Source organism: Ictalurus punctatus, chromosome 14, assembly GCF_001660625.3.
Source record: "Ictalurus punctatus breed USDA103 chromosome 14, Coco_2.0, whole genome shotgun sequence".
Taxonomy (NCBI): domain Eukaryota; kingdom Metazoa; phylum Chordata; class Actinopteri; order Siluriformes; family Ictaluridae; genus Ictalurus; species Ictalurus punctatus.
Window position 1 is genome coordinate 20,688,530 of NC_030429.2, and position 129,550 is coordinate 20,818,079.

General features: G+C 38.9%; 4 protein-coding genes across 4 annotated transcripts; 2 read left to right on the plus strand and 2 right to left on the minus strand.

Moving 5' to 3' along the window:
• Nucleotides 1-7,064: 7,064 nt before the first annotated feature.
• Nucleotides 7,065-10,112, plus strand: avpr1aa (arginine vasopressin receptor 1Aa). The gene is made up of 2 exons (XM_017484624.2): nt 7,065-8,109; nt 8,890-10,112. The coding sequence occupies exons 1-2, from the start codon at nt 7,242-7,244 to the stop codon at nt 9,162-9,164; spliced, it is 1,143 nt and encodes a 380-aa protein (XP_017340113.1). The 5' UTR covers nt 7,065-7,241; the 3' UTR covers nt 9,165-10,112.
• An 11,381-nt stretch (nt 10,113-21,493) lies between these two features.
• ppm1h (protein phosphatase, Mg2+/Mn2+ dependent, 1H) lies at nt 21,494-42,517 on the plus strand. Its single transcript, XM_017485690.3, has 10 exons — nt 21,494-22,036; nt 31,697-31,880; nt 34,424-34,786; nt 35,090-35,202; nt 35,921-36,005; nt 37,138-37,256; nt 38,544-38,607; nt 40,182-40,289; nt 41,097-41,248; nt 41,856-42,517. Exons 1-10 carry the CDS (start codon nt 21,795-21,797, stop codon nt 42,010-42,012), a joined length of 1,587 nt encoding a protein of 528 aa, XP_017341179.1. The 5' UTR covers nt 21,494-21,794; the 3' UTR covers nt 42,013-42,517.
• A 4,206-nt stretch (nt 42,518-46,723) lies between these two features.
• On the minus strand, nt 46,724-91,301 carry mon2 (MON2 homolog, regulator of endosome-to-Golgi trafficking). The gene is made up of 34 exons (XM_017485689.3): nt 90,820-91,301; nt 82,237-82,300; nt 81,800-81,927; nt 74,583-74,714; nt 73,880-74,009; nt 71,449-71,546; nt 69,431-69,556; nt 69,051-69,248; nt 68,530-68,654; nt 68,264-68,400; nt 67,904-68,057; nt 67,506-67,711; nt 66,954-67,035; nt 66,642-66,823; nt 66,411-66,523; nt 66,162-66,266; nt 65,659-65,739; nt 65,507-65,580; nt 65,335-65,425; nt 64,119-64,220; nt 62,700-62,810; nt 59,170-59,345; nt 58,076-58,238; nt 57,637-57,930; nt 56,907-57,105; nt 55,188-55,825; nt 54,596-54,739; nt 53,005-53,133; nt 52,588-52,778; nt 52,124-52,184; nt 50,379-50,502; nt 49,697-49,904; nt 47,830-47,912; nt 46,724-47,450 (listed from the first exon to the last, which is right to left on the minus strand). Exons 1-34 carry the CDS (start codon nt 90,928-90,930, stop codon nt 47,287-47,289), a joined length of 5,124 nt encoding a protein of 1,707 aa, XP_017341178.2. The 5' UTR covers nt 90,931-91,301; the 3' UTR covers nt 46,724-47,286.
• A 1,930-nt stretch (nt 91,302-93,231) lies between these two features.
• slc6a13 (solute carrier family 6 member 13) lies at nt 93,232-114,769 on the minus strand. The gene is made up of 15 exons (XM_017484725.3): nt 114,671-114,769; nt 110,750-110,950; nt 109,007-109,141; nt 104,067-104,207; nt 103,830-103,917; nt 102,764-102,896; nt 102,438-102,572; nt 99,015-99,118; nt 98,533-98,657; nt 97,874-97,986; nt 97,285-97,422; nt 96,925-97,027; nt 95,552-95,652; nt 95,167-95,337; nt 93,232-95,078 (listed from the first exon to the last, which is right to left on the minus strand). Exons 1-15 carry the CDS (start codon nt 114,699-114,701, stop codon nt 94,914-94,916), a joined length of 1,884 nt encoding a protein of 627 aa, XP_017340214.1. The 5' UTR covers nt 114,702-114,769; the 3' UTR covers nt 93,232-94,913.
• Between the last annotated feature and the right edge of the window lie 14,781 nt (nt 114,770-129,550).

Here is a 129,550-nt window from a genome sequence, read left to right on the forward strand (position 1 = left end):
AGGGAGCATCGGGCACAAGGCAGGGTACACCCTGGACAGGGTAGAACAGAAGTTGTTAAAGATCTTAAATAACCATTAAATGTGCTATCATTTGCTTTACTAATTTAATTACTGTTTATTTATTTATTTTTTTGCTTGTATGTTTATATTTAGTTTTTTTTTTCTTCCATATTTCAGTAATTACTGAATAACTGGCTACATTGTTATGAACCCATTCTCCTCTGAGTATCACTGGATAATAATAAAATTTATAATAATAAATAGTTTTCTAGTCATACAACATACCAACAAACAATAATGAATGTGCTGATCATTTACATTCTACCCTATTTAATTTTGTTTTTGCTTATTTAAAGCCAAACTTGTGGGTCAAGCCACAAGACTGCTTGGACCATGCCCTAGTTTCTCGTCTACGCCCAATTTGCGCCCATTTGTAGATCACCTGTCCCACGCTTGTTCTTGACTACATTGCTTATTGCTTATTGGTTTGAATTTGTCTGCCTGTCTCTTTAAATAAAGCTTCTGACTGCACTTGTATCCGTCTCCATTCCTCATTACATGACAGATAGCACTTCAGAGTGAAAGGGTATGCAGATGTTTGAACAGTTCTGAGCAATATTTCATGTTTTGGCTCAAAATTGCATGGTCATCTAAAAGAAATGATCCAAAGTTCATTCGGTTCTGATCTCACTGACCAGCAGACAGTACAAGAGAAATCCCATCAGAATATGATGTTTGTTTTATTGTAGTTTATTCTTTCTCAAAGGCCTAAGTTTAACTCACACACAGAACCACTTTTCCACCCATTAGACTATTTTCTCATGGAAATAGATAAAAAAAAAAAATCCCTTCTGTGTACCCTACCAAAACAGTATTATAATGTTCCATTAGTTCTAGATGCATATAAAATGAGGCCACATTAACCCATACAGGCAAGTAACATCTATATCAGGAAAGTAGGAGACATTTTTGATCTGATCTGATCTAAAAACAGAGATTCCTAACTACAGTCCCTGAGTCCCTGCAGATTAAAATTTTCCCTGCTTCCTTAAACAATTTTTTTTTTTTTTATATCACCAACATAGCATGCTGTTCAGCACAGACTCACTCACATGTTTAGTGGAGGAGGTCTAGCACAACTTTTTTCTTTAGCTTTTTGTAAGAGCATTCACTGCTGCTGCAAATAAAACTAACAAAAGTAGCAGTTCATCTGATAAATTTTGATCACTGCCCAAATACCTAATTAAAAGCACCAATAGGATTTTGAAGAAATGGGAATTTACTATTTAAATTTAGAATATCCTTATAAATCATTATGGTTCATGCATACCACCAACTACAAGTAAGGATCACTATCTACTAATTTGCTACCAGCATATTAACCTGAAGTGTGTATTGTCTGTGTGCTTGTTTTCAGGGTAAAATTATAAACAGAACACATTGTGAAGATGGGAGAGTATACTGACGATATTCATTCCATTTCAATGAATCATCAGAAAAATGGACTTGGCATTGGATAGATGGGAACTGCAACAAGAACTTTTATTTCTCCCCCAGTCTTCATGTCAGACAATGCGAGTGCTGGGAAACTGTGTTCTTTATGGTGTGTTGGGTTGTGTAATTCCTCTTGTAAATGTCATGATTTTATAGTGTGAGTGCATCCTTTCTTTATAGAGCTCCATTTTTCAGCAGATACATTTTCCTTACTTCCAGAAGCAGTTAATATTGTTCTAGCAGTATAACGGAGGAAAACTCCTCTTTATTAGGTTAACTTTAAATATTTATAACTTTAAAGATTTAACAGACTTTTGTGGCTAATTTAACACATTAAGTAACAAAGTTCAAAATCCTGGAACAATAGAAGAACATTTAACACTTTTCCTGAAAAATCATGGTTTACAGTTAGGAATCAGTAATGTAAAGAGACATCATTGTGGAAAAATGACTTTATTATCTCATGTGTGACATGGTATCAAGATAGTACCAAAGGGGCACACCTCCTTCCAGCTATGCTAAGTATCTCTCTCGAGAAACTTTGTTGGCCTAAGGGCCCGTATCAATAAGATTTCTCTCATAATTTCCCAGGACCCCCTCTTGACTGTGTTTTGTGTGTCAGGAGCCGCACGTTAAGGGGGCCCTGTCATGATAGGGTGTTTCTAAGGGTGTTTCTAGAGTTTGATCACTACTGGGGCACAGGACCCCCAAGTATTTTACAAAAATACGTCAAAATTCTACGTGGGTCCGGAGCGTATATATATATATATATATATATACGGATATATATATAAACAGATATATATATAAACTCAAATATTAAGTATAATTTACTTTAATTTACCTTACGACGTTACCATTACTTTTGCTCAACTGTTTTGGGAATATGTGCTTTCAATACAGTTATTAAGATGTTATTTACAGCTGGAATATGCCAGGCTATGGATGGAGGTCTTATTTCTTTGAGAAGCCTTAACATTTGCAAGGCCAGATACTGTATATATCTGTTATATCTATGTTATATCTATATGTCTGTTATATCTATGTATGTGCATGTATCTTTGTTTGGGACAATAATGTCAGGGTGCTGTAGATGATAAACAATTTAATATGGTAGGTAAAAAAAAAACACAGCACCACAACCTCAAAAATGACCACAGAATTAAATCAACACCTCAGATCCAGTCTAAGCAACAACAACAAAAACAATCTGTGCATTAAAGTTGGAATTCATGGTAAGACCTACTGTTCAAAGAAATAGCCATGTGACAAGATTCATACCCTAAAATGAAGGGGGATAGTAGTAGCATGATAGTATGATGAATTGTCGAGTATTATTTTCCTTTCATGATTTTTTATCCCAATATAACTCTGTTATTTCTTATTATATTATTTTCTACAGTGCTATGAAAAGGTTTTTGCCTGATTCCTTCTATGTTTGTGTATCTCGCATACTAAATAGTTTTAGATCTTCAAACGAAATACAACATTAAACAAAGGCAACCTGTGTTAACACACAATACAGATTTTATTATAATTTTTCTTTTGTTGAAGCAAAAAACAGTTGGCAAACATCTATCACCCATGTGAAAAAATAATTGCCCCCTTAAATTTAATATCTGTTTATGCCACCTTTAGCAGCAATAACTGCAACCAAATGCTTCTGATAACTGGAGATCAATCTTTCACTTACTTCTAGGACTAGGATTTACTCCTGTGCTTTGGATCATTGTCTTGCTGCATAATCCAGTTGCGCTTGAGTTTCAATTTACGGACTGTAGACCAAACATTCTCCTTTAGATTTTCTGGTAGAGCAGAATTCATGTTTCCCTCAATTATTACAAGTTGCCCAGGCCCTGAAGCAGCAAAGCATCCCCACACCATCACATCTCCACCACCATGCTTGACCGTAGCCATGATGTTCTTTTTGTGGAATTCAGTGATTAGTCAGCTGTAACAGGACCACTTCCTTCCAAAAAATTCCACTTTCAACTCATCAGTCCACAGAACATTCTCCCAATAGGCTTGAGGATAATCTAGGTGTGTTTTGGCAAAATTCAGATAAGCTTTAATGTTCTTCTGGGTTAGCAGTGGTTTTCACCTCACCACTCTTCTATGGATGCCATTTTTGCCCAGTGTCTTTCTGATAGTGTAGTCATGATCAGTGATCTTTATTGATGCAAGAGAGGCCTGTAAGTCCTTTGATGTTGTCCTTGGTTCTTTTGTGACTTCCTGGATGAGTCATTGTGCTGTTGGTGGAATTTTGGAAGGTCAGCCACTCCTGTGAAGGTTCACTACTGGGCTTTTTATTTGGAAATAACGGCTCTCACTGTGGTTCATTGGAGACCCAGAGCCTTTGAAATAGCTTTGTAACCCTTCCCAGACTGATTCATTTCAATCACCTTCTTCCTCATCATTTCTGGAATTGGCTTTGGCATAGTGTGTTACTGGGTAAGACCTTTTAACCAACTTCATGCCGTTGAAAAAGTTCTATTTAGGTGTTGATGTGATTGAACTGGGTTTGGAGTAATCAGGCCTGGTTGCGTCTAGTCCAGCTGAACCCCATTACGAATGCTGTTTCATAGATTTGGGGAATTAGTAACTACGGGGGCAAATACATTTCCACACAGGCCCAGTCGGTCTTGGGTAACTTTTTTGCTTCAATAAATAACATTATCATTTAAAAACTGTATTTTGTGTTTACTCAGGATGCCTTGGTTTTTCTAAGGATGTTTTATTTTAGATTTTGTTTTCATTTCTGAAACAATTTAGTATGAGATATACACAGAAACAGAAGAAATCGGGCAAATACTTTTTCACAGCACTGAAATTATGAATTGAGGATTATTTTTTCTTATGTACGGGTCATCTCTCTATCGGCGTGGGTCTTGTTTTTTTGTACCATATGTATAAGTCTTTTCAAGTACAAAATGTCCCACATTTACTGCTGCTGTTTAACTTCCTCATATTGTTCTTTTGTGTCTATTGCTGATATAATCTTAAAGCAACTCAAGCTCTCTCTCTCCCTCTCTTTCCCTCTCCTTCTCTTTCTCTCTCTCTTTCTCACACACACACATACACACACACTCTCTCTCTCTCTCTCTCTCTCTCTCTCTCTCTCTCTCTCTCTCTCTCTCTCTCTTTCTATCATGCCATCAACCAAAATGGACTGAGCAGCACAGCAATTAGTTATTTAGCATATTTAATCAAATGAATCAGAGAAGACATTCAGATCATTGAATATATTTGCATATTGCATTTTAGAAGTGCCTGGTTTATGCTGATGAGTTTGTATCACTGGATTCAATCCACTATTACCCAACAAACAAACAAAAAAAATCTAGGGGAAACCGAGGTCCCTGGAGGAAACCCCATAGGTATAGGGAGAACATTTAAACTCCGCAAACACAGGGCTGAGGTGAGAGATTAGCATACTAACCACTTAGCCACCAATATTATATATCTGTGAGTGGTAAAAGTATGTGAACCTTTGCTTTCAGTATCTGGTGTGACCCTCTGGTGCAGTAATAACTGAAACTAAACATTTCCGGTAATTGTTGATCAGTCCTGCACGTCTTGGAGGAATTTTAGCCCGTTCCTCAGTACAATAAAGCTTCAACTCTGGGATGTTGGTGGGTTTCCTCACATGAACTGCTTGCCTCAGGTCCTGCTACAACATTTCTATTTGATTTGTAGTGGAAAATCTCTCCAGCCTAAGTCAAAAAAACTTCCAGAGATGAGGGGTTATGGATGTCAAAAGAAATTTAACTTTATTCCATACAAATTAAGTGAGACCTCTGCAGACAGTCTGAATTCATGCAACATAACAGCATTTTCTCCACCATTAATTACTCCTGTCTATATGTTGCCTTAATGGTTTCTTTCTCCTTAGTTACACTGAGGCCCCAAAGCCATAGTTCCCTTAGGTCCAAAAGCTCCATACTATGGAAATATCTCTCATAGTTTTTAATTATGCTTATACTCTATAGATTAAGGTCAGGACACTGACTTGGCCATTCCAAAGCATTAACTTTATTCTTCTTTAACCATTCTTTAATAGATTACATGTGCTTAGGGTTGTTGTCTTGCTCCATGATCCACTTTCTCTTGAAATTCAGATCATGGACAGGTTTCCTGATATTTTCCTTTAGAATTGGCTTGTGTTATTCAGAATTCATTGTTCCATCAATGATGGCAAGTCGTCGTGGCCCAGATGCAGCAAAACAGGCCCAAACCATAATACTACCACCACCATGTTTCACAGATGGGATAAGGTTCTTATGCTGGAATGCAGTGTTTTCCTTTCTCTTTTAGCAAACTGCAGACAGGCAGCAGTGTTCTTTTTGGAGTGCAGTGGCTTTCTCCTTGTAACCCTGCCATGCACAGCATTGTTGTTCAGTGTTCTCCAGATGGTGGACTCAGGAACATTAACATTAGTCAGTGTGAGATAGGCCTTTAGTTGCTTAGAAGTTATCCTGGGTTCCTTTGTGGGATTATTATCTTGCTCTTGGAATGATGTTGGTTTACCACTCCTGGGGAGAGTAATTTCTTCCAATTGCACACAATTTGTCTGCCTGTGGATTGGTGGAGTCCAAATTCTTAGGGATGGTTTTGTGTGAAAATCTGATGACATTTGAGGTCATATTTATGCAGATATATAGAAAAATCTAATGTGTTCACAAATTTTCAAGAAGTACTGTGTATTTTATTTAGGGTTAACATGTATTACTAAGTCTCGTAATATAATAAAGGATAAAAGGATGCTTCAAGAATATATTATTTATTACGACAAAATGCTGTGGTGCATGGGATGTCATTCAATTGGAAACACATCCTCCTAACACACAGTTATAATTAACATTTCTTTTGTGATAACTTTGATCTATTCTATATGTATTCTAAATACTTTAAAAAAAATTAACTTTAACTTATTTTAGAGAATGGATTCATCATTGAGAGATTATATAGCTACAATAGATCAAAAGGTTTTGCACAAACTTGTGGAGTCCATGTCAGCTCGAGTGAGCTCTGTCATTTACGCAAAAAATATACTAAGAAATTCTGAAATTCATATAAATATTTCTAAGAATCTCATTTTCACTCAAGTTGATGCTGATAATGTAAACTGTAATTTAAATATTTGTGTTAATTTGAAAAAAAAAAAAAAAAACAAATAAAAATGCCAGATGCAATTTCACTAGTGGTCTCAAAGTTTTGGACCCCACTATACTATAAGTATTTTCCCCCTAACCCGTAGCTTGTTACACATTTTATGTTGCATGCACTATATGAGATTTTTCCCAAGTGAACCTTGTTGTACCTCAATACATTTAGTGCGAGTTTGAATTTGTAAATAATAATAATAATAATAATAATAATAATAATAATAATAAAGTATTTGGGGGTATGGGCTTTGGCCGCCTGGGGAGGGGAGTGAGCTGTATGACTGACTGCAGATCTGAAATAGTGTGTGTTCTCACGGTATGTGAAACGTGACGCAGTTATAGCTGCTCTGATCTGATTTACTCCACAGAAGAAGATAAAAACACAGAGGAGGAGAGAAACAGAAGGAGCCGAGCTCGTGCCCGTGCGCGCTGCGCTCTAAGAGAAGTGCGCGTTGGAGTGCACGTGGATGAATGTACTGTAGCGCGCGCAACAGGAGCATGCCATAAAAAATAACCAACTGCGCGTTTTTCCCTCTCAGAGCTGCCACTGTTCACACTCTGTTGGCTTAACCTGACACTCAAATGACCTCTTTCCTCCATGCATCAGCAATGAATATGTCAACCAACGAAAGCGACCCTTTTGGTCGGAACGAGGAGGTGGCCAAGCTTGAGATCACGGTGCTAAGCCTGACCTTCGTCGTAGCCGTCGCGGGCAACCTCAGCGTCCTGGCAGCAATGTGCAAGACGAAGAAGAAGCCGTCGCGCATGCACCTTTTTATGAAGCACCTGAGCCTGGCAGACCTGGTGGTGGCCTTTTTTCAAGTGTTGCCACAGCTCTGCTGGAAGATCACATTCCGCTTCTACGGGCCAGACTTCCTGTGCCGAATCGTGAAGCACCTCCAGGTGCTGGGTATGTTCGCGTCCACGTACATGATGGTGATGATGACGGTCGACCGCTACATCGCTATATGCCACCCGCTGAAGACCCTGCAGCAGCCCACACGTCGCTCCTACGTCATGATCGGCAGCACGTGGCTGGGCAGCCTTGCTCTCAGCAGCCCACAGTACTTTATCTTCTCGCTCAGCGAGATCCGCAATGGCTCCGACGTCTACGACTGCTGGGGCCACTTCATCGAGCCATGGGGCATCCGCGCCTACATCACCTGGATCACAGTTGGCATCTTCCTCGTGCCTGTCATCGTGCTGATCATATGTTACAGCTTCATATGCTACAGCATCTGGAGGAACATCAGGTGCAAGACAAGGAATAGGACGTGCAAAAACGGGCTGATAGGGAATAGCTCAGTGAGCAGTGTGACCACCATATCTAGAGCCAAACTTAGGACTGTCAAAATGACATTTGTCATCGTGCTGGCGTACATAGTGTGCTGGGCGCCGTTTTTCACCGTGCAGATGTGGTCGGTTTGGGATAAGAACTTCCACTGGGACGGTATGTAAATTTTTATGAAGGATTTAACTAGTAAATCTATCTGCAGTAAATCCAAATGCAGCACCACAACCTCACTAAATCTGTAACACTGTTGTTAATAAGCTCTTTAACAAATGCTGATTTCTTTCAGTGATTCCAGCTGTTTAAGCTTTCACAATAGTTTCTACACTGTCTACACTGAGTTCATTTCATTCTTTCATTTGATAAGCTACAGACAACACGGATTAAAAACAAAAGAAAGAAAAAAAAGACATCTTTACAAGTGGAAATACCTTGAATATAGTCAAATTTATCTAGTAGTTCTTATTAAAAGATCACAATAAACCAAATATAAGATTACTAAACCTATTTCAAGCCATTTGTACTCATTTCAAGCTTGAAATAGTCTCGTTCTCTTGGCAGTTCGTGCTAAATATTTATTTCTAGAAAGAAGCAAAATTATTTTCCAGTAGAGTAAGAAAACTACAAGCTTGAAATGAGTACTAATGTCTAGAAATAGGTCTAATGCTTCTTATATTAAGAAATACTACATAATTTTGACTATATTTAAGATATTTTCACTCGCTAAGATGACCTTTTTGCAGTGAAATCAAATGAAACAACATGACATAACAATTAACAAGAGTTAGTAATGTGTTTTATTTTTTTAAATAATGGAATTGCGAATGACTACACTTAATGATTGCCTTATTATTACAGGCATTTTTGGTTGAATTGCCCTTCATGTCTTGTGGTATAAAAATATGACTAAAGTTCTCCTATAATATGTTACACTACCAGATTCAGAGAACACAGCAGTGACTCTCTCAGCCTTGCTGGCGAGTTTGAACAGCTGCTGCAACCCCTGGATCTATATGATCTTCAGTGGTCACCTCCTTCAGGATTTCACACTCTGCTTCCCCTGTCATCGTAAAATACACGGCAATGACAAGAAAGAGGATTCAGACAGCAGCTTACAGAAGGCCACCGTACTCAGCAAGATCCCAAATCGGAGCCCCGTATGTGGTTTAAAAGACCTCGAACATTCCTCTAAATCTACTCAGCTGGAGACGTGATGCTTTTAGAGACTTATGCAGTAAATCTCAAGCATAGAGAAAGCACAAGAGTCGCAATCATCAAGCACAAGATATTTCTGTGCCCATCAAATGAGCTGGTTTAAAATGTCTTTTGGCTCAAGTGAGCCTGTACTGCCATTCTCATGCCAGTACAAACACCTGAAACACAGAAATGAAATGACCTGAAGTTGAAATACACATTTCTTGCTTTTAAATAACTATAAAAATGTGCAGCAGTGGAAAACTGTGATGTAGTACTCAGTGGTCCTGGTCTTCTGAGAACTTGTTGTTTTTTTAAACAAGATTACACACTGAGCTCCTGGGAATTTGGTTTCACAAATGATCATGTTTCAGTTGCTTATATTGAAAGCATGATTTGTATTGTTACATTTACCCGCTGCCCCTACATGCCCCCCATGATCTTTCCATGCAAAGAACACCACATTTCTATCTGCTACGATTAAATTTTGCTCACATTTACTCCAGTCCTCATATCCCATTTAGTCCTAATGCATTGTTTATTTTTAAGTTACCCAAATAATTACTCTAATGAACTTAACTCCTACAACCAAGTATCATATAGATGGTATTCTGAGATGCTAATTAATGCCATTTTATGACGAGATTATAATTGTGGTTGTATTAGCAATCTCTTCATATATATTTTAGCAGTTTAACTGTGACTTTAAAATTGTTGTTTGTACAGGTGTTAAAGCCCATTGTTTATGTACAGTTCGATTTCTAAATAGGAATGTTTTTTGGGTTTTTTTTGTAGTCTATATCAGATGTAACAGTGTAACATTTGTAGACATCAAGTAGAACAATATAAGCTTAATACTGCTGGTTGAAGTGTTGTTGACGCAAGGTCTGTTGCGTAAGTGTTATCTATTGCACCACTTCCCATGCATTTCCATTTGCAAAAACACAATAAATCAATCTTTCCTTTAACTGTCTTTATCTCAGAATTGTGAAATAGAGTCACATTGCACAAACAGACTGGGTGTGCTTGTTAAAGAATAATTACATGTGTGATTTCTGTTAGGCCTCACTCTCTTTGTCCCAAGTGTGTGCTAAAACAGGATGCTGTGTGTGATATGGTAAGAGGGAGGGGTTGGCAACATTAGCAAACACAAATGAAACTTTATTCTATGATCACTTACAGCAGAAATAGTGATTCATACGTTAGAAAGTAGTTTCATGATGAAGAGACCAAGAAATATGGAAATGACATTGGTGAGGCTCAGAAACAGGATTTTTGAGGAAAACATGGAATATCGGGGAATTTTATTGATGTCAAATTTAAAAAATTCAACCCTGTCAGGTAAATCTGACCCCACTTTATACATTCTAAGGGTTAATCTCAGATGGACACTCTTTTCTCAGAGATAAACACTTTGTCCCTCTGAGGGGTCCCTCAGAAATACACACTAAAATATCCAGAAAAAGTCTGTCCACAACTACCACTACTGTTTAGTTTACATAACCCAGAATAGCCTTCCTGTTTTTCTCACATATTATTCTCACATTCTTACTCTCTGCTAAATTAGCCATGTCCTTATCTTCAACTGGCAGAGATTACATTACTGTGAGCCCAGGATATAGAGAAGAGTTGAGGCAGCTGTGCAAGTGCAATAATTTCCTTCTCACACTACCGAATGCATGCTGTTTATACATCAAATCCATGGGAAGCCTGATTAATTACTTGACATCAAACAAATGCAATATGTCACTGTATTACCTCTGGCGAATGGTATTCTTCTCATAAACACTCACTGTCCACTATATTAGGGGCACCTGTACACCTGCACATTCATGCAGTTATCTAATCAGCCATTCATGTGGCAGCATTGCAATGCAAAAAATCATGTCAAGAGCTTAATTTAATGTTCATATAAAACATCAGAATGAAGAAAAAGTCTGATCTTGGTGACTTTGATCGTAGCATGGATGTTGTTACTAGATGGGCTGGTTTGAGTATTTCAGAAACTGCTGATCTCCTGGGATTTTCACACACACAACAGTCTCTAGACTTTAAACAGAATGGTGCGAAAAACAAAAAAGCATCCTGTGAGTCTGAAGGCTGAGAGAGATCAAAGGCGAATGACCAGACTGGTTTGAGCTGCCAGGAAGGATATAGTAACTCAAATAAGCACTCTTTACAACCGTGGTAAGCAGAAAAGCATCTCAGAATGCATAACACATCGGACCATGAGGTGGATGGTCTACAACAGCAGAAGACCACATCACGTTGCACTCCTGTCAGACGAGAACAGAAATCATGGGCACAGACTCACTCAAAACTTTTTCTAATCTTCAGATGCACTTTTTGAACATCCCAACTCCAGATTTATTCCCCACTTTTCTGTTATAATAAGCTCCATTCTTCTAGGAAGGCTTTCCAATTGATTTTGGAGTGTGGCTGTGGGGATTTTTGATCATTCAGTCACAAGAGCATTAATAAGGCCAGGCAATGATGTCTGGTGAGGAGGTCTGGAGTGCAGTCGGTGTTCCAGTTCATCCCAAAGGTGTTCAGTGGGGTTGAGGTCAGGGCTCTGTGCAGGACACTCATGTTATTCCACTCCAACCTTGGCAAACCATGTCTTCATGGAGCTCACTTTATTCACAAGAGCTTTTTTATGCTGAAACAGGTATGGGCCTCTTCATTCTAGTGAAGAGAAATTGAAATGCTACAGCATACAAAGACATGTGCTTCCAAAGTTGTGGCAAAAGTTTGGAGAAGGTCAATATATGAGTGACATGGTCAGGTCTACAAACATTTGGCTATATAATGTACTTAAAATATTTTTTATTCTTTAGTGCAGCAGGATTATTTCATTAAGATTGCTAATAACTATTGGATTGGCATATAATTCAGACCAACAAAACACCAGATGTATTGTGAGTTTTCACTCGGAGCAAAAGTAGAACCAGAAACTGGGGAATCTGATATCAGTCATGTGAGGTATCTGAAGAACAGATAAACCTGTTCTTCTGTGATTATAGTAAAGAGCTGCTAGAACCCAGATTAACTCCATGTGTATTCTCACTCTACCACAGCGAACACCATTTTCTTCTCAACGCCAGCTCACTTCAACAGTGTGATGGGAAAGGATTTACCAGCAATGGTTATGGTCCAAGTGTGAGGATTGTGAAAGTTAAAAGAGAAGCCAGTAAATGTTCAAGCACACTCATACAGTGTTTTGAAATTCCAAGTCTCCAGAGATTAGAGATACTGTAGCTTCTAGTGTACTGCATAGCAAGTAATAAATTATGCTTTACTGAAATAATGGGCTAAACAGTCTTCTTGGAATACAGTCTTATGCATAGCAAATTAATTTTAAACGTGTGTAATTTAAAACAAACAAACAAACAAACAAACAAACAAAAGCCCTACAATAATGGCATGTGTATCAATGCACTGAATAACACCAAACAAAGTAACAACAAAGCAAAGGACAATAAGATAGACATACTGTAAAGTACTGCATGGCAGAGAAAGAAAACAGAATATTTTAGCAATACCTTCAAGCAGATTATTGAAATTCCTAATAAATATCAGACAACTAGCTATTAGCATCTAAGCAAGTTCTTAGAGTCAGACCAATTGCAGTAGCTGTGGTTTGTTAGCTTCAGTTTATGAGTGGTTTATGGGTGACTACCGGGTATCAAATATATTTCAGTACATCTTTAGGTGGATAGAGTCAATGCACTGGTTCATGTGCATGATCTTAAGATGGTTTACAATTAAGAAGCAGGCCACAGGTGAGAAGAATATTTACATGAACTAATCACACACACACACACACACACACACACACACACACACACACACACTTACATTTATGGCATTTGGCAGACGCCCTTATCCAGAGCGACTTACATATATCTCAAATAATCAACCGACCTAGAGACATTTTTTATAATATGTTCTGTGTAATGAAAGTGAAGATATATTACTGGCCATACATTTTTGCTGTGTAAACAGCCCCTGTAGGCTGTCTATTCGGATTTCCACTGTGTACACACAGTAATAAATTTGTTTGCTAGGTGTGAAGGATGTCTGCTGACTGCACATGCTCAGATCTTTCTGACCAAACTCCAGGCACACACTGCCCCCTTTTGGACATGAGAAGTCTCAATAATTTGTTAAAAGGCATGGATTAAGTCAATCCACTGCTACACTCAGGGGGCAAAAAATGAAATGATATGAAATGAAATCTAGAACCTTTAGGGTCTTTGAACTAGTGGCGGGTTCCTCCATAGGGTCAGGCAGGGCAGAGCTCTATAATATACAGTCATGTGAAAAAATAAGTACACCCTATGGATCTTTTTATTTATTTATTTATTTTTATTATTTACTTTATTTATTTTACATATTTGGACAAGCAATCATTTGATCCCCTTTGAAGCAGTGCTTATTAATTAAGGTGATGAACTCCATCAAGTAACACATAAAAATGACATTTTGTAGTAATTTAGACAATTTGAATTAACAAAAAAACAGATCATCCATCCATCAATCTTCTATACCGCTTATCCTTTTCAGGGTCACAGGGAACCTGGAGCCTATCACAGGGAGCATCGGGCACAAGACGAGGTACACCCTGGACAGGGTAAAAACATATCAGTCACACTGAAAAAGTAAGGACACCCCTACATTTATCACACCTTCAAATCCGTAAAATTAGAATTAAGTGTTCAAGACTGGGTGCCAGTGATTAAAACCTGCTCCTCAGTTCAATACAGTAACACAAGCATTTGTGTAATAACTACAACATATCCATGCACATATAAAGTTTTGGCATTTCCATTAATACTATAGTTACCTCCACACCTATGTCCTATATTTTTTTGTTTGCTTGTTTGTTTGTTTGTTTTACATCATCCAACCTTCCTAATAGTTTTAGCTCAGATCCACTCACAATAAACCAGCAGTAAATACAATCAATCTAAAATTCTTGTAGCTTATAACAACAAAAGAGCAAATATTCTGAAATAGGGCAACAGAACTGTGCCAAACTGCAAAAAAATAACAAAAATAACCATACAGTAAATCCAAAGCACAGCTGGGGGCTTAGCACTCAGAATCAGAAGATGCATTTGGAATCTGTGGGAGTCCATAAATTTACCCATCAGCACAAGAGACTTTGTTTTCCAAAGCAATCTATGCCATTAGGACTGGGGCTGCTCATAATGAAAAGAGACAAGGAGCTTGAAAGTGGAGTGCTAAGGGAGGAAGAGTGTTATTACAGTGCATGGGAGCTGATCAATGTGTGTAAACTATGCATGAGCAGCCTTTTTTCCCAATATGCTCACTGGGTGCAAAATGTAAGCTAATGTAAGATCATATACCAAGTGATGCAAAAATGGACTTACAGCTCATCATCAAAGACCTTCAGAATTCAAAGAATCCTATTTCTTGTTTGTCAAAAAAAATAGAGAGAGTGAAAAACGCTGTTGACCAATGTTTTCTCAGTAATTCATGCAAAAATAACCTTTAACTTGTTTTTATTTTTCCATTAGTTCTTTGAAAGACCTGGCTTGACTGCTTCAAAAGGGAGGCTACATACTATCTATTTAAACAATTAAATGACTTTATAAAAACATTAATAAAAGAAATTTAGAACAGAAATCAATGTATTAATCGGTGATTATTTCACCACTTATCTTTAAGAGCAGACAAAGATCAGTTGAGCAAAGAGATGTCAGTGAGGATTACGTGGATGTGGATGATGCTGACAGTGATAACTCATTTCCCACTGTAAACCTATAAACTTGACTAATGGTGTTTTTCCTTAAATAGGTTCTATATAGATTAGGTTGTAAATAAAGAGGTAAGCAGGGAATCGTTCATTGGAACTGGAATACAAATTTTAAAGGTATTTTCTCCCTATTAGACGTTTGAGGATATTTAAACTTTAAAATGTTAGAACTTTTTATATGGTTGTGATCCATGCAAAAGCAAAACATATTGTTGTTCAGGAAAACCTGTAGTTTGTAGAACTAAGTGAAACAAACCATGTGAAGAGTTCTCTCAGGCTTCCACACACATACAGTATATATAACTGTAGTTCTACAAAAGTGGAGGACCAACAGCATGGTTTTCTTCTGGAACTAGTGGAGTTTTGCTTGCTATGTACTCATTTCCTAGGAGAGTACAAATAGCAAAGACAACACCTCGTGACTTTGAACTCACATGTGTAGCTTATAAAAGGCCCCTACTACATCATGTCCATTCACTGGACATTCTAGTCACCCTGAATGACACATACAGCCTGGCAATTCTCTTACCAACCATAAACACATATATAACTTATCATTCCTCCCTACTTCCTTATGTTATAGACTGCCAAAAGGGTTTCCTTCTGCAGTCAATATGGCCAATTCAGCCACCACTGCTGGAATTCTCCAGCCCTTCTGTTGAATAATGCTTTGACTGTTTGTCTTTGTCCTGACTTTAACTCATCTTTGAGTTCTGGTCTGCTGTACCAATGTGGCACTTGCTGTATCCTTCCATCCACTGATGCTGTCTTTGACAGTCACTTCTTTGGAAATAACCAAAAAAGTCACTATGGGTAAGGGCTCTCTCCAGATGATCTCTCAGTGTCTCCTGAGCCTGTGTGCCAAAGACATAACCAGGCACCAGCAGCAAGTGGACTAAGACTAATATTTTTTATTTTCAAGAGCTCACACTACACTTATGGAATAGTTTATTAGGAGCACCTGTACACCTACTCATTCATGCAATTTTATAATCAGCCAATCGTATGGCAGCAGTGCAATGCATAAAATCATGCAGATATGGGCCAGCAGCCTCGGGTAACATTCACATCAACAACCATCAGAATGGGGAAAAATGTGGTCTCAGTGATTTTGACTGTGGCATGCTCGTGTAAAGACCTGCGAGTCTACCTGCGCGAGTCCACCGAGCAAGGACACCGACAAGACACCACTCACGCTGCTAAGTGTACCCCCCCCTTTATTCCTCTTGCTGTTTACATGTTTAGACAGGTGCTAACACTAACATGTGTCATCAGTTTGTCCCTGGTATTTGCCACAGGCACAGACCGCGGCACACTCCCAGAAAAGTACGCAACTTAAACAACCTACGCTCTCTGAATATGGCCTCTGCAGATTCCCTCTCATTCTCTATCGGACTTTGGAACTGCCAATCTGCCGTCAACAAGGCAGATTTCATTGCTGCCTTTGCAACCCACTCCAGCCTCAGTGTGCTGGCTCTGACTGAGACCAGGATCCATGCTGAGAACACTACCACACCCACTGCCCTAGCCTCCAACTTCAACTTCTCCCATACCTCACGTCCCAACAGACGAGGGGGTGGTACAGGTTTGCTTCTCTCCAAAACATGGAAATTTACCTGTCTTTCTCCCTCTTGCTCCTACACTTCCTTTGAATTTCATGCTGTTACAGTCACCGACCCTGACAAAATGCACTTTCTTGTTGTTCACTGTCCTCCAGGTCAACTGGGGAAGTTCATCGATGAATTTGACACGCTACTATCATCCCAGATGATGGAACTCCTCTTGTGGTCCTTGGTGACTTCAACATTCATCTAGACAAGCCACATGCAGCTGACTTTCTTAAACTCCTTCCCACATTTGATCTCAAGCAGTTCACCACACCAGAAACCCACAAAACCTGCAAACAGCTCGACCTCATCCTCACACGTAATTGCACCACACACAATCTTCTCATTACTCCTCTCCACACCTCTGACCATTTCCTTATCCAGTTCTCTATTTCTCTCTCCTCACCCCCTTCACTGTCTCCACCGTCTATCTCTTTCCATCGCAATCTTCGCTCCCTTTCCCCCTCACATTTCTTGTCCGTTGTCACAACCTTACTTCCCTCTGAAAGCCACCTCTCCTCACTTGACTTAAACACCGCAACTGACATGCTATGTTCCACCCTAACATCTTCTCTTGACAGCATATGCCCCCTAACCTCCAGACCTGCTTGCACATCACCCTCTAGCCCTTGGCTCTCAGAAGCTCTGCGTAACAACTAAGAGCATCTGAAAGGAAATGGTGCAAATCTAACAATCCAACTGACCTAATCAATTACCAAACACTTTTCTCCTCTTTTTCCAATAGCATCTCCACTGCTAAAGCCACATACTACCAAGAGAAGATTGGCAGTTCTCCCAACACCCACACTCTCTTCAAAACCTTTTCTTCTCTTCTCTGTCCCCCTCCTCCCCCCTTCCCCTACCTCTCTCATTGCAGATGACTTTGCCACTTTCTTTTCAAACAAGGATACATCAATCAGGAACAAGTTCTCAACCCCAGACATGCATAGACTGGCTTCTCCTCCATGTAACTCCCAACTGTCTTCATTCTCTCCCCTCTCAGAGACTGATGTCTCAAAACTGCTCCTCTTTAGCCATCCACAACCTGTCCTCTTGACCCTATCCCTTCTCACCTTCATCAGTCCATCTCTCCCACACTATTACCTGCACTCACACACAAATTTATCACATCCCTCTCTACTGACACATACCCTACCTCATTTAAGCAGGCCCGGGTTACCCCACTGCTTAAAAAAACATGCTGTGGTTGACAACTACAGACCTGTTTCCCTCCTCCCTTTTCTTTCCAAAACTCTTGAAAGAGCCTTTTTTAATCAACTCTCCAATTTTCTCACACAGAACAACCTCCTGGACACCAAGCAGTCTGGCTTCAAGAGCAATCAGTCAACGGAGACTGCTCTGCTTTCCGTCACTGAAGCCTTACGACTAGCAAGAGCAACCTCTAGATCATCTGTCCTCATCCTACTCGACCGCTCTGCTGCTTTCGACACTGTGAACCATCAGATCTTCCTGTCAACTCTCTCCAGCCTGGGCATCACCGGAACGGTTCTGCGCTTGGTGGAATCCTGTCTCTCAGACAGATCCTTCAAGGTATCATGGAGGGGAAGTATTTCTGAAACTCAGCAACTCACTACTGGCATTCCACAGGGGTCACTTCTGGGTCCACTACTCTTTTCTATCTACACTACATCTCTAGGGTAGGTGATTGAGTCTCATGGCTTCTCATATCATTGCTATGCTGATGACACCCAGCTCTATTTGTCCTTCCAGCCTGACAATCTATCCGTCTCTGCACGTATCTCTGCTTGCCTGTCGGACATCTCGGTCTGGATGAGGGAACACCACCTTAAGCTCAACCTGGCAAAATCTGAGTGTGGCTCAAGGTCCCTTTCAAGAACATTCAAACTAACTGGTCCTCAGTGGTGGAATGAACCTCAATCTGGACCGCAGAATCTCTCACCATCTTCAAAAAACAACTAAAGACCCACCTCTTCCATGAACACCTAACCAACCCATTAAAAAAAATTTACTCTGGCACTTACACCTTTACTCTGCGCACTTTGCTTATTCTGGAACTCTTGTATAGTAGCACTACTTGTATTGTTCTCTGCTTGATATATCGCTTTGCTTGTATTTTTTAATTGTAAGTCGCTTTGGAAAAAAGCGTCTGCTAAATGAATAAATGTAATGTAAATGTAAATGATTGGATTGGTTTGAGGATCGGTTCAGATTTCCATAACTGCTGATCTCTAGAGTTTACTCAGAATGGTGAAATAAAGAAAAAACATCCAGTGAGAGGAAGCTCTGTGGACGAAGACACCTTGTTGATGAGAGAGGTCAACAGAGAATGGCCAGACTGGTTTGAGCTGACAGAAAGGCTACAGTAACACAGATAACCAGTCTGAACAATTGTGGTGAGCAGAAAAGCATCTCAGAATGCATAGCATAGCGGATGGGCTACAACAGCAGAAGACCACGTCGGGTTCCACTTTTGTCAGCCAAGAACGGAAAGCTGAGGCTGCAGTGGGCACAGACTCACCAAAACTGGACAGTTGAAGGCTGGAAAAACATAGCCTGGACTAATGAATCTTGATTACTGCTGAGACACACAGATGGTAGAGTCAGAATTTGGTTCAAACAGCATGAATCCATGGATTCAATCACTGGAAATAACCAAACAAGTCACCATGGGTAAGGGCTCTCACTGGTAGCCCACTGTCCCATATGCTTAGTTTGTGTTTCATCCAAAGAGAGATGATCTCTCAGTGTCACTTGAGCCTGTGTGCCAAAGACATAACTGGGCACCAACCACTGCTCACCTGTAAGATGAGAATGGGAAAGAGAATAAATGTGATGACTTATTGTAAGCTTCTATCAGGGAATGCTCTGTCCTGGGAATACATCAAGAAGTGTTATGATCCCTTGTGGCAAATTTGATATTTCATGGTTTATGCTAGTTCTTGAAAGAAACTGCCCTGGTGTCCAGAACATAAGGAAGTAGAACGGCAGGTTATGAATGTATCAATGCTGGCTGCATTTGGGTTGCTCAGGTTGACAAGAATGGCATTAGTACCTACTTACAATTGCTAGGCAAATTGTACAATAACTGCATTAGATTGTGAGCTCATGCTGGGCCCCAATACCTTAGGCCTTTGTTACTCATTATTCTAGATCTTTCTTGCCGCATCAAATGCAAGTAAGGTGTAGTTACTAAGTACTGGTGTACAAAGCCAACATTTACACTTATAACAACCACACACAGAAATCTGTTCCGTTAAAAAAAACAAAAACACATTCACAGCATCTCTATTTAGATCAGCCAAGTCTCTGGTTTCCTGCTCAGCTCACAATAACATAGTCACTAAATTGCCCCTAGGTGTGAATGTGTGTGCATGGTGCCCTGTCATTGTCCCATTGTTCCTGGGGTAGGTTTCATATCCACTATGACCCTGACCATGATAAAACAGTTACTTATGATGAATGAATTAATATTCTGGTGTGATACTGAAACGATCTTAAATACACAGAGATCACACAAAGATTATGTGCAAATGTTGGCCCTGTCTTATTTCTACAAATCCTATATGGTCAACCCTCAGGGTTAGATTTAGCTTATAGAAAACAGAAAATTTCTGGCGCCTCCAGAAAGTATTCACCCCCTAGTGATTATTTTTCATTTTACTGTATTGCAACATCAAACTGAAGTATATAACAATGGGATCTTTTTCTGCTCACTATCCATAGAAATTAAATTAAATAAAATATTTAGCTGCTCTAAGAATTATTTTTTGCATAATTGATAAGTATTCACCCCCTTGTTTTTAGAAATGCATATTAGGACTACTACTTGTTTTTCAAGAGCTCACAGTACATATGTTAAACATCTGTGCTACCTGTGTTGATATTAAATCCACCTGTGTCCAATTGTATTCTTGCACAATAAATATCTCTGTCTATGGGAGGCCTCGCAGCTAAAATGTCAGATCAGATCAGTCCTGCTGTCACAAAGACCATGAAACTACCCGTGAAACTTCAAGATGTGGTTGTTAAGAGGAAGAAAGATGGAGAAGGTTATTAAAATGTCAGCAAAGCTTTGAACCTTTGTTGGAATACTAACAATCCATTATAACAAAGTGGGAAAAATTTTGACACTTCCAAGAACAGGGCAAAAAGTGTCCAACAGTCCAGCTACAACACCGAAGGGATTACAGAGCTCACTGGCTGAAATAGGAGAATCTGTGAAGACCTCAACAATATCATTGGATCTTCACAGATTCAGCCTCTATGGGAGAGTGACCAGATCCGGCCTCTCCCGAGGAAGGCCATGTTAGAAAATATGAGAGTTTTGGGGGGCTGTTTTGGAATGGCAAATTGAGCATGACATGAAAATTCTTGTTCACCAACATTCTCCATCTAATTTGTTAGAAAATTTGCATTGAGGAATGGAAGAAAATACCAAAATCAAAATGTGCAGAGCTCATAGAGACACATCTGAGACAAGTCTTCTGGCCACAGGTATAGACTACCCATGTGCAGAAAGGCCAGCTATGGTAGAAGTTTTGTTCCTATGGCTATACGAATGTTAAACACATAGGTATGCTCTGGCATTCGTTGTATGATGCTGATGCCCCCCATGTGATTGTTTTGGGGGTTAATATGTACTGTATGGTGTTGTGTTTATGTTTTCTATGCACCCACGGTGGAAACAAATTTTATTTCCCCTTTGAGGACAAATACATTATCTATCTATCTATCTATCTATCTATCTATCTATCTATCTATCTATCTATCTATCTATCTAAGTCATTGCCTTGATTGCTGCAAAATCACAGTTCACACCAAAGAGGTAGATTGTAGATTTTTTCCCCCCCTAATACTTCTGAGTAAAATTACATTTTATTTCTGTAGAGAGGAGTAGCACAAAAAAAAAAAGAGAGAGAGAGAGAACTAAACATTAGGGAGTGGGGTGAATACTTTCTGGAGGCATTGTGGATGTCTGCTTTGGTTTTGCACATCCTGACTACATGACCCATACGTTTACAATCAAGTATACAGAAAGAAAAGGAGGAAACGATGAAAAGAAGAGGGACAACTGCTGAGAAGTCAGGACGCTCAGAGCACTTCGAGGACTTCGGGCAGGTTGGGCGCATGACGTCATTCAGTAGGAGTTCAGTTCCGCGTTGGTTCTGTGCTGCAGGAGCTGAATGAAGTTGACAGGCGGCCAGTGTTACGTCTTAAAGCCTTTACGGTGGCGTTAAACAGCGGCTCTGAAGACATTCCGGTAAATCTCATTTCTCACCATGCTTACACGGATGAGATCCGCCGTTTCCAACATGATCGGCGGCATCATGGCTTCTGGTGGTGCAAACGAGGAGAAGGAGAACGACGGCGGTACAAATCTACCGCTGAGATTCCAGTACTCTCGACCCGATTTCCTCGGCCTGTGTGCGGATGAGCTGCAGTGTTTCACTGATCACATCGCCAGACCGATCCTGGACCTCAGCGAAAGCACCCGACTGCCCTGGTCCACTGGCTATGCAGAGTAAGCAGAGGCGTTCAGTCTCCTTTCTTTCAGCACTCTAGGTTGTAATGTTTTCTCTGCAATGCACCTGACGCATCTCAGCAGATATTTATCTCCTTCTTCATGAGGATAAAATGTGCAGAGTGCAGGAGGGAGCTGTAGCAGCACGATCAGATCACACACTGCTGTATACTACTGTAAGGCATTCGCAGTGGGAATATACTCTATAAGATGGGGAGAAACATAGAGCATAATTATTAAGCCTGGAGCAAAAAAAAAAAAAAAAAAAAAATGCTGACTTGCTCTGATTTATTTTCAGGAAAATGTTCAGTATACACATAATAATAATAATAGGCTAATAAGAACAATAATAATCATAAACATAGTCATAATAATAATAATAATAATAATAATAATAATAATAATAATAATCGTAGTAATAATAATAATAATAATAATAATAATAATAATAATGCTTGGTTGTTGTTATCAATCTTCTTCTTCTTCTTCCTTTTATTATTATTATTATTATTATTATTATTTATTATTACAAGGTGCTCTAGCTTGTTTTGTTTTGATTCTATAACCAGCTGTAGGTTGTTACACAAAATCTGGCCAAGTGCGCATTGCTGCTCTGCGTCACGTCATCCAGGTTACACACACACACACACACACATTGCTGTTATTGTCTATCCTTTACTTTTACTTTATTGTACATTCTCGACCTTTTTCAATACTTTTTACTTATCGGAACATGTGGTGTATCAAAGTTCTGAAATCTGAACTGATGTTTACTGCACATGGCTACATGGTGTTAGTCTGCATCACTATGAGAGGCAATAGACAACTGCAGGCATTTTCAACTTGTAAGCAGCTGGTTTCTTGGCCACACTAAAAACCCCATTTGTGTAGAGAATAGTTCTACACTACAAATACCATGATGCTTTAATAGAGCCATTAGTGGATGGAATGATCAATATATTGACTGACTTGGTGCTAGTGAATCCTTAAAAGCTACAAATGCATAAGGCATAAGTAAGATGTGTTTTTTGGGGGGTGGTTGTTAGATCAATTTTTAAAAATTGCAGATACAATTTTGCAGTCCTTTGCAAAGCTATCCAAAGTTATTATGTTTCATCACCTTTATCGTATGATGAAACATTACTAACTATACTGATGGGAGTGCTGTCTTCAAGGATGACAATACCCACAACCTAAGGCCTTGAATGCTCACTGAATTGTTTAATGAGTTCTCACCTCAGTTGAAAACCTATTGGACATTTTGTACACTTTATATTGTTTTTTCAACAGCTTCCTCAGTCACATGCAATCAGGTCAGTCTGCTATGTTTATGTAACGTTCAACGTCATAGAAGAGGTTCTAACTTTTATTAACGAAAATCCTCCTTCACCCTGATTTTTTATAGTACAAGTGCATCTCAAAAAATTTTAATATCTTGGAAAAGTTCATTTTTTCCCGTAATTTAATAAAAAAAAAAGTGGAACTTTCATAACTTCTAGCTTCATTACACATAACGTGAAATATTTCAAGCCTTTTTTTTTTATTTTAATCTTGATGATTATGGCTTACAGCTCATGGAAATCAAAAATACAATATCTCAAAATATTCTAATAAAGAATTTATAATACTGAAATGTTGATCTGAGAAGAGCTCTAATCAGCTAATTAACTCAAAACACCTGCAAAGGTTTCCTGAGGCTTTAATCTCTCAGTCTGGTTAAGTACACACAACCACAATCAATTTTCAGATGAAAGTAAATTGTGCATTTCATTTGGAAATCAAGGTCCCAGAGTCTGGAGGAAGAGTGGAGCGGAACAGAATCCAAGTTGCTTGAAGCCCAGTGTGAAGTTTCCACAGTCGGTGATGATTTGAGGTGCCATGTCATCTGCTGGTGTTGGTCCACTGTGTTTTCTCAAGTCGAGAGTCGATGCAGCATCTACCAGGAGATTTTAGAGCACTTCATGCTTCCATCTGCTGATGAGCTTTATGGAAATGCTGATTTCCTTTTCCAGCAGGGCTTGGTACCTGCCCACAGTGCTAAAACTATTAGTAACTGGTTTACTGACCGTGGTATTACTGTGCTCGATTGGCCAGCCGACTCGCCTGACCTGAACCCCATAGAGGATCTATGAGAGACACCAGACCCAATAATACAGACGAGCTGAAGGCCGCAATCTGGGCTTCCATAACAAACACCTCAGCAGTGCCACAGGCTGATTGCCTCCATGCCACATCACAATGATGCAGTAATTCATGCAAAATACGACCAAGTATCGAGTGCATAAATTAACATACTTTTCAGAAGGTCGACATTTCTGTATTATAAATTCTTTATTCTAATATTTTGAGATACTGGATTTTTGATTTCCATGAGTGTTACGTCACGGCGAACACGCGGCCGCAATAAGTTATAAAAGGCCTCGTTAACCTCCGCGCCTCGCGAAGTAAATGCTCGGTTGTTTGACCAAGCCTTTAGTCACCGTCCGGATTTTCCTGTGTTTTTTTTTTTTTTTTTTTGGACTTATCTGCCTGTTATTCGATTACGATTCACTGCCTTGTTTGGATTGTTCGCCTGATCTCCATCCGTTTCCCGTGTTTACTCTTCCGTCGTTTCTACGCACGCTACCCTGTCCGTCCGCGCTGGTCTCCAACAGGTATCGTGACAGATTACTTCACCAACTATGGAGGCAGTTGACACACCAGAGTGGCTACGCTTGATTTTAGAATAAAATCGCGCGATAGTGGTGCAGCAGGACCAGATATCGCAATTACAAGAGCAAGTTTCGGGTCTGAATGTTGCCGCTTTTTCGACCACGACGCTGTCCGCTACAGCTATGCATCCACTTCAGACCGCCCCAGCGTTTGTCCAGCCCGCACCAGCGGCGCACATTCCGGCCGTGCCGGCTGCGCATCACCCACCGCTGCCTACACCAGAGAGATGCGCTGGGGAGCCGGAGCGATGTAAGGGCTTCCTACTACAGTGCTCCCTGTTCTTTGAGAGTCACCCGGACATGCCGGACGCCCGCAAATTAACTCATTTCATGGAGTTGCTCACCGGACGCGCTCTGGCATGGGCTACGGTGGAGTGGGAGCGAGGAGGCTGTGTCAGACCCTCGCTAACTGAACTCTCCCGTTTCCAGTGAGCCTTTGATTATTCCCCCGATGGGTGGTAGACCGGCCAGGAGCTCCTGCCTATCAAACAGGGCTCACGTGATGTGGTGGATTACGCCCTAGAGTTTCGGACCATCGCTGCACGGAGCGGTTGGAACGAACCAGCACTCTAGACCGTTTTCCAGCAGGGGCTAAACCCTGAATTAGTGCGAGAATTAGCCTGTCGGGGCAAGCAGATGACCTTCGATGAGCTCATAGAGCTAACAATACGGCTGGACCGTCTCCGCCGTAGCAATCTCTACACACTGAGCAATCCACTGCCTCTAGAGCCGGTTCCGCCAGCCGAACCCATGCAGCTGGGGCATCCCCGGACTCGCGATGAGGAGAGGGAGAGACGCCGGCACGAATCACGGTGCTTCTGTTGTGGTGAGGACACCCACGTCATTCGTCAGTGCCCCCACAAGAGGCCTCGAGCGACCGAAGGGAGTAAGGACAGCCAACCTCAGCGTCACCGGGTGATTCTAAACCAGTCATATTCTGTTCAGATATTTGTGTTACCCATTATGCTAGAACATTCAGGCTGGTCTTTTGTTCTTTCAGCACTAGTTGACACCGGCGCGGCCGAAAACTTCATAGACGAGAGGATTGCGCAGAAGATCAGCCTCCCCGTACGTCCCCTGCTCCGACCTTGCGAACTGCAATCCATAGCGGGGTCCCCCATCTGTGGAGGAGTGATATCCCACAGCACGTTGCCCGTCAACATCCAAATCAGCACCCTCCACCATGAAACCATCGTTTTATACCTCACCGTCTCCACCAGACATCCCGTCATTCTCGGCCTACCCTGGCTAGCGCTGCACAATCCCCAAATCTCTTGGATGGACCGACAACTTACCCACTTTTCCCCGTATTGCTTGCACAATTGTCTGAGGGGTCCTACGGTCCCTGTGGCCACGACGACGGTGGAGAGTCCCCTGTCCCATGTCATGGTTAAGGTCCCTCCTGAATATAGCGACCTCCAAGAGGTGTTCAGTAAAGAGAGAGCCAGTAACTTACCACCTCACCGACCCTACGACTGTGCCATCGACATCCTACCCGGGGCCAGTCCACCTCGGGGCCATGTGTACTCTCTCAAGCTGAGCAGCGGGCCATGGAGGAATATATCCAGGAAGCTCTCCAGCAGGGGTACATTCGACCCTCCACGCCTCCCGCACCGCCAAACAAAAGGCGGAAAGGCGCCGGAGGGATCACGCCAATTATCAACCAGGGGATAGTGTGGTGTTCCACCAGAGATTTAAAGTCACCCCTCCTGGGCAAGAAGCTCCAGCCTAAGTATATCGGCCCCTTCCGAGTCCTGAAGCAAATTAATGAGGTGACATACCGCCTAGACATACTGAAGCACAGTCGCATCGCCCCGTCGTTCCATATCTCGCTCCTCAAACCGGTGATAATGGGCCCCTTGGCCACGTCGGTGCCGGAGGACCACCCACTGGAACCACTAGAGATTGAAGGCCACCCAGCCTACCGTGTCCGCGATATCCTGAACTCCAGACGGAGGAGAGGCAAACTTGAATATCTGGTAGACTGGGAGGGGTATGGCCCAGAGGAACAATGCTGGATCCCAGCCCAGGAAATCCTGGACACGAATCTGTGCAGAGACTTCCATGCGGCTCATCCAGAGAGGCCGGGACCCCCGGAGGAGAAGGAGGCCTCGGAGGGATTCGGCTCCAGGATTGAGTCCTTTGGGGGGGCTCGGTTACACCACGGCGAACACGCGGCCGCGATTCTCATCTTGCAGCGCTGCCTGCAAACATGGCGGACAAGGACTACACTTCCTGGCCATGCCCGCGCTCAATTTCGCCGGAATATTGAGTACCAACACCTGTGCGGCATCATAAGTTATAAAAGGCCTCGTTAACCTCCGCGCCTCGTGAGGTAAACGCTCAGTTCTAGTAACTTAGTTGTTTGACCAAGCCTTTAGTCACCGTCTGGATTTTCCTGTTTTTTTTTTACTTATCTGCCTCTTATTCAATTACGATGCCCTGCCTTGTTTGGATTGTTCGCCTGAATCTGTTTCCTGTGTTTACTCTTCCGTCGTTTCTACGCCCGCTACCCTGTCCATCCGGGCTGGTCTCCAACAGGTATTGTGACAATGAGCTGTAAGCCATGATCCTCAAGATTAAAACAAAAAAAGGCTTTGAAAGATTTCTCTTTGTGTAATGAACATAGAATATATGAAAGTTCCACTTTTTTAATTAAATTACAGAAAAAAAATTTTTTTCCAAGGTATTCTAATTTTTTGAGACGCACCTGTATTTGTGTAAGGCAATATGTTAATGTCTTCTGTCTGGTCCTAAGCTCTGGTCTGGAGCCCAGAAAGCTTTACATCTTTAGTCAGTTATGTAATCTGATCTGCCCTGCCAGTAATAATGAAATCAAGATCGTAAAGCTTGTGAAGTGAAGAGAGCATAGTCAGCAGCATTTTCTCCTTTAGGGCCCTGTTTTTAAAAAAATCTAATTTAGGAGATGGGGTGTTTTATATATTACTTCAAAGTAACTGGGTCACTGATCAATGTACAGTTACTGGGAAGAATGGCTCTATTTCAGTTCCTGAGTAAGTCAGATATAGAAAAACAGAAGTCGTTGTGTGAATGTGAAGAAACAGCAATAATCTTACCAAATCTGTTTTCCATTTTCAATTCAGTTCCATTTTATTTGTATAGTGCTTTTACCTATGGACATTGCAGCTTTACAACATATAAATTTAAGTCAAGCCAAGCCAGAGACGATGGTGGCAAGGAAAAACTCCCTGAGATGACGTAAGGAACCAGATTCAAACAGGAACCCATCGTCATCTACATGACAGAATAGTGCGATTATAAATAATCCCTTTCTATAACTGTGTGCTATATGGTCAAAAAGTGCAATTGAGTAACCAAGAAATTCATAATTGTTTTCAAATTAAGTCTATTTAGTTGAAGTTTTCAACTGTTCACTGATCAGCTGTTCACTGTTCACAGTCCTAAAGCTATACTAGCAATTCTAGCTGTTCATATAAATTGTCCAAAGCCGTCATGGTTTTTAAGTAGCACCATTGTCAGTAATTTCATTGATCTTTAGGCTGTCCATGTGGGGCCATGATCAGCAACAGAGAGAGATTTCCTGGCATCAGGATGGATCAGACAGGTCTGGAGAGCATGAGGGGTCAGGATGACCGATATCTCAGTAGTAGCACAGAGAGAGATTTCCTGGCATCATGATGGATCAGACAGGTCTGGAGAGAGAGAGAGAGAGAGAGAGAGAGAGAGAGAGAGAGAGAGAGAGAGAGAGAGAGATTTGTAAGAGAAAGCTCTGCTTCCTGCTGTAACCTTCACCATTGGTGCATCATAAAAGTTCCCTCAGGTAGTTTGGCACGAGACCATTCAGTGCTTTATAGGTCAATAGCAGTATTTTATAGTCATTGCAAAAACGTTATCCTTTTTAAACAAATCAGATTTGTTTTTTTTATTTTTTATTTTATTTTGCTATAATATAATATATATTGGTTAATCACAATCGAAGATAAACTGTTAAAGCACTTCCTCTACATAACCTAAAACAGGGCTTTGATTAGACTTCATTAAATACATATGTATGTCTATAACAGTATATTGGAGTTTAAATTAAATAATGAATATGAGCTCAAAGTACAGACTTTCAGCTTTTGTGTTTACATCCAAAATGGCTGAACAGTGTAATAATTTATAGCACTCCCTATTTTCAGGGACCAAAAGTATGTATGTACACACACACACACACACACACACACACACACACACACACACACACACACACACACACACACAGTTAGATTTCTGCATAAATATGACCGAAAACAACATCAGATTTTCACACAAGTCCTAAAATTAGATAAAGAGAACCCAATTAAACAAATGAGACAAATATTATACTTGGTCACTTATTTATTATGGAAAATGATATGACATATTACACCAATATTACATATCTGTGAGTGGAAAAAGTATGTGAACCTATTCTTTCATAATCTGGTGTGACCCCTTGTGCAGTAATAACTGCAACTAAACGTTTCCAGTAACTGTTGATCAGTCCTGTAGATTGGCTTGGAGGAATTTTTGCCTGTACAGAACAACTTCAACTCTGGGATGTTGGTGGGTTTCCTCACATGAACTGGTTGCTTCAGGTCCTTCCACAGCATTTCTATTGGATTAAGGTCAGGACTTTGACTTGGCCGTTCCAAAACATTATCTTTCTTCTTCTTTAACCGTTCTTTGGTAAAAATGACTTGTGTGCTTAGGGCTGTTGTCTTGCTTCATGACAAACTTTCTCTTGAGATTTAGTTCATGAACAGATGCCCTGACATTTTCCTTTAGTTGTTGCTGGTATAATTCAGAATTCATTGTTCCAGCAATGATGGCAAGTCGTCCTGACCCAGATGAAACAAAACAGGCCCAAACCATGATACTACCACCACCATGTTTCATAGATGGGATAATGTTCACATAATGGAATGCAGTGTTTTCTTTTCTCTGAACATAACGTTTCACATTTAAAACAAAAATTCTATTTTGGTCTCATCCATCCACAAAATATTTTTCCAATAGCCTTCTGGCTTGTCCAGGTGATCTTTGAAGAAGGGCAGTGATGTTCTTTTTGGAAAGCAGTGGTGTTCTCCTTGCAACCCTACCATGCACACCACTGTTGTTCAGTGTTCTCCTGATGGTGGACTCATGCACATTAACATTAGCCAATGTGTGAGCAGCCTTTAGTTGCTTACAAGTTACTCTGGGTCCTCTGTGACCTCGTGGACTATTACACATCTTGCTCTTGGAGTGACTTTTGTTGTTCTCCACTCCAGGGGAGGGTAACGATGGTCTTGAAGTTCCTCCATTTGTACTATCAGACTGTGGATTGGTGGAGTCCAAACTCTTTAGAGATGGTTTTGTAACATTTTCCAGTCTGATGAGCATCAACAACTCTTTTTCTGAGGTCCTCAGAAATCTCCTTTGTTCGTGCCATGATGCACTTCCACAAACATGTGTTGTGAAGATCAGACTTTGATAGATCCCTGTTCTTTAAATTAAATAGGGTACTCACTCACACCTGATTGTCATCTCATTGATTGAAAATACCTGCCTCTAATTTCACCTTCAAATTAACTGCTAATCCAACCCACCAACATCCCAGAGTTGAAGCTGTTGTGTACTGAGGAACGGGCTAAAATTCCTCCAAGCCGATGTGCAGGACTGATCAACAGTTACCGGAAACGTTTAGTTGCAGTTATTGCTGCACAAGGGGGTCACACCAGATACTGTAAACAAAGGTTCATATACTTTTGCCTCTCACAGATATGTAATATTGGATCATTTTCCTCAATAAATAAATGACCAAGTATAATATTTTTGTCCCATTTGTTTAATTGGGTTCTCTTTATCTACTTTTAGGACTGATGATGTTTTAGGTCATATTTATTGAGAGATATAGGGAATTCTAAAGGGTTCACAAACTTTCAAGCACCACTGTGTGTGTTTGTGTATATATTCAACTCAATTTTATTTGTATAGCACTTTTTACAATAGACATGGTCTCAAAGCAGCTTTACGGAAATATATAAAAACGGTATACAGATATTAAAATGCGAATTTATCCCAATTGAGCAAGGGAACCCATCCTCATCCGGGTAACAGATCGTGTGAAAAAGTTCATTATGGTTTTATATAAAGTCTGTTTGGCCTTAGAAGCAGCCATAGTCCCAGCAATCTGGAATTGGAGTAGATGAGAACTCCATCCAGAGGTAGGACATCCGAAACGAATCAGGCAGGTCCAGAGAGCAGAAAAGAGACGTGTGTGTATGTGTGTATGTGTGTCTGTGTGTGTGTCTGTGTGTGTGTATATATATATATATATATATATATATATATATATATATATATATATATATATATATATATATATATATATATATATATTTGTTGCAAGAGTCCATTTTAATTAAGGACTTTTTCAATCATTACTAAATAAACAATTATTCTATTAATTTGTAGGTGTGGTCAGAGATAGGCTCTTGAGGTTTAGTTAATTGTGTTAACACAGTCTGCTGCCACCATCAGGTGAAAGGAAAACTTGAAACGTGTTGGCCGGAGGGCCACCTAACATATATTCACTGTTACACAGAAAGTGCGGGCCAGTTAATCTGTCTGCGAGCTGCATTTGGCCCTGGGGCCAGACTATGGACACTCCTGATTTAAAATGACCAGGTTCCACAAATTTTTCTCATTCTTATTTTAATCTATAAGAATAGAGGTACAACTATGAGGGTTTGATTTTATCACAGCAACTAGCATTAATGAAACATAATTTTTAAAACCTCTTCTTTATGATAGTGACAGAAACAATAAATTATTTACATAATTATGTTGCGGGTATTGATCATGTTATTAAAACTTTATTTGCAAATCTAGACCACTCTGATTATGATAAACCTGCTGTTGTGTATCTACTGTGTTACTGTTATTGTTGTATCTGTTGTAGGGTGATTAATGCTGGGAAGAGTGCTCTGAATGAAGACCAGGCCTGCTGTGAGGTGGTGGAGCTGAGGAAAAGACCTGCTGATCCTGCCTCTCCGAGCTACACTCCCACCAACAGGAGGCGATCTTCACTACCGACCAGAGAAGCTCTGGAGTCTAAAGAGGACTCTCTCAATCAGGAGAGCTCTGTGAGTGCCTTATCTAGCTCAGCTCCACTGGTATTACACCTTGTCTCTTCCAGCATGCAATAAGTTTAGTATTTCTTTTTTAATCCGATCATAAGTAAAAGCAAGAAGTGAAGACTCACATAATGCTTTAATTAATAAAATAAGATGAAATAGCACACAGATGAGGGGTATTTTACTTTGAATCATTTTAATGAATAATTTCAAAAGTTGTTTTATATTGAATAATCAATAAAATTATTATTACTATAAAATATTCTTATAAAATATCCCAAATGTATGGCTGTTACAGTGGTAAACCAGCATTATAACAAAACTAAATAACGTCTGTAAATTTCTTTATATATTTTCTGGCATTGTCTAAATTCAGTATAGAGGTGTGTGTACAGTTGTGCTTGTAAATTTATATACCCCTTGCAGAATCTGCAAAATGTTAATGTTTTTTTTTTTTTTTTTTTTTTTTAAAGAGGGATCATTTAAAATTGCATTTTGTTTTTTTATTTAGTGCTGCCCTGAATAAACTATTTCACATAACAGATGTTTACATATAGTCCACAAAACACAATAATAACTGAATTTACACAAAAGAACCCGTTCAAAAGTTTACATACACTTGATTCTTAATACTGTGTGGTGTTACCTGGATGATCAACGACTGTGTTTTTGTGGTAGTTGTGATGAGGTGAATTAGAGTAATATGGGACATTGTCTTATCTTTGAATCACAGTGTCATATTCCACTATCTATTTAAAAAAAAAAAATTAACCCACAAAAGGACTTTTCTGAAATCCCTAAAATGTTTTCCAACCACATATGAACTAACAATGTAGATAGTCTGCTCTGAGGTGACATGTCTCAGCTTATACAGTGCCCTTCACTAATCTTTGCACCGTTGGTAAATATGAGCAAAGAAGTCTGTGAAAAATTGCTTTTATTGTTTAACCTTTTGATCTTTTGTTTAAAAAATTCACAAAATATTCTGCTGTCATGGATATCAAACGATTGCAAACACAACAAGGGTTTATCCAAATAAAAAAGAAAAAAAACTGTTAAATATAGGTGTGCAACAATTATTGGCACCCTTTTAGTCAATACTTTGTGCTACTTTTTGCCAAGATAACAGCTCTGAGTCTTCAATTCAATTCAATTCAATTTTATTTGTATAGCGCTTTTTACAATAGACATTGTCTCAAAGCAGCTTTACAGAAATATCAACATGGTATACAGATATTAAAGGTGCAAATTTATCCCAACTGAGCAAGCCACTGAGTGGCGACGGTGGCGAGGAAAAACTCCCTAAGATGTTTTAAGAGGAAGAAACCTTGAGAGGAACCCGACTCAGAAGGGAACCCATCCTCATCTGGGTAACAACAGATAGTGTGAAAAAGTTCATTATGGATTTATATGAAGTCTGTATGGCGTTAGGAGCAGCCGTAGTCCCAGCAGTCTGGAATTAAAGAAGATTTGAGCTCCATCCAGAGGCAGAAAGGATCTGGATCTCTAGTATCTCCATAAATTCGTGTGGGGCTCGGCGAAAGGAGAGAGGGAGAAAAAAGATAATTATGACTGCGAAGTAGTAGAACAGAATCTAGTCAGGGTAGGCTTGAGTAAACAAATATGTTTTAAGCTTAGACTTAAACACTGAGACTGTGTCTGAGTCCCGAACACTAATAGGAAGACTGTTCCATAACTGTGAAAGAGAAAGCTCTTCCCCCTGCTGTAGCCTTCACTATTCGAGGTACCATCAGATAACCTGCATCTTTTGATCTAAGTAGGCGTGGCGGATCATATAAAACCAAAAGGTCGCTTAGATATTGTGGTGTAGTCTTCTCCTATAATGCCTGATGAGGTTGGAGAATACATGGTAAGGGATCTGAGACCATTCCTCCATACAGAATCTCTCCAGATCTTTTACATTTCGAGGTTCACGCGGGTGGACTCTCCTCTTCAGTTCACACTGCAGTTTTTCTATGGGGTTCACGTCAGGGGACTGGGATGGCCATGGATCATTGTCCTGCTGGAAGATCCAACCACAGCTATTTGAAGCTTTCAGGCAGAGGCAGTCAGATTTTCATTTATTATCTGCTGATATTTGATAGTCCATGATGCCATGTATCCTAACAAAATGTCCAGGTCCTCTGGTAGAAAAACAGACCCAAAACATTAAAGATCCACCTCCATATTTAACCATGGCCATGAGGTACTTTTCCATATGGCTACCTCTCTGTGTGCGCCAAAACCCACCACTCAAACCATCCTCTTCAAAGTGTGTTGAGACAATATAAACACACATCCAATTCCAGGCTGATTGACATCTCTAAATTGTCCGTAGTGTGAGAGTGTGTATGCAATTATGCCCTGTGATGGGTTGATACAATATAATACAGAATAACCAAAATTACCCCATATTTTGTCATGGAAGTTGCCAATAACACGTATACACACTTTGCACTATTTGATATGTGGTCAGTATAGATATATAAGGAATTAATACATCATTGTATATATCGTGTGTGTGTGTGTGTGTGTTATGTACTTGCATTAAGCATGAAGAGGAAGATCTGTATTTCCACTACTGGGGACTCTTTGATGGCCATGCTGGTTCGGGTGCTGCCGTCTTTGCGTCCAAGCTCCTTCACCTTCACATTGAGGAGCAGTTGCAAAGTGTGCTGGAAATCCTGCAGAAGCCTTCACTACAGCCCCCTACATGTCTCGGTGAGGAGACCAGCTTGCACGTTCGCCCGAGTGGAGGCTCATCACAGCGAGCGCTTTCCAGAGCCGCATCACTGAGGGGTGCTGCGGGAGCACCGGGTTCACCCAACACGCCAACTCCACGCTTCTTCATGGAGAAGAAAGTGAAGCAGGAGAGCCTGGTGATTGGTGCAATTGAGAATGCTTTCAAAGAGATGGTGAGTTTTAAAGACAAGGATAGACTTAAAGTAGTGATTAATTAGTTTTTCTTTTTTTACTTTATTTCTTAGAGCTGTTTAAATCTTGGCTAAGAACATTTCAATGAATTAATATAGAAAACTTTTTTTCCATTAAAGTAGTAAACATAGCTGTCGGTTACTTGTGTACAGCCACTAGATGGCAGACATAGTTTGAATTGTTTGCAGATGTTTAGACTCTTGTACACACTGGCTCATTGTGAAGAGTTCTGCTAAACCTTATTAACTAACATTTTTTACTATTATGGAATTGTGCACCTGCAGGACAAACATATTGCCAGAGAGAGGAGTGTGTATGATATCTCTGGAGGGTGTACAGCTTTAGCAGTAATTTGCTTGTTGGGGAAGCTTTATGTGGCCAATGCAGGAGACAGCAGGTAAAGCTCTTTATATTTTACATCATGTAATAGCAAGCTTATAATTGTTGCTAAGCATCATTGGTTGCTCTTGAACATTCAAAATGTCTGTTGTCCTCCTCTTTCCCTAAATTTATGGGACACTGAGAAGGATGGTATTGCCCATTTTGCTGATCTGAGACTAATATAGCCTTGCTTCATATAATGTCAAAGGTTTATTTATTTATTTAGAATTGTATCTGGTATTCCTCCTACTGTAAGTTAATGACAATGACAAAGCCTGAAGTCAAATTCTGGTAAATTATGTTGTAACAACTGCTGAATTGTTCAGCCACGATATCACACACTATAGCAATGGGTGGATTCAGAAACACAGGATCTTGTACACATTCTTATCCTGTGCCTGGTACACCTTGCACCGCATGACCTTGATTTATCTTAGTTTACCATAAGCTAGAGTAAGTAGTTGTGCAGGGTAGAAGGTCACTCACAGAAAAGAGAGTGCAGAAAAATAAAAAAAATACAGACAAACAAAGGTAATACGTTCCCAATGGTGTGAGCTGAGCTGGTCCCGATCTTACAGTACTCAAACACATACTGTATACTTAGAGTATGAAAGGAATATCCAGATGTAAAACATTCACTCACACCAAGCCAGTTTTGGTGAGTTCAGTGAGCTTTCAGATTAGGCTTTTATATTCTTGCCCAGGCACAGTTGTGTTTTCTGTTTCTCTGCCAGGGCCATAATTCTGCGTAGTGGGGAAATCATCCCAATGTCAAGTGCCTTCACTCCAGAGTCAGAGAGACAAAGACTTCAGTGTTTGGTAAGAATGAAAGAACAGAGTCAACTCATCAAAAGTCCCATGCAGAAAAATGAACATGTTAAGCTACAGTATATAATATAAGGCCATTTTTGAGGAATTTAATGTTAGCATTCCTTTTTGTTATTGGACCGTACTACTGGCAATAGTGAGAATTTTTTAAGGCTGTTTATAGTATTGTATGTGCCATTTCCTGGAAATTTGAATGACAAAGCCTTAGGAAAACAAAGATTAAACCTTAGAATTGTAACCTTTGTTTGATTTTTACCTGTATTTAAACAGCATTTCAGCCATATGATGCAATATTCTGTAGTACAGCTTTAGTATTGTGAAAGTACTGGCCTTTTCAGTGCCACCAACACTCAAACTCCATTATGCATCATACAAAACAATCATTACCATTTTTAATTGTAATAACATCATTGAAAATCCCCACCGCAACTAGTCTAACCTACTGTTTACATGTTGCCCTGTTGTCTCTAATCACATCTATCAAGACTTGAGATTACATGTTAATCTCATGTTAATCTAAGCATTAATAAGGATTAATTATTGGTTTGTGATTTTGCTTATAACAAAAGTAAAGGGTGAAAGACAAAGCCTTGTCAAGCTATAGGAAAAGACATTAATATGGCACAGAAAAAAATGATCCCTGCAACCTCAGCATTGGTGTGCTACTATTAGATGAACACTCAAAAACTAGAAGGGCATCAAACAATATTTAATATGATTTGGGTCAATTAAAAAAAAAAATGCATTATTAGACATTGAACTAAATTAAAATGGTTTAAAAATAAACCAAGGTATTCACATGATCCAGTGCTCTTGATCCCAACCTAATAAACCTTGTCCAGTGTTTGATTTTGCACACAGCTAGGTCTGCAGACATATTCTGATGCCTTAGTTGGTCATGTACTGAAGGAATTTCATTTAACAAACTGTGCAGTAAGGCAGAAGCAATTTTCCAGCACTCACATTCCAGAAGTCATTCAAATCAATGAGAATCTTTGTTCGTTAGAAAACAGATCCCAGAACTAGTTGTGCATAGATTCATCCAAATTTATCTGAGTGTAGAACAAAAAATATAAGTTGAACCCATGACCATTATAAGTTTATGATATTTTTTTCTACTCAGGCTTATATGCAGCCTCACTTGCTGGGAAATGAGTTCACACACTTGGAGTTTCCTAGAACAGTTTGCAAGAAGGAGGTGGGAAAGAGAATGCTGTACAGAGACTACAGCATGAAAGGCTGGTAAGTGGAAAACTTAATACAGATAATTGTATCAAGTTGGCTGTTTTCAGTGTGTTCATTGGCCAGTATTTGTCACAATATTAAAGGCATTTACTATCTACCACATCTCTAGACTGTAGTTGTGTTTAAAGTTATTATTTAAGGCAAGAGAATACAGAAATGAAAGATTTTGTTCACATCAATAATTTTTCCCCCCGATATTTGGCAATGACATGTGTAACATGGCTAGTCATAAAAATATCTAAACTCAGCAGTTATGTTTTTCACTGATTTTATCCACACACAAGTACTACATCTGAAACTTAGCATCTTTAGCTCCACCCACTTGGCACAATCACAACATGCTGATAGCCATGAAACGTTTGTTTCCTGCTAGAAATATGAAGGTGAGCCTTTGTGAGATATGTTAGTTTATTTTGATAAAACTTATAAATCACATTTACAAGTGTGGAAATACTTTTAACTGACTTGTTCTCCAAATTAGTTTTTCCTTTAGTAGTGGGTCTGCAGCCCATTACTCCCACTTATGAAATATTTCTATTATGAAATAGCCATTTTGATGAAGGATTTTTAACAATCTAAATTGGAAGTGTGACTTGGATTTAAAAAAATTATATATTTGGATAACATTTTATTCCCTCACCAAATAGCACCTTCAAAAATGCTACATAAAACATCTGATTTGTTTTCTGAGGATTTTTTTTTTCTTTGTTCAGAACAAGATTTTTATTCCTATCCATATCTAGAAGTATTACAGGGGGATTTCTCAAAATGTCCACAACTGTTGGATTTTATACTGAAATTGCATGTAGTGTGATGCATTACATAATGTCTGAAAGCTAAATTAAGTCGAATCCTCAAACTGAGGCATTCAGTTATTCCTGCGTAGACACATAATGTTGTCAGACTGATGGGCCATATTCTAGCAGTCAGAGGGGCAGTCTGATTACAAAATCCCTGTGGGGTCTGAATGCAGTGAAGAACACCTTATTAAAATATTGAAATGAGGAGGTGAGGGAAAGATAGACGCATACATGCTGGTTGCATTGACTTGAAATAGACACTAGCAACTGATGCAGTTGTACAAATTATCGCACAAAATATGCTGTTAGTCTGAAAAAATATCTCCAGTTTGTGCAAATATAACAGATATTTTTGTGTAATTCCTATTTGAGTAAATAATTTAACTTTGCCATGCTTAAAATCATGTTATGTCTACACTTTCGGGAGATTATGCTGTGCACCAGCACCAAAGTGCTCTCATTAAAGGGCTCTTTCTTTGTGCAGGGCATATAAAACTGTGCAGGAGGAAGATCTGAAATTTCCACTGGTTTTTGGAGAGGGGAAGAAGGTATGAGGCCTACTGATGACAAAATTATAGGTCTGTCCTTTGTAGTAAGACAAAAAAAAAAAAAAAAAAAAAAAAAAAAAAGGAAACCGGATCTAATAACAGAGACATTCTTTAGCTATTGTGGCTGACTGGGACTTTCCTGGATCTGTAGCTGGACCTATTGATATTGTAATACAACAGAGAAGATAGATCATAATGCTAGATATAAGAAGCAAAATTACCAAAATATATAGGTTCTTATGAACATGATAGTGTCTATTAGAAAGGAATATCAGGTTTGAAAAGGTTTGTTAAATCTGATCATGTCTTCTGATCAAGACATAAGACATCGTGTCTATAACAGGTATAGACAAACCCTTATCAGAGCCAGGTGAAACACAAGATCACATTAAGAGTACATTCACTGCAAAAGTATACATGTCCTGTTTTTTCAAGCCACATTTAGTATATTAACATGCATGAAATGAGCAAGAATTAAATTTGGTTCATAAAATGGAAATTATATCATTGTACTATTGATCAAACACTGTGGTAGAAACGGTGTATATTCTGTGTTGAGTATTCAATTCAGTTTTATTCGTATAGTGCTTTTAACAATGGACGTTGTCCCAAAGCAGCTTTACAAAAATATATACATTCAGGATATAGATTTTAGACGTATGAATGTATCCCTAATGAGCAAGCCGGAGGCGACGGTGGCGAGGAAAAACTCCCTGAGACGACATGAGGAAAAACCTTGAGAGGAACCAGACTCATCTGGGTGACACCGGATAGTGCAATTATAAATAATTCCCTTCTATAATGGTGTACTACATGGTCAAAAAATGCAACTGGAAAATTCATTATAGTTTTCACATGGTCTGTTTTGTTGAACTTATCCAGTGGTCACTGATGGAGACTTGAGTGCAAAACTGTTTGTTGCAATTGCAGTCCTATAGCTATCATAGCAATTGTAGTCCTAAGCCACCATAGCATAACTGTTCGTATGAGTTGAGGTCTAAAGCCATCCTTATGGTTTTTTAAGTGGTACCATCCTCAGTAATCTCAATGATCTTTATTCAGTATTTGAAGTACTGGGACACACTATAAAATATCATGACAGTTATTTTATACATAAGAGTATTATGATGGACAAGTGCGAACGCTGCACATGCTAGAGTACTAAACAACACTTTCTCTCAAGTGCACTATACACATTAAACATCTCTCACTTAATAATGTTTTCAGCTTTCTTCTCTATGAGCAACAAGACCAATCTTATAAGAGAAACCATACTAAAGAAAATGAAATGTGTACAAATGTCTGTCTCTAACTAGAGGAAGCAAGCTAGTGAACATGTAGCAGAAAAGTGGTCCTAATACACAGGACTCGTAAAGCCAGAAAGAAAGTAATGTTTTTAAAATAAGTATTTTATTAGTCATAGTTGAGCATAATGATGGAATGTAACTCCTTTACCTGTATCTTCTACTAGAGCTTCAGAAGTAGTGCTAATTTGATTGCATAAATGTAAACGATGTAAATGACAGAACGGTCAAGTAGTGTTGTGAATTGTGAGCACTCTTCTGGTGTCGCAGGCCCGGGTGATGGCCACTATTGGCGTTACCAGAGGATTTGGTGATCATGACCTACAGGTTCATGGCACGGGCATCTCCATTAAACCTTTTCTCTCCTGCAGTCCAGAGGTAGTTTCTTTCTTTACTACATTCTATACCTAAAAGAGTATATCAGATGTGTATAAAGTCTGTTAAGGGATATAAAATGAATGTAATGTGTATTCCCTGTCCTTTTTTCTGTTGTACAGTTTGATTGTTAGTTGCCAGGATATCAGAAAGATGTCCTTGCTAACAGAGAGATCATTTTTAATGTAAATGACTTGGCAGCCCTTTTAAACACATTTAATTTTAAGCAGATGTGAACCTAACCATAAGAAGCTTGTCTTCTCTCGAGGCACTGTAGTTCCTGACAGCATGGTGTACTCTCTGTTCTCAGCTTGCACTCTATACAAATTGCTTTTGATCTTCAAATTGTAAATGGGCAGAGTTCAACCACAGTTCAACTACATAAACACGAGAAAGACTCAGATTCTCTTTTTGATCTTGAAAAAAAATGTTGACTTACTCTCAACCTGAACTAGAACTGTGCATTCGAATATATGCATGCCACTGACACTTCATCTTGCATTGGGGTCGTGCTGTGGAATTTTATGATTTACATAAGTGTAGCCGGTGTAGATGAACTTCGATATTGATAAAAGAGCTCACTTTTTGTGTTTGTGCTCAACCTGTGACCCCGACCAGGATAAATCTAAAGATAATTGAGTGAATGAACATTTGCTCTCAGCCAAATAGTTGGATTGAGAAGTGCAATATCTGAACCTTTTTGAAGTACTATATTTAAGATCCCTATTTGAATACAAATTACAAACAGATCATTGATTTGCATTTCCATTTGAATGAAACTGTGATGCATGTGTGACTTGCTGTTTCCAGGTGAGAGTGTACAACTTGGAGCAGTTTGAGCATGGCGTTGACGATGTCATGATTTTGGCTACAGATGGCTTATGGGATGTTCTCTCCAACAAGGAAGTGGCTGAGGCAGTTACTAGTTTCCTTGGAAACTGTGATCCTGACAACCACCACAGGCAAGTTCTCCAGTATGGCAAAGCGTGCTTGAGGAAATGGCAAGAGCAAACAATTACTCACTCTGCATTTGGTGTCTATAAGTAGCCAATAGGCAACTGGGTTTAGTGTCACTGTGAACATGAATGAATGATGAGTGATCGTAGTTCTTTGCCATATCTCTTGCATCATAAAATACTTCATCTGGGAATTACCTCAGCGACTAACACTCACAGTTCTGCTCCTGTATATACTGTATGTCCACACTTAATTCAGATCATTAGAAATGTTTGTAGTTGTGTTAGAACAGGGAAATTACCAAACATTGTTGTATATACAGGACAAAAGGTGGAATGATGTACAGTACATTGCACTGTCAGAAACATGGTAATATTCCTGATGATACATTTGCTAGATCATGATGGGTTGGGTGAGCCAATACCTACTTCAAACATACTATAGATAGTGGTTTATAAAATTTTTAGTCACTGACATCATGCATGCTAGAAAAAGTAAAATGACTTTAAGAACTAAAAACACATTTTCTTTAAATAAGCAATCCATCCATAGTACCTAGGCACTTATGTCCTTTATTATTGACAGTTTGTCTGTATATCTCTGTCTATTTAGGTATACAATGGCAGCCCAGGAGTTGGTGATGAAAGCTAGAGGGGTATTTACTGAACAAGGCTGGAGGACAACAAATGGTAGACTGGGTTCTGGTGATGACATATCTGTTTACATCATTCCCCTAATATTCGGAAACAGCCAGCCACAGTCAAGGTGACCCACGGAGATACATGGATCAAAGAACATTTAATGAGGTGGTTTAAACCATTTAGAGGCTTTCACTGGCTGAATTTCGACTTATGACTGGAGTTTACATTTGATTAAACATAATTTGATACCATATGGACACTAAATGTCCATGTTCTACAGAATCTACTGGTACCATCAAGGACCAGTTGTTAATATTGTTCAAGTCTTCCTCTTGCCTTCTGTTTATGTTTTGTCTTAACACAGGTAATTATTTTCTTTTTTTCCTCTTGTCCATTCTGTGAATGGAAATGAAAAGTGAATCTTGGAACCTGTGTATTTAGAACTGTATTTGAAGAACTGTATTTGAAAAACTGCCTTTCCACGGTGCTCTCTCAAATACACTCCGAGGGTCGATTTCTCAGTATGTTTTACAGTAGCACAAAGCTGAAAAGCACTTTTGTACTGTACAATATAGGGAGCATGAATGACCTCTACAGCTAAAACTAAGGATTTTTTTTTTTTTTTTTTTTTTTTGTAGTAAACGACAAGACAGTAAATTGTTAAGGGACTCTGATTTATTCACTCTGATTTATTGTGATTTTATCTTTCATCTACTTTCTATAAAAACAATGCTACACTCAAAAAATACTGAAGCCAATAAACATGTCCTCAATTAAATTTTTATGAGCATCATATAGAACAATTAAACTTTAAACTTACACTAGTGATGAACATTGGCATTTTAAAAAGTATGATCGTTATATCTTTCAGGCCTTGGGACTGTTTGATAATGCTATACTATATTCGCTTAAAACTTTTTTTTTTTAACTTACTTTAAAACCCAAAGTTAAATATTGATCCTCCTGTGCTTTAAAAAATATCCCCTCTAACAGAAATGCTACAGAGACAGCAAGCAAAAATCATTGCAATAACACTATGCACCATTTGGAGTACATTGCTAAGAATACCTTTAGATTTGTATTTTATAGTGATGATGCTCTTAACAAACCATGTTCTCACTGGCCTTAGTCCTTTTTTTTTTTTTTTTTTTTTAAAAAAAAACAATAAAATGCATTTTAAATCTGTAAGTATTGCCTTCATCTCCAAACCCTTTCCTGTCCTACTACTCAGCTTCATACAAGAGATATTGAATTGGTGATTTTTAGTGTTGAGTTATGTGATTTGCAGATGCACCAACCCACTACCAAAGGAGATAAGCCATCTGGTCAGCCTAACCCTGGTGCATCTGAAACAAGGCTCATTTGGGAAGACCTGATGGTATGTTCACAGTGGACATGGCTTTCTCTCGCTTTCTCTCTCTCTTTCACTCACTCTCTGAGTGTATAATCACACCGAGCACCAAGTGTGGGAGGACGGATCCTCAAGGTCACCCACATGCTCACTGGCGTGACGCCCAAAGGAGGGGCTCGGAGAAATCCTTCTGTGGAAAATGGACACTTCGGCTATAAGGATCCAGATTGTAAATATGTGTCTACTTGAAAGAAGACAACTTTTAATAAGACAACTTTCAATGATTGATTGTATGTGTGTGCGCGTGCACGTGTAGGAGGAAACCTCAGCTCAATTTAATCAGTACCAACAATTGGTTAGAACTGATTAAACTATACTACAAACAAAATGGTAAAGGTACAACCTATAACAAGAAGTTAGATCACCATGATTAGTGTTTTGGAGGTCAGCTGACTTCGACCAGGAACCAAAACTGGATTCAAGGTTCCACTGCAGACAGACAGACAAATAGATAGACAGACAGATAGATAGATGTAATAATTTTTAAATGTAGTAGTAGTTCGTTTAGAATGAACAGAACATTACAAACCAATCAGTCCTTATAGCAATCAAGATGTCCAGTGTGGTTCCAGCTGTTCACCAAATGTACCCATATGCATTATAGGGGAAATAATCAATTCATGGGGGGGGGTTAAAAAACAAAAATAAAAACACCTCAAAATCAGACATAGGCTTATACATAACACATGCTATTTTAATGAGGGGGGGAAAACCCCCCAAATATGTAATTATATTAGTAATGAAAAAAAAAAAAAAACACTAAATACCTGCATCCTAGTGCTTTTTCACATTCGCAAACAACACCCACATTATTCACTTTAACCTGATCAAGTCGTCTTTCGAGAAAAGCGGATTCACTGAGGAATAAGTATCCTTTAATGAACGACAGAACACAAGAAGAGATCACACACGACACATGTTCAGTCTTCTGCTGCGGTAGGCTTGCGTGCAGCGCAATCGTACACAATGTTCCGCAAAACTGCTCCATGGCGCTACTGTGTAGAGCTCCAGTGTGTGAAGTTAATGACCAGCACTAGCAAGGCAGTAGCTTGCGCAGTCACCTCCATAAGCGGGCAATCTCACATCCCATCCAACAGCACAAACTACTACCTCAGCTAGGACATGGCACTCTGCAGTCCACAGACGAGATGTTCCACTTCAGAGGATCTCAGTAGAATGGAGCTGAGGCTGCTGAATAGCCTTGATAGCCTTGCTGTACAGATGGAGAGCACACCTACGTACGTACGTACGTACCTACCTTCCTCCTCCTCCTCCTCCTCCTCAGTCATGCCGGAGAGTTGTAGATCTGCGTAAGCAGTTGTAGAGCGGACTACGCGTTTTCAGACATGCCATTGGCTCAATGTCTAGCCAACCAGATGAAAGAAAGCCCCGCCCACTCCATTTCGTCATACTAGAGTCGTGAGACTAATTCAAGCAATGTAATGCACAAAATCAGCTGAGAAAGCCATTCAGTTTTACTTTATGATGCACTTAAGGCAAATCTTGGAATGAAACAAGGCTCAAGTCTGTGATTTCAAGCGTTTTTACACAAAAGCAACTTCCACCTGGATAGAAAATGTGTGTTCATGTTATTATTAGAGTTATTCTACTATGAGTATTCATTAGTGGTTGTGAATATTTCTCAGTAAGTCATGGACCCTTAAGCATACTCTGTCTGATCCTTGTAGAACCCTCATATAATATGTATATACAGTACTACATACTAATATATAACTATAGTAGATAGTTGGGTTCAAAAGTCTGAGATCAAACCGAATTTTTTTTTCTTTAATATTTCAAAGAAAGAAAGTAAATGTTCAATATCTTGAAGAGTTAACATTCAGGATTCTGCACTATTTCTAGGTCTGTGTTTTTAAATGAAAGCAAATGTGTGATATCGATCATGTTATGCTTCGTACAAAAAGTCCTATTTTCTTCGTGTCTAATCTCTTCTATTGAAGCGTATGTTCAGACGACTCTCTGAATCCAGCTCGAGTGCAGTGTCATTAAAGCAAAAAAAAAAAAAAAAAAAAAAAAAAAAAGGGGGATGGACCAAATACCTAGAAACTCAGAAATTCATGTAAATATGAACTTTTCACTTAGGTTGTTGTCGGTAGCATAATATGTAATGAAAATTGTTGTATTAAATTAGAAAAGAATGCAAAATAGAAGCTTTTTCACCAGTGCTCTCAGACTTCATATTGCATTAACATTATCAGTGACATTTATATACACTGACATCAACATTTCACATTACACACTGACCCAGAAATTTCACTTCAGCCAATAATGTTGAGTTTGAAATGGTATTTTTTGCCAGTCTGTACAGGAGTGAGTTTTTGTTTGTGATTGTTGTGGCCAAAAATGCTGGATATTGTTGTGGCTTTTATCAACATTTGTGATGCGATTTGCAGAATTCTTTGTGTTGAGGGAAAGTACTTCAATTGCCGAAAAAATACAGTGATGTTTGTTGGTAAATGAGACCTTTTAGCTATACTCATGTTCCAAGAATGTGAATCGAAGAGGGCTTTGGCTGAATGCGTGTTGCGATGATGTCACATGACGCGTCTTGGTCCAAATCTGTGGAAAATCTGCAGTAATTTTGAAAAACTGCAAGCCCCTCTGATTAATGCAAAGTTTCCTTGGTTTTGTGTGTATTTCTGCGATCGACTGACTTGCAGCCTGGAATGAACAGTAACATACTGACACGTTTTCTTGCTAACATTACACTCAAGTTGATTATCACTCTGAATGATCATTTGTTTATTTAACCCATCAGTGTTGGACACAATGCAAACCTTGTGCTAATAACATCACAAACACAGATTGAGGGTGCTCCAGCATGAGCAAGCTCAGCTACGTTAGTGAGAGAGTTGTTAATACACATGACTGAACATATAGGCTCATTAAAACAAAACAAAACAGTAAGTCTGCAGCCTTCTGAATTTAAATGCGCCTGAATATGTATTTACAGTATACTTGGAAATCCACTTACACTTACAGATATTTTAATATTTTTAGAAACAATCCCACAAACAAGGGATCCACGGACTCTTGGTTGAGAAACACTGGTTTAGATCTTCAGTCCATGGTAGGGCATCCTAAACCAGTGTTTCTCTTATACTTTTCATATACTTATTCACACCTAGGGGCAATTTAGATTAGCCAATTCACCTATAGGCATGTTGTTGTGAGGCTGGAGGAAACCGTCAGGTGAGAACAGGTGAAACTCTGCACAGAAAGTAACCCAAGGTCAGGATCGACCCAGGGACCATGGGAGCTACCACGCTGTGACGGTACCCACTGCGCCACCCTACCAGCCGGAATGACAACTGCAGATTCAAATTGCACACTACAGTGAAGCAATGCTTTAGCAAATCCCTTCTGATATTGTGTAAAGCAGCATTTTAAAAAAATAACTAAATAAATTTGGTGTTCATAGAACTGTACCATTTATTGTACACAGACAGGATTACATCCCTTCTCCAGCTCACTAGAGATCACATGGAATGTTACAATCAGATCTTGCATAAAATCTTTTTGCAGTTGAGAAAATGTCACAAAAAGACTGTTTTTTTAATTAATCATTGTATTTTCTAAAACCATTCTTCGGTTTGAGATCATTCATGTTGAATATGTGATTCTTTGTTACATCATTAACACTATCACCACACACTGTATATTAACTCCTGTCATGGTAAAGAAATTTCTTTTTTTTTTTTTGAGGGGGGGGACGATGAAATCAAGAAGAAAAAACAATGAACACTGCAAATGTTATATAGCGGAAAAACGCATTATTACTGTCCAACCAGCCAATTATAATGTAATTTGAGCTACTGTTAGAAGAAGCCGAGAACAGTGACGCCATTGGCAGTAATGGTTTCCATGAAAACAGGCAATAAAATGTGCGCTGGGGCAAAAACAAGTCAGTGTGTGTGGTGCGTCACATTCATGGTTCTGGTTGGATAAAAAGCTTGTGGGACGTAATGGATCATGACTCGCCGTTCTGCACTTTGGCCACTGGTGGCTGCATGAAATCTTTGAAAGGCCCCAGAGCCTCCTTCAGAGCAGAGCTGACCTCAGGAGACGAACAAGTGATACATTCTACCAGCGTGGGGTAGAGAGCAATCACCTGAGCCCAAGTATTCCCATCCACTGCAAAATATACATGTAAGCCACACAGCAAGCGGTATGGAGAATGAGTGAAAGAAGAGGAGAGAGAGAGAGAGAGATAATAAATTCAGAAGATAAGAAAAGAAAAAAAATAAAGATTAAACATGACAGTGGTGCATCCGAAAGTAGAATGAAGAGCAGAAAAAAGAGAAATAATAAATTAGCATTCCCCTATGACAATACTAATATATACAACATATTCAAATTCTTTATATAAAACCCTACATTAAAATGAACACATTACATTTACATATTTACATTTACTTACACAAAATTAACAGTTGTAAAACAACACCTAACAGTTCCAAACCCGAAACAAGAAAAAGCAAATGGTTTATGTTAATAATAAAAATATACTTGCCATTCTCAGGCTTTGTCTTTTTGAGGGAATCCATGAGTGTGCTAACAGCTTTTAAAACAAAAATGATTTCGGTCACTTGTTGCCTAAGAGAAGAAAAGAAAACACGAAAAGATTAGTGTCACACAATGCACATAATATCCATAAAATCAGGGGCTGTGAAACCATGAACACACAGTGCAGTACAGAATGGTGCATGACAGTCTGTGAACCCTTTAGAATTTTCTGTATCGCTGCATAAATACATAAATTTCACACAAGTCCTAAAAGTAGATAAAGAGAACCCAATTAAACAAATGGGACAAAAATATTATACTTGGTAATTTATTTATTGAGGGAAATGATCTGATATTACATATCTGTGAGTGGTAAAAGTATGTGAAGCTTTGTTTACAGTATCTGGTGTGACCCCCTTGCGCAGTAATAACTGCAACTAAACGTTTCCGGTAACTGTTGATCAGTGCTGCACATCGTCTTGGAGGAATTTTATTCCTTTCCTCAGTACAGCTTCAACTCTGGGATGTTGGTGGGTTTCCTCACATGAACTGCTTGCTTCAGGTCCTTCCACAAGATTTCTATTGGATTAAGGTCAGGACTTTGACTTGGCCATTCCAAAACATTATCTTTCTTCTACTTTAACCGTTCTTTGGTAGAATGACTTGTGTGTTTAGGGTTGTTGTCTTGCAGCATGACCCACTTTCTCTTGAGATTCAGATCACAAACAGATGTCCTGACATTTTCCTTCAGAATTCGCTGGTATAATTCAGAATTCATTGTTCCATCAAAGATGGCAAGTCGTCCTGGCCCAGATGCAGCAAAACAGGCCCAAACCATGATACTACTAACATCAAATTTCACAGATGGTATAAGGTTCTCATGCTAGAATGCTGTGTTTTCCTTTCTCCAAACATAACCCTTCTCATTTAAACCAAAAAGTTCTATTTCGGTCTCATCCATCCGTAAAACATTTTTCCAATAGACCTCTGGCTTGTCAACATGAGCAATGTTCTGTTTGGAGAGCAGTGGCTTTCTCCTTGTAACCCTGCCATATATACCATTGTTGTTCAGTGTTCTCCTGATGGACTCATGAACATTAGCTAATGTGAGAGAGACCTTTAGTTGTTTAGAAGTTACCCTGGTTTCCTTTGTGACCTTGCAGAGTATAATATGTCTTGCTCTTGGAGTGATCTTTGCTAGCTGACCACTCCTGGGGAGAGTAACATTGTCTTGAATATCCTCCATTTGTACACAATCTGTCTGAGTGTGGACTGGTAGAGTCCAATTGCTTTCGTTACCTTTTCATGCCTGATGAGCATCAACAACTCTTTCTCTGAGGTCCTCAGAAATCTCCTTTGTTCATGCCATGATACACTTCCACAAACATGCGTTGCGAAGACCAGACTTTGATAGATCCCTGTTCTCTGCTCACTCACACCTGATTTCAGTCATTGGGATGACAGGAAACACCTGAATCTAATTTTACCTTCAAATGAACTGCTAATCCTAACAGTTCACATACTTTTTCCACTCACAGATATTTAATATTGGATCATTTCCCCCAACGAATAAATGACCAAGTATAATATTTTTATCTAATTTGTTTAATTGGGTTCTCTTGGTCTACTTCTAGGACTTGTGTTAAAATCTGATTGTAATTTAGATCATATTTATGCAGATATATATATAGAAAATTCTAAAGGGTTCACAAACTTTCAAGCACCACTGTACATTTAAGATTAAAAAAAGACAGTGGAAGCCAGTGAGAAGACTGTTATCGGTCTGGTTCAAGAGTGAACTGTCTCTGTTAAAGTCATCGCAGGACTCCAGTGCATATTTCTGTGTATGTGTATGTCTGTTTGTGTAGAATGACCTGGGGAGGGGGCAGCGGCCGCTAAGCCTCTCATCTTCTACGTATCGGCGCAGCACGTCCTGAGCTCTGTGCAGCAGCACTGAGAGGGCCATGCGGGAGATGTAGCCTTCCTGTGGTGTGCTCACTTTGTTACTGAAGGAGAACTGTAACAGTGTCTCGAAACACACCTTAGAGAACTCTTCTCGCATACGGATATCAATCTCTGCTTCTATAAGCACCACAACATGAGAGGTTTTTACTATATCGTACAGGTACATAGCAATAAACAAAGATATTAAGATATTAAACAATAGCAGCATTAACATAGACCTGTAAAACAGGCTACTACTTCTGATGCAACTGCAGTGTTGCAAAATCACTGCCACATACACTTTAGTTTTTATAATACAATACCAAGTTTCTGGCAGTCACATATGTTAAACATTAAATATCATGTTAGCATATTTATAATGTCAATGTTAGTATAATGTCAAAAATGCCCCTTGGTGTCCAATTTATATTATTTTAAAGTACACTGTATAACGGTAATAAAACTGGAAAATAACCTACATTAATAATCGGCACTGAAAATGGCTTGATACTTTATGCTATTCAAACTATATAGCACACATACCTAAATTAAATGCATACATGCATAGATAGATAAATGTATTCCAAACACTGTGCCTAATGTATCCTCTACCTGTAAAGGAAGAGGGCTGAGAATGGATGGACCCTCTGTTGAGCATGGCCATGATCTGACTGACAAACTCTTTGGGGAGGAAATTGGCGTATGGCAAAATCTCTGTACTGATCAACTGCACCACCTAGAGGACAAAACACACAAAAATGACACCAAAATCAATAAAACTAGAACTTTCTTAAACTTCTCAGATGCAAAACATCTCTATCTATCTATCTATCATCTCAAAAAATATCTACACCTCATGGCAATTATATATATATATATATATATATATATATATATATATATATATATATTACATATTTGGACAAGCAAACATTTGATCCACTTTGAAACAGTGCCTATTAATAAAAGTGATACACTATCAAATAACACATACAATTGACATTTTGTAGTAATTTTCACAATTTAAATGAACAAAAATACCCCAAAAACAGATCAGTCACATGAAAAAAGTAAGTACACGCCCACATTTATCACACCTTATCACAATCCATAAAATTAGAATCAGGTGTAGAAGATTGGGTGCCAGTGATTAGAAGCTGCTTAGGCACTGCAGGTGGAACCTGACTTATTTATACCCCTCTCATGTTTAGTGTCTGGTGATCCCTTTGTTATTGAGGTGTGTGGTGTCATCATGCCAAGATCTAAAGAGTTCAGTAAGGCCTTCAGAAAAAAGGTTGTGGATACTTATGAGTTTGGCAAAGGATTTAAAAATATCTCCAAATTATTTCAAAAACATCATTCCGCTGTAAGAAAAATAATCTACAAATGGCACAGATTTCAAATGACAGGACTGACCATCCCAGAAAATTCAGCCCAAGAGCAGACCATCTGATGCGAAAAGAAGTCTCCAAGAACCCCCAAAATTTCATCACAGGATCTGTTAGTAAGTCTTGCAACTGTTGGTGTCAAAGTGCATGCTTCTACATTCAGAAAGAGATTGCACAAATTTGACATGCATGGGAGGCATGCCAGGAAAAAGGCTTTGCAGGATTACAGTCTGCCAATGAGCATATAGGCAAAGACCAGGCCTTCTGGAATAATGTGCTCTGGACAGACGAATCAAAGATAGAGTTGTTTGGCCATAGTAACAGCAGACATGTCAGACCAAAGACAGCTTTTCAGGAGAAGCACCTCATACCAACTGTGAAGCACGGTGGTGGAAATGTTATGGTTTGGGGTTGCTTCACTGCCTCAGGGTCTACACAGCTTGCATTCATTGATTCAACTATGAATCCTGCATCATATTAAAGAGTGCTTAAAGATAATGTGAGGCCATCTGTCCAAAAGTTGAAGTTGAACCGAAAGTGGAATTTTCAACAGGATAATGATCTTAAGCACACTAGTAAATCTACCAAGGAATGTCTCAAAAAGAAGAAATGGAGGGTTATGGAGTGGCCTAGTCAAAGCTTGGATTTGAATCCCATTGAAATGTTGTGGAGGGGTTTGAAACGGGCCGTACATGCAAGAAAACCCTCAAGCGTCTTGCACCTGAAAGAATATTGCATGGAAGAGTGGTCTAAAATTCCAGCAAGCCGATGTCAGAGACTGATGGACAATTATGCAAAACACCTACAAGAAGTTATTTCTGCTAAAGGGGGCAATACTTGCTTCTGAGGCCAAGGGTGTATTTACATCTACTGATATTTCTGTAGAATGATAGAAAAAGCTATTTTTAAATGTCTAATATTTAAATATAATAATTTTTCCAGATTGGAAACTGAAAGGTAAAATCTTACCTCAACATCAATGTTTTCATTTTTCTGGAACTCTTGAATGGACAGGTTATCAGGTGGTGTACTGTAGACAAAAATGATTGTCATGTTATCCATCCATTTTCCATACTGCTTATCCTACACATGGTCACCGAGGAGCCTGGAGCCTATTCCAGGGAGCTCGGGGCACAAGGAGGGCGAAACCCCGGACAGGGTGCCAACCCATCGCAGGGCACAATCACAAACACATTCACACACTAAAGACAATATGGAAATGCCAGTCAGCCTACAACGTGAGTCTTGGGACTGGGGGAGGAAAATCGGCATACCCACAGGAAAACCGCGAACCATGGGGAGAGCATGCAGACTAAGCGCGCCACAGGGTGGAGGCGGGATTTGAACCCCCAACCCTGGAGGTGCGAGGCAAATGTGGTAACCACTAATACATGCTTTACTGTATGTAAGCTACACAATAGCTGCACACATACCTTTTAGTGAAAAGGAAGTCCTCAAAGGCATTTGCCAGCTCAGGCCACATGGTGTCAAATTTGCCCGAGGAAGCATGTTGCCGGGCAACTGGAAGGCCGATGGAAAGAACTTTGAGCAGAGACGAGACCGACAGCTTCCACGTGCTTTCAGCAGGACATGCGTACTTCAGGCCTAAAGGCATCGTCAGAGTCTACGGCAACAATTACAAAGATCACACAAACCCGCATATATATATATATATATATATATATATATATATATATATATATATATATATATATATATATATATATATGTATGTAACACACAAAAAATATGGCCAAACATTTGTGGACACCAGAACCAGCTGTAAGCAGGTGTAACATGTAATCCGTGAGCGACAGTGTGATAATTGGTGCAGAAATAAACATAATTACCTTAATGATGTGCTCTAAGACTTTCTCAGTGATAACAGCCTTGTGACAAGCAGTTTTTTGATACAGGTCTACCACCACATCAAGAGACCTCTCAGCAAACGGCACATAATTTAAGGCAACCCACTCAGCCTATAGAAAGACAGAGACAGAAATATGGGAACAAGCAAATAAATAAATAAATAAATAAATAAACAAACACAAAAGGCATTTTGTACATAGAATCCGATAGCAAAACCAAATAAAAAGCCTGACATTAATTAAAGCAAAGCATATAGACAGACAGACACAAACATACATAAAATCAAAACCTTATAATACATTGCCCTACAGTGGGATAAAGCTGTACAGAAACTGACTAAAAATATTTGGAGTTGTTTAGGCCGCACACACAAGTAAAAAAAAACAAAACAAAACAAAACAATGTTGGTAAAGAAAAAGAAGAACATAAAGATGAGTGTCAACTATGACAATGAGGCAAAAAGACAAGAGGAAGTAGTCTTGTACATCACAAGTTTTGCCAGTGAACTTCATTATGCTGAAAGGGGACAAAGAGGGGTGGTAGAAACTCACCGGTGCAAACAGTTGGATCTATAGTGGATCCATATGACAAGTACAAAAAAAACAACAACAAAAAAAAAAACAGAATGAGAGAAGAGTGGTCAAATATTACCCGTTTTACATGGCAGCAAAGATTAATGACAGAACACTGCAGACTGAAATGATCAAAGTATTGTGAAAACCACAGCCTTACAGTAAGGTACATGAAGTAAATGAGGGAGGAAATAATCAGGGCCAAGATTATGAGTGACCATGTTACAATAACAGAAGTGAGTTGAAAAGGGTGTAGAAGAGAAAGAAGAGAAAGGGATCAAATAAGAGAGAGAATAAGATGACGAAACTCGGCTTCCTTAATGATGACGTCCTGAGAAGGAATTTTAAAGTGCAAAGTCGTTCGGATAAGTACAAAGAAAAATGTCCCAATCATTACCCCGATCCATTAGAAATTATCAACCACATTCAAAGGCAATTTATACGGAGCCCCTAAGGTGAAGGGAGAAAAACTGAGATGGGAGGAAAATTTATATTTCAATGCTTTTGTGTTCACCTGATGGACACAAAAACAATGTGAAAGAACACACACATAAAAAAAAAAAATTTTACAGAACACAGCGTTTCTCAGGGGAACACGAAAGTTTTGCGAGCGAAAGCAAAAGCACTGAAATATAAATTTTCCTCCCATCTCATATTTTTTCTATCCACATATCCCCTTAGGGCCTCCGTAAATTGACAAGACACTATATGAATACATAAAAAAATACTGTAAATGCTTAATATTTAACCAATCCCAACCGAAATATCTTAGTTCATGTAAAAAGAAAGCTAATAATTTGACAAAACATTAGTAAGAACTGTAGAAATGGGTTGGTTCTTTTATATTCATTCGATTCAATTTTATTCATATAGCGCTTTTATTGTTTTATCACAAAACAGCTTTAAAGAAATCCTGATTCATGCCATTAAAAGTAATAGGAATTATTCTGTGCAGGATTATTGCAGAGTAAGTTATATGGTGTGGGGACAATACACTAACCTGGTTATATTTAGCATTAGCCACATGTTTGGTTTCCATTTTGCCATACTGCGGTGGCTTGCAAGAGAACTCAACAAACTGCAGGAGCTGCTCAAAAATGGCAGGGTACATCACCTGCAGCGTCTCAGGGCCCACACAAATTGCCTGCGAAAATATAACACATAGATGTACATGTGCAAGCATGTTTATGCAGGCTTTGTCCGTTGATATAATGGAATACTAAATAATGCTATATCTACACCTATCCTTAACTGCAGTAACTAGCGTGAAATATTTCGGCTCTTTTACTTTTTCAAAAAACTGTATCTTTTGTGATCTTATTTTTTGTGAGGACCTGTTGACTGGAAGGTAAACTGATGTTTATTATATCGTTGTGAGGACATTTGGTCCTGTTTGGTCCTCACCAAGAGCTCAATACATGCACACGCACGCACGTACTTCTGTACTGACTGTAGTAAGATGTGCAATGGTCACAATTAATCATGTTTCATCTGAAATGGAATAAACTCCATATTCAAATCCATATCTATGCAATGGAAAGAAAACAAAAATTCTAATCTTTGTGGCACAATATTGGCATCACAATCCTCACCTTCTGTAGCACATCGAGCGCTGTGAGAACAGCCTCCTGCAGACTGGTGAGCACTGCCTCTGTATAGGAAGGCAGAATGAACGGTGAAGCGTCTGAGCTGATGGGTACAGATACTGCTCCGTGCAGGATAACGCCCAGCTTACGCAAGTCCTCCATGCTAAAGCCACCTGCTATGTGCTGGTACAGAGCAGGGAAAATCTGGATCAACGCAGTCAGAAATGGCTGACTGGGCACAAATGCCAATTTATCAGCACCGCCATTTGGAGGTCGTGTGCACTCTGTGCCCGTTCGGTACCATGTGCTCCAAGCTGACCACCACAGTGCAGAATCATCCAACTCTTCCCCAGGAAGAGGAGGCTGAGGCTGGGCATTGTAACGCTGAGCTAGCCGATCTGCTAGAGAGTCTGAACGAGTCAGGGGTCTCCCGGGGCCTGAGGATGTGAGAGAGTCCACCATGGGGACAGGCGGAAGGTCCACAGAACCCAAAGAGTCAGGTTTTTCCACATCTTTAACCGGTGTCACTAGCTGGAGAATTTCCTGGAAACTCTTGAGAGCAGCCAGAGAGACTTCATTATTTTTGCTGAGAGCTGCAGACTGGATGTGGTCCAATAGCACCTCCCATGCTTTGAAGAAATCACCTACATGAGTGTTTTTTGGAAAGAATTAGCCACAAGAATATATATTCAATAAACATGATAAGACAAACTGGTATAGAAAAACAAAAAAAAACAGTGACTGTGGTCATACTCATCGCTTATCTGAGAAGAATAATTATCATCGTCATAAATGCTGTTTAATTTAGAGCTGCATCTGGAATTTTAGTGAATGTATAGTACTGTGCAACAGGCTTAGGCACACAATCTTTTATACAAAAGGTTAGATCTAGAAGAGCACATTTAATATTACCAACCCTCCCCAAAATTGGAGACATCTGACCATCACAGCCATATGTGGGCCTTCCCCATCTGAGTGTCCTGACCTCAACCCCACTGTACACCTCTGGGATGAACTGGAACGCTGACTGCACCCCAGACCTCCTCAACCGACATCAATGCCTGACCTCACTAATGCTCTTACAGCTGAATGAACACAAATCCCCACATCCACGCTCCAAAATCCTTTGATTTTGAGAAAGCCTTCCCAGAACAGTGGAGCTTATTATAACAGAAACGTGGGGACTAAATCTGGAATGGGATGTTCAACAAGAACATATGGGTGTGATGGTCAGGTGTCCACATACAGTAGAAAATGTGGCATGTTCTCCAAGATACGTGAAATTTTTTTTATACATTAAAATAAATAAATAAATAAATAAATAAAAAATACCAGTCAATTTCCTTATAAATTTGCACGACAGGATACCTAAAAGAAAATTTGGTCATTTCAAATATTTATTTGGTTAAATCTATTGCTGTTTATTTACTCTTCAGAGCCATATGTACATACATTTCATTTCATTATTCTTGACACCATATTTGTTTGCAGAATTTCTGTACCGGTTGGTTTTGTACATGCATGACGGATGAAGGCAAAGTCTCTGCAGTGGTCAGTCATATGTGCGCAAAAAAGATGCTCTAATATTTGAAACAATCACCCAAACTCCACTTAAATTGTTCCAGACACCATTGTTCCAGACATTGTCTCTTGGATATCAAGAATAAGATTGAATTGATACATTTTTGTATTTCTGTGTCAAAGAAACTTCTGCTCAGTTCTCACCAAGTTGCTGCAGCAGGTATCTCCTGGTGTTAAAGATTCGTGCTACACCAGCCAAGGTCAGGACCCAGGTCTCCGCCCACTGCTTCTCTGCAGTGTCACGTGAATGGTGAATAAGGATGTTTCCGCCCCCTGATTCGATCTTCTCCTTATCAGCGGTGGTGGATGACTTCCTCACACAGTCCAGTAAGTGGAAAAGCACCTGCAAGTTACAGCATAGTACCGCAAAGGTAAATTCTCAGATATACACTACCAGTCAAAAGTTTGGAGACTGAAATGTTTCTCATGATCTTAAAAGCCTTTTGATCTGAAGGTGTGTGATTAAATGGTTGAAATCGGTGTTGTAGACAAAAATATAATCGTGCCGATATGTTCATTTCTTTCATTAGAAAACTAACATTTTATTTACAATTTTTTTTTTTTTTTTTTTTTTTTTTTTTTTAAACGGACGACTCGGAGCGAAATATTCTGAAAAGCAGCTGATAAGAGTCCAGCGTTGGTGAGAATTCCTTTAATACTGTTTAAAAAGCATCTCAGGGAAATTCCTCAAGAAATCAGTTGAGAAACGCCAAGAATACATTTCTGGAAATTCTAGATAAAAAGCGTGTCTACTTTGAAAATGCTAAAATATTAAATTATTTTGATTTATTTAGGATTTTTTATCACTTATATTTTATCATGTATAATGCTTTACAAGAGTAACGAGTATTCCATCAGCGTGTTAACAGGGTACCTTCCACACTACTATGTGCCATGTGGGTTGCTGTAGCAGGGTTCCGTGGGCAGCGATTGTTGAAAACATTGTTTGGCCTGCACTTTTTCTGACAGCTGGCCGAGGATCCACACACAGCTCTCCCAGTTTGGCATAAAGACACAACCACAGACAGTCAAACGGTGGAGCAGGATGGAAGGGTCTATTCAGAGGCTCCCCTTTTTCATGGGCCTGTTTGATCAGAATGGCTTCCTCCCTCTCCAGCTCCTCTGTAATTTTCTCTCCCCTTTGGAAGAAATAGTCTGAGATGTTCCACTAAAGAAAGGATAAAGGAGAGGTGTGGCACATGTTACGCATCTATTCAAATAAACTGGAAATGTTTTTGTTCCAAAAATATGATTTTGTGAGCAGTTTTTTAAAGTCAGTGTATAAACATAGGAGATGGTAGAAGTACTCTCACCAGAAGGCCTATAGAGGTCAGGCTGATGTTCAGTTCCTGGTTTTGAAGACCAAAGCTGCCAGCTACGTCAACAACGATCTGCAGGCACGTGCAAGGCATAGTGGGAAGGAAGTCTGTCACGACCAGCTGCAGACACTGGAAGGCTGTTCTGATCAAGGATTCACTAAAAACCAAAGCAAAGATAACTTGGGAAACGGAAAGCAGTAGCAAAAAAAATAAAAACATCAGTTAAGATTGCCAAAATCATACCACTGCCTAGTCTTACTGCATCACACATGTACAGAATAAACTTGTTGCTACAAACATTTGTACAGACTTCTCTTTAAGGAGATACACTCACCATCCACTTTATCAGGATCATCTGTACACCTGCACATTCATGCAGTTATGTAATCAAGAAATCATGTGGCAGCAGCACAGTGCATAAACAATCATACAGATACAGGTCAAGAGCTTCAGTTAATGTTCACATCAAACATCAGAGTGAAAAGAAGAAAAAAAATAGAGGTGATCTCTGTGAATTTAGCCGTGGCATGGTTGTTGGGGCAAGGTGGGCTATTATGAGCATTTCAGAAACTGTTGATCTCCTGGGATTTTTACACAAAACAGTCTCGCGTTTACACAGAATGGTGCGGGAAGGAATAAAAACTTCCTGTGTGTGAAGGGCCTGCAGGCTGAAACACCTTGTTGATGAGAGCCATCAAAGGAGAATGACCAGACTGGTCTGAGTTGCCTGGAAGTCAATAGTAACTCAAATAAGCACTCCTTACATCCATGGTGAGCAGAAAAGGATCTCAGAACACACAACACATCAGATTGATGTGGATGGGCTACAACAGCAGAAGACCACATCAGGTTCCTCTCCTGTGAGCCGAGAACAGAAATATAAGGCTATAATGGGTACAGATGACCCTTTTTCTTCATCCTGATATTTGATGTGAACATTATCTGAAGCTCTTGACCTATATCTGCATGATTTTTTTATGCACTGCGCTGCATAAAAAATGATTGGCTGATTAGATAACTGCATGAATGTGTAGTTGTATAGGTGCACCTAATAAAGTAGACTGTGAGTGTATTTGTGCGTGTCTCACCCTTGATCATTGCGAATGGCTCCGATGACCCCCAGCACTAGAGGCCAGCCTGGGCCAAGGCTGTCTCCTTGACTCTGCAAAATCTGCAGCACACACTCAAGCTGCTTCTGCCTGATATCAGGGTGTAGGATGTTAGAAAGCTCCTTCAGAGGGTTCAGCAACAGGAGCTGCAGTCTCTGTGAACATAACGACACTAGATCAAGGCATCCACAAACTATCAAAGAAAATGCATATACTATTTAATACAAATTAGGTTAAAGCTAACACAGAGTCCTGGAAGAGATTAGTTGGTTTATGACATATGATATGCACTTTCTGCATTTTTGTTTGCATATTTTATTCATTTCATACTTCAAGGTCACAAACAATGATAAATTAAAGGAAAATCCTGAATAAATGAGGGGATAAATGTAACAACACAACATTCTTACAAACAGGTGATACAAAGCCTGATACACTTAAACAATTAGCATCCTACCCAGCACAGTGGCATGTATAAAAATGCTGAGCAGGCCCAGTTGACCCAGTGACTATAAAATAATGTTCATTATCGAGCCACAAATAGCAGAAGCTATTCTAAACAAATCAGGGACATTTGCATTTAGCCCCATCTCCCCACGGTTCTCGCCTGGTTTCTTACTGAAGCTAAGCAAGGTTGAGCCTGGCCAGTACCTGGATGGGAGACCTGGGGAAAAGTAAGGTTGCTGCTGGAAGTGGTATTAGTGAGGCCAGCAGGGGGCGCTCACCCTCTGGGCTGTGTGGGGCCTAATGCCCCAGTATAGTTACAGGCACACTATAGTGTAAGAACAGCACCAACTTTCAGATGAGATGTTAAACCGAGGTCCTGACTCTCTGTGGTTATTAAAAAGCCCAGAACACTTATCGTAGAACAGTAGGGGTATAATCCCGGTGTCCTGGTGAAATTTCCCCATTGGCCCTTATCTTTCATGGCCCCCTAATAAACCCCCATCTCTGAATTGGCTACATCACTCTCCTCTCCTCTAATAGCTGGTGTGTGGTGGGCGTTCTGGCGCACTATGACTGCCGTCGCATCATCCAGGTGGATGCTACACACTAGTGGTGGTTGAGGGGAAAAGTGATATGATCAGTTATTCTGACTGATCAGGATTTTATCACTATTTCACTGCTTCTGTCAAACAAGACTGGTGAGACGCACAGGCCCAAGCAGAATCACAAACGTAGAATTTTTGGATCTGATTTGAGGCTGTGCATGAAAAATTTCATCTTGTGTGACTAGACAGAATGTGACTGTATAACTAAGTAATAAACTAACACAACTCATTTAAAGTTGAAAATATGCAAATGCAGAGAGTTAAACGTTTTTTGTTTAAAAAACCCAAGATTACTGCATACTCACTCATATTTTAGTATCATAGATGGTATTTGTCAAACGAAGCAATACATTCTTTACAATATTAGCTACCTGATGTTGGGTAGTTAGCAATACGGCAGTACATAATAACTTCATAACAGTGCTAGCTGCTAGATAAATGTATTATGCATTATTATATGTCAACCATATACAGTGGGAGTGAATTATTTAAATTTTCTATTTTAAATCCCATGTTTTTATGTAGGCTACATATTTTAATATCCCCTGCACCCCCCTTTTGTGTCATGTCAAAATATTCTATTTTCATCTACAATGGTTTACTGCATCCGGTTACGAACAAAACAGACACAATACAACCACCACTAAGGGAAGCAGTGGTGCTTGAACATTTGTGAACCCTTTAGAATTTTCTAGATTTCTTCATAAATGACCTAAAACAACATCAGATTTTCACACAAGTCCTAAAAGTAGATAAAGAGAACCAAATTAAACAAATGAGACTAAAATATTATAGTTGGTCATTTATTTATTGAGGAAAATGAGCCAATATTACATATCTGTGAGAGGCAAAAGAATGTGAAGCTTTGCTTTCAGTATCTGGTATGACCCCCTTGTGCAGTAATAACTGCAACTAAATGTTTCCGGTAACTGTTGATCAGTCCTGTATATCGACTTGGAGGAATTTTAGCCCATTCCTCAGTACAGAACAGCTTCAACTCTGGGATGTTGGCGCGTTTCCTCACATGAACTGCTTTCTTCTGCTTCTTCCACAACATTGATTAAGGTCAGGGATTTGACTTGACCATTCAAAACATTAACTTTATTCTTCTTTAACCATTCTCTGATAGAACGACTTGTGTGCTTAGGGTCGTTGTCCTGATGTATGACCCACTTTCTGTTGCGATTCAGTTCATGGACAGATATCCTGACATTTTCCTTCAGAATTCGCCGGTATAATTCAGAATTCATTGTTCCCTCAATGATGGTAAGTCCCAGATGCATCAAAACAGGCCCAAACCATGATACTACCACCACCATGTTTCACAGGTGGTATAAGGTTCACATGATGGAATGCAGTGTTTTCCTTTCTCCAAACATAATGGTTCTCATTTAAACCAAGGTTCTATTTTGGACTCATCCACTGACAATAAATTTCTTTCCCCCAATAGTCTTCTGGCTTGTCCACGTGATCTATGAACTACAGAAAAGCAGCAATGTTCTTTTTGGAGAGCAGTGGCATTCTCCTTGTAACCCTGCCAAGCACACCATTGTTCTTCAGTGTTCTCCTGATGGTGGACTCATGCACATTAACATTAGCCAATGTGAGAGCAGCCTTTAGTTGCTTAAAAGTTACCCTGGGTTCCTTCGTCATCCCATTGATTGAAAATACCTGTATCAAATTTCATCTTCATATAAACTGCTAATCCTACAGGTTCATATACATTTTGGATATACTGCATTTGGCAGACACCCTTATCCGGAGCGACTTACAGAAGTAAGAAGTTGCCACTCACAGATATGTAATATTGAATCATTCAGTAAATAAATGATCAAGTATAAAATTTTTGTCTCATTTGTTTAATTTGGTTCTCTTTATCTACTTTTAGGACTTGTGTGAAAATCTGATGATGTTTTATGTATATATCTGATATTTATGCAGATGTATAGAAAATTCAAAAAAGGTTCACAAACTTTCAAGCACCACTGTAAAATCCGACCATGGTATTTACAGCCAGTGAAAAGGTGCCACTATCCTTTGATGAAAAATTTATATTCTGATGGGAATGGGCTCTTCCAGAATGATAATGCACCACTGCATGGTATGATGAGAGTGAAAATGATGCAATTCATGTTATGTCCTTGACAGTCACCAGATCTCAATTTAACTGAACACCTATGAGACGTTTTAGACTGAGGTGTTTTAGACAGCGCTCTCCAGCACCATCATCATAAAAAAACAACAACTGGGGGAATATCTTTTGGAAGAACGGTGTTGATCATTCCAGGAGACTTGTAGACTCTATGCCGAGGCACAGTGAACCTGTTTTTGTGACTCATGGTGACACAGCAACCTTAGCAAGACACTTTATGTTGGTTTTATCACTGTCATCTGTCTGCAGATATCAATAGGAGGAGAATATGAATAGCAAGTTATTTTCCATGAAGGTGTAGATACCTGGTTCTGTGAAAGTGGAGGGTCATGTTTGTAGGCAAGGCCAGCTTTGATCAGAGACGTGACTGCCTCAGCTCCCCACTCCCTCATACGTGTGTTTGGATGCTGGCAGACCTGACAGAAACAAAATGATAAACATGCATCCTTTGAATTCAAATTGTGAGAGAATTATGGTATATGTGTATATAATGTTATGGTACACCAGTATAATATACACTCGTGTATGTAATGCAAACAATCAGTACAAAAAGAACAATATGTTTACTTCATAATTAAACATGGAACAAAACACAGAAACAATCAAAGTGCAGGCAATACAATATTGATAGGAGGGAAAAAACATGCAGAGCGTAATCTAGTATGGCTTAAAATGTCAGCTAATATAAAAGCTTTCAATAAAAATATTGCCGCAAAATAAACCCACTCAAAGAATAATAAGTTTGACCCTTCATTCAAGAAAAACAAGCATAGAGAAACAGTGTTACCCCAAGTACCCTACAGATCAAGAGACACCCAGTACTCAGGAAAAACAAACAAGTAGACTGGACTTGCGGTTTGTATGGATTGGCTGATTCATGTGATTAATATTTCACAAGTACTGAGGTTGCAGTCGAACAGCCAAAGCCAACATTTCTTGGCTATGTTATTTTACAGCAATATTGGTTTGGCCCATTCACTTGATTCACAATGTGATTAGCTTGGATGGTTAAATTTTTGGGGAACAAACAAAACTAAACAGATTTTCTGAAATTAAACACACCACAAACACCCCCCCAGAATTGTTTACATTAAAAGAAACGTTCAAGAATGATGCACAAGTGAAAAAGGAGATCAGGAACTTACCTTCTGCAATATAGACATGATGCAAGAAGAGAGAGAGATGAGACAGAGACAGACAGAGAGAAACAGGCAAACAGAAAAACAGAAAAATATGAAAGGTACAACACGAAAACAAGTATTCTGTCTTAGAACACAAGACTACAGAGGGTGTTTTGGTTAGAGAAAGGCACATGAGACTACACTACAAGCAGAGAGAGTAGATTAAGATGATAAGGGGCTGTGTGGCCTAACACAACTGCGTCCTTGTACTACACTCAACTCCAGAATTGCTACCATTCATGAAAATGAGCCAACAATACTTATGAGTATAAATAATTATGAGTTATGCTTATGCATCTCATATTTGTACTTGAATACTATTATTAAAAATATTTCTTGTGTGAATGATACTTGTTACTCTATGTCGTTTCACCAAATGTCTGAATGGAAATTTTTAATGTTCTACACATCGTTTTCGCCCATTCTCTTGAAGAGTCCCAGATTTCTGGAGTGTCCTCAGTCAGAACTGATCCTTTAGTCCATAATCAAAGAGGAGCTTTATTGCTCAGTTTGCAGCCCCAGTGGCCATAAGGCTCCAGCTACCTCTAAAAGGTGTGCAGTAAGAGGTCTCCATAAGATTTCTATGCGGTCCATATTCACCAGGCCCGTCTCCAACAGCTTAGCTACTGCGAACAGAGACGGCTCCTGTCGACCAGATGTGAAAAAAACAAAACATTAGAAACCTGCAAACTTGTGTCGTGTAAATACACACCTATTAAAACTATTAAAGTATTCATTATTAATAATAATTAATAATAAATAACAATTTTAGAAACAATGAAATCTACATAATAGAGGGGTACAAAGACTTTTGATTGATCAAACCTTTGCACGAACTCAACAAATATTATTGTTCTAGAACAGCGGGATAGAAACCACGCGCAGAGCATAACGCAATAAAACCATGACTGAGGCAAATCCATGCCTTTCACGCCTTCACACCTGCAGCTTCTCAAGGCGTGAGATGTGGCCATATTTTGGGTACCTTGAAAATGACCAGGGTGATCCAGCAATAATCTTGCTAACAAGCATCCTGACCTTCAGCAAGAGCTTAAAAGCTGAGGGATAATTGTTCTGTATACGTTTTTGTAATGATTAAAAATATTTTAGTAGGATAGCCCATATATATCCAGATGCCCCACTTCTAGTTGGTGTTTTCATCAATTGGAAGTTACATGCTCCTGCTGAGGATGGCCCCACGTGGTGCAGCCTAAAGATCACTGGGATTGCTGGGGATCTTGCCACTTGAAGACAATGGGGATGGCTTTGGACATCAATTCATATGAACAGTTATGCTATGCCAGTTATGCCAGGACTACAAATTGCTATTATAGCCTTAGCACTGCCATTACCACAAACAGTTTTGCACTCAAGTCTCCATCAGTGAACAGTGGAGAAGTTCAACAAAACAGACTTCGTGTAAAACTGTAGTGAATTTTCCTGGTTACCCAGCTGCACTATTTGAACATGTAGTATTAGTACATTTAGAGAAGGGACTTATTTATAAATGCACTATTCATTGTCACCCAGATGAGGATGGGCTCCCTTTTGAGTCTGGTTCCTCTCAAGGATTCTTCCTCACTACCGTCGCCTACCAACAAGTTGTGACAATATGGTAATTATTATGCGTAGACGCATGTATTTGCCATGGATATGACGATAACGGATTCATTATACCATCTCATAGTGACTCGATCAGCATGCTCCTCTTGGTATTAACCCAATTAGCATTTAGTTTTGGACTTTATTGTAGACAAACCTTGTTATTGCCGTAAGCCATCTCCATAGCTTCCATGGACAGGGAACACAAGGCATTGATCAGATGATGAAGAGAGACATCATCCAGGTACCTGCATGATGCACAAAACATGTAATACAGTAATAATCCTACAGTGCACTGTGAGTGATGAGCAACATGATGCAGAACTTACTGGGAGCTTTCAAAGAGTCTGGAGAGGATGTTGGAGATGACTGGAAGGTCTGTCATTACAGCAGTTGTTAGAACCTGTGGAAGAAACAAATACTGGTTAGGGGCTTATCTGTGTGTAAAAAAATGGATTTGGCTAAAGGTGATTAAACATACAGTGCTGGGACCCTCCACTGCTCTCCCAGGCTTCAGCGCTCCACCGACCCCTGGCTTCAGACCCAAAATCCATACCAGGTGCTGAGAAAAACAGAGGAAGGAGGAGACAGTTGTACTGAACAAACGCATATATATTTATTCATCGCAGCACTGATGCAAGGTCACCATGGCTCTTAGCCCTGAGGTATTAAACTATGAGTTTTAGAGCAAACACAGCAGGTTGTTTTTTTTGCATAAATAATGAATGCGTTCTGTAAAATGACATGCAAGAGCCTTGAGGTTAATGAACAACCTGTTTGTTGTGTGTGCATATATAGCATTCCAATTTCTGCAATAAGCACGAGGCAATAATCAAAATGTTTTTGAGTTTGTTTGTTTTTTGATACAGAATAATGAGGTGTAGTACATTTTGCTCCAGGGTTACACACCAGCTGTACGCAAAGAAATAAAATCAATCAGAGAACTGGCTAGAGAGACGGATGTCCAAATGGGTGTGTTATTACCTGCAGGGTAGCAAGCACTAGCTGCCAAGAGGTTCCCAACACAGACCCATGGCAATGAGCTAGATTCAACAGAGTCCGCATACACTGGATGTTTTTGGCTGTGAGCTAAAATAAAGAGAAAGAGAAAGTCACTTAAGTTACGGTGGAAAAAAAAAGGATAAGCATTCAAATCCATAAAAATCAGCCCTCTGTATTTTACAGGCAGGAAATATAGATTGCAATAAGCATTTGGTAGTATTTTCATCTTACCACCACAGTGCCCTGGGGCTGTGCACTGAGCGGTTGTCCCACAGCCACTACCTGCTGATGAGACTCACTGGATGGACTAATGATCTGCACATTCTGGCCTTGGATAGAGTATGCTGCAACACACACACACACACACACCCACACACGCCACAGATATACCATATGCATTCCAAAAGGCTCCAAACACCCACCGGCATGTGAATACCGACTAACTCATACAGAATGACTCACTTTTGTTGGAGAGGCTAGCTGCGTTGCTGCAGAGTACCGTAAGAGCGTAGTGTGGGGGAAGTGAGGCTTTACAGATAGCAGTGATGAAGGCGTCTCGAGGGGTCACAAGGCCAAGACGACCACACAAAGACGCCATAGTCAATTCGGCCTTAAGGATATTCTCTGTGGCTGCCTCATCAGTACTTTACACCACACACACACACATACACACACACACACACACGTATACATGGTAGAAAAATATTTCCTCAATATTGGATCATGTGTGTTCAGGCAGTCTGACAATAGTATTTGCAAGAAGGCTCCTCTTACCTTGCGTCTAGGAGGAGAGAAAGAGCTGCTAGCAGACCACACCAGCACGCACTCACCATCTCTTCCCACACTTGGTGGGGTTCTGTAACAAATTCACATTTATAATGGCACCACAGTTCCGATCAAATATAAACACAGCCCAGTATATCAAGTTGTCAGACGTGTGCAGTAAATAGACATCATTCTAAAAATAAATATGTAGTTGTTAAATCTGAGTTATTTTAAAGATTTTAAGATTGTGTCTAATCTCAAAACATTAGATTTGTTTTTACAGCGAAATAACTGGTACTTGGACAACAAAACCGGTTCCGTTCTGGCACCTTCAATCAGAAGATGGGGGTCAGTGTATTTGGGGGTCAGTAGACAGTCTCAAATGCCATTTTGTAACTGCGTGACACTTGAGTTGTTGGAAATATCAGCGGCGCTTGAAAGGTGAGCACTGGTCCTCGGGAATCAGGGTTACCAAAATAAAAGTCTGATTCTTTATAAAGCGTACGACTAAACAGCTTTCGTACTAGTTTAAAAAGTTTTGCATAAGGGATTAGCACTTACGTGGTTCCTGAGGACTTTCTTCACTCTGTGGAGGGAGACTAGGCTCCGCCTCTTCTCTGGCAGCAGCTTTCTCTTCCTCCTTGGCCAGCTCCTTCTCGATAATAGAGGTGATGCTTCGCACGAGATCGAGCAGGGCACTAAATGCCACAGACATTGCGTAGCCCTCAGGGATGGAAGGTGGTTCCACTTTATCCAACATCTCCAGACTGGTGCAGAGGAACCAAGGGGGAGCTCAGTGAAAATCCCAAGCCACATATTCCGATTTACTGTATTCGTTAACTTTTAAGCACAGTTACATAAAATACTATTCTGAGAGGACAATTTGGAAATTGAAACATTGTGAAGATTTCTGTGTTTTGAATGTTAGGAGTGAGTGCTAGAAGGAGAAAGTTACTGACTATGTGGCCTTGGCACTGCCCTGCACGCTGACACTCATTAGGGGGATCCACATGCCACGATACTCAAAAGCAGCCTGGGTGCTCAGACCTCCAGGGCCACCAGCTGCTCCTGGACCTCCCTGAGCTGAAGCCTGGGCACCGGACACTGAACCACCTGAGAGGAAGCAAGATAGAAACAGAAAGAAGAGAGCGCACGCAGGAAACGAAAGAAGGAAATAAAGAGAGGAAGAAACAAATAAGGAAAGAAATTATATCAGTTATGAATTATACACTAATAGATTTTGGCTTATAAAGTTCCAATATGTGCGTGTGTGTGCGCGTGCGTGTGTGTGCGTGTGAGAGAGAGAGAAAGAGATAGACCTGCAGGTGTGTTAGCAGAAACATTTCCTATGCTGGGTACAATGAAAAGAGACTGGATGAAAGAACCAAGTGCATTGACGATGTCTCTGAATACTTTGGTAGAGTGCTGCTTCATGTCATAGGACTGGCAAAAAGACCTACGCATAGCACAGAGACACATACAGCGAACACATGAGACCCAGAGTAGACATGCAGAAATGATAATCACAAAAATCCTACTTGAAACACAGGGACATAAAGCATGGCCTCTGTGAGTAGGTGCTCACCGCAGTAAATGTGGCTGCACACAAAGCCTGTGTACCGACTCCACAGCCACAGCTCTGAGCCACTGAGGCTTCTCACCATCCAGAAACTTCACCAGCAGAGACAGGAAGATCTCACACTCGGTCACCTATACAACAACATACAGTTGCTCTTAGATCAAGATGAGACCCGGGGGCAAAGCACAAGAGCAAGCAAGGAAATCTGCTTCAGAGCATCTCTACTGGTGTGACAGCAAGCGAATGAGCAAAAATGCATGTAAAATGACTGTCGCAATGATGTTTGTTGGTAAATGAGACCGTTTAGATGTTCGACGCAAGTTAATCGAAGAGGGCTTTGGCTGAATGTGCGTTGTGTCGACGTCACATGACGCGTCTCGGCCCAAACCTGCTGAAAATCTACAGTAAGTTTGAAAATTGGGAACATTGCGGAGTTTGCATGGTTTTGCATTAATTTCGCAACATCCTGGAGGGACGGTGTAAAGCCGCAAGGACGCGTAATGAAGCAGCGTGGAGACATTTCTCACCAGCAAGCTGTAGAAGTGCTTGATCAGTATGGAGACAACCCGCAGCAGGCGCATACAGATGGGAAAATAGGGTTTCTCCACAGGGGCAGGTGATGCAGCGCAACTGCTGCTGCCCTGGCGGAACTTGATGTTGGGCGAGAAAAGCTTGATCACCAGAGGACACACACGCTCCTTCAGCAGGAAACTGAACTCTTGATGCTGAGGTGGGAGAGGGCATACGGTTTCAAAGAGCAGTCACACTCATATGGGACAAAATACTGATTTTGTATGTAGAGCAAGTATAAAAATAAATAAATATATATATATAAAAGCAATGCCAAATCAAATATGCTCTGAGCCATCTAAACTAGGTTAAGCGGGATGCATTTGTGTGCACTTACGTGTAGAAAAACTCTAGGGAAGTCATTTAAAACAGACTCCAGAAGTTCCAGCCCAAATGTCCGTGTCATCTCAGTCATTCCCACCAACCAGTAGGGGGCATCAGCGTTCACCAACTGGCACAAGTCCTATACCACAAGCATGAATGATTAGAAAACCAGAACTTGTACAGGTGCATCTCAAAAAATTAGGATATTGTGGAAAAGTTAATTTTTCCCCGTAATTTTATACAAAAAGTGGAACTTTAATATATTCCAGATTCATTACACACAGAGTGAAATATTTCAAGCCTTTTTTTGTTTTAATCTTGATGATTACAAAAATCCAGTATCTCAAAATATTAGAATAAATAATTTATAAATACTGAAATGTCGACCTTCTGAAAAGAATGTTCATTCATGCACTCAGTACTTGGTTGCGGCTTTAATCCTTTTGCATGAATTACTGCATCAATGCGGCGTGGCATGGAGGCAATCAGCCTGTGGCACTGCTCAGGTGTTCTGGAAGCCCAGGTTGCTTTGATAGCAGCCTTCAGCTCGTCTGTATTATTGGGTCTGGTGTCTCTCATAGATTCTCTATGGGGTTCAGGTCAGAAGAGTTGGCTGGCCAATCAAGCACAGTAATACCACAGTCAGTAAACCAGTTACTAGTACAGCCACAGGTTCATCCCTCCCACGTGCAAGACGGAACGCTTCAGATGTTCCTTTGTGCTGACAGCCATCAGAGTGTACAACACTTAGCCACCCCCTCCCTTGACCTTACCTTACTTTTGACTACACTACAAATACACTGCTACACTGTTTTCATATGGGTACCATACTGTACTTTTTGCACTGCTCACACATCACATCACCGTTTCAAGGTTTTTGTTATATGTCCACACTGATCATACCATACAGCTGCAATATGTATATAGTATTTGTTCATATGCGATATGTACAAGGGCTACTTGCATAGTTGGACTGTACATTGTTGCTTGCTGTATATACTGCTCATATGTATGTGTGTGTGTATATTTTATATATATATATATATATATATATATATATATATATATATATATATATATATATATATATATATATATAAAATGTATAGAGTTTGCGCTTATGTCTATACATATTTATACATCTTGTATATACTCCTTATATATCCCTGTATTGTTCTCCTTACTATCTCTTAACTCTTCTTTCTTTTGTTTTTGTCTTTTTTTTGACTGCTGCTATGACACCCTAATTTCTCCATCTGGGGATTAATGAAGTATTATCCTATTTTATCTTAGTTGTTTTGGCAGTGCGGGCAAGTGCCAAGTCCTGCTGGAAAAGGAAATCAGCATCTCCATAAAGCATGTCAGCAGATGGAAGCATGAAGTGCTCTAAAATCTCCTGGTAGATGCTGCATCGACTATCGACTTTAGAAAACACAGTGGACCAAAACCAGCAGATGACATGGCACCTCAAATCATCACTGACTGTGGAAACTTCACACGGGACTTCAAGCAACTTGGATTCTGTCTCTCTCCACTCTTCCTCCAGACTCTGGGACCTTGATTTCCAAATGAAATGCGACACTTACTTTCATCTGGAAAGAGGACTTTGGACCACTGAGCAACAGTGTCTTTAGTAAAAAAATGTGTTTTGAGTTAATTAGCTGATTAGAGCTCTTCTCAGGTTGACATTGCTGTATTTTAAATTCTTTATTCTAATATTTTTGAGATACTGCATTTTTCCAGTTTCTCATTTCCATGAGCTTTAATCATCAAGATTAAAACAAACAAAAAAAAGTCTTGAAATATTTCACTTTATGACAACACTTTACAAGACAACACTAAATAAACTATAACCAGAAAGTATCCTGAGAGCATACCCATTTTGCTTTTCTAACATTTATGGCTTTAGCTGATCCCCAAACTCTAGCGGTCAACAGACCAATAAAGCACTTGTATAAAAATCTGCAAAGGAAGGGATAGCTTGACAAAAGCTAGATGATGAACTTGTGTCTGTGACCATTATATCTGTACCTGAAATAGCATGTAGGCATCTTTAGCACTTGGTCTGAGGGTGCTCACAGACCTGCGGTTACTGTTAGCTTGAATAACGGGAGGCTGCTCTGCCATGCCTGATGGGAAAGACAATAAGTGTAATGAACACAGAGTTACAGGGAGCAACCTGGGAACTTAAAGACATACACACAAAAAAAAAATCACATCCTTTAATAAAATTAATATAATTATATACTTCAGGTCAGATTTTGTAAATAAAGTGTTTTATACAGAAACTTGCAATAAAAAAAAAACGAACAAATACAACAAAAAAACATGAATGCATGGGGCAACTGGTACAAACAGCTTATTGTTTTCAGAAAAGAATGGGATTAAAGCATTCCGAAATCACTGTACATTTATGCATAATAGAGCATATCGACGCATAGCTGATAAAAATGCCTCTTATTGTCAGTGTCGAATGTGAAGGTCAAGGACCACGAGATGACAAATCTCTTGATGGTGATATTACTGACATTTAAGAAAACTATCATCTCATGTATATCTTTGTGCTTCATTTCAATTAATAAGGACTTCTGTCTAATTTTCGTTAAATTGCTAAAAACCTGGGAGCTGATAGACCAGTGCCCCTCAAGTCAGCAGAAGAATATACGTGTTATACCAACAAAGGGCTCAGATTCAAGTCTATTAGAGTCTACAAAATGTTTAGAAAAGAAGACTGCATATGTATTTGTTGGTCTAAGACCGCCATTCAGCTTCCGAACTAGTACCAACAGCAAGGTTATCACCTCGTACCCTCACATAGGAAGCCTATAAATGGCCCTTGCTAGGACACGCTTGTCCTCTGGGAATTTGTTTTAGTCAATCCCAGTAACTCAGGAGGCTTGGTTGTCCTCTGAGCAGCTGTAGAACCACATTTACACATGTAGGGTTGCAAGAGTATGAGAATTTCATGACACGATAACCGTCACAGAAAAGATCATGGTTTCACGTTATGCTTACACAATTATTATTATCATCATCATCATTTGAAGGAATGAAAACAGAAGGGTTTTTTTGGTTGAACAAATGCTTTATTATAATTTTAAACCATTTTTTAAAATGGAACGTGTGTAAAAAAGTCTCCTTTTTGAAAATAAATCAAATAAATAAGAAATCTCCCATTCGAACAAAATTAATTAGCCGTGAAAAAAGGAGCAGGACCTGCTGTGGCATTGTTTGGAATGATTTTCGGTGAAAAAGAACGAAAACAGACAATATTGAGTCTAATATGCAAGTCACTTAATATTAACTTATTGTTCACATGTTAGCATAGCATGTAATACATAACATGTAATACTACATTTTTCAAGTAGTATTAGTTTAATATGCTATGCTAACTTATTGTTCACATGTTGGCATAGCATATTAAACTAATACTACATGAAAAATAACATCAGCTGTGTGATCTTTTAAAATAATGTCCTTTGATTATTAACATGTACTGTACAGCGCAGCCAGACTGCTCCTGTCTGTTCCATTAACACACAAGAATTTGGGAATATCGCATAAAAAACGCTGGATGGAAACACCAGATATGAATAAAATCTCCAAAAAGCACACAAAAAACATGATTTTTTTTTATTTGATAAGAAGACAGGCGCATAAACTAAGCACCTGTGGTGTTTGGCCCCCAATAATAATAATAAATAATAATAATAATAACAATAATAATAATAATAATAATAATAATAATAATAATAATAAGACATGGTCAATTCTACACGCTACTAGACCTGTCGTAAATGTGCCTACATTTTTGGAATGCAATTTACACTCATCCGACCGAGTGTCTTATGCTTTGCAAACTGGCATATCGGTTTCTGTACTTACATTCCTGTGTGTTGCAGGATTTACAAGTAAAACTTCATCATACTGCCTGTACCACTTGTGAGAGAGTCGGCCTCTTTTTACAGGCACTGATCTCGGCCCTGAGGCTTCTACGTCTGCCCGTGCAGCCATTATGCGTTCCCTATTATCAGGTTGCAGCTTCAGTGCGCTCTTCAAGGTGCACAAGAGCTCTTGAATTAAACTGGTACACTATGGAATAGCCCAGCGTCTTGCTTGTATTAAACGGATTAAGCATTTGTTCAGTTGTGTTGGGTGGAGGATCCTGCTTTAGTTTTGCCAAGGCAGCCGTAACTACATCCTTTACATCATACCGTGCCATATTTCTTTCTTACGCTCTGGTTGTCAGAACGTTATAATGGCTGGCCATCGGCAGTCCTCTCAGAGATGGGCCTCAACATTAAAGAATTAGATGAAACCACTGAAAGTACATCAACTTCCTCACAGGCTTGACTCTTCACTACATTGTTACATTGCTGCTAACAATCCATGGCTCACTACCACTTCCCCATGTCTATTCCAATGCAGTAAAAGCATAAAAACATTACACCTTCTCAAATACCTTTGAATTTTTCATCCTCCGCGACCATCCTTTCAAACACCACGGTGACGACCTGCCTGACTGTAGCTGCTGCCGTGTTGTTGGTGATGTTGTCTTTAGTGAAGTGAAGACGGAAGCACAGCACGATGGCCTGGAAAAGAACAGGAAACAATACACATGTCTCTAGAAGAGCTCTAGAATACAGTCCCTGGTATGCTAGAAAACAATTTTCTTTGATTGCTAAAAGGTCAGTTAAAACAGGTGTGCTTCATGTGAATCAGGTGTGAATTCCAAAATGGGTAACTGGACGCACTGCCCATGTTGAGTGTGATGCCAAAACACACCAATTTCTTCACGTTGCAACATGTACCATCAAAGGAAATCAAGTTATACTATCAGAACTTCATATCAGCTTCACTTGTAAGAAGTGTAAACAGAAAGAAAAAAACAGTAATACAGGGTTTTGGAGACATCCAAACAACTTTAATTGTAACTGGACAGAATGTCTGATTCACAGTCAATACAGACTTATAAAACATAAATACAAATATATATTGACTTTACAACACAATTGGTCAGTACTGATTCTTTTAAAATAGAGGTGTACAAAATGTAATAAACTATGAAGGACTCAATCATGTTACATGTCCTACATGACAGTATTTTGGTAACACACTGACTCTTGATTATGTTAAGGGTGTTGCGTGTTTTATATGGGTGGTACCTTTGAGAGGACTTCATCGTGCACTACTGTGTTGGTGGTAAGCAGTACTAGAACGGTTTGTAGGAGCTTTAATTCCTCTAGGCCATTCTCCATCAGCTGCCACAACATATTAATAATGTTTCCTGCTGCTGCCTGAAAAGACACACATTCAGAGTATTTCACACGGGAGTTGAGGTAGATGTGGATGGTACACGACTTCCAAGCACCATCAAATATATTTACTGACCCTATATGCCATGATGATGTGATAAATGAGGAAAGTATCAGTTTAGACTGGGTATTCAATGTTTTTAACTTTCATGTTACTGAAAAAAAATCTTAAACTGCTCTATAAAGGGCTTCCATGTGGTGCAACAGAAAAGCATTTGTCCTATCGTCAGGAAAGCTCGATGACGTCATAGCCATCTGTGGCCAGGAGTCCAAGAGAGCAAAACTGACCATGCTCTCTAAGTGGAAAGGATGGCATCAGACCCACGCTAGCCAATTGTGAGTGTCTCATTTGTGAGGAACATTTGTGAGTGTCTCATTTGTGAGGAACATTAGTGACTGTGTTTGGCTGCCCTGTGAGGTAGCATGAGCAGCAGGTGGATGCACACATCTTACAGCACAAAAGAATGGCTGAAACGGAAAAGTTGGAAGTGTTTTAAACTGGCATGCAATGAGTTCAGACCTAAATCCCATTGAAAACCCTTGGAGAGAGCTGAAATCTGCCATTGCAAAAAAGGACTCCTGCAAACTTAAAAGCGCTTGAACGCATAGCAGTGGAAGAGTGGCAGAAAATACCAGCAGATATTTGCAAGAAGCTTCTAGATGGCTACAAGAAACTTTTAGAGGATGTACTTGCTGCCAAAGGTTCTGCAACCAAATATTAGTAAAGGTTGCCAATAATTGTGTCCAGCGTACATTTTTGTCTGTATTTTTTATTTCACTATATGAAAGCCTTTTTGTTGTTGTTGTTCAATAACCTTGGACATGTTATTAAAATTTCCACATTATGCTAAATTGGTTCATTTGCATTTATTAATATAAGACATTCTAAATTCTGCACTTACAATTCAGGGGTGCCAATAAATTCTAACCAGGACTGTATACACACACACAGTACTGTGCAAAAGTTTCAGGCACCCTATTTTTTTTAGTACAAACTTTGTTACAGATTTTTATTTTATGACTTCTACATTTTCGAGTCAGCACAAAAACATTTTGGATTCTCAAACATTAGTTTTTCTAGCACAAAATTAAATGCTACAGAAGAAAGATTTGTATGTCAGTAAAGAAAGCAGCATATTGTGTAAGAGACCACTTTTCAGACAAAAAAACATAATGAAGGCTGCTGGATTCTGCTGCAAAAATAAGAAGCAAGTGCTACAGTCAACGTCTCCCGAAGAACCGTGGCTGGTTCTGCAAGATGCTCAATAACACTTACAGCTCATTTACTAATTCTACCTGAGACTACTTTTATATATTTTTTTATTTTATTTTTTTAAAGCAAAGAGTCATCACACTAAATACTGGCTTTGTTTCATTTATTACTATTTACTGCTCTTTATAGTATTTTTTTAATGGAGAAATATTTAATGTCATTATTTTTGAAGGCATCTTGGCTCTACAGCATTTCTTTGCATGTGCCTAAAACTTTTACACAGCATTATGTGTGTGTGTGTATATATATATATATTTATACACACACACACACACATATACATACACACACACACACACACACACACATACATATATATATATATATATATATATATATATATATATATATATATATATATATATATATATATATATATATATACACACATAGCTCCAGATTTGCTATACTGTTAAATAATATATGTTTATTTGCACAGACAAGTCCAAATAACTTTCCGTTCTACCTTTGACAAAGTCTGTCAAAGTTTTTGCGGTTCAACTCATTTCAGCTATGTGAGGTGAGCTTTGCCTTTTACGGAACTTTGTGGACGTTACCAAATGCAAAGCAGCTGTGCCCTGTATAAGTGATTGGCATTCATTAACAAATACATGCGTGCATGAAGTACATCAGCATTTCCTACAGTTTTGCAAATCTTTCATTTATCTTATGTGAACACTAACACACAGCGTTGACACTCATGTCAACTTTATGCATAGTCTATTGTTCTAGTTGGTTTCTCCGTTTGCAAAAGAAGCAATTCGATGTTTCTTTCAGGCAAAACAGCAAATAAGTTAATAATATGCATTCAATGAATTAATTCTGGCTTAAAGAGCAGAAGAAATACTCAAAAAGAAAAACTGAGAAAATGGACAGAAAAAAATATTACTGATTTGATCCATGCTTATAAGAGGCTTGTAAATTTATATTGACATTGACAGGGCAAATGTTAGCAGCAGAACTATACTGTTCAAATGAAATAAAAGCAGCTAAGAGAAGCTTGCAGCAATATCATACGTTTATCATAAAATATATTATTTCAGACCAATTATTATGTATTTATCTACATTTGACAATTAGCCACAGAAAAGTGTGACTGGGACAATGTACATATATGTACATATACATACAGTATCTCACAAAAGTGAGTACACCCCTCACATTTTTGTAAATATTTGATGATATCTTTTAATGTGACAACACTGAAGAAATGACACTTTGCTACAATGTAAAGTAGTGAGTGTACAGCTTGTGTAACAGTGTAAATTTGCTGTCCCCTCAAAATAACTCAACACACAGCCATTAATGTCTAAACAAAGACAACTAAATTAATGTCTAAACTGGCAACAAAAGTGAGTACACCCCTAAGTGAAAATATCCAAAGTGTCAATATTTTGTGTGGCCACCATTATTTTCCAGCACTGCCTTAACCCTCTTGGGCATGGAGTTCACCAGAGCTTCACAGGTTGCCACTGGAGTCCTCTTCCACTCCTCCATGACGACATCATGGAGCTGGTGAATGTTAGAGACCTTGTGCTCCTCCACCTTACGTTTGAGGATGCCCCACAGATGCTCAATAGGGTTTATGTCTGGAGACATGCTTGGCCAGTCCATCACCTTCATCCTCAGCTTCTTTAGCACGGCAGTGGTCTTCTTGGAGGTGTATTTGGGGTCGTTATCATGCTGGAATACTGCCCTGCGGCCCAGTCTCCGAAGGGAGGGGATCATGCTCTGCTTCAGTATGTCACAGTACATGTTGGCATTCATGGTTCCCTCAATGAACTGTAGCTCCCCAGTGCCGGCAGCACTCATGCAGCCCCAGACCATGACACTCCCACCACCATGCTTGACTGTAGGCAAGACACGCTTGTCTTTGTACTCCTCACCTGGTTGCCGCCACACACACTTGACACCATCTGAACCACATAAGTTTATCTTGGTCTCATCAGACCACAGGACATGGTTCCAGTAATCCATGTCCGTAGTCTGCTTGCCTTCAGCAAACTGTCTGCGGGCTTTCTTGTGCATCATCTTTAGAAGAGACTTCCTTCTGGGACGACAGCCATGCAGAGCAATTTGATGCAGTGTGCGGTGTAAGGTCTGAGCACTGACAGGCTGACCCCCCACCCCTTCAACCTCTGCAGCAATGCTGGCAGCACTCATATGTCTGTCTCCCAAAGACAACAGTATGGATTTGACACTGAGCACGTGCATTCAGCTTCTTTAGTCAACCAAGGCGAAGCCTGTTCAGAGTGGAACCTGTCCTGTTAAACCGCTGTATGGTCTTGGCCACCGTGCTGCAGCTCAGTGTCAGGGTCTTAGCAATCTTCTTATAGTCTTGGCAATCTTCTTATAGCCTAGGCCACCTTTATGTAGAGCAACAATTCTTTTTTTCAGATCCTCAGAGAGTTCTTTGCCATGAGGTGCCATGTTGAACTTCCAGTGACCAGTATGAGGGAGTGCGAGAGCGATGACACCAAATTTATCACACCTGCTCCCCATTCACACCTGAGACCTTGTAACACTAACAAGTCACATGACACCCGGGAGGGAAAATGGCTAATTGGGCTCAATTTGGACATTTTCACTTAGGGGTGTACTCACTTTTGTTGCCAGCGGTTTAGACATTAATGTCTGTGTGTTGAGTTATTTTGAGGGGACGGCAAATTTACACTGTTACACAAGCTGTACACTCACTACTTTACATTGTAGCAAAGTGTCATTTCTTCAGTGTTGTCACATGAAAAGATATCATCAAATATTTACAAAAATGTGAGGGGTGTACTCACTTTTGTGAGATACTGTATATACATACATATAAAATTAGAAAACCGATGTATAATTTTGGGGGAAAATTAAATAAATAAATACAATAAATCATTCTAATTTAAATGTTAACATTCTGAAAATGTTCAAAAAATGTAAAAATCAGAAGTTATCTATTTAAAAAAAAAAAATAATCGAAATAAAAAAGTTAATCAAGATGCATCACGATAGATAAAGAATCGAGCCTCTTGGCATCCCAAAATGAAATCTAATCGATATGTATAGAGATTCACGTCCCGTTCTGCTTTCTAACAGAAGGCTAGACACCCTCGCAAAAACATATATGAAAATAGTAGTTAGAAGTGAGGAGTTTCAGGTGTGGCCTTTCTCCCAAACTTGAGTTGAGCTATTAAGCTTAATTGTCTTTTATTTTAAGGATCTCTGACTGAACAAAGTGTTCTAGATACTAAACACTAGCATATTTTAGAAAAAAGTTAGGGTTTGGCCTGAGAGTTGAGAACCATGACATCAGCTCATGCAGAGAGTAAGGCTTATTCATTCCCTCATGGTCAAAACATATCTTTGTGCTGGTCTGTCGGACACAAACACACTCATTTAACTGACTCTGCTGAGACAGAGCTGCAAAACAGACCTGGTAGATGTATAGTTTTAGAGGCTATGTAGAGGGACTGTAGGCTATAAACGAAGAACTGGAGAAAACAACTGCGTGTATTTTTAAAATCCTGTATTTACCGCAATAGTGATTTATAAGTCTTTATAAGTCTGCTGCACAAAACACCTTAAGGCTGTCGTTTTTTATAAATTTATTTGTTTTGCTTTCAAAGATTTCTAGAGATTTTCCAAAATTCAGCGTGTGGAACCTAGAAGTACGCTTCAGTGTTGATTATTCAATAAAACATCTTCAAAACACAACAAACATCACCTGAAGTTCAGCACCAAATAGGTTTGTGGGACTGTGTGTACGCCAACGCCCTACCGTGCCCCCTAGCTATCGCTGATTTATGATAGTATCGCCTCTGATCGGAGCGGGCGTGGCCAGGCAAACCCCCCCCAAAAATGTGTATCATGTTCACGTGACATCAATACAGTGGAAAAATACCAGAAACTAGTTACGAGTAAGCTGTAGCTGCAATCGTAGCATTGGCGTTTAAAATTTCAAAACTGAAGTCGGGACTGTAAACAAACCTGGCAAGTTAGTAGCAGTAACTAAGCGCATTATAAAATTTAAATTAAATTCTAGAAACTACACGTGCATGAGCTCTGTAGTGAACAGCAGCAGAGATACGTATTGAATTCCGTCACAGTAAAGTCGCTCTGATAAACAACACACCGTTTTAATTCACTCATTTAAATCTCCATGCATGTTTCGAGAGAAAAATATATTTGTGGCTTTATCTGTTTGTGAGCTCTGACAAGTAAAACTAAAACACATCGAATAAAGATGTCTTGTTGCTCTTCTCTGAAGTCAGACAGCAGGTTATTAACGTTTATATAGCATAGTCATTTATAGGATTTATCGTACGATAAACAGACATGACCTCGATCGTTTTTGCTGACTTCGATATCGCCCGTTGTGTTTGCATGCGTATTAACCCGCTAGTAAAGCACTTCAGTTTACCCCTGCCCATTCAGTGTTTGGCTTCAGCTCACGCAGCTTAAGCAGGTCAATCCCCGACGTTATTGATTACGACTGGATTATGTGAAACAGTAGAACTATCCTTTGTTTCTTTACATAAGAATGAAGGTCTCCAATATTTTAGCCGTTCGCGCTGCTTCTGTCCTCTCGTCTGCTCTAGGGCTGTCAAATTAACATTCGGACTTCGAACAGTCGTCGCATTTAAGATAAACACGCACATTCAAATGCAAAAACTGTGCATTCAAGTTCAAGAGATGTAGCAAGCACTAGCAGCGATTTCAATTTAAACATACTGTTCTAATGACATTAACTGTGCACTAACAAAGGATAGTTCTACTGTTTCACATAATCCAGTCATAATCAATAACGTCGGGGATTGACCTGCTTAAGCTGCGTGAGCTGAAGCCAAACACTGAATGGACAGGGGTAAACTGAAGTGCTTTACTAGCGGGTTAATTAACGAACTCACCCAAACGCATCCTAAACACATGAGATTAATCAGACATTTACACAACAGAAACCTAATATTACAAATATTACTTCTGCACAAAATGACCATAATGCGCACGTGAACTTGAACTGAAAAAAGGCGCAAGGTAGAATGCTACGTCGCGTTGAATACGCTCTTTACGTAATGACAATGAAGAACTACGGCATAAAGTATTCTGAATATTACAGTCCATGTAATGTTAATCACTGATTAGAGCTCTAAGCTTCGTTCATTTTTTTATTTATTTATTTCAAAAAAGGGACAGTGTACATTAATCGACGTTCATAAATGTAAATGTACCCAAGTTAACCCGAAGGCTAATTTTCGTTTTTGGTGCTTTCTCACAATGGGGAAATATATAGTGCTAAATTGACTTTATTGGCGTGTAAGATTATTATAAATATGCATTACCACAGTATACCTTCAAATAGAGTTTATGAGCCTAATGAAATAAACTTTCGCGTGTGTGGGTCTGGTTTAAAATGAGCACTTATTGAAGTGTCGCCGGTTATAACGCTTCAGTGAGCTTTTAACTTTTAATCGATCTCAGTACGCCACTGGCTCACACTTACAAACATGCAGGCACTTTGTGTTTAACCACAAAGACGTGGTGTAAAAACAACCTGTTACAGAACAGCCTTTCTGCCATACAGCTGCTTTATAGCTTCTATCGCCTAATAATTAACATAGTATAGTGTCTTTCTGTTGGTGAACCCCAACACGGCAGATTACGGCAGAGCATCGAGTAGTCGGTGAACACATGGGTTCGACAACAGGAATAATAGACCACTAGAGGTACTCTTTAAATACTTTATGACATGTATAAACCCCTGCTAGACGTCGTGCATGTGTATGAGAGAGCGGTGTGAGGCAGTGCCTACCTCTGACACCACCTCATGCGACATGAGTCTCTGAATGGCAGCGAGACACAGCTGGGTGATTTTGGGCTCTTTGGTTCCACAGCCCATCAGGAACGGCTGTACCACCTCAGAGCTATTCTCTTTCAGAGCTGAGGAGAGACAACAACAGCAAATTAAACAAAAAACAAAGTTCCTGCATCTTTCTCGGGCAATCTTCTTTAAGAGAAACACAAACAACTGTACAGATAGATCAATGACGAGTACAAGACATAACATTTTTTGATAATTCAGGTGTCTAAGCAGCACCAATAAATATCCCTGGAGTGATCTCTTACAAGATTATCAGCACTAAAGAACAAACATACCACATGCAAAGCCTGCTTATAAATGAATGGGGCTAGGAGTTAAAATATTATCATCTCACTTCCAAAAACACTTAAAATAATGAGCGTATTTACCAGCAAGGATGTCCGTGTTTCTTGCAGCTATCGTCTTAATCTTAACAATGCCAGATTCTGCAGCCTGCAAACAAAATAAACAGAGTTTCACGTTTCAAAATACATCTTTCTCTCAGTGAGCGCTTACAGGTATAACAATAGAGGGATCATCATTTAGCCTTGATTAGTTTGTTCGTTCTGCAGCAGGGGGTCTCCAGTTTACCGAACCCGCTGAGAAGTTGACACGGGTGTTTGATCATGGAAAACGCTAAATCGTGTAGTTATGTGGCCGCCGAAAGCGCTGATTATATGAGGAGAAACCTGCTCTTTCCTCAGATCGACTGCTGCGCAATAAGAGAAGTGCATTACGGCCTACACACAAATGTAACCGTCTACACTACATCATGCAAATTACCTTTATCTGCTAACAGAGGTCTTTTAGAGCACCACAGCCTGCTACATCATATGCCTAATCAACATTTAAATTCACACGTAGAAAAGACCTGTAATGAGGAACATCCTTTAAGTGGGGGTCTAAAGTTTCTCTCAAGTGATGCGTATTTTTATATCTGCAGTTAATGTTAAGGAAAGGGGAATAATTTCCAATTTTATTGAAGCTGTGGTTAGGAGGTCATATACTTTATGTGATATGTCATCATATATTTAACAATCAAGAACATACCTATCTGTAGATGAACTCTTAGGTAGCACAGTCTCCAGTCTGTTTTTTGTCAGAAACACCTAGTTTCTGGTTACCATGGCACAGGCTCATCATGAGGTCTAAACCGTTTGTATAACATCTACGTTATTATTGTTTTTGTCAGAACAATATTGCTAACTTTGTCGTTAATTCCACTTATAAACTCCCTACAAACTCCCTTTCCCTTCTGATGACATGATATTTTTCTACTGGCGCAAACACAAAATGTCTACGCAGCCCAATGCTGTGCTCACTATGGATTTCTTTTTTCATATCTGCATAAACTTAAACTACTTACTCAGCCAAATTCTTTATTACTTCTCAGTCTGTGAGTGTGTGAAAGAGAGTGTGTGTGAGAGGGACTGAAAGTGAATGTTGATTGCTGTTCTAATAATGCAAAGGACAAAGCAACTCCTACAAGGTGCTTTCGTTGAAATGTTTCCTCACGGACTTCGTGTGGATGTACACTATATAGCCAAAAGTTTGTGGACAGATGACCATCATATCCAAATGTGCTTTTTGGACATCCCATTCGAGATTTATAATAAGCTCCACTCTTCTGGGAAGGTTTTCCACTAGCTTTTGGAGCGTGGCTGTGGGGATTTGTGTTCATTCGGCTACAAGAGCGTTAGTGATGATGGGTGAGGAGGTCTGGGGTGCAGTCGGTGTTCCAGTTCATCCCAAAAGTGCACAGTAGGGCAGTGGTCAGGGCTCTGTGCAGGACACTCGAGTTCTTCCACTCCAATCTTGGCAAACCATGTCTTCATGGAGCTCGCCTTGTACACAGGGGCATTGTCATTGTCAACTTTGTGGTAACATTTTAGGGAAAAAACGTATATGGATGTGATTCCGCAAACATTCTGCAATATAGTGAAAGAAATATTCGAATAGTGATTGCAGTGTTCAAATTCCAATTCTTAAAATGATTAGCAGTGTATTCAAACTGCCATTCAATTATCCATACGCATACGCAAAAGAAAATGTTAAATTGCCCAACTACACACCGCAGAGGCACGTCTCAAGGTCTTGATTCGCTTAGCAAGCAGAAGAATACATAAGAATGTAATTTAAGGAAGTTAAACATCAGCTGGGGTGATTCAGTCATTCAGAAAACTTAAGGCTTGAAAAATGCGAGTTTATATGTCTCACTGTTTGTTTAAGCCTACGATGTAGTTTACAAAATACCAGCATTCAAATGGTAAAGTGGAATACCTTCTCACATGGACAGTTCAACCACACAGTACATTAAATAGTCAGATAGCAAACTTTCATTCATTGCTAGCTTGACTCTACAAAACAAGCAAACTTTGGGACTTCATTTTCAAAATGTCCAATTCACTGTCCCAACACAACCGAATCATTAATACACTTAAAGGAACATCTCAAACGTCTGTTTCTTAACCAGTCTTTCCAGAGTTTCTTTTTTTTTTTTTTACCCACTTTCAATGATGGGCAGTGGGAGTCAAATATGCCTGACCTCTTGAAATGCCAGTTACTTAGCAACAAACCATAACTGATTCGCAGTACTACAAGCACATGATGACTTGAAACTAATCTTCATTATGCGTTTTCATATACGAGTTAAGAACTAAAAGTAAAGTACTGAAGTTAAGTTGACATGTATCGTTTGAATTCACACAGGGCTTAATGCTCGCGATGATGAGATTTTCACGTTTTCTATTATATGAAGTTCCGCAGGTTTTCCTCGAAGGAGTCTCGGTTGGATGAGCACTGTAACAGTCACTGTGCAAGGCAAAGTTTCCCAGCACAGGAAAGTCTACAGGACAGGGGAGTTTATGCTTTTCTGTTTTTTTTTATTTTTTTGTAATACGACAGGCTGCATTTATTTTTTTTTGAGAGCGAGAGAGTTTTTGGTAGGTAGGAGGAAACTGGAGAACTCTGAGCAAACCCATGTGGACATGGGGAGAACATGCAAAACTTTGCACAGACAGAAACCCGAGCCTGGGGACCCAGGAACTCTAAGTAGGCATCCTGTGTTTATTGGGTTTACTTTTGATTTCTTTTCAAAACGTGCAAGGTGCTCAATTACACTGTTGTCCAGCTCACTGGAGAGCATGATAACAGTGCGGGAGAAGCACTTTTATAGCGGCACGTATTGACAGGCCCACAGGCTGCCATATGGTTAGTGATATGAAAAAAAATCAGAAGGCTGAGAGAAGACATACCCAGCGAGGATCTGGGAGGTGAGTGGAATACTGAGCAACAGAACAGCTCATAGATAACGCACAGACAGCGCAGAAGTGATAGATAACAAGGCTAGCAATCAAATGAGGGAACCCAACTGAAGCCACGGCATTCCAAATGGCTCCAAAAAGCATCAACTGTGAAGCATGAGCACACTCACCTCAGCTGTGAAGAAAGGAAAGGAGTTTATCACCTGCTTTAAAGAACTACAACCATATAGTCTCAAGTGGTTACTCAAAAGTGCACCTGAGGTGTGATATGTACCAGGTGAGAAGCAAAAAAGGGATTGATGGCCATATGACAACGGTATTTATTGCAAATACTCTGTCATAGCGTCACTTTGTTGAAAGTCTCGGCATGTGTGCAGAAGATAGCTAACTGATTCTCATTGCCGTTGGCAGTTAGGACGGGTGAAATAGAACTGCCTAATCCTGAGACTTCATTTAATTCCTATGCGCATGACAAACTTGCACTCCATCACAGTGTTGCCCTCTGCATCATCATACTCCCAGACTTGACTCTTCTTTTTCATGTTTCATGTCTCTTTCACTTCATGTGGACGTAAACTATATGGCCAAAAGTTTCTGGACACCTGATCATCAGACCCATACGTGCAAGTTGAACATTACCATCCCCTTTGTTATTATAATAAGCACCGCTCTTCTGGGAAGGCTTTCCTCTAGATTTTGGAGAGTGGCTGTGGGGATTTGTGTTCATTCATCTCCAAGAGCATTAGTGAGGTCAGGTACTGACATCAGGTGAGGAGGTCTGAGATTCAGTCATGGATCTATTCATCCCAAAGGTGTTCAGTGGGGTTGAGGTCAGGGCTCTGTGCAGGACATTTGAGCTCTTCCACACCAACCTTGGCAAACCATGCCTTCATGGACCTCGTTTTGTGCACAGGGACATCGTCATTGTTAGGGTCATTTAGTTTCACTGAAGGGAAATTGGAATGTTACAGCATATAAAACACATCCTAGACAATTGTGTGCTTCCAACTTTGCGACAACAGTTTGGGGAAGAACCACATATGAGTGTTAATGGTCAGATGTCCACAAATTTCAGCAATAAAATGGGCTAAACTAGCGAAATATGAAGCTTTTAATGGTCTAAACAACAAATCATTGGTCAGGAAATTAGCAAGAACTAAACAAATAAGGTATGAGATCAGGTCACTCAGCATGGGATAGCTTTTCCCTTTAATTTCTTTAAATGTTTAAGCCTTGTCGATAAATTTGCAGACAGCTTTTTGTTTTTATTTTATTTTTACTGTATTTTCATTTTATAAACTCAGACATGTGCTAGTTTGAATTTTACATCAAACATTTTAATCATTATCATCATTTCACATTTGTGTCCAAGAAGATATATAAGTGAATTTCCCTGTTTCTAGCTTGAATCTGTAAGATGTAATTAGGGCTGAACGATATGACAAAAATATCAGTAGTAAAATAAACAACAACAACAACGATGACGACGAAAAAACATGTTACATTTACTTTGATGATACTTTTCTTTAATGCCTAAAAAGACAAAGAAGCTTATGTTTTATTTTTATTACGTCAAAATCAACGGCATCCATTCAATTTGTAATTATTAAAAACAAACAAACAAAAAAAATACATCACCATACCAATGACATCCCAGAAAAGTGTCTTGCATAATCATTTATCATGATATCGATATTATATCGATATGTCGGCCAGCCCTAGATGTAATGCTTTTGTCTGTTCTGTAGCTCAGAATGCGCAAAAACTATTTACACTTAGTTAATTCAAAGTTTTAGGTAGCCAGGCCACAGTTACCCAAATATCCTAAACATCACTGAAGAATCGCAGCACATTTCTAACAGACATTATAGTATGTTTCCAAAATAAGTGAAATGTCTGAGACACGATTTAAAGCTTCAGGAAAGTTCACAGAATTTTCCCATATGTACAAGTTTCTAATTTCATCTGCTCGATTTATTTATTTTTTCAATTCAATAAAGTGACAGACTAAGCTGAAGTTTTTGGTCATGACTAAAATATCCTCCAGTCATTACTAGGCTATATTACCAAAGGTCTCAGAATTCAGGTGCATTGTTAAAACTGCAAAACAAGGCTTGTTACAGCAGCACTTTCAGACTTAGTGACTTTGAACTGAAGGATTTTGAAGGTTGGATAGTTTTGTGTTGACTAATGTGGCTACGGCAAGAACGGCTTCAGAATGACTTCTGTGGCCAGAAAGTCAAGAGATCTACATCGAGTATAACTAAACAACCCACGACTGGTGTGTAAATGAACACAAATAGCTGAGGGCTGTATGTACATAGTCACACTATCAGTGTTAAATAGAACAACGTGCTCAAAGCAGTCCTGTGAAAAACACTGCATTTCTTTGTGTCGTAATCAGGTCAAAACCTCTTTTGCTTTAAAGCAACCGAACCACAAAGTACCAGGCAGCACATCATACGAGTTACTCTCACAGTTAACCAGCCATCAGAAATAGATCTTGGATTAAGGTCCCCGTAAAATGGCTTGAGTACCGTCTGATTCTGCATAGTGACGTATTTCCTTTCGAACCAGGAAATCAGAGTAATGCCATGTTGAAGTGCGTGACTGATTTACACAACAGCGTTCAAGATACACCACGCCCCTAGTGAAGCTACGCAAACCTGACATTAGCTTAACAAAGTAGTAGAATATGGAGAACAGTGAAGTGTTTAGCTTTCATCCACACCTGTTGACTTTGGCAATGACTATGTCATAGGCGATGAGATGATGTCTGTTTTGGGAACTATGCTATATGTTTGACTGAGGTCGACCACCAGAGGCACCAAAGAGCAGAGACAACCGCAGGGTTGTCACCAGCCTGGAGGCTTCTAAATAGCACGTTTATAGCTAAAGAGTTAAGGTTAGGTAAATATTACACTACTTGATAAAACTATATTACTTTTGCCTACTGATGGAGAAGCCCAGACAGTGTATAAAGAAGGAATCGCATTATTGGTCATTCAGAGCTAGAAAAACATTCAAGCAGTAGGCGAAAAGCAGTACGCCAAAGGAGTAGTATGCCCGAATTCTCAGTATTCATAAAACAGTAGGTGAGAAATACCCGGATGACCTACTGCTTCCGCCAAGATTCTGCAGTATGGAACTATTGTACACTGCGCTATCCCATAAGGCAAAGGGACTGGCGAGGAAGAGCTGGCAGAATCAAAGATGGTGGAATGTAGCACGTCAGCTCTTTTTAAGTGTAAGTGCTATAGGTATTAAACGTTGTTCCTTGTGGTTAATCTGTACTTGCTTAACACCACCTGAGTACACGTTTAACTTGTTGAAGGTTTAAACAAGGGAAAAACAGTCCATTTTTGCAGTTATGATGATGTCATAGGTCACATGACAATGCCAACATGGCAGATGTAGTATGCCTGGATTCTATTCATACTTCAGACATATACCCAGTGCCGGTCCTCCCTATGTGTAGGGCCCCGAACCACCGTGGTGCCCCCTTGATCTTGTACAGTATATTACATGTGGAAATTTCTTTTTTAAACATACAGGATTACATTTATTTAATTACTGTTTCAGAGTCGGACATCATGCGCAGTGCGGCAGGTAATGACATCATTGACATGCGTTTTAACATATGGCTATGGCTTCATAACGAATCTATCCGTCGGGGAGCTGAAAATAGACACAAAAAAAAAGCGCCAAGAACGTGAAGCAAAAGCGCAAGAAGAACTTAAAGGTATGTATTTTCTGAAATATTTTGCATTCTTCTTTTGTCTTGACAAACCATGCAATGAATGAATTAAAAACAATACTCCAATCAGTCCAGATCAACAGATTCAATAGTAGTCCACTGCGTTTTGTTAGAAATGCCCCATGATGAAATGTCATTTTCAGTTTGTGTCGGCAGACATCAATAATCAAAACGTTCTTATACGTGTTTTAATGTACAGGAAATATAGAACATATTCCTGCTCAGCAAGTCAAGCTGTCGTACGACTCCTATCAGTGCTTTAAAAACAATTCGCATTATTCTAAAGTTTGCATACTTAGAGAATTATTGATGTATTTTCATATGTTTACTTGAGTAAACTATATTTGTCATTCTTTTGTTTTGTTAGTGAATTACCCATTGGAAAATAATTTCAGCTGTTATAGTTTTTCTACAGTTTATTTTATCTTTATTATTAAGCTTTATTTTTAATAATTTTCCATTTGTTTCGTTGATTGTTCTTCTTCAATTATATAACTTTGGCCATGCACCTTAAATATATTATTTAAACAATAAATACTAATGCTGGCAATCAACTCACTGTATGTTGTTTGTTGTTTGTTGACAGTGAAACTGCTCTGAAAGAACAGATTAAGGGGTGGGGGTCATTTTGGGGTTTTTATGAAGGCACTGACAGGGGCCCCCTGACACAAGTTTTGCTTAGGGTCCCCAGAAGTCTAGGACCGGCACTGCATATACTGATCAGTAAGTACTGCATCAACACCCGAGCAGTAGGTACTGAATCGAACACAGCAGGTACTGAATCGAACGCAGCAGGTACTGAATCGAACGCAGCAGGTACTGAATGCAGGTACTGAATCGAACGCAACAGGTACTCAATGCAGGTACTGAATCGAACGCAGCAGGTACTGAATCGAACGCAGCAGGTACTGAATGCAAGTACTGAATCGAACACAGCAGGTACTGAATCGAACGCAGCAGGTAATGAATACAGGTACTGAATCGGGTCCTGAATGCAGGTACTGAATCGAACGCAGCAGGTACTGAATCGAATGCAGCAGGTACTGAATGCAAGTACTGAATCGAACAAAGCAGGTACTGAATCGAACGCAGCAGGTCCTGAATGCAGGTACTGAATCGAACGCAGCAGGTACTAAATCAAACGCAGCAGGTACTGAATGGAGGTACTGAATCGAACGCAGCAGGTACCGAATCGAACGCAGCAGGTACTGTATGCAGGTATTTAATCGAACGCAGCAGGTACTGAATCGAACGCAGCAGGTACTGAATGCAGGTACTGAATCGAACGCAGCAGGTACTGAATCGAATGCAGCAGGTACTGAATCGAACGCAGTAGGTAATGTCACTGTACATGATTTCGGACGTACGGCATGTTTGCTGCTGACGAGCTGCTCCTGTACAGCAAGACCCGTTCCCAGGGGTGGGACATAAACTTTCTAGAGAGTATTTAATTGGACGAACACAAGATTAGTACAGGGTGAGTCATCAAAACATTGTTAAGTTTCTATAAACTATCAAATTAAAAATGTCTTTTTTTCCCCCCTAATCATACTACGGTATTGGTGTCCATAACACCAAGGCTCTCAAGCACCAACTTTAATTTCAAGGGCATTTAAACACAAAATGCAATGTTTATTATTATTATGTTTATTATTGTTATTATTATTATGAAAGGCAGAATGGATGAATGTTGTCACTGTAGTGTGGGGGGTTGAAATCTCTAGCAGGGACCTAAAGCCAAATTTCCCTTTTAGATCTGTATACAAATGACAAATGAGCTAAAACACAACAAGACAACTTTAATATCCCAAGCTGTCAAGGACTGAACTGAACTCAGCTGAAAGCCTTGAACTACAGTATAGCCGTCAGAGGGTCCTTACGACATCATGAACGTTGAATGTTTTTGTTTTGTTTTCAGTAAGAAAATGCAGTTTTGTTGAATGAGCTGTTACCTCTTTCACAGGAGGGAATTTTTTCTTGCATTCCATGGACAGAAAGCGCAGATCCGTCTGCATGTTATCCAGCAGTTTCCTCACCGCTTCAGGGCTTGTGGTCGTCGACATTTTCCCTTTTTCTGTCTTTCAGCAAAACCGTAACGAAAACGAGTCCAGTTCCTAGTTCCTAAAAATGGCCTAATTCTTCTCTGCCGTCGAAAACTCTACGAGCCGCCACACAAACGTCCATTGACACAAAATTTCTCACTCTCTCTGTCGGGAACCGATGGCATAACGGACATCCATTTCCCTTCACCGAGAACCCTTAAGATCAGCCATAGCTCTATCAGGATCATCTACATGAGACCGCAACGACCCCGAGTTTACAGACTGCTCATTTAGCTCCTAATTTCGCTCTCAAGTTCGGGGTTTTCTGCTTTCTCCATGGCAAGACCAAGGCTTCCGATCCCACAATGCCTGTGTGAATACTGACACGTCACATCGACTTCCGTAAACAGAGACCGGAGTCTGGGGAGAAAAATTGTAGCGTCTCCTGGCGGCCGATAAATGAAGCGAGTTGTGTCTGGATTATTAGTCCAGGATGATTAGTCCAGAATTATTAGTCCAGCATTATTAGTCCAGAAATATTAGTCCAGAAATATTAGTCCAGGATTATTAGTCCAGCATTATTAGTCCAGAAATATTAGTCGAGGATTATTAGTCCAGGATTATTAGTCCAGGATGATTAGTCCAGGATCATTAGTCAAACTGTCTGGAGCTGAAAGAATTCCTTTGGTTGGGGTTAGGCCTCTTTAGCTGTAGATATTTCTGCTTAATAAATGCACTTCTTAGTTAACTTTCTCTACTGAATACACAATCCTCCACCTCAATAGACTATTAGTAATTTAAATACAATACACTCCTAATTTATTTATTTATTTATTTATTTATTTATTTATTTATTATTTTTTTAAAGGCAAAATAGTTGCTAAGCAAAATAGTTGCTAAAAGTTGCTAAGCTATCACTGTTGAGCCCTTGAGCAAGGCCCTTAACCCTATCTGCTCCAGGGGTGCTGTATCATGGCTAACCCCAACTTCCTGACATGCTGAAGTATGCGACCAAACGAGAATCTCACTGTGCTGTGACGAATAAAGACTCATTATCATTAAACTTGCAGACAGATTTTTATTTTACATTATTTTCATTTTGTACACTTTCAAATCTGGATACATATTGTAGCTTTGTATTTTAGTAAGAAATGTCAAAGTAACCTGTCACTAGAAGCGAAGTTTGTTTTTTACATCAAGGACCACAATGGAAACAAGTTTTTTAACTTTATTGTGCCATCCTTGACAAATGAGTGTATTTCACTACTTTTTTTGTTTAATAAATCAAATCAAATCACATTTACGTACAAGAAGATATATAAGTAAATTTCCATGTTCTAGATACCCCCCCCCCCCCCCCCCCACACACACACACACCCCCAAACAGTTCACTACAGCAAAAGTAAACGAGCACACGGTGGCACAGGAGGTCTCAGGAGTGCATTTGTTGAATTCTTGCTATTTTTGGAACAATGATTTCTTGTTAAGACCATTAAAAGATTAATATTTTGCCATTTCGGGCTTGGCACATTTTTATCTTTTCCCCCCAGGCGTGTACACCGGGGTTTATCAAACTATTTGCAGCCAAGGACCACATTAACTGTAAAATAAATCCCCCCTTTATACAGACAATGAACACATTCCAACTGTTCAAATAGGCTCATTATTTTAATGTGTACAATAATATTTTGGTTATTTATTGGGGATCAAAGACATACACTTTAATGCTCAAATATTTGTGGACACTTGACCATCACACCCATATGTGTTCCTTCCCCAAACTTTCTCAACCCCACTGAACACCGTTGGGATGAACTGCAATGCCAACTGAACCCCAGGCTTCCTCGCCTGACATGGGTGCCTGACCACATTAATGCTCTTGTGGCTGAATGGACACATATCCCCACAGCCACGCTCCAAAATCTAGTGGAAAGCCTTCCCAGAAGAGTGGAGGTTATTATAACAGCAACGTGGCACTAAATCTGTAATGGGATGTTCAACAATATTTGTTTGATGGTCAGATGTCCACAAACTGCCCATTACATCAGGAGATTAAACTGACAGAACACATTAGGTTCAATTATTTATATACAGTAGTTATTTTGTTTGAACCCATTCAATTCATTTGACAAGTCAAAATGTTAAAAACTATAAAAACTCAATAAAAAATGTAGCACTTTCAAGGTATGTAATGTAACAGTTCCGTCACTGCAATTTCCACCACTATGTCTCACTATGTGTTTGTGTGTGTGTGTAGCACAAAGAAACAAAAAGAAAACTTCAAAAGTTACATGCTTCAGTTTCCTCAAGCTCTGATTTCAATCTGCAGTATATTACAGTCACAAAAAGGAGTCAAATAAGGAATTAAATGGATTTAATTGGGGTACTTCAGACTCATTAACAGGAAATGGAATATACAAAATGTAAATGTGATGTAAATGTAACCATCCTGTACATATTATATACATGTAGACTGGGCATGCTTCATCATGTTTCTTCGCATTTCAACAAGAATAATGGAAGTGTACAAGTATCAACACTGATTATTGAATAATTAGACAACCAATTAGCTAAATAGTTGCATTTCCATACAAAAACCCAATATACTTAAAAAAAAAAAAAGTTCATCTATTTTCAATATCATTCTAATAATAATGACAGATAATACTATACAACAGTACAAGATATTGATAATACAAATACTGAAGGGAAAGAGGGAGAACAACAGTTCGGTAGTTTCATGGAATTATACAAATTATAGTACATGGTACCCCACAACAATTAATGATTTAAGCAAAAACATTCATTTCAGTACATTCGGCATATCTTTTCACCAGAAAGTAGGCTAATAATAATAATAATAATAATAATAATAATAATAATAATAATAATGTTAGACTAGGCTAGGCTGTATTCTTATTTTCAGAGTATGCAACTTGTTTTATTGAAGATTTGTGGCTTAGAATTAATAGTTTAATTAACAATTAATTGTTCATTAATAAATGAATAATCAATTAGTGTCTGGTTTGTTCAGTTTACAACTTTGCTCATGTAATAAGATTGCACTTATATTACTAATTACAAGTACCACAACATATTTTGTGTTCTAAAGTGGACTGCACTGTATTGTGTAAATCTGTATCCCTGGGAAAATTCTGGGATATACAAATTGAAAATAAAATGATGACTGGCCATTTGGGTCATTTATGCCAATTCCAGCACAATCGTGTGGGTGAATTCCATTGTGTTTTTATGTTCAATTTGAAATATCATAAAACTTTCTGTCCTTTAGTGAACTCCTACTGTACAGTGAGTTCCAATTATAAAGACACAAATAGATTGTGTAGTGGTTTAACATGCAATAATAATAAAACACAGCCACACATACCTAGACCTATGTTAAATTTGGCAACAATATTGAATTCTGCATTGAAATGAAATGGTATATTATATATAATATAATTAATACAAAATCTTGTCAGTTTATGACACAATTTGTGGCGGATACGTGTCTATTTTATTACACATTTTTAGGAACAACCAATTATGCTAAACAGCCAGACTCCAAAATATAGACAGTGCTAGAAAAAGGGGGAAATACCCCCTAAAAAAATATATCTACCAAAAAATATGGAAAATGTTGAACCACATTCAGTCTTTGTCAATAACTCAATGCCCCGCATCCCTCTACCCAGGTTTAAATCTAAAAGTAGTAGGCAACCTTTATTCATTCTTTCATCTTCAGTAACTGATTTATCCTGTTCAGGTTTGCAGTCGATGCAGTGGATTAACAGGAAAATGGCCCACACCTCTGGAGAAAATAGATGTCAATCAAAAAGGTGCCCATAGAGGGCGACATAGCCTTTTCTAAGATCCGGATTTCACATCCGCTCTGTTTGGTACTATTTGACTGTCGTCAGCAGTGTGAGGTATTAATGTAAGGGTTCCAAGGACCACTTTTACAGAAAAATAGTGGTCCATAGTGTCTCTTGCCATTAAATAATTCAGCATTGCGATTCCTTCTCACTGACAGGAAAGTATCCAGCCTTGGTAGAAGCTTTTCTCAGGGGAACACCTTCCCTATCAGCAGCAAAGATAACCTGTAGTTTCTCCTGCTCCTGTCGTGTTATGGGCAGATCAGGGGATGGTGTGGTCAGCTCATGGAATCTCTAAGGATAGAAAGAAGGAGGGAAGTAGTAGAAGAGGTAAAAACAAATTGTTGCATTGGTGTCTTGCATGTTGCAGTAGTGTTCCCACCTCTCTCAGTGTTCCTTCCACAGTGCCCATCTTATACACGATCCATAGAGGGATACAGACCATGGACGACAAAGCTAGAAGCCAGCCCAGTGCATAACCCCACCATGGATACACATACTCATTGTTGTATTTCAGTGGGGTATATTTGATCAAAGAGAAAGCAAAGGTGCCCTACAGGGACAAATATATTAATGACAAATAAATGCAAGTGGCTTAAATCTACATTAGTAAATTATGGTGAATAAAGAGTGGCTAGTAGTAATGCATGGTGGTATATTCTAATAGATAAATTTGGAATGATAAATTTTAGTTTTTAACACCAACAATAGCTTTTTAAAAAATAAATAAATAACAGACATATCAAGTACAAATTAGAGAAACTTACAAAACAGGTGGCTGGAGTCAGGAACAACCAGCAGTACTTAATGTAAGGTCCAGGTCGATAACCAATCATGTCCTCAATATTGTCATAAAAACGATCAGCACCTAACAATGATTTTTGGACTATAATATTAATAACATGTTTGTATGATCAGACTATATATAAAACATGAAAATTTTAGTTTTTTTTAAAGTATTTTATTTATTTATTTATTTATTTATTTAAACTTGGGCTCTTTAACAATTGAGGAGAGCTTTGTAATAAACTAGTCTTAAATGTCATCAAATGCTAAAAGTGTTACAATAATAATAGTTAGCATATTATGGCTAACAAAACGAAGGCCAAACGTTTGGTAAGTTCATGATCATGTGTCACTGTAAATAAACTTTTGTTAAAACTGTGAATTATAAAGTTATATCAAGTTTGAGTAAAATCAGTGAAGGTCTGTAAGTGTATAAGAAAAGAAATATCTTGTGTTTGGATATACAGTGAATGAGGCTGACACAATAACTGTATGTAAGGGTGCATGTTGTAACGGAGTCAAAAGTGAAGCCAAAATGTCCGAGGCCCTCTAGTGTCTGGGTGAAGTAAAACATTTTTAACACCGCCCATTCCCATGCTATTGAATGGGATCCAGGGCAAACATCTTTTAAGCTTTCTTCAAACTTCATTTTAAGTAACATGTCCCCAAATTCTTTAGTGTTTGCTCATTTTTACAAGTTCAGTTGACCTTAATATCTCCCCTGATATTTTTCCTTATAAGATAAATGTGTTTTAAAGGATGGGAATTAGGGAACTCTGTTGTATAGTTTTTCTTGTTGCTAATTTTACACAGCTCTGCAAAGTTTAGCATTACTGCTCAGTTAACACAACTGAGTCAATACTTAAACTAATTACCAGGATCATGGGCTGAATTTGGTGTATCTGAAATTCCTGTAGAGCACTAGTTTGACTCTGCTGTGCTAGGTGTGTCTGGGAACTATTATGTGTTCATATGTGTTTATATTGGTAAACACAATTATTTATTTTGAGAACTTTCCAAACGTTTAATGGTTAAGTCTATATAAACATCCTAATTAATCCATCGTGGTACTGATAATTATCGATCAGCATTGCGTACAGCTGAGGAAAGTGAACACAGTGAGACGCAATGCTGACTATTCTCACTTCATATATTTTTTATGTTGCAGTTAATACATTTATAATGAAGCAGTAGTATGACAGGCTACACTTAAATAATATACACCAAGACTGTAACAATAAACCTCTTTAGACAGTTATCAATAATTATTCCAGTGGCCTAGCAGTTTAACATGAAAGAGTCAGAAAATGCAAAGTAAATAAGAAAAAAATGAAAAGAGAAAATGTGATCTCACCATAAATCCAGGCAATGCATATAGTCTCAAAAATGCCAACAAAGAGGAGGCACATCCCACTTGCTGCATAGTAGTCAAACAGCTGGAAGACATACATTCCACCCTGTGCATATGATAGATAGATAGGTAGGGAGAGAGACAGAGAGAGAGAGAGAGAGAGAGAGAGAGAGAGAGATAGGCCCTTGACATTTTCTCTTTTTTTTATTCTTCTCTTATTTGACATCTTGGCTACCAGTCCACATCTGACTGGACGAACAAGTGTGTCCTTGTATAGTGTCATGTTTGCTTACATAGTATATATGGTGCAATTGTTTGAGTTTTCTAGCCAGTAAACATGCGATTGCACTGTCAGTGCCCTACCTCTGTCAGCATGATCAATCCCATGAGAAAGGAAAGGAAGGCCACAGCAAGGATGAGGAGTTCTCGACGGTTTTTACGACGGAACACTGATGGGTACATGTCAACTATCGCCGTCACCAGACTCTCCACACAGACAAACTGAGACATCAAATTAAGAGCCAAATTAAGTCTGTTCTAGTATGAATCCTTCATGCAATGGAAAATCATTGCATTACAATTGGATGAGAAAAAAAAGTGAAACTCAAAAAGTACCATAAGTGCAATAATTGTTTAAAGAAGGGGCGTACAGCTACTTCATAAATCTCTATATTCCTGAACAGGTTAGTACGATTTTTGAGAATCAGGAAAATCTACTATTCATAACAATTTATTGATAACTATACAGATGCTTTTATTATATTTAGTAGATATTCAATAGCCTGTTTTGTCAATAGGTTCTCATAACTAATGTTGACTACTGCTGAAAGTCATTACTTAAGCTAATTATTGTAGTAATATATAATTAAGGGAAAAGTCACTGTGACAATAAAGCATACACAAGTCATTGCCTTTTTTTTTCATTCAACAATTGATTGCTTTTGTGTTTTACCTGACTGTCCAGGCCGAGCAGCACAATCATAATGAAGAAGAAACAGGCCCATAGAGGAGAGAAAGGCATCATGGAAACCGCACGTGGATAAGCAATAAAAGCCAATCCAGGGCCTGGAACATAAATAAACAGTTTTTACACAAATTAACACATCATGGACTGTTATCATGGATGCTGAAGATAACACTCTCACTAGAGTATTCTTATGTTCATATGTAATGTATGGGTCAGGATACTGACTGAGTGACTGAGTTGATTGTCTGTTGCATATTTTGCCAATTATGGGCTTGTATTTAGGTTATATATGCTGACTCAGCATTCACTGTATTCATAATGATAATGAGTATTTATTAGGCACATATATATTACAGCACAGTGAAATTCTTTTCTTCGCAGAGCACAGGGTCAGACATGATACAACAGAGAGGGTTAAGGGCCATACAGTGGTAGCTTGGCAGTGCCAGGGCTTGAACCCCTGACCTTCCGATCAGTAACCCATAGCCTTAACCGCTAAGCCTCCACTGCCCCCTATTGTAGTCATGTTGCATGCAAATGTTGTAATTTAGTTGAAAATACATCTTCAGCATATCTCTTTTTTCCAGACCCTGTTTATATTAAAGGTCTCAAAGCAAAAACACTATTTGAAAGGCAGTACATACCTGATTCTGCTACTTCTGAAATAGGGACATTCTGCTCGAAAGACATGAAACCCAGGATAGAAAAAATAGCAAATCCAGCTACAAAACTTGTACCACTGTTCAGGAAGCATAAAGCCACGCAATCTCTGTGGGTATAAAAAAAAAAACAGCAAACTTACAGAGATTGAGTGATGTTTTCAGGCAAAATGGAATAGTTGCTTTAAAATGGAAAATGTCTTTTCACGTGTTTGGATGTGTAATAAAAGTTACTTTGTACATCACTTTTACTTTTTTAATAATTGTTTGATACTTGAGAACCTTCTTGGCCTGATACTTCCTACTTTTTATACTTCTACAAATGTATCTCCATCTATATTCGTCTATATTTAAGTATAATTCCCAGTACTTTTCCACCCCTGTGTAGGTATGTATGCGTGTAATATGCAACAAAACAAGCATACTTTATGTTGGATCGAATTTTGTCACCCTTTCAATGGTCTTACCTGTAGCAGTTGTTGTTGTATTTATTGTAGCTGCCCAGTGCTGTCAAGCAGCCCAGACAAATAGCATAAGAGAAGAAAATTTGCGTTCCTGCATCCATCCATACCTGGGAAAGTTCAAAGAAATTAGAACTCAAGTATCCTATGATTTAGTAGTCCTAAATGTACTTCAAGACACTTCACTGTGAAAGACATGTCTGCTAACCTCACTAACAGTAGACAAAAAGGTCATATTACAAAACTGGAAAGATAGAGCTAAAATGTCTTTTAATTTGTCCTTTCTGAAGGTTTCTTTACCTCACAGTGCCTGTAATATGTTCCACAATTTGTTGCATTTTTGCGTGCCTTGTTGTGTTGAATCACTTGCAACTTCAACCATTTCATAGAAAAAGCTGCTACATTACATTTCACTTTTGCACCTCATTTTATAGACACATCATATTCATTGCCACTTTGCCCAGTAAAACTAATTGAAACCAATTGTCTTACCCCTTCACATATTATCAGTATGTCATTATAATAGCGCTTGAGTCAGGTGGGTAAATTCAGGAACCGACATATACTGCCTTAGTGAGTTTGACCCCATTTACACTTTGTTTCATTCATATTGAGTATCAGGATCATATATGGATAGGGATTATCCACATCATACAAAATGCAGGTTGATTTGATCATTTAAACTTTAGAAAGTTTGAGATAGCATGAAAAATTGCAACAACACAATGAGGAACAACACAGGAAGATGGAGGTTAAATATTACAACAATCAGATTTTAATCTGGCTATATAGAAATGGGTTTTGATTACAAATGTAAATACATGTGGTTAAAATCTATTCAGGATACAATATAATCTATTCATTTATTCAGATTATAGATTATATTTAAGATAATTATATGAAAAGTCAATGAGATATCAACATACTTTATGTATTTTAAACAACTACATTTAAAAAAAAAACATTTAAAATTAAGACACAATTAAGACAAATATTTAAGCAGATAAAAGATAAATACTAAATTGGTGTGTCCTTTTGCTCTTTTGAACACGTCCCTGTTTTTCTTCCCATGGGGGATCCCTCATTTTGTAACAGATGGAGAAACTGGAGCAGACGTCAAAGTGCACAGCAGGACACTCCAGAGAGATGAAACAAACATTGTTTTCATGCAGGGTGACCAGCTTTAGGATACAATAAACACCTGGCCAACCCATTCCAGCATATAGAGGTGAAAGAAAAATCTGCACTCTTTTTTTTTTTTTTTTTTTTTTACCCGAGAAAGCATTAGAAGAACTGCAAAACTGTCCATAATCCAACAAAAGAAGTGAGTGGTGCACTTCAGTTAAATGCCTTTGTGGGATTTGAGCCTTTTCTAGTTGTAAAAATGTTATAAATGCTTTGTGAATTCTGACTGTGGCATCTTTATAGAACATATGTAGAAACTGGGTTTGTTTTTTCAACTCCTACACTAAAGGGCACAAACAATGGCAAGCCAAGCCCCAAATGGCAAAATATTAAGATTTTAACGGTTTTAACAACAAACCATTGGTCAAAAAATTTGCAAGAATTAAACAAATAAATAAAGTAACTTAGTATGGGATAGCATTTCCCTTTGATTTCTTTAAATGCTTAAGCCTTGTGGGTAAACTTGAGGACACATTTATTTTTTTACTTTATTTTAATTTTGTACATCCAGACATAAAGTGCTGTGAAAAAGTATCAGATTTTTTTTCTTCTGTTTTTGTGTATATCTCATACTAAAATATTTCAGAAATTAAAACAAAATCTAAGATAAAACAAAGGCAACCTGAATAAACACAAAATTAATGATAATGCTATTTATTGACACAAAAAGGTTATCCAATACCAACTGGGATTGCATGAAAATGTGTTTGCCCCTGTAGTTACTAATTCCCCAAATCTATGACACTGCATTCATAATGGGGTTCAGCTGGAATAAACGCAACCAGGCCTGATTACTGCAAACCCTGTTCAATTAAATCAACACTTAAATACAACTTTTTCAACAGCATGAAGTTGGTTAAACACTCTTACCCAGTAATACGCTATGCCAAAGTTGAAAGAAATTCCAGAAATGATGAGGAAGAAAGTGATTGAAATACATCAGTCTGGGAAGGGTTACAAAACTATTTCAAAGGCTCTGGGACTCCAAAGAACCACAGTGAGAGCCATTATCTCCAAATAAAAAAGCTCAGCACAGTAGTAAACCTTCCCAAAAGTGGGCGTCCTTCCCAAATTCCTCCAAAAGCACAGCGACGACTCATCCAGGAAATCACAAAAGAGCCAATGACAACATCAAAGGACCTATAGGCCTCTCTTGCATCAATAAAGGTCACTGATCATGACTCCACTATCAGAAAGACACTGGGCAAAAATAGCATCCATGGAAGAGTGGCAAGGTGAAAAGCACTGCTAACCCAGAAGAACATTAAAGCTTGTCTGAGTTTTGCCAAAACACACATTCACACAATGTTCTGAGGATTGATGAGTTGAAAGTGGAACTGTTTGGAAGACAGGGGTCCCGTTACATCTGGCGTAAACCAAACACCGAATTCCACAAAAAGAACATCATAGCTACGGTCAAGCATGGTGGAGAGAGTGTGATGGTGTGGGGATGCTATTGGGCAACAATTGAGGGAAACATGAATTCTGCTCTACCAGAAATTCCTAAAGGATAATGTCTGGTCTTCAGTCCGTAAATTGAAACTCAAGCACAACTGGATTATGCAGCAAGACAATGATCCAAAGCATAGGAGTAAATCCTAGTCCTAGAAGTAAGTGAAAGACTGATCTCCAGTCATTGGAAACATTTGGTTGCAGTTACAACCAGATTTTAAGTTTAAGGGGGCAGTTAGTGTTTCACATGGGTGATCTGTGTTGGATTACTTTTGTTGCTTTAAATAAATAAATAAATAAAGAAAGAAAGAAAGAAAGAAAGAAAAACTATATTGTGTATTTACTCAGGTTGCCTTTGTTTTATGTTGTATTTTATTTGAAGATCTAAAACTATTTATTATGAGATTATACACAAACCAGAAGAAATCAGGATGGGGTAAATAATTTTTTACAGCACTGTATATTAGTCTGCATTTTCCATCAAACATTTTAATCATTATTATGATTTCACCTTTGCGTACAAGAAGACTATATAAGTGAATTTCCCTGTTTCTAGCTTTTCCCCAAACAATTCACTGCAGCAAAACTAAATGAGCAAATGGTGGCACAGGAGGTCTCAGGGGTGCATTTGTTTAATTCTTGCAAATTTTTTGACCAATGATTTGTTGTTAAAAACATTAAAAGATTAATATTTAGCATTTTGGCCTTGGCCCATTTATTTTTCTTTGCCCAGGAGTGTATACAACGTCATAGCATACATCTGAAGGATGTTATCTGAGTAGATCTGAATACCTGTGGGTCTGCCAGACGTCCGAGGTCTGGGTAAAGATAAAACTGGATGCCTCGTGATGCCCCTGGCAAAGTAATCCCTCTGATTAGCAGAATCAGCAGCATAACATATGGGAAGGTTGCAGTGAAATAAACAACCTGGGAAGTCACAGTTACATAGATACAAGCATTAATGCTCATCTCTGTTCACAACAAATTCCTAACTCATATTTCTTTTCATTAATAGCAATACAACAGTATAGGGAAAGCTTCCCTTTTCAACAGTGTAGGTAAAGCTCTCTCTCTCTCTCACTTTTAACAGATAATCAACCCCATCATCTTCAACTTACCTTCCCAGTGGACTTGACACCCTTCCAAATGCAGAAGTAACAAAGGATCCAAGCAAGAAGCAGGCAGAGGGCCATGTCCCAGTGCAGCTCTCCAATCTCATCGATACCTGAGGAGATCCGTAAGACTCTTCTCCTGAACATGCACAACAGAGAAATTATAACATTCAAATGGGGAAGAGACAGCATTAAAGGCCTTTTTTTTTTTTTTGTAAAAACCAATTTATGAGAATTATCCTCATGAGTCCCCTCCCTTGTAAAGAGGATTCTCAGTATACACAAGAACATGAGACATAGCCTTATGATTCTCATGGGAAATCAGAACATGCAATTCACAAGGGCAGAAAAAGCAAATAAATAGCACTAATTAAGCATAGCATAGCAACCATTATGTTTTAAACACACAACTAAATCGTGTCACTTGACGCTTGATCGTGTCACCCCAATTTTAGCATCGCTTCACTGGCTCCCAGTCCATTTTAGGATTCAGTTTAAGATTCTGAGGTTTGTTTTTAAAACTCTTAATAATCAAGCTCCGTCCTATCTCGAGGATCTCCTTAAACCACATTCATCAAACAGATGTCTAAGATCTTCTGATAGGTTTCTTTTGCATGTCCCTCGTTCCCGGTTAAAAACAAAGGGGGATAGAGCTTTTGCTGTTGCCGCCCCCCGTCTATGGAATCAACTGCCACTGGACATCCGACTTGCACCTTCTATTACCACTTTTAAAAATAGGCTTAAAACTTATCTCTTCTGCCAGGCTTTTTGATCAAATTTTTAATTGTTTAAACAAATTTTTAATCAATTTTTTCTATTGTCCATTGTCTGTTTTTATTTGGTCTAATTCTGTTTCTATGTTATTTCCCTTACTGTGTGCAGCACCTTGGTCAGCTTTGCTGTGTGAAACGTGCTATATAAATAAATTTTACTTACTTACTTACTTACTTACAACTAAAGTTTTTCTTTAAAATATTTGGAGCAATAAGTCAGTACCCTGTTTAGACTTAAACACAGACAAAGTTATTTATGACAAAGATGTGGGTGGGCGTGAAAACACTAATATACTTACTCCCAAAATTCAATAACTGGGGAAGTTGCATTCTCCAGATGACACTGGTCTATAGAATCATTTCTTCGGTGAAATTCCACGCATTCATCTAAACAATATAATTTGCTATTAGTAAAAATCTGAGGAAGTCACAATCATTAAAAATATTTTGCATTACTTGAATTTGCACTGTTGCATACAGTGGTACATTACTCAAAGTCAAATAAGGGATGGTGAATCGATTTGAAATCAGCACACCTGTGTTCCAGGTGTTGTTGCAGGAGGACCATGGCAGGTCCCAAGAGAAGGAGAAGGACAGATAAAAGATCCCCCAGGCCAAAACGATTATGTAGTAGATATTCAACAAGGCTACTATGACTTGGGTGGCATAACCAATGCCTGTAGTTAAAAAAGAGACACTCGTGTTAGGTATTGAGCAATTTGTATAGCCTACCACCATTTTATTACACTGTACTGTAGCAACTCAAAGTTCCCAGATGGTTATGTGTAAGGTTACGAACTAATGTTCTGAAAATGTGCAGTGATAACAGTTTTGCATCAAAATGTTCTCAGAATACTTGTGGAAATGCCTGTATTCACTGTCCAACAATTATACCTATTTTAGTAATATTTCTTCACCATAATGCCCAGAAAATAGTGTGCTAAGCTAATTATTAGCTGGAATACCATAGACAAAATTGTGCCATCCACAAGACCTCACTCTGGTATTTTAGTGCAATGTTTATCCACAACTATAGCAAAAGAATGCAAGGCAAAATATATACATGTCCGAAAATTTCATCAGTGGTAGCCAGGCTAATATTTATGCTTTATGTGCTGTGTGTTCTTGTATTTCTGGTTAAAACAAACAAACAAAAAAGCAGTCTTGTAGCTCCTTTTAATTTCATCACCAAAGTTAAAAATAGGTCAGCGAGTTTTAATCCCAGCACTTCCACTGCTGAGTTCTTGACCAAGGCCCTTAACCCTCAACTGCTTGTATAAGTTGTATAAATGAGAAAAATGTAAGTGGCTCTGGATTAGGTTGTCTACCAATTGCCATAAATGTATACATGTATACGTGATGTTCTACGACCCCTATTCCAAAAAACTTGCGACAGTATAGAAAATGCTAATAAAAACAAAGAGGAGTGATTTGTAAATGTACTTTGACTTGTGTTTAACCCTCCTATTATGTTAAGAGTCAGTTTGACCCATTTCCACATTTGAGATGTCTGCAACACTGGTTAATCTCTTTTTTTGTCTTTGAAATTTTGACTTTCCTCATTTAAGGTCATGAACTTATATGCAAATATTTCTTTATTTAGTAAAGGTTTACTGTTTTAAGCTGTTCTTTGCTGTTTTTGTGTGTATTTAAACTGTGGAAATTATTTTGACCCATAACATAATGGATTGCCCTGCGATGGATTGACACCCCATCCAGGGTGTACCCTACCTTGTGCCCCATGCTCCCTGGGATAGGCCCCAGGTTCCCCGTGACCCAGTAGGATAAGCGGTATAGAAAATGGATGGATGGATGGATAACAAACTGGATGTAACTTTTTTTCTAACATAATAGGAGGGTTAAACAAAAAAAAAGTATAAAGACAAAGTATTTGATATTTTACCTAATAAACTGCATTATTTTTTTTAAAGATAAAAGTTTATTTTGAAATTGATGCATGCAACATGTTCCAAAAAAGTTGGGACAGGGGCAATTTAGGACTAATAGTGATGTGACAAGCTGAAATAAGAAGGTGAGGTGAAACAGGTGAGGTAATTGTCTAATCATAGTATATAAGGAGCCTCCAAAAAGGCCTAGTCCTTCAAGAGCAAGGATGGATCGAGGCTCGCCAATCTGCCAGCAGATGCGTCAGCGAATAATCCAACACTTTGAGAACAACATTCCCCAAAGACAAATCGATAGGATTTTGGGCATCTCAACTTCTAAAGTGCAGAATATAATTAAAAGATTCAAGGAATCCGGTCAAATCTCAGTGCGTAAAGGGTGAGGCCGAATACCACTTCTGAATGTGCGTGATCTCCGATCACTCAGACGTCACTGTCTTAAAACGCATCATGAGTCTATAATGGAAATCCAGACATGGGCTCGGGAATACTTTGGTAAACCTTTGTTAGTCAACACCATTCGCCGCTGCATCCACAGATGCAAGTCAAGGCTTTACTATGCAAAGCAGAAGCCATGCATCAACACTGTCAAGAAGTGATGGTCTCATCTGAGATGGACAGTAGCACAGTGGAATCGTGTTTTGTGGTCAGACAAGTTAACATTTCAAATAGTTTTTGGAAAAAACAGCCATCATGTTCTTTGGGCCAAAGAGGAAAGGACCATCCAAGTTGTTATCAGTGTCAGGTCCAAAAGCCAGCATCTTGGTATGGGGTGTTCTAGTGCCCATGGCATAGGTAACATACACATCTGTGAGGGCATCATTAATGCAGAAAGATATGTACACATTTAGGAGCAACATATGCTGCCATCCAGAGCAGGACAATGCCAAACCACATTCTAACCTGGATTACACGTGGATGGTTGCATAAGCAGAGAGTGCGGGTGCTAGCATGGTCTGCCTGTAGTCCTAACCTGTCTCCAATTGAGAATGTGCGGCGCAATATGAAGCGCAAAATAAGGCAATGAAAGCCCATACAGAAGAAATGCGTAATGGATGAATGGGGGAAAATTCCACAAAGCATTGCATCCTCACTAGCATGAAATCCAGCACAGAAGCACAGACCTAATTTGGACAATGGATCTCTGAAAAATAATGCCTAGTGCATTATTTTTCAGAGATCCATTGTCTTGATTAAAAAGTAAAACACACTTTAATACCAATGAGGGAAAGCAACTGGACAAAATAGAAATGTGATATTCAGTGTCTTTTTGTTTGATATATGGTGTCCTTTTCTCCCTTGATTTCATGTCCCTGAAATTTCTTGTTTAATTCTAATGCAGACATGCTACATATAAAGTATGTCTAGTGATTCATGAGTTATTCAGTAAACACAAAATGATTTGGCATTTATTTATCGTGTTTTAAACTTTTAAATAAAATTCATATAATGTTAATTTTAGATCTAGACTGCACAATATAGCATGAATGTTGTATTTTATAGTGTTTACAGTGGGAAACGATGGGAAGTGGGAAAAAATCTATACCACAGCACATGGCTGGTGAACAATGACCTTCTGCATGTTTTCTCCTTAATGCCTTTCAATCTCTGCATTAGTCGGATATCTGTATATTTAACCTGTATATTTAATATCTGTATATTTAACCTACATGCTTTAAATGATATAACATTATGCACAATATAACATTATTGTAATAAATGTAGTAATTTGTATTAAAAGCCATCTAAAAGCAACGCCAAAGCAACATGGTTCTGCTGCAGCAGTATCAGCACCAACCAGTGTATCTGTCTTAGTTTTCAGTAGAAATGCTTACACCAGTATTGCTTTCATTTGTTATACATTACAACAAATGATAAGATTTGTTATTAAGTATGATATCACAGTGTTGCGGAATTCTCAGTTCTGATTGGTCAGAAGGTGTTGATTAATTTTCTATAATAGCAAGGCTTTGACACTAGTGGTTTATATCAAAGGTTTATATTAAACCACTCCACATGTGAAATGTTAAGCTAATAATAAAGATTATTTAACATAGAAAAATATCTAATTATTGATATGGTGACATTTCCTCTTAGGAGTCAATTATTGTAACAGCTATGGATGATGTCTTGGGCATCAGTGCTTTGTAGGTCAGTAATTGTTACAGCACTGGAAAGTCTTCAAGACAGAGGATGTTCTACTTTCCGGTTTCCTGGAAATGGAGAGTGGTTTATTTATTTATTTATTTATTTATTACTTGTTTATTAATTCCAAGGCTGGTGAGGAACTAGTTTGTCACATGGATATACCATATTATTAAATTGAATTGTAGATCTTTTTTTTAGGCCAGGAAACTCAACAGGAAAGGAGCAGGAAAATAAAATGGGCTATTAAGTATTATTGCCTTGTATCTTGATTATGACCAGGACAAAACCATGGGTTAAATTAAGGGTTAAATTAAAGTGAAGCTGCTTTGGATTTAATTATTTTACCAGTGTCATGATCTCGCCTGCAGATGGCGCTGCGGCCGCGACATGCACGTAGAGCCAGAGGGCATGCGCGTGCACGAACCAGAGCGAGTACACGCTCGTGGAATGCATATCAATTATGGAGACTTTCTTTACAATGGACACGTGCGTTTGTTTCTGTTCTGTCCCCTCCTTGTTTAGTCATTGGTTGTTTTGCGATGGTGTGTATTAATTCTTACCAGCTGTCAGCGTTCAAGGTAAATTACATTCGTTATTTAAACCCATCGTGTTGCTGCGCACTTGGCGCAGTATTAAATGCGTTAACGAGTAAAGCTGGAACGGAGTGTATAGATGTCGATACAGTTAAGGTTCCATGTCCTGTTCTTGTTTCATGCCACGATTCCAGTTTAATGTTTAGACCTCGTTTAATGTTTGACCTTTGTTCGGGAATTAAATGCGTTAATGAGTAAAGCTAGAACGGAGTGTATAGATGTCGATACGGTAAAGGTTCCATGTCCTGTTCTCGTTTCATGCCACGATTCCAGTTTACTGTTTAGACCTTGTTTTATATTTGACCTTTGTTTCAGAATTAAATGCGTTAATAAGTAAAGCTGGAACGGAGTGTACAGATGTCGATACGGTTAAGGTTCCATGTCCTGTTCTCGTTTCATGCAACGATTGCTATTTAACGTTTAGACCTCGTTTTATGTTTGACTTTGTTCGAAAAATTCATGTATAGACGCCAAGTATATGTGAGCTACCTGGATGTTAGCGGTCATGTTTTCGTGCCATGTGTTTTTTTCATGTTTTGAACCTACTCTCATGTTTAGTACCTCGATTATAGCTTTTCCAGTTAAGACCGCGATCCCTGTTCAAGTTTTGTTTGTAAATAAAGACATTCATCTGCAATTGCTTCTGCATCGAGTCTGTTTCATAACATCCAGCCAGCAAGATAGTATGCCTCAACCTAAAGATGAGCTGATAGACTAAGCCCTGCATTTTCTGATAGAGCAACATCCCTGATACCAGGTTTACTTCATGATTCTAAAACACAAAAAAGTGATTAATGCACCACAACACGTCTTTGTAGGTGCTGTTCTAACCTTCAAACAATGGGCTGATTTTCCTCCAGCAGGTAACTCCTCCCTCACTGGTGTACTGACCCAGCGCTGTCTCGAGAAAGAACACAGGGATTCCACAAGTGGCGAGAAAGATTAGGTAAGGGATGAAGAAAGCACCTGTGTGGTACACAGAAGAAAAATTAACACAGAGCCTGAGAAATGAACAGAGGCAAATGGAAACATACAGCATCATATAGGAATTATTACAGTAGAGAGACCTTGTTCGTAATTGTTTTATTTAGCTATATGGAACTAATATTTTTCCAGAGCCCCAAGATGTCTGTCTTCCATGGACACATGTCAGTGACTTATCAAACAACATCTGGGAGTAAGTGAGAAAGCTGTGTTTTCAAGAACTCAACAGATCAAGAGGTCAATTTTGCAGCCACCTGGCAACCATAAAAACAACTCATAGATTCTCAGTCAAGCTTATTAACGTATTAGATGATAAGATGGATATAAACAGTGAAAATGATAACTGTTTTTACCTCTAATTATGACACAACAGACATTTATTATAATAACCAGTTTTAGAAAGTGGTTATTTGTAGAAATAACAATAACACTTAGTCAGCATCTTTAAAATGATCGTTATTAAATTTGTTTAATTTTTGTTATTTGTACAAAGAGAGAATGTCATAAAGCAGCATTGCAGAAATACAGATTTAGGTGTAGATCCTTAATGAGCAAGCCAAAAGCGAAGGTGCCAAGGAAAATTTCCCTTTTTTGCAAACTATAACTATAAAAATGGGTTCTGGAAATTTTGGATTGATATAAGATGACATTTACTGGTCAAGGTAATGATGGGTAGTAAAAGTAGGTAGCATTCCTCTGTGTCATTAAACTGAGCTGTTTCCCCTTGTTTGAGCTGTTCCCTAAGCTGGGAATTAGTTATAAGAATGACATTTATCTAAAAACCCATCATCAGACAAATTTATACTAAAGACCACAAATCATTCTATCAGTACAGGGAAGTTAATGCAACATATACAAGCTTACGACATCTGTTTGGTTTTAGTTTTACAAGCAACAATATTGCATTTTGTGAAACAGCAGAGAGTACTTCTTGAACTTTCAAATGCATTGCTGAAACAATCCGTTAGCTGAAGCAAAAAAAAAGTTTAGCAAACAGAATTGTTATTCTAACGGAAATACTCAGCCATGGGCAGTGGTGGCTTGGTGGTTAAGGGTCTGGGTTACTGAACGGAAGGTTGGGGGTTCAAGCCCCAGTACTGCCAAGTTGCCACTGTTGGGCCCTTGAGCATGGCCCTTAACCCTCTCTGCTCCAGGGGTGCCATATCATGGCTGTGCTCTGGCCCCAACTTCCTGACAGGCTGGAGTATATGAAGAAAACAATTTCACTGTGCTCTACTGTATATGTGACCAATAAAGACTTCTTATACTACTTTGTTAAAAAAAAAGGAGCAGATCATGCTAATACAAGTATGTATTGTATGTCTGAAAATGAACGGTCTCACATAAATATTCAGTTTTTCCTGATGGAGTAGAGGTAGGGAAAGGTTTATGAGTAGTGTTTTTTCATTTTTAAAATCATTATTAAACCACTTTTTAAGTTAAATTATGGACAATGTTGTTAATGTTCATATTTAAATACTGTATGTGGTCACTGCTATTGTAACATTAAGGCACAAAAATGTCAGTTTGGTACAAAGCAAAATGAGAACAATCATGGACAAATCTACTGTTTGTACTTTCATGGCTTACCTCCTCCATTTTTATAACAGAGGTAAGGGAAGCGCCACACATTGCCTAGTCCAATAATTTCTCCAGCTACAGAGAGCACAAACTCCAGCTTGTTGCTCCACTGGCCTCTGTCCTTCATCTTCTCATCAGTATTTGGCACAATGTCCAATGGTCGATTCAAACCATTAGGTGGATCCATTTTGCCCCTGATATTCTTTTCTCCTGGGACAAAGAACAAACATTTCATGAAAAAGACAAAAAACAGAAAGCAAAAGAGAAGTGACTAACTTTGTATTCGGAGTAAAGGGATTAAGATAAACGTTTGTCCTCATTCAGAGAGAGCTCGATTGTCTATCATGGCATGCAAAAATGAATTAAATTCTTTGAGTTTATATCTTCTTTGGTGCACAAAGACTATTACATGCATAAGGTAGCTTTGTGACCTTTAGAACCTGTGTTTTGATGCTCTCCACACCTCACAGCACAAGGGTGGGACTGTAAATAAAGTAGCACAAGGTGATCAGGATTCTAGTGAAAAAATAGTAATTCCAATTAAAAAAAAGTGCAACACCCAAAGTCAGCATAGTTATTTGCTCATTTGGTAAACAATGTGCAGCAATTACAATGGGTCATATAATGTAGGTCCTTAGTGGATCATAGAGTGGTGGAAGAGTGGGGGAACATCTCACAGCAAGAACTGACAAATCTGGTGCAGTCCATGAGGATGAGATGCACTGTAGTACTTAAAGCAGCTGGAGGTTACACCACATACTGACTGTTACTTTAAATATTGACCCCCCCCTTTGTTCAGGGACTCATTATTCCATTTCTCTTCGTCAAATGTCTGTGAAACTCCTTCAGTTTATGTCTCAGTTGTTGAATCTTTTTATGTTAATACAAATATTTACACATGTTAAGAAATTTGCTGGAAATAAAAGCAGTTGAATGTGAGAGGACGTTTCTTTTTTTTTTGCGGAGTTTATTTAGTTGATTTATAGGCTAATTAATTAATTTATTGTCACATCAGCATCTCTGCCTGCTTGTAAGAACCAAACAAGACAGGTGGTCAAGCACATCTGTCTCTCATATCATTCCTATACAGTACACTGTTCAAACACTCTTTGTGAAGTCTGTGTGACATTTCTCAGCCTTGTCTCTGCTTATTGGTTTGACTGGTTCTCACTTCTGGTTTTGGTTTTATTCTGTCATTGGATTCACCTTGTTCTGTTTGCACATTGCTTGGACCCTCATATATGATATGATTATAAATCTTTGCTTTATCTTTTAGCTTTGGTCAGTTTTGTAATTTTTTTATCTTGCTATTTTTGACAAAGAAATGAAAATGGGAAGCAAATTGAATAACTATAAACATATTAGCACACTTTAGTCCCTAATTAATTTGAATGAAAATTCTACTTCAGAATATAGACCACATATTGAACACATATTGGACTATCAGTGTCTTATTCAGCTTTGAGTAGCATTTACAGCCACAAACTGCAGAAGTCACTTTATGCTAGACAGAAATTAAGGGTATAATGTGGACAATTGTGATCTAATTGTGTAATCTCGAAGACATCATCAGTGATGTTTCCTGGGGTCACTAGGTGTTTCAGGTCTTTATCATCAAAAATCCATGCCCAGGAGACCCAGCCATCGCTGATCAGACCTGATCATAACCTGTGCACAAGATGTGAGTTTAGGTTATGAATTCACGTTCAATATTTTGCATAACAAGGTCTTAATGTGTTTATTGTGTATGATATATTGCGTATGATTGAATATGTCTTTTACAGGTGTCTACATTGTTATTATTACTACTTTATTAAGCAAATAACAGGACCATAATCAACTCCTAATATGTGTTCTTAAAAAAAGAAAGTGTTACCAACATCTAATAAAGCTGTCTCAGCCCACATGTTTGATGAGGACAATGTAGACTTGGACAAAACAAATGATTTAACACAGATGGTCTATGAAGATGTTGTTCTTAATAATTTCAATTATTATATGCATAAGAACATTTTAGATGTTACGTTACTGCAAATATCACATGCCGATATCATTGTGTTGGGCTGAATTCCCAAGCCATAGTGATAGACTACAGCATTGAGGGATATGGTCCTGACCCAGAACAGGCATGAAGAAAGAGCTCTCTCTGTCCCACAAACAGAAAACTCTCTGACTGTGCTCACTCCTGTCAGCTTACATTAACGGCTTCAAGCTTTCCATGCCACTCAGACCCTACAGAGTACTGGTGTGGCCAAAGAGAAAAAAAAATCCCTCTAGAAACGGAATCTAACAAATTAGCAAACAGACTGGATAATAAGAGGCTACTCCATGGCCCACAGACTAAAGGTCCAATGTACAGGGGTCTGAGCAAAGCACATTCCAGACCTCCGTCTTTCTCCCCAGGGGTGATGGAGATAACTGTTCCCTTCACATAGTTAAGGTTTCAAACAACAAACGATGATGGCATCCTGCAGTGACAGAAGCCTTGAGAATGTGTTCTCTCTCTCCCTCTCTCTCTCTCACTTTCTCTCTCTCTCTCTCTCTCGAGCAGAGAGGCAGACAGCCAGCACCAACTCACCCTCCATCCACTGCAACTGAGCACTGAAAAGGCAGGGGGTGGAGAGTAAAGACTCTAGCTTTAACAAGGAACTTGTGGGAATGAAGGGTTGGCATTGAGCAGAATAGGCCCGAGGGCTGGAGGTCTTTGTGTTTGAGGACAAACCTCAGTGCCAGGGAGTTTGATCACAGTTTACCTTGGTTTTCACAGGCTCATGGGGCTGACAAAATGGCATGATTACCAAGCAGTGAAAATTCACATCCACAGAAAAACGAGACATAAGATGTGCTCTTTGCTGACTAGGTGTAACTTTTTCAGAATCAGAATAGCTCTATTTTTGGAAGTAGTTGCAGGATAGTGGTCAGTCCGAGAGTTGTAGAATAATATTGTTGTAGAATAAATACTATTGGACAGAAATGGAACTACCAGATTCTTGCAATAAAAAAATGAATCAGTTAACACTGCAGATACTTAATGATATAAATACTATATATATATATATATATATATATATATATATATATATATATATATATATATATATATATATATATATATAACCTTACACTGCATTAATGCAAGAAATGTTTTATATAGTTCCATGACCTTCAGTCTTTTTAAACAATATATGCTTAACTAGTCTTAATATCAAAATAAAATATTGGAGTCTAACGTCTTTCATAAATGAGTAAAATCACAGACATAATAGATATATTATTAACCATTTTTGGTCAACATGGACATAATGTAAAAGCTTTTTATTTAGCTTCATTTACGTGAATACCACAATAAGTTTCATACTTCAATACATCACATATTTAGGATAATAAGTCTAACAGAACCAGTGGAATCGCCAAAAAATAAACAACATGCACTGATATCCTAAAGTTATACACATCACAGCTAGCATACCTAAAAGTCCTGACCAATAAGTTACCAGTCCGGTGCTTTTTTAAAGTTTATATATATATATATATATATACACATCTCTCTCTCTCTCTCTCTCTCTCTCTCTCTCTCTCTCTATATATATATATATATATATATATATATATATATATATATATATATATATATATAGAGAGAGAGAGAGAGAGAGAGAGAGAGAGAGAGTTTACAAAGGGAACTTTATAATAGGATCAGTACTTTAAAATATTATTATTTTGAAACATTAAATAAGTTAAAAAGGTAAAATTTCATCAGCTAACAAGGTAATAATATTAATACTCTTAACACATTTGAACAATAAAACAAAAAAAAAGGAGCCTAAACTTGTCTAGATTTACGTACATGCCTTGTAGGATAGCACAGCTAAGATGTATAATCAATTATTGATCAAAATTGTTCCCAAGCATACAGCTGAGCTCACTGACCTGTCATTGAATTGGAGTGTAATGTAGTCATCAACAGCGATGTGACCAGTAAATTTGAAGTTTTTATTATTTAATATGAGTGGAAGCACAGGAGGGATCCTGGTCCATCTCACCACTCAGCCCTCAATGAAGCATTACCAACTCCTCCCCTAATTTCTTCCTCTTTCATTCATGAAACAGCACATTGGAGGCTTGTGGAGCCTATGAGAGTGACAGAAGGATTACATAACTTTTTGCCCTCCTGCTCAGCCCACAAAATGTCTCTGCCATTGTCAAGAAACCAAAGACTGAGAAGAATATGGCACAGGGTCAGAAGACCACCATGGCCAGACCTCACTGCCTCAACTAGCATAGAAAACGCTGCTAAAAGGCCAGACTAAAGACTAAAAGATTGGCTAAAGTGTTATTGGCTAAAGTGTTAAAGATTGGCTAAAGTGTATTGGCTAAAGTGGCAGTTCTGTGAGTGGAAACACCCTTTAGATGAGAGAGTAGGAGAAGGAAGGAAAATGAACAGACTGGTTAAAAATTTCTTGGATTTGTCAGTCAGTTGCTGGTATCACAGGTGCGAAAAAGAAAGAGAGCAGGCCATATCAGTCACAAGACAGGCCAGGGCTCTCGGACTTGTTCCAAATCTGACCTCTCTAAGCAAATCAAGTGGTGAATGCAGACATAGTGATGATACATGAACTTAGAACGCAACATAATAGCAGTGTGAGGTACACACTGGCAAAATGTTAGCCATTCTTCTTTTGTTGGAATAAACCCTCCATTCAACAGGGGCTCTTTACAGGAGCTGATTTACAGCTGATTGTTCCTAGCAGTATGTTTTGTAATCACAAAGTCTTCAAGGCCAAGGAGCCAAGGTCCAATCAAAAAGGTAGACCCCAGAGTTATTAGGTAGACTGCCTGGTTTTAAAGACCCTCCCTTTTTGTATGCTAAGGGTGTCATCTCAAGACATGCATCCACAGGACTGTTTCACAGATCAGTAGATCTGCAAAGCCCGTATTTCATGTCCCAATCACCCCAAAACACAAATGCTTTTTAAGGTCTGCCTTCCAAGGTCAGGCATTCATTGGCCCCCTAGTGGAATTGAGGGTGTTCCTTTGTTGTTTTTTTTTTCTTTCCATTTTCTGAGTTGTCACCACTAAGACCTCTGCCTTACATGCAATCATGGCAGATGGGCCCATTCATGGTAGGCCTTACTGCGATTATCCTGAGTTCAGAGAACCATAGTTACACATGTTACTTTTTTGTATATGATTTTTCTTTTACTTATAAAATACATGTTTAAATAGGACCAGAAGTATTCCAACTGTTCAGAAGAAGAAAAAATTCCATATCCATCTGTACAAAAAAATGACTGCAGTAAAACTGAACTTCATTCTGATGATTATGAAATAACAGGAATGTGACTCCTCAAAAACAGTAAGTCTGCTGCTGGTCCTTGAGGAAATAATAGCCACAGCTGGAAACACAATGGGTACACAAATACTACAGGACCATAGCAGTGGAGTTTGTTAATACTTTGGTTTGTTAATGCAGATGAGAAGACAGGTTTGGCTGGCTCAAATGATATTGCTGGAGCCTGGTAATAACACTCAGCAGCACCACCTGTTGCTAGTAAGATAGCAGATTATTGCCTCCTTCTGTCCAAAACACAAACCAGACCTTTGAGGCACTAGGTTGCCAACTGCCATCACATTATTCACATAAAGATGGTTGTCAGAACCTGCAAGAGTAAAAGAATAGCAATGTTGACTGGCTATACTGACTGCAGAGGTGCAGTCACTACTAGAAAAACAGGTAGAGTGAACAGGTCAGATTTGCTGGCCAAGTTCTTTAAAAAATTTTCTGATTCAAAAAATGGAGAAAAAAAAAAAAGATGTATCAATTCAGGGTCCTTCCATATGAATTAGCTTTAGCAGCCAGGGTATTCACAAGCTTCCTCAGGGTCCTTGCATTGACAGGGTTTGTGTAATCCCTTATCTGCATAATTGGCTGCTGTGCAGACAGTTCCAAAAGCAGATGTTGAACCAGGTCCTCATCCTACAGATAGCAAGCACTAAGATAAAAAAAAAAAGAGTAAAAAGAGTCACTTGATTCCTTCACAGACTGTCATGACACTCAACTTGCCTGCCACGTAAGACTTCATGATCAAAGACAGAGCCATCACAATTATGGATGAAACTTTGACTGGACAGATCACACATAAGCAGACTTCTTAGGCCTGGCTTTCATGACTTTTCATTATTTAGAGTAGTTTTACCTAGTTTTGCCCATCTAATCTTTTCTATGTAAACCATGTTGAAATGTCAAAAGAAGAAGAAAAAAGACTGACAAAGCAGTGGGCCAGTGCACATTTCCTCCATTGGGGCACACACTCAAGGTGTTCTCCCTACAGGGAGGGAGACTATGATAGATGCTTCACATGGAAAAAAACATGAGAGTAAATGAAAGACAAAATGAGTCTTGACATCAGCATATCAAAATCCTTCAAAACAAAAGTTGGATCATTGAAATGAAAGTTAAGTGCAACATTTTCAGGAACTCCTACTGGGGTTACACATACTAGTCTGAACCTTCAACACCACAGTTGTGTTCTACATCAACCTCCATGGGGGCACACAATCACAAGTGATGTTAAGGTGGGTAGGCAAGCACACCTTCAATGGACAAATGTTGTTCAGAGGTACACTTATCATCAGGTCACACACCATTCCAGTGCTATATGGTTCATCAAATGACACTGTTCCCTATAAAAAGATGAGTGGCTCAGGGCCTTTTCTGGATCAGCAAAAGTGATTAGTCATTCAGGGCGAACAGTAGCTGGTAAGTGTTTCTTCCTTGATTTTTAGTTGAAACTAGTTTTAGCATTGGCTGTCAGCTGTACCTGCGCTTCCTTGTTGCTACGAGCTGTTTATGTGTTGCTAGATTAAAGCAAATTCAGATACTCATATTCAGTTTCGGTCGGGAGTCGTTTGTTCACACTATTAGACTTTGTTTTGCTAATTAAAGAGGCGTGATCAGCTGTGAAGAACTGCCACTACAATACTTGAGAACTAAGAAACATCCAAACCCTTGAAAGAGCTGTTTTTAAACAAATCTCCACTTTTCTCACACATAACAACCTCCTGGATACCAAGCAGTCTGGCTTCAAAAGCAGTCACTCCACGGAGACTGCTCTATTTTCCATCACTGCAGCCTTACGATTAGCAAGATCAGCCTTAAGATCATCTGTCCTTATCCTATTCGACCTCTCTTCTGCCTTTTACACTGTGAAACATCAGATCCTCATGTCAACTCTCTCCATCTTACAATAGGAATTACTGGAATGACTCTGCACTGGGTGGAATCTTATCTCTCAGACAGATCCTTCAAGGTATTGTGGAGTGGAGGAATTTTTGAAACTCAGCAACTCACAACTGGGGTTCCTCAGGGATCAGGTCTGGGTCCACTACTCTTTTCTATTTTTATGACATCTTTGGGGCCTGTGATTGAGTCTCATGGCTTCTCATATCACTGCTATGTTGATCACACCCAACTCTATTTGTCCTTCCAGCCTGATGATCCCTCCATCTCAGCACACATCTTCACCTGCCTGCTGGACATCTCAAACTGGATGAGGGAATGCCACCTTAAGCTCATCTTGGCAAAAACTGAGCTTCTTCTCATACCTGCCTGTCCCTCAATCAACCACATCCTCACCTTTCAGCTTGGCTCCACCACACTCAAACCAACCAGGGCAGCCAGAAACCTTGGGGTGACCTTCGATGACAACTTGACCTTTACAGAGCACATTTCAAAAGGACACAATCCTGTATGTTCATTCTGTACAACATCAAGGAAATCAGACCCTATACCACTATACAGGCTACACAGCTACTAGTCCAGGCTCTTGTTATCTCAAAACTGCACTATTACAATGCACTACTCTCGGGGCTCCCAGCCAGCTTACACTGGCTCCCACACCTCTACTTTGCACACTCTTCTTCTCTAGAATGCAAGAATTAAAAGACAAGGTCATGACTACCAATAATGCCGTAACCAGATCAGACAATGTCATTGCCAGGTTCAGCAACCACCGTCTTGTCCACTGAGGAAAGAGAACCAAATCAGAGGCACATAAATCAACACTCATCGAAATGAACTGTATACTCACCCTAGAACTGCTAACACAAGGATATGCCTCACAGTTGTCATTGCAGACCTCAGGCAGGGCTGGAGAGGCCCTGGCAACCTAGAATTCTTGTCTTAGGATGCTGGCAAATTCCCAGGGGGCACAAAACAACAGGCAATGTTGAGGTGGGCAGACAATCTCTGGAACTGTGCTAAAGCACACGTATCAGTGGATAAAGGTTGTTTAGAGGTAGTTCAGATAATTGAGAACGCCTAAATCAGAGTGGAAGTCTATCTATTTGCAAAAAGGACAAGTTACAGTCCCATCTCATGAAAAAGTGTTGGTTTTGTTGACTATGAGAGCAGGTGGTGGAGTGTCAAAGAGAATCTTGCAGGGGTACTGGAACTATAGACCTGAGAGACATAAAATAGAGTGACTCTCAGAAGATCTTGAATGGTCCAATGTAGTGTGGAGACAGTTTCTTGATAGTATGGTCCAGGGTGATCTGATGATAAGTGTACAAGTGAATTCTTGGCATAGTGAGGCCTGGATGAAATTTTTCACCAATCTTTGGTCGGTCTGTTTGAGCTATTGGTTTAGTATCTTCACCTGCCAACTGAAGTTAGGCTAATGGCCAGAGGTGAGGCTGATATATCTGCCCAGACAATCCATTAATGCCCTTTAGACTTGAGTGGTGAACTTGAACTGAGGTCCATGATTAGGAAGGCCAAAGCAATAGAATACAAGCTGGAACACAGCCTTTGCACTCTGGTACTCACTGGGGGGGAACCCACGAAACCAAACACACCACAGTCTAAGAGGCAGAGTAGGACCTAAGAATAACAATCACAATGCAATAAGCACAACTAGGTATTAACATGAAATCACACAGACTAATACACAGACTAGGCAACTGCACTTGGGGGTATCTGGGGCAGAGTAGCAGCAGAGAAGGAGCACATGAATGGTACAATTCTGCACAATTGCTGAATGGCTATGCGAGTTTGTAAAATAAACTGTGATATGAAATGCAATATGAGCCATATTAATTCCCACCACCTCTCATTTATCAACTTGGCAAATTCCACCCACCACCTAGCTTTCCCCATCAGACAAATGCTACCAAGTGGGGAGGTTAAATGCTACCATATGCTACTTCTGAGACATGCCGGTCACTGTATCTTTTCAAACTGCTGCTCATGCCATGTCACAGGGTAGCTGGGCATACTCAAAGGAAAAGAATAATTGCTCACTTCTGCATACATGAGCTTGCAAATGCCTGCAAATGTTGCTCATTGACAGGGGAAAACACTTTTCTGTTGCAATATTTGGGTGGATAAATATATTATTCTAGAGTTCTTAAAGGGAGCTCTTAATCCGTCCACAAACTTCTCAAAATACTACAGTATGCTGGAACTTTTGCCCATTCCTTCTGACAGAATTGGTGTTAGTCAAGTTTGTGGGTCTTCTTGCACAGACATGCCTTTTTTATTTATTTAATTTTTTTTAAACCTTTTCTATAAAAGGTTAAAATTTTCTATAGGATTCAGGTCATGCTTTGTAATAGCCATTTAAACAGTTTCACTTAGTTGTATTTAATAATGTTGCTTCTTTCTAGAAATAAATGCTCAAAATTAGCAAAAATACCTGACAATGGGACCATTTCAAGACAATTTCAAATCTGTTTTCAATAGGCTAATTCAAACTTGAAATTAGTTAAAATGTCAGGAAATAAGCCTAATATTAATATTCTTCTATTTAGTTTATTGTAATCTCATAATACGAAATACTAGCTAGAAATGGTAGTTTATACGATGTAATATATATATTCACACCAAAGTTCCATGGGAGCCACCTTCATGAACGATGCAGTGTCTGTGTGATCACAAGATTTTTATATTTGCATACAACTGTTTGTACAGATGCTCATGGTTCCTTCAGTTGTTCGGAGAGGGTTAAGGAGGAACTGGACTTCTGTAGGTTCACAACTTTTTAAGGTTGTGGCTGAGTTGCTTGGATTTAACCATGGTGTCAAGAGCAAAAATGCTCTGTCTTTAAAATACAGCCACAGGTGCACTCCCAATTAACTCCTAATTATGAAAAGCATGAAAATCCATGGAGACATAGAACATGGGATTCATTCAGAAGCTTCTAAAAGTCATTACATTAATTTCTGAAATCTTCCAGACTGTTTGACTGAGACAGTCAACTTGGTCTCAACTATATATCATCATCAAAATCTTTTATAGGGACCATAACACACATAGACGGCATCAGACAGTGATAATCCTTAAAGATGAAAGCACAGGCAAGAGTCAAAACCAGGAAGTAACTAGCAACATGGGAATCAGGAAAACAGGAAAGTCTTTGTAATGCATGAAAACATCAACAAGGCTTTGCAAAGAAACAGTGGAAGAGAAGGGCTGGAATGAACACTGTAATTAGATATGAATCAGGAACTAAAGACATGTGAAGACAATAGGGCAGTATTAGGGCAGGGGTGGAAACAAGGATGGAAAGAAAACAAAGCAAATTGCTATTTAAACAAAACACTCAAAACAAAGCAAAACATGAAAACGCAAGAGAGGGGGAAATTCGTTACAGCTACGTTTCTACGCTCATCTTTGCATGTGGCACTGCATATTTATGTAAAACAATGTGAAAAAAATAAAGTACATTGCTGGGTTTGACGTGTTCTCAAAGCTATATTATACCCAATTTCATTTCATTTGTCATAGGTCAAGACTTGTCAAAAGAAATTGTTACACTTTGTGATTTTCAAAAGACCTGAACAAAATGAGGAGCACAAAATGTTTTCCCCCATCACTTTACAGTCTCAAGCTGTTTCTCACTTCAGTGGCATTGGTCAAGGGCCAAAACTTGCCCACATCTGAAGAAGATTCTCTGTCTCCTTTTATTAAAATCAAAGACATAACAAGCTTACCAAAGCTTACTGTTAATTATGAGCTTAAGCATGTAGTTACAGAGCTACTATTAAGTGGACCTGCTGTTCACTGGTTCAAAAGACACTAAAGTGGTTCTTACAAATAACATTAAAAAAACCACAAACTGAACCACTCATAAGACACGGGCATTTTTACTTCAGTGTCACACACAATATTCACTACATGAGTTTAAATGTTCAGAACCGTTTGGTGAACCTGAGTGGTTTTGAAGTACAGAGGGGTTAGCTCACTTTGGGGTGAACTCTGGCTTACCTGTACCATGAAGACAGAAGACACACAAGCAGGCACACTGAGAGTGTTAATATGCTATAAGGATGCAAGGACTACACAACAACAAATGAATAGTGCTCCAGGTTAATTACTTGGTAAGTATATTTGGAGTAATTAACTTATTAAGTCCTCCTGCAGATCTGTCACAAATACCCCGTTTCACCACATGGCATAGTTCAAAACACGGTGAGCACTGTTCCTATTTTTTCCAAGTTTTGTCTCCATCCGTGACTTATGCATATACACATTTATGTTTACAGGCCATATTCAGAGTTAATCCTGAAAGTGAGCACATCAGTATTTAGAAACAGACATGACTAAAGACAGAAGCATTATTTTGTCAGTTACATTAGCGTTGTGCACACTGGGTGGAGTTTGAATAAAATAGAAAAATCTGGAAACCTCAGGGACATGAACTAACCACAGGTGATTTACATATTCTGAATGGCACCCAGAAAATCAACTTAATAAACTGCGCAATCTGTCTCTGAATATGAGTGACTTTCCCTGCTTAACTACTGATGTAACTTTTGGACTTAAGTTGTCGACTTACACTGGGTAACACTTTATTTGGATAGTCCACTTTAGATACTATAAAGACCATCTATAGCAGGGGTGTCCAATATTATCTGGAAAGGGCCGGTGTGGGTCCAGGTTTTCATTACAAACAAGCAGGAGATACAGGAGATACAGGAGATTGACAGCTAAATAAAATAATAATAATAATAATAATAATAATAATAACAAACTTTATTTTATAAAGTGCCTTTAAAAGCAGCTTCTCAAAGCGCTGTACACAAAATAAGCACTACACAGAAAAATAAAACAAATTAATAAAAAATGATTTTAAAAATTAATGTAAAAAAATTTATATGTTCACATTTCCTGGTCCCCGTCAGGATCCTGGCGGCAGAGTTTTCAACATATAGCAATTTGTTAATTGTGGATTTAGAAATTCCGGCTAAAACGGCGTTACAGTAATCCAGCCGAGTGACAACAAATGAGTTAAATAAGCTTTTCAGCCCAGAAGGAAGTTTAGCATTGGGTGCAGTCTAGCTATATTTCTGAGGTGAAAAAAGTTATCTTATTGAGAGAAGAGAATGGGGCCACTACAGAGCTGTCTACAGAGCTGAAGTTGCAACTAATCCTGCAATAAAAATTCATAAAGCTGATAACTGCTGCACCTCCTTCACTGAAGTGATAGAGAGCCAATCAGTGACTGTTTGGACCTTTTTGGGATCCATCTGGATGTTGCTAGGATTAATAACAAATCCAAGGATCTGTACTTGGGACACATAGAACTTGCAGTTTTTGTGTTTGACAAAGAGACAGTTACCCAGGAGGCATTTTAGGACCTTCCTGACATGCTCAATGTGCTCGTGGATGGATCTCGGGAAAATGAGGATGTCATCCAGCTACACAAACACCTGGATGGGGCACAAAGTCATTAATCAGTGCTTGGAACATAGCTGCTACCCGCCACAATGATGTGAACCTGGATGGCATACTCAGTCACACTTCTGCTGCCTTACTGGAGGGTAAGAAGTCATTTAGATGCCAGGCAGAGTAACTGGAACAGAAGTGATTCTGAGCTTCCCAGAGGCTGTAGTCCAAGAGAGGGCTCTTCCTGAGAGGAAAGTGATGTATGCAATTTTGGCTCTGTCCAAGGGGAACTCGAATTTAAAGGATCCACAGCAGGCACTGGGCACAATTGTGAGCGTTTAGCCATCAAGGTCTCCTGCTGGGTGAGTAACACTTCGTGGTGCTGATCCGAGAACTCATGCTGAGCTATGGTGATGAAGAGCTGTGTTTCTATGAGGGCCAGGACTCAAACTCGGGTCAGCAGCGTTTGAGTCAGACACACTATCCGTGAATGACAGGAAAGGTGATGAACCCAATTACGAAGATGAACTCAAACAACGTGAATGTTCCAAAAAGTGTAATAAAAATTCTAATAAAAATGTAGACATAGGAAAAAAGGAAAAAACAAGATAAAAAGTTTAATCCCAAAGTTCAGTCAATAAATCCAATAAATAATCCAATACAAGAATCTACAAAGGAAAATATCTTGCAAAAGAGCAATCCAACAGAAAAAAAGATCTTCAAGGCAAAGGTAAAATTTAGAAAAGTTTTTAAAAATCCAACAGGTAGGCACAACCTGTGAATGATACACAGGTGATATCAATAACACCAATAACAGAGAAAACACAACATGAGGGAAAATTAATGGCCTCTAGTGGTGGAAATACAAAATGGCAAGTCCAGAATTCTGACAAAATCAGTCAACTGCTTTTCATTAGGTTTCAAATCCAGATATAGAGATAGCCATTGCAAAGAACTAATGTTGTGTTCCTGAAAGCCATTTCTTTAAGAATTTAAGTGGACAAACCTTACTTGGATGTAGTATAATATTAAGTATAATAGTCAAAATGCAGGAACGACTAGTGATAACTAGATATCGACTTTTCATCTTTCAAAGATATCCGTGATTACATTTTGACTAGTTAGATTTACATTTAAATGTGTAATAATTTCAGTTAAGGTATTTTTTATGTAACTGACACATTGTTTGCTTAGCCAACAAAAAAAGAAGTTACAATTTAAGAGCATATAAGAGTATCCATCTGCGTAGACTGTAATGCACTGCTTAAGCCTCTCAGGGCAGTGGTGCTGCTGCTTCTGTTGTTTATTTGCAACATAAAGCACTGTGTGCAGGAATGTTTTCAATTGGCCATCAAAAATATAAGTAAATGTGTCATTTAAACACTTGACAGTTTGCATTTTCTTTTTAATGAATACAAGAAACAAACAGACTGATTTTACATGCAACATAAAGGGTTATTTTATAATGAGTCAGGAGGCCAGACCAAAAGGGAAAAAAGGGGTTTCATGCCAAGTTCAGTTAAACTTCAGTTGAACCTTTGAAAGCATGAAAACAAAAGGGATGGTAATGCTCCCTTCTTTCTGGAATAAATAACTTAAATATGGGAATGCTATTACTAAAACACACATATAGAATGAAATGGAACAACTGTAGAAATAGTGCAGAGGGATCAGGCATCAGCATCATGCCAGTCTTGTCCAGTTGACTGTAGAATTGATTTCTTCTTATCTGAAATATTTACAGGACTAATAATTAAATATTCTTTGCCATTTTCTTTACTGTTTGCGTCACAGTTGTTTTTTTTTCTTCACTGACAAATAGTCAATATCCCACAGTGGTTACTAGCGATTATGTTAGTCAACTAGTCTATCCCAATAAAAATATTATTTAAGAAGTGTAACAGGACCTGAAAAGACCAAAATCTGGAAGTAAATTACAATGTTGAATTGGATGTCAATCAAATGAGATGAAAAGGAAAATTGAAGGAAAAAATATATTATAATTGTTTTTAATTAATTGTTTAAAATATCTTCTACAAGTCACAACGACTAAGCTGGTAAACCAGTTTAACCATGCTTTTCCTAGTTTCACTAAGCATATACACCAGCTTATAACTAGCTTTACCAGGCTGGAGTATCAGTTCAGTCAGCTGTAAACATATAATGCAGGCTGGTCAGCTTAACCAGTCCAGGATCCAAGCTGATCAAAGCTAGATATTCCAGCAGGACTGTCAACTCTTCATCAATAATGCACCATTTAACAGTGCAGCATCACAGTTTTAACATTCAGAAATGGTAAAGCAAACACGTTTAGCTAAAAATCTGATAGCTTTTCTCAGGCCATTTGGTGGGAAACATTCCTGTTTATCAAATGCCAGACGACTTTAGAGATCTTCCCCCTTCTCACATCTGATCCTGTGCTCCAAGCCAGCTTCAGCTGCAAATGTGAAAGTTAAACCCACATTTCCATGCATGCCTCATGCTTTCAATCACAACTGAGTGACATTGTTTTGCATACTGGGGTCCCTTGCCCCAGGAGGTTTACAACCCTCCAAATGAACCACATATATCCCCAGGAGTCCTGCCACAGGTGAGGAAATGTGTATGGAAGGACCAGATGGGATTTATAGCAGGCATTGACAGCAGATGGATCTGTCCCAAATGGAGTTGCAAGTCATCCAGCCCTGGGCACATTGCATTTTACCATGTGAGGATCGGTTAGAGCTATTTACCAGACACTTACAAAACTCTAAGAAATTATAGTGTAAGTGCAGCTGGTCATGTGCATTAGCAAAGAGGAGTGTGTGCTGACGTCTTGACATGTACTTAATTAAGTTGTTTAGTCTAGGCTTCCTCCCAGTTGTAGAGGCTCTTAGGGTTGCTAGAGTCTGAGTCTGGTGTTTTTGTCTGGATCTTGCTAGCTTTGGTTTACTGTGGATAAGAAACAATACAGAACATTCTGGTGTTTGGATTTAAGAACCAAATGAATACATGAGGTCATTGGCATTATCCTGATTCAAGCAAGCTGTTGTAGCTTTAAAAAAAAAAAAATTATAAGTTACATTCGTGTTATACTTTACACAAGGCCAATTTGAAACAGCATCTGCATTACATCAGTAGTTAGTTTTAAACTATTTTCATTTAGAGCAACACACTATATTTGTTATTTGCATTGTGAAGGAAATCTGGAAATAGATGAAGTTGTGATTATATGCATTGCTTTAGATGTATTTAATTATTCAGAAAGGAATAATTTATTTCCTTTACAAATAAAAAATAACATTTGTATTAAATTCTTTTTTATGCAAAGTAATTTACATTTATCCAAAGCGAATTACAATTGTGAAAGAATATATGTAGTCCAAGCAGATGAGGGCTAATAGTCTTCCTGGGAGTCCTGGGAATTGAATTTACAATTTTGGATCACTACCTCCAAGCCTTAACTGCAGAGTTACTCCTGCCAAAAGCACAGATACTTACACAGGCATGGTGATAAGACATCAAAAATATTTGTATTCTTTTCTGCATTTATAAACTTGTGCTGAATTTACATTAATGTGCTTTAAAGTGCCTAGATATACAATTCTACAGTAAAAGTCTATGATAAACTAACCAATGTAGTTTCAGATGTTCTCCTTGAGATTTTATAAGCTTCTGCTCAGTACAGTTCACCTCCCGGATCCCAAAAAATGGCAGTACGTAAGGCTAAATTTCCCCTAAGTGTGAGTGTGAGTGTGTGTGTGTGTGTGTGTGTGTGTGTGTGTGTGTGTGTGTGTGTGTGTGTGTGTGTGTGTGTGTGATGCAGGGTATTTTCATTCCCTGCATTCAGTGTTCCGTGGAGTATGTTCTGGACCCACTGCATCCATCACCCAAATAAAGTTTCTTATGAATGAGTGAGTGAATGAAATGAATAATAATTCAAGATCAAGGCATGGAAAGTGGAGGATCATGACACTGTCCGAGTTTGATTATTACCAAATGGTGTTAACAGAGTCTTGTCTTTGTCAGACAAGGATATTTACCACACTGGGAAGAACAGGAGACAGTTTGGAAGAGCAATCGAAAATACTTTTTCCAGACATGACTTTTCCTGTCAAGTTGTAAATCATGACCCCACTAATGTCACTGTTATCTATAAGTTCATCATGAGTGGAAGAGATGGCTCAATTACAAAGCAATCAAGTATAGGATTTTTGTAAATGAAGTTGCATTTTGCTTAAAAAAAAAAAAAAAGTGTTAATTTCCCTTATTTATGGAGGCTTTTAGGTATTTGGATCTATACCAATATCTTCTACACTCTCTTTTTCAACATTAATATTTCAATTCTTCATTATTTTAAGACATCTTATGCAATTAGTTTAATGCTTGCATTGTAACTTCGGTAGTCTGTGCCATTTCTATATTATCCTTGTATAACCATCACATGATGAATTTTCCATGCTATGCCAGGCCCTACACATTTAACATTTAACTATTATTTGCATGTTTGGTTTATTTGTTATTCCCACTAATGTACAGACACTTAAAAAAAAATTAAATCCAAATTTCAGTGTAGTTGTGGACAGCAGTTTGACCATCATAATAATTATACAAGTATATGTTTCTTTAATAAAAAACAACAACAACCCAACAACACATACTAGTTAATACTGAGTTTGTAGGTAACCTGAGACAGTTGTGTAGGTCTATGGGGCTTAAATTTAGGCATCAGTGGGTAAAGGCCCTATTAGGGGCCATTCTGAAAAGATGCTTGTCGTTAGTGGCCCACTGCTGAGTAACACACACATGACAGGATGGAGCTACTTCGAGTTCAAAAGAAAATCAATGCCCTCTGGAAGATTATGGTCATTTAAAATGCCCTCTGTACCGGTAATTTCCTTCGCCTGACAGCAGTGAGATTGCTTTCTGCTGTTTCTTGTTAAACCCTCAAGAAAAAGGGGAAAAGGGAGAGAAAAAAAACCCCAAGATACCAAGTAGAACATTCTAACTGAGAGACAGATGCATAAATTCTAGCTTAGGAATAAAGTTAGATATCAAGATGGAAAGCTAAACTTTAAGTCTGCTCCTGATTACAGGTCATTTTTATGAGATTTTTAACAGCCTTATGAGGAGTGTTGTCTGCAGTCAACGTTTACCTCACACATACACAATTTCTAGGCAGGAAGAGAAAAACCCATTAACAACAGCTCCAATGCTTACACTTTCGCTAAAAGTTTATACTCTTTTGTTATTAAAGTTCTGAGATGGGCACATATGTATTATTTAAAACGAATGACAAAGATAAACAATGCTTTACACTCTTATCACAGGGATTAAAAAGGTTCAAAGGAGGAATAATTGTATCATACTGCATACAATGCTTTATACAGTGTAAATAAAAATAATATAAAACTATATCTCCAATTGCTTTTCGAAGCTGAATAATATGTGCGGCCACTGACACGGACACATCCAGCAACTGCATGCTCATGGCCATCTCTCTCTCTCTCTCTCTCTCTATCTCTCTGTCTCTTTCTCTCTCTCTCTTGCTGTCTCTCTCTCTCTCTCTCTCTCTCTGTCTCTTTCTCTCTCTCTCTCTCTCTCTCTCTCTCTCTGTCTCTTTCTGTCTGTCTGTCTCTCTCTCCCTCTTTCTCTCTGTCTCTCTCTCTCTCTCTCTCTTTCTCTCTGTCTCTCTCTCTCTCTCTCTCTCTCTGTTCTTAACGACTAGCCTTTTGTTGTGCTGATTTTTTTTAGTTACCTAATTTATTACCTGTATATTTTTGTTTTTTAATGCTCTCCAAATATTTATTTATTTTTATATTGAGTCACATTTGACTTTAATGTGTATAATGTGGCCTTTTGTTAAAAATAAAAGATTGTAAAAGTCAAAGTCAGTCTCTCTCTCTCTCTCTCTCTCTCTCTCTCTCTCTCTCTCTCTCTCTCTCTCTCTCTCTCTCTCTCTCTCTCTCACACACACACACACACACACACACACAGACGTTGTGACCTACAGAGTGGCTTCTTCTTGGAGAGCACATGTGGCTTTGATTGTAGTAGTTTACCTCTCTGGATCTAGCCATGATTATAACTACAGACAGCGTCAACTGGCACAGAAATGTTTGGGCTGTCTGACAATTTTTTATTTTTTTTGCTCATAATTACTA

Bases quoted from the DNA above. Each gene is read 5' to 3' on its own strand.
- avpr1aa (XM_017484624.2), top strand. From the start codon at position 7,242: ATGACCTCTTTCCTCCATGCATCAGCAATGAATATGTCAACCAACGAA. The intron at 8,110-8,889 runs GTATGTAAATTT...TTACACTACCAG, and splicing joins TAAGAACTTCCACTGGGACG to ATTCAGAGAACACAGCAGTG.
- mon2 (XM_017485689.3), bottom strand. From the start codon at position 90,930: ATGTCGACGACCACAAGCCCTGAAGCGGTGAGGAAACTGCTGGATAAC. The intron at 50,503-52,123 runs GTAAGATTTTAC...TTTGTCCTCTAG, and splicing joins ATGAAAACATTGATGTTGAG to GTGGTGCAGTTGATCAGTAC. The intron at 49,905-50,378 runs GTAGAGGATACA...TGGTGCTTATAG, and splicing joins TCAGCCCTCTTCCTTTACAG to AAGCAGAGATTGATATCCGT.
- ppm1h (XM_017485690.3), top strand. From the start codon at position 21,795: ATGCTTACACGGATGAGATCCGCCGTTTCCAACATGATCGGCGGCATC. The intron at 22,037-31,696 runs GTAAGCAGAGGC...TATCTGTTGTAG, and splicing joins TGGTCCACTGGCTATGCAGA to GGTGATTAATGCTGGGAAGA. The intron at 38,608-40,181 runs GTATGAGGCCTA...CTGGTGTCGCAG, and splicing joins TTTTTGGAGAGGGGAAGAAG to GCCCGGGTGATGGCCACTAT.
- slc6a13 (XM_017484725.3), bottom strand. From the start codon at position 114,701: ATGACTACATTACACTCCAATTCAATGACAG. The intron at 102,573-102,763 runs GTAAGTTGAAGA...GTGACTTCCCAG, and splicing joins GTGTCAAGTCCACTGGGAAG to GTTGTTTATTTCACTGCAAC. The intron at 95,079-95,166 runs GTGGGAACACTA...TTCTATCCTTAG, and splicing joins TGGAAGGAACACTGAGAGAG to AGATTCCATGAGCTGACCAC.